This window comes from Eptesicus fuscus, chromosome 2 (genome assembly GCF_027574615.1).
Source record: "Eptesicus fuscus isolate TK198812 chromosome 2, DD_ASM_mEF_20220401, whole genome shotgun sequence".
NCBI classification, from domain to species: domain Eukaryota; kingdom Metazoa; phylum Chordata; class Mammalia; order Chiroptera; family Vespertilionidae; genus Eptesicus; species Eptesicus fuscus.
In genome coordinates this window covers 109,684,257-109,789,261 of record NC_072474.1, presented here as the reverse complement: position 1 = coordinate 109,789,261, position 105,005 = coordinate 109,684,257, and the positions used below count along the sequence as shown (strand labels likewise).

At 44.9% G+C, this 105,005-nt stretch overlaps 1 protein-coding gene across 3 annotated transcripts; it reads right to left on the bottom strand.

Moving 5' to 3' along the window:
* Positions 1-30,427: 30,427 nt before the first annotated feature.
* TAPT1 (transmembrane anterior posterior transformation 1) lies at positions 30,428-86,408 on the bottom strand. 3 transcript variants are annotated; one of them, XM_054708021.1, is made up of 14 exons: positions 86,169-86,408; positions 74,594-74,724; positions 59,610-59,728; positions 49,604-49,766; positions 46,837-46,972; positions 45,439-45,536; positions 45,195-45,264; positions 43,315-43,395; positions 41,611-41,720; positions 40,566-40,625; positions 40,109-40,177; positions 36,467-36,543; positions 33,503-33,663; positions 30,428-32,544 (listed from the first exon to the last, which is right to left on the bottom strand). In XM_054708021.1, exons 1-14 carry the CDS (start codon positions 86,356-86,358, stop codon positions 32,327-32,329), a joined length of 1,683 nt encoding a protein of 560 aa, XP_054563996.1. In that variant the 5' UTR covers positions 86,359-86,408; the 3' UTR covers positions 30,428-32,326. The 3 variants fall into 3 exon arrangements, with proteins under 3 accessions (XP_054563996.1, XP_054563998.1, XP_054564006.1); XM_054708023.1 differs by lacking the exon at positions 43,315-43,395; XM_054708031.1 differs by lacking the exon at positions 74,594-74,724 and having other exon boundaries at positions 86,169-86,318.
* Positions 86,409-105,005: the final 18,597 nt, after the last annotated feature.

Genomic DNA, 105,005 nt, shown 5'->3' with positions numbered 1-105,005 from the left:
GATGAGGAAACTGAGGTTCTGTGATGTAAGGGAATGAAAGCATGAGACTCAGTCTGCCTCCCTTGATTAATATTTTTAAAAAATATATTTTCATTGATTTTAGAGAAGAAGGGAGAGAGAGAAAAACATCAATGATGAGATAGAATCATCGATCAGCTGCCTCCTGCATGACCCACACTGGGGATTGAGCCAGCAACCTGGGCATGTGCCCTGACTGGGAATTAAACCTTGACCTTCTGGTTCATAGGTTGATGTTCAACCACTGAGCCAAGCTGGCCAGGCTCAGTGATTATTTTTTTAAATCATCCAACATGTTTTTTATTTCACTAGTGGGGTAAGTATTCTATAGATTTACTCCAACAAGGCAGAGTAAGAAATCATCTGAAAAGTGCCATGTTCCCAGATCAGGGTGATAACAGAGTGGGGCTGGTTCATCAGTTAACCCCTATCAATTGACTGCCTACTGTGTGCCATGCATGCACTGTTCACTGAGGTGATGTTTCTGGGGCACCTGTTGCTCTGCAGTGTGAGCACCATAGTTTCTGTGCAGAACCCACATTGCCTTGGCACACTCTCAGGGTTGAGAAGGAAAAATGCCAGCCAGGGGCACAGAGAGCTGGATCCGGCTCCATCTCTACCACCCAGCTCTGCGCCTCCAGGTAAGTTGGTTAACCTCCCTGGGCTTCTGTCTCTCCTGTGGGGGCTGTTGAGAGCTTCCCTGCCTTTGCCTGTCCCCCTGTGGGTGCTCCTTCATTTGGATCTGGTCACTGCTCTTCAGGGCAGTACTATTTAGCGTTGTCCTGGACACTGCACTCTCGGTGGAAAGTCAGGAACCCCAAAATAATTCATGTAAATAAACATCAGGCTTCAGTTGCAGAGTTGCTTTTTATAAAAGAAAGGAGACATTTGAGAAGCAACTGGTAGAGTTGAAATAGTCATTGCAATCACATCTTGAGCTCCTGCCTGCCCTTCTCTTTGGGGAGCCTCCTCTGAGAAGAAGTCCTACTGAAATGTGTTTCTAACACTTAGTTGGTGATAAGAATTGGGGTTCTTGATTAGACTAACAAACAGAAAGAGGATCCCAAGTCGATCTTCTGGAGTCGTCATTCTGCAGGTTGGAGCGAGGCCAGGAATAAGTAATCCTAAGAAGCCCCACAGCCTGGAAGGTTCTTGCAGTCAGATGAATTTGGGGAGCCCCTACGGGGCATGTAACTCAGGTAAGGCCTTCAGTGTTTACCTGCCTCTTTTTATAGCTGGAAAAACTGAGGCCCAAGGAAACGAAATAGCTCTTTCATGCACCATCATCATCTGGGGCTGAACCAACACTGGAGTTCAAGTCCTGGGGCAATCAGAAGTTTGACTCCTGTTCTTCCCACGTATTAGCTGCGGGATCTTGGTGCAAGTGTTCTATTCAACTCACAAGGTAGTTTTATCGAGTGTCCACAGTATATGCCAGATCACCTCCAAGTCTTCATCTGTAAACGAGGGGCCATGCGTGCCCCCTGCTCTTTCTCCTGCCTGCCTTGGGCTAATTCTCCACCCAGAGGCCAAAGGGACCCTCTCACAATGGAAGCCAGGTCCTCATCTCAACCCCCACTCAGAACAGCATCCAAGTGCCCAGTGTGGCCAGTAACAATTTGCCACCCCATGCTGAGCTGAACATACTTCCCCTCGGCTGTGCCTGGCTGTGCCCTTGGCCTGGGGCCTCAGCCCCCGACATGGCACAGCTCTGAGGCCTTACCTGACTACACCCCTGGCTGCCCCTGAGGTAGCTGTGCTATTCATCCCACTCTTTCTTGCCTGCTCCCCACTAGGAGGTGAGCTGCATGGGAGGGGGGCTTGGTGTTTCTTTGCTGCTGTCTCCCCAGGGTCTGGCACAGAGTCACCGCCCACACCATGTGTTGGGTTGGGACAATACCTATTTCACACGTGTGTTGAGAAGATTGAATAATAGCATTACTGTATGTACGGTATTAGGTGCAATGAGTTGGAAGTTTTCTTTCTACCCCAACCCCTCTTCTTCCAGACTCTCAATCAGAAGTCCTTCCCAGGACACTATTCACCCCCGGGCCCCCGAATGCCCCACAAGGCCCTCAGCCTTGCCTGCTAGCACCCACTCTGTCCCCAACTGGCCTTTCTGTTCTGAGCTGCCACTGAGCTGGATTGGCTATATCCCCCGAGAAGGAGATGGGGTGTGCCACAGTCTCCAAACATTGTGGCTGAGGAGGTCAGCAAGCCTTGGATCTAGTCACTGTCCTACTGTTCCTGGACCCTGTGTGGTCAGGGCCTGGGTGTGGCCTTCACGCCCAGGTGGCACCGAATGGATGCCAGGGCATGTAATGAATCGGGACCATTTTTTAGGGGCAGAAAAACAAGCCCCTTCCCTTAAGTCTTGACTGACGGCTTCTTTTCTCCTGACCCCGACACCAAAACAGTTACATGCTGCTTAACGACAGGCATACACTCTGACAAATGCGTCATTAGGCGATTTTGTCATTGTGTGAACATCACAGAGTGAACTTACACAAACCTACTGCACACCTAGGCCACGTGGTAGAGCCTGTTGCTCCCGGGCCACAAGTCTTTATGGCAGGCTACTGCACGGAATACTGTAGGTGACAGTAACCCAACGGTAAGTATTCATTCATCTACGCATAGAAAAGCTACAGTAACGATGCGCTATAAAACATAAGAATGGTGCACCTGTGTAGGGCACTTGCCATGAATGGAGCTCGCAGGACTGGAAGGTGCTCTGGGTGAGTCAGGGAGTGAGCAGTGAGTGAGTGTGAAGGCCTAGGAGACACTGGACACTGTTGTGGACTTTACAAACGCTGTCCCACAAGCCTCCCTCTGCTTCCTCGGACAGGGTCAGAACTAGAATATGGAAGCCATTAATACTACTTTATGAACAGCGACGAGGGCTGGATGGATTGGAAAAACCCAGGAGAAACCAGCTGGGTGAGGCATGAATCACCATCACAATGACCGTCAGGAGGGGGGTGAAAGGTGGCTTGGGGGTCAGTAGGAATCAGAAATCAAGGTGGAAAGTTAAAGGGATACAGGGTTTGTCATGGCAATGTGGTCTTGGCTACTGCATGTCGGAGCAGTGTCAGGTTAAGGATTTGTGGAATTCATTAAGAAAGAGAAAGAGGGTGCTTAACATGGAATGCGTGTAAAACTGAGGACTGTATTTTGACTTGGAGATTGGCTTTTGTTTCTGTTGGCCTTGTCTGGCACAAAGGGCTCTGGCATTGAATTGAGGAAGAAGTAAACTTATCTATGCTTTACATCATTACAACCTGAGAACATTCCCAAGTACAGGACAGACTGGCTCCACGTGACCGCAGAAAGCTTTCACTAACATGGTCCTTAATACTCATTAAGGTGGCCCCTGTGGACCTGTGTCCTTGCACAGGACCTTGGGTCCTCAGATAGAACTTACAGCCATGTGCTCTGAGGACCCTGAGCGGGATCAGGGGGCGGGGGGGCGCTGGCGCCCTCTGAATGTGGAGCGCTAGAGCCATGCTCCTCTGTGCAGAAACAGGCCAGCAGCTGACTGGCTGGGACGTAACCTGTGCACTCAAAACTGAGGTGCTGTGAGAGGGGATCTAGCTCCAAGCCCCACAGATATTGTTCCCATCAGAGAAAAAAAATCTTCCTGAACCACACATCCTTCTCTCTCTTTTTTAAAAATCCTCACTCCAGGATATGGTTTTCATTAATTTTAGAAAGAAGATGGGAGAGGGAGAGAGGAAGGGAGAGGGAGGGGGAGGGAATAGAGAGAGAGAGAGAGAGGGAGAGAGAGAGAGAGAGAGAGAGAGAGAGAGAGAGAGAGAGAGAGAACATCTATGTGAGAGAAACATCGATTGATTGCCTTCCATACATGCCTGAAGGGGGATCAATCTCGAACCCATGACCCTTCAGTGCATGGAACAATGCTCTAACCAACTGAGCTACACTAGCCAGGGTTCCTTCCATTTCTTACAGGAAATTCAGCTCCTTCATGATCTTATGGGACCATTGTTGTATATGTGGTCTGTCACTGACCAAAACATCATTCTGCAGCATGTGGCTGTAGGCCAAGCATGCATGTGGCTCGCCAGCCCCGAGTTTGACATGCTTGCTGTAGGCTGTTTTATCTGAGTGTCCCCAGCAGAGTGGACACAGGATCGTGCAGAAAGCCTGCTGACCTCCCTTTGCCTACACCCTGCCTGTGAGATTCGCGAAGGAAGCAGGTTGCAGGGGGAGGTGCAGGCAGTGTGCTGAGAAGGCTCTGTCCTTCTTCCCTCTTCCTCAGAACTCCCAGGGCCTGGCGAAAGTCTCCCTGAGAAGGCAGAGGTGTAAGCTGCCGAGGGTCTGTAAAAACCACCTGGCTCCGGGGCCTTGAACCTGAGGCTCCGGGCTGGTTAAGGGCTGGGACATGGATGCTGAACTTGTATGCAAAGAGGTGGGAGTCTCTGTGCAATTTTGGACAGAGAATTTATTGCCTTTTTTTCCCCAGATTATCAGAACTGACCTGAGTCAACAACCTACCTATGTAAACACCAGGCGTGGAGATGAGAAATAACTCACCTAGAATCACAGTGATCTCAGATCTCAGCTTGGACGGAGCTCAGCCGCCTGCCCCTCCCTTGAACTCCATTTGCCAGGTCACTGGGAACTGTTTAGAGCAAAACCAGGGGCAGAAAACTAAGAGCAAACTCAGAAACAATAGGAAGCAAGCTTAGAAGGAGCATAACAAGGCCAAAGGAAACACACCATCATGTTAGCCACGATTGTCTCTGGGAGCAATGAGGCGAAAGTCTTTTACTTTTCTGTTCTTTTTAAAATTTCCTGCAATTCCAGATAATCAAAAAAAAAAAAAAAAAAAAGCAGTTGGTACTTTATCATTACAAGAAGAAAACTTTCTTTGAAGGAAAAAAAATCACTGTAGTGGGGAGAAACCAAGATGGCGGCATAGGTACGCACCTAAGCTGCTGCCTTGCACAACAATTTCAAATCTACAGCTAAAAGACAGAACGGACATCATCCCGAACCACAGGAAAGCTGGCTGAGTGAAAATTCTACAACTAGAAGGAAAGAGAAAAGCTCACGGAGAATCAGAGGACCTGCAAAGGGCTGAAGTATGGAGACACGTGCACAGAGAAGAGCAGCTGAATGCCTGGCTGGCTTTCTCTGGCAGGAAGGGGAAGGAAGCTCCCGACTTCACTGAACCCCAGTTCCAGGTGAAACCCCGTGGACCCATGCTCATATGGGTGGAGTCTGGACTGTCAGGTAGAGAGAAAGGCACATGGAGACTCGGAGACACAGGGGAGCCGTGGCGAGCAGGGGTCTGGAGGCACGCATGCGCGAGTGCATGCAGAGAAGACTGACTGCGGAGGTTGCCGCTGGCTTTCCCTAGTGGGAGGGAGGTGGAAGCTCCCGACTGCACTGAATCCCAGTTCCGACTGCACTGAACCCCAGTTCCGGGCGAGCCCTTGGGGACCCATGCTCTTACGGGGGAATCTGGACTGTCAGGCAGAAACTCAGGGGAGCTGCGAAAGGCAGAGGTCTGGAGGCACACGCGCAAGGGCAGGGAAGCCAAGATTGTCTGCTCAACCCTGAGACTCCGCCCCATCCAATCTGAGCACAGAGGCTTTTGCAATTTTGCAAGTCTAGTCCCATAAGGGTGTCTCCAGCACAGAAGTTCTGCCGGTGTAGACACAGCTGATACAGCCAATTGGCCTGGAGGTCAATTCCTCCCAGTGATACCAACAACAATCTAGACTTAACTACAATAAGGTTGTACACACAGTCCACAAAGGGGTGCACCAAGAATGTTCACCTCAGGTAACTGGGGAGGCTGACCCACAGGGCCATATAGAACACCTAGCACACAAAGCTACCCTACCAACTCAGGGAAGCAGCCAAAATGCAGAGACAAAGAAACAGATCACAAATGAAAGAAATGGAGGAAAGCAAATGACTGGATATAGAGTTCAAAACCATGGTTATAAGGTTTTTCAAGAATTTCCTAGAAAAGGTCAATAAATTTAGCGAGACCCTCGAGGATATGAAAAAGGACCAACTAGAAATTAAACATACACTGACTGAAATAAAAAATATTATACAGAGACCCAATAGCAGACTAGAGGAATGCAAGAATAAAGTCAAAGATTTGAAATACAAAGAAGCAAAAAACACCCAACTAGAAAAGCAAAAAGAAAAAAGAATCCAAAAACTTGAAGATAGTGTAAGAAGCCTCTGGGACAACTTCAAGTGTACCAACATCAGAATTATGGGGGTGCCAGAAGAAGAGAGAGAGCAAGATACTGAAAACCTATTTGAAGAAATAATGACTGAAAACTTGCCCCACCTGGTGAAAGAAATAGACTTACAAGTCCAGGAAGTGCTCAGAACCCCAAACAAAAGGAATCCAAAGAGGACCACACCAAGACACATCATAATTAAAATGCCAAGAGCAAAAGACAAAGAGAGAATATTAAAAGCAGCAAGAGAAAAACAGTTAATTACCTACAAGGGAGCACCCATACAATTGTCAGCTGATTTCTCAACAGAAACTATGCAGGCCAGAAGGGAGTGGCAAGAAATATTTAAAGTGATGAATAGCAAGGACCTACAACCAAGATTACTCTACCCAGAAAAGCTATCATTTAGAATTGAAGGTCAGATAAAGAGCTTCAGAGAAAAGAAAAAGCTAAAGGAGTTCATCACCACCAAACCAGTATTATATGAAATGCTGAAACGTATTCTTTAAGAAGAGGAAGAAGAAAAAAATAAAGATAAAAAATTATGAACAAAGTGACAATAAATACATATCTATCAACAAGTGAACCTAAAAATCAAGTGAATTAAAAATCTGAAGAACAGAATAAACTGGTGAATATAATAGAATCAGGGGCATAGAAAGGGAGTAGACTGATAATTCTCAGGGAGAAATGGGTATGGGGGGTGCAGGAAGAGACTGGACAAAAATCGTATACCTATGGATGAGGACAGTGGTGGGGAGGTAAGGGCAGAGGGTGGGGTGGGAACCGGGTGGAGGGGAGCTATGGGGAAAAAAAGAGGAACAATTGTAATAATCTGAACAATAAAGATTTATTAAATTTAAAAAAATTAAATGTACTGAAGGAGAAAAAAAATCACTGTAATTATATATAAAGGTATCTCTATCCAACCCATATACTGTATATACTGTATATATATGTGTGTGTGTGTTAGGTTTCTCCATTGTTTAGGTTTGTAGGTAATGCATTTTGCTAACCAACTTTTCTGGAATAAAGCATGAAAGTTTAAGAATGCATTAGTTTGTCATTTAAGGAGTCCATGTAGATGCTTTAAAGAACAATTTTCATGTTCTGGTAAGTGCCTTAAATGGCAGTGTGTTATTTGGGAGGATGCTTTTTATGGATAGTTGTGTTGTGTTTTGTTTTTTATTTCATTTAAACTGTTGTAAAGTTATTTTTCTTCAGGAATTGAGCTAAATTTCCCCCAAGATACAAACCCAGGGCAATGCTCTTATTTTTCTATTCTTAGCTCCAATGGAGGTTTCAAAAATATATATTTTAAACAGCAGCTTCAGCTGACAAGCTACTGAACTCGGTAATTTTAAGATTTCCTAGAATAAATTCAATTGGCATACAAAGACTTGCAATCAGCTGTTATTGTTGCTATAAATCCTTCTCTTGCCCTTTTAAGTCCTGTGTAAGCCACACTAGTCTTTCTGGCCTCCCAAAAGCATGTTAATCCGGCATCACCGATTTATAGCATCTCATTGTGGCCAATGGTTGCAATTCATTGCAGGCAGCTGTCTATGGCATTCAGAGACTCCCCAGACAAAAAGATGACAAAGTTTTTCTCATCCTTGTGGAGAAAAGACACACTATTTTAATGTACCCTTTGGCATATTTGAATCAGGTTTGCAAACCTAGGCCTGTTTATATCCAGCTGTGTCATCTTCTAGAATTCTCCATCCTGGGAGCAGGGCTGTAGGTTTTCAGGGAAAGGAATATTCATTTTCCTGGATGGAGGCGGGTCTCCCTGTGCCCTCACACCTCTAGCTCACCAGGCCTTCCCTGTTCTTTTTGTTATTGTTGTTATTTTTTTAATATATTTTTATTGATTTCGGTGGGGAGGAGGGAAGGGGAGAGATAGAAACATCAATGATGAGAGAGAATCATTCATCAGCTGCCTCCTGCATGCCCCCTACTGGGAATCGAGCCCGCAACCCAGGCATGTGCCCTTGACCGGAATTGAACCCGGGACCCTTCAGTCTGCAGGCTGACGCTTTATCCACTGAGCCAAACCGGCTTGGGCCCTACCTGTTCTTTATGTTCCCTGGCCTACACCTGAACACAGGCCCCCTCCTTCAATCCAGGCTGGACTGTTTAGCAAGATTTTCCAGGCAGCCTTGGAAGCACCAAAGGGTCTTAAACAGAATAACTGACAACTGTCACCTACGTGGCTGCTTTCAGAACCTTCAAGGCCACCCAACACTGCCCTCTGCCTGGCTCAGTTTCCTTCTGGGCAGTGGCCACTGCCCCATAAGACCTGGCACCCCTCCTTCTTACACCCAAGGTCCAGGTCCCCACAGAGAGGCCCACAGAGAAGAAGGTGGAAACTCCTTACCAGTTTAGGGCCCGCCTTCCAAACTACTTCCTGTCCCAGCATCCTCCTCTTCCTGCCTGATTGACATTGGGAATGTCCACTCTTGTGGGAGACTCTGCCCAGCATCCTGGTCATTGGAGTCCCCACTTAGTCATGTCAGAGCACTGTCCTCTCAATGTCCTTCAGAGGTTACAGATCCTGCTGTGGAGGGTTCCTCACGGTCTCACCTGCTGTACCTGGACTAGGTCTGTCCCTGGCCCTGAAGCTCATCCCTGCTCACCAGGCAACACCAGGGCTAGGGGCCTGGCACGGCTGCTTCCTGTCCCGGATGCTGCCTGCCTACTGACCCCTGCCAGGGCAGAAGCTGGTCTTTAGTTCAAGGGGCACGGTGGGCTCACTGGAGATGTCCTGGAGACCTAGTCTCAAGATGGGACAGGGCTCCTTTACACATCATGCCTTTGGCTAAGGAACTCTTACCCTGTTTACAAAATAGATATTAAAGCAAATGGCTCAGAGCAGTCAGCTAAATTCAAAAGAGACACAAAAGAAGCAGAGCCAGGAAGACAGAGACCGGGAGAGGACATGCTATATGGCAGAGGACAGATAGAGAATGTATCTAAATCTGACAGAGATGATTCAAGATGATACTACATCCCAGACACAAAGTATGTGATTCATTTTCTTGATTCCCAAGGTTATCGGGCTTTGGCAAAGTGCTATAGAGGAGGGATGGGGTGGGACATTAGAAGGTGGATTGGCCTAACTCTGGGCCTGGGCGTTTGGGTACCACACAAGGCAGCTTGTCAAGTGAAGAGGCCTGAAGCTTGGGGAAGAAAAAAACAGGTCTAGAAGAACTCACTGGACCAGGTTTCTGAGCCACTGTGACATTTTATGCTAGCTTTTGGCCCATGTCCATCACAAGTGTACAGTGCAATCGTCTAGAACCGTGGTCGGCAAACTGAGGCTTGAGAGCCACATGCGGCTCTTTGGCCCCGTGAGTGTGGCTCTTCCACAAAATACCACGGCCTGGGCAAGTCTATTTTGAAGAAGTGGCATTAGAAGAAGTCTAAGTTTAAAAAATTTGGCTCTCAAAAGAAATTTCAATCGTTGTACTGTGGATATTTGGCTCTGTTGACTAATGAGTTTGCTGGGGGCCCACTCAACAGGAGTCCTACAAGTGTGGCTTTTAGCCCAGCTGGTGTGGCTCAGTTGGTTGAGCATCATCTCCTCCACCAGGAGGTCGCTAGTTCGATTCCCAGTCAGGACACATGCCTGGGTTATGGGCTCGATCCCAGTAGGGGGCATGCAGGAGGCAGTCAATGAATGTTTCTCTCTCATCAATGTTTCTATCCCCATCCCTTCCTCTCTGAAACCAATACAAACATATTTTTAAAAGAAAAGAGTTGCTTTTACTGCTCAATGAAGATGAGGACAATAGAAATGTCCCCAAGAGGAAGGCTCCCCTGCCTCCAGGAGAATAAAGGGAACATGTTTGTGAACATTTCCTCACCCCGATCTCCTGTCGCATCACAGCCACCTTGTTATGGGTTGAATTGTGTCTCCTCCCCGCAAATTCACATTGCAGTCCTAAACCCCCAGTAATGTACCTTATGTGGAGATAGGTCTTTACAGAGGTAATTAGATAAGGTGAGGTCATTAAGGTGGGCCCTAATCCAGAATGACCGGTGTCTTGTAGAAAGGGGACAATTGGACACAGGACAGACACACAGAGGAAGACAATGTAAAAGGCACAGGGAGAAGGCGGCCATCCACAAGCCAAGGAGAGAGGCCCTGGGTGGGTCCTTCCCTCACAGTCCTGGGAAGGAACCAACCCTAACGATACCTCAGTTTTGGACTTTGAGCCTCCAGAACTGAGACAATAAATTTCTGTCATCGAAGCCGCCTGGTGTGTGGTACTTCGTTAGAGCAGCTCTCACAAACTAATCCACGCCCCACGTGAGGAAACTGAGGCTTGGGGCCCTTGTTCCCACTAAGAGGCAGAGATTTTAGCTGCCAGGCCTTTTCCCACTGCACCAAACTGCCTCTGCCAGGGCAGTGGGGGGTCAGAGGCTCTGGGATTTCCCCGCACCTGGAACAGGCTGCATCCTGGAGCTGTAAGCAGAGAAGGTCCATGTGTAATTATGACCACCCGCTGCCCTTCTGCGGTTAGGTAGTAACCATGCCAATTAACCCCCCGGGTCCACACGTGGGCAGAATTCCTCCTTGTCCTTCTCTCACCTGTTCCTGCCGCCAGGAGGAAGAAAGGCTCAGGAGCACATTATCTTATTTACATCGCAAAGGCAGCAAGAGACCCTGGCTGTGTGCTCAGTGGTTATCGCATTAGCCCAAGGACTGAAGGGTCGCTGGTTCGATTCCAGTCAAGGGTACATACCTTGGTTGCAGGTTCCATCCCTCACCCCGGGTCTGGGGTGCCTGCGGGAGGCAACCACTCAATGTGTCTCTCTCACATCGATGTTTCTCTTTCTCTGTCTCTCCCCCTCCCTTCCACTCACTCTAAAAATCAATGGAAAGAGCATCCTCGGGTGAGGGTGAACAACAACAAAAAACACCAAGTCAGCAAAAGACTTGTTGGGAGGTTCTGGCTCTTTAAGCCCAGGGAGCTTAACCCTGGGGAAATTAATGAGTTGGCTACAGCAAATTTGTCTAAGTTAAGTGAAAATGCTTGGGTCTCCATGGCTGCCCCCTTTCCCATTCTGGTGTCATTACAAACAACTTGACTCTGGGTTGACTGACCCCTCCAAGGGGCCTGGTGGCTTCATCTGCTCACCCATCCAGCCTCTCTCTGTCTCGGGGGCTGAGGTCGGCGGTGGGGCGGGGGGGGGGGACACTCTCTTATTTCTTCCTTTTACAGCCAAGAAAACCCAAGCTCCAGGAAGCAAAGGACCAGGGTCATCCCGCTGGTTAGTGGCAGAGCTGAGATTCACACACGACCCTCTGTGTCTCTCTGTAGAGTTAGAAGAATGGTAAGGAACGCTGTTTGTAGGAAGGAAGAGGGGAAGAAGGAAAACCTGGCCAGCCCTTCCCTTCTAGACTGGAGCTGGCCTCTGATGCCTCTTTCTCAGCAACTTTGTTTCCCAAAAGTTGTTGAAATCAGGAATGAGGACGGGTCCCTGAACTGAGATCCCTATGGCACGACGGAGGGCCAGCGTGGCCAGCACACCTGCCACGTTTTGGGGAACAGGCTTCTCCCCAGGGACAGCGGAGCAGAGAGACAACGCCAGGCCATGAGGTTGCTGGGAGCTTCCAGGTCCTGCCACCTCATTTCCCTCTTGTTAACCCCATGAGATCAGCTCTCCAGTTTATGCTCAGGGAGACCCAGGGGTTAGAATCAAAGGATGGAGGGTGCTTAAAGGGTAGAGTAATTCACCTCGAGGGACCACATCACATCACAGTGATTCAGTCCAGAAAAGGCACAGCATTCACGAATGGGCAGCACCCCTCACTCTGCTGGGCCCTGGTTGGGGGCTGCCCGAGTATGAATCTGGATGGCACTGTGGAGCAGAGTGCAGTGTGGGGGACAGGCTTGTCATCCAGGAAAGGCCCTCCAGGCTCCATGGGTCTGATAAATACCTCCTGCTCCCCAGGAGTCCTGGGGCCCACAGTCCTGGGGTCTGGCCTCTCTGAGAGGTCAGGTGAACCCCAAGAGGAGGAGCTCACAAGTGAAGCTCCCGCTTGAGGAGGAGAGGAGAGGGCTCATTCCAGCAGATGGAGCCACTGAATAGGAATAAGCTAAGGGTTCGACCCTCGTCTCTCTTTTTTTTTTAAATTAAAGTAACTTTACATAAATTTAACCTAAAACTAACCATCCTAAAATGAGCAATTCACTAGCATTTAGTACATCTATAGCGTTGCACAACTACCACCTCTGTCTACCTCCAGAACATCCTCAGTACCCCAAAACAAAGCCCCGTCCCCCCTGCAACCACCAGTCTGCATCTGTCTCCATGGATCTTGAGTGCCTGTATGTACCAGGTCATTGTCACTGCTGTATTTTAGAGAAGGAAACCGAGGCACTGAGAGGTGAGGTGTGTCCAAGGTCACACAGGCAGGGGCAGGGCTGGTTGTCTTGGCAGGCCTGGTGTGTTTCCCCATCCCGCCCTAATCTGGGATTTAGAATTGCGTGGCCAGGGCCCCTCACCTCCAAGCTGCTGATTCTGCCTCCCCGGTTGCCCAGGGCTGCTGGTTGCTTCCTCCTGGCTCGCTGCTCGGTCATCTCCTCGCTGGAACTAAAGCAGCTCAAGGAACTGCAGCAGTTCATGAAGGGGGAATTCACGGTGGAAGCAGGCTTGTGGGTCCCTGGGTTTCTGCTGCCGGAGCCGCTCAGGTCCTGCTCAGAGACTGTACGGGGCCCTCGGGCAATGCCTTGCCAGGATGCCCTGTCTGCTGCCAGCCTGGTGCCAGACATCTGATCTACCCTTCCATATGCCATCTCAACTCCAAAACAAGGGGAAATGCCTCAGGCCTAAGATAGCAAGGGAGGCCTCTTCGGCCGGCTTCTCGCTGTCCAGCGGCACCGCCTGCTCAACATGGTCAGTCTTTGATCCTGTTACCAAAACAATTCAATGGGCCTATAGAGCCTTCCCTGAGATGCCACAGGAGGGCTACAAGGGACCAGGGTTCACACTGCTGCTTAGATCCCTCTGGGGTGCATTGTTCTTGGTATTCTCAGTCTTTCTGGAGATCTCCCAGAGATGAGCTGCTTCCCGGCAGGAGCTGCTCTCTCATTGCTGGGAAACCTGGGACCAGAGACCCACACGGTGCCTTGGCCCTGGAAGCCCCTGGCACATGGGGATGCCCACGGACCAGGCCGCATGTGGGGGCTGCTGCCAGGTTGGCCTATAGAGGAGGCTGCATAACTTGTCAAATTGAAGCTAAGTCTGGAAGCAGAATGCCCTTCCCTCAATAAAGTCCCCAAATGTCCTCCAGCTGGGGGCTTGGCCTGGACGCAGGTGGCCTTCTGGTTTCTGAATGATCCTTACTCCTAAATCTGGAAATTACAGGTGCCTTGGAACTTGTCCCTTGAGAATGTCAGGCGCCCATTAGGTGATGAGATAACTAAGCACCTGTCGCACTATCATGAAGTGCTGCACTGATAAGGGAACAGTGTTGGTGTTGGGGTATGGTCTTGACAATGGGAAAGGCTTGGAATGTCCACACTAAATAGACCTGTGGGACACCCAACCTCTTTCCTTGGCCCTTCCGAGCTAACCAAAACTCATCTGATACACCTCGAGAAATCTCTATCATTCATGACTCATGGATGAAGTTCCTAAGACATGAAGAAGGTTCCCAGTACTTGGAGTTCACTTTGATTGAGGGATCAGAGTGACGAAGCAACACGACTGCTCCACACTCAGACTGCACTCCTATTATACATGTGGCAGACCCTCCTGGTTGTATTCTGTAGCTGTCCCTCCCTGCCTCCCTTGCTGGCAAAGCTCTGACCAGGTCTGGGTAGATACTCTCCCACATGCTCAGAGAGCTGGCACCTTTGCAGCCACAGGTGATGAAGGTGGCTTAGTCTAAGCTACTTATGGTCACTTTATTCCCATGACCATGATTGTGTAGACATGGGCATGGGATGCAACCCTAGCTTCTGAGGCGAAAGGAGAGGTCCTTTGGGGACTTAGGGGAAAGGATTTCCTCCCTGATGACAAGAATATGCGAGGAGAAATTGCCCCTTTTGTTCCTGGTCGTGATTCCACGCAGATATGCTATAGGTTCAGCTATAGGCTGAGGCCACCATCTGGCAACCATGAGATAAACCTGAGGACAAAGCCAGTAAACCAAGAAGCAGTGTAGAAAGCACCCAGGCCCTTGATAAAATTAAACAACCTGCTTCCAGCTACCTTTGTAATGTTTGTTATAAGAGATAAGAAATCCTTTATTATTTAAGTCATTGATTTCCAGACTTCAGTGTGCATAAGTATCACTCAGGGAGCTTGTTATAACACAGAGATTTAAACTCAGAAGGGCTGGAGTGAAGCCCATGAATCTGCATTCCTAACAAACTTCCAGATAATGCTGACATTGGTCCATGGACCACATGTTTGAGCAGCCATGGCTGAAATTAACTTAGGTTCCATGCTTTATTGTCTTTAAAAAAAGTAAGTGTATGTTTGTTTTTTATTTTAGAGAGAGATGGAGGGAGAGGGAGAAGGAGAGAGGGAGAGAGAGAGAGAGAGAGAGGGAGAGAGAGAGAGAGAGAGAGAGAGAGAGAGAGAGAGAGAGAGAGAGAGAGACATCAATGAGAGAGAGAGACACATCTTCGGCTACCTCCTGCACACCCTCTACTGGCGATTGAGCCCACAACCCGTACATGTGCCCTGACTGGGAATCTAACTGGCAACCTCTTGGTGTATGGGATGATGCTCAACTAACTTAGCCACAGTGGGCAGGCCATGTGCTCTATTTCCTGGTTCATTAAGTGCTTTTGGAGGGTACATGACATTGAATGACTTTACTTTATACTTACAAAGCTCTGGTGCAATATTAGTTCATTTGATCCTCACAACAGACCAAGGAAGTAGCTTATTTTGCAAAAGAGGAAACTGAGAAAATTATACCTGTCAGAACCCTTTTGTTTGCAAGTGACAGAAACCTGGCTCCAAAGGAGTTTAAGCACAAAGGGAGGTTACTGACTTAAGTGTCCAGAAAGAATAGGGGCCAACCCAGGCACAAGCTGAATCCAGCAACTCAAATTACGTCCCAGGGCTGTGTTCATTTTATTCTCCTTGACTATCTTCAAGTAGCAGAGAATTGACTACCAGCTCTCAAGGCTCCCATCCCATCACACTGGTTTGGGAACCTCCAGGAGAGTGTTTCTCTCACCCAGTGTCCACATATGAAATTCCTGGGCCATGTACAAGGGAGCTCAGAATGGAAATGGTGAGAACAGTCAGGAAGTGACCACAATAGCCAGGCATGAGACCATGTGACTCTAGTTAGTATGGAAGGCATGGAAGCTGTAAAAGGCAACTGGATGTGTTTAAACACTTTTGTAAGATTTTCATTTAAATATATTTAAACATTAGGAAAAGAAAACTTTATCATAATTTTTGCAGGGCTTGATCCTGAACATGTGGTCCCTGTGGTTGTAGCTTGTATTTGATCCTACAGTTTGTAAATATTAATCATTACCTCCTCCACTAGCCATAGGGGCCCTCACAGCAGGAAAAACATTTCATCCATTCATTTCCTCAACAAATATTTGTTGGCCCTGATGTGTGTCTGGCTGGAGAATGTCACCAATAGCTCAGTCTTTTCTAGTTTAGTGAAGAGATAGCATCTAACCCTGGCTAGTTTTGCTCAGTGGATAGAGCATTGGCCTGTGGACTGAAGGGTCCCAGGTTTGATTCAGGTAAAGGGCATATGCCTGGGTTGCAGGCTCAATTCCCAGTAGGGGGCATGCAGGAAGCAGCCAATTAATGATTCTCTCATCATTGATGTTTTAATCTCTCTCTTCCTTCCGCTCTGAAATCAATATATATATATATATATATATATATATATATATATATATATATTTTTTTTTATATTTTAAAGAGAGAGAGATAGCATCTAGTTAGGAGACAGGTGGCCTCCCTGGGGACCAGGCAGCCTCCTGGCAGAAAGAACCACTTTATCACACTCTCCTAAAACTTCATTCTATGATTGTAATATTTGGCATTGCCTTGGCTTTGATCAAGGACTGATTTTACCATCTGCCAATTTAGAATCTGCACATTGAATACACTTCCAGAATGCACACACACTTGAACAGACACACACACACACTGGTACTTTAAGCACAAGTGTACACACACACACACACACACACACACACCCCTACCTTGTTATCCCAATGTCTCCAAGCCTCACCAGGCTATAGTTGTGATTATATTGACAATAATCCTGATGGCTTACAAGTAGTTCCAGGCCTTCCCCGTCCCAAAATGTGTATTAGCTGGGTCAGAATGAGTCTCAAATACCAGCTTTCAAACTATTTTAGATCCCCGGTACTTCACTCTGGACCCTATGTCTTGATTCTGACTTGTATTGCCAATATCCCACCTTCTCTTTTGAACTCTCTTGCAGGGTCCCTGAGCAGTTTTGGTGGCTGTGTAAATTCATCCATCTCTTGGTTCATGGAAAGACAGGAAAGTCACAATTAGAGCTTGCCTGCAATGTCTGGGACTGACTTCACATCTGTATCATTTAGGCCTTAGGATTGATTAGCTTTCTGACATAGGACTAGATATACACTGACAGTAACTTAACCAAGACAGATGTTATGTCTTTCCCATGGAATGGAGTCTGGAGGTGGACTTCTCAGGTACAATGATGGCTCCATGGCCATCAAGGCCTAAGCTCTATCTCTGCTTTTCCCACCCTGATATGCCCAATCCAAGAAGGCTGTTGGAGCTCCAATGCATGACATCTGAATTGGAGGCCAGAGGGAGGGACAATGGAAGAAGCAAAAGGGTACATTCCCTGTTTTGCATTGAGCCTTCCTGAAAGTTCGCACAAGACTTTTGATTGTATGACTGTGATAGCGATGCTATTTGTTCACTAACACTAACTCCTGAGGAATAGGACATCCCATTGTCAGCTGGGGTCATCACTGTGGAAAAAAGACTGTGTCTTACAGTTCAGATAGTTAGTCAATGGAAGGGAGAAATAATGTCATGTTCAACCTCTAAGGGAGAATGCCCTTCCTCCTCTCTCTCCCTCCTGCTATCTGGAAGGTAGAAGTAATTGCTGGAACTCAGAAGACATTTCAGACTATGGGATGGAAGCCATGCACTGCGGAAGTGAAACAACAAGATGGAAGGAGCCGAGGTCCTTGACTCTCATGGGATGACTATACCAGACCTGGTTTGCATTCATATGGATTGTATTATTACAGACATAACTGTCTATCTTGATTGTTATTTTGAACATTATTATAGCAGTTGAATAAATATCATAATGATACACAGATGGCCACCTACTCCTGGGCAGAGATTCTAAACTGGAGGTTTGGGGATTAGATATGGAGAGAGTCAATGTCCTCTTTGGAATTCCTAACAGAAGCTCTAGAGAGCTTTTGCTGATTTGATACCTTTCCATCTCAGCACCCTGCCCAGAGATTCTGATATATCCCTCACCATCGTGGAATGATTGGAATAATTGTAGGAATGATGGCACTGACTGACACATATTGGATATGATAGCAATACAAAGGCAGGAACATCAAGACCAGTTAAGCTAGAAGGCTGATGGTCACCTGGGCAGAATCAGGAGGGCAAGAGGGGAAGGAGGCCTGAGCTGATGACATTGGGCTTGGACCTGTGGGGGCAGTCATGTGGTGATGCCAGTCAGAGCAACCACCTTGGAAGCCTCTGCAGACAAGTTCTGCTTGATGTCTGAATAGAAAGCTGATGCACATGGAGAGGAGACACAAGAGGGAACTCACCCTGTGGGTACATCCAGGTTTGAAGAGCAGAAAGGAAGTCAAGCAGATGGAGACAAAAGCAGCAGCTGGAGAAAGGAGCAAACCAGGGCCGTGCAGGATGGCGAGGTTCGGGGTGGGAGGAGAAATGGAGTGCAGGCACCAAGAGCTCCAAGTCAAGGTGACTGAGGAGCACAGAGCAGGCGCGTGGGTGTGGTGTTCAGAAAGCCTTTGGTGCCCACAGAGGGTGTTGCTCAGGGGTATCTCACAAGTGGAGCAGGTGGTACTTTCATCTAGTCTAAGTCAAAATAAATACTGAAAACACGAGGCAGCTGTGAAAATAACTTTGATGGATCGGAGGGTTTGCTAGTAAAATAAAGGTTATATGCAGCCCCTGCATTTGCATGATGCTTGATGCCTTAGGACAGGCTACATAACCTGCAAAGCCTGGTACAAAACCAGTCATGGGTCCCTTGCTCATAAATTATTAAGAGTTTCAAGATGGTGACAGACATGCAAACAAGTATGGGGTCCAGTGCACATACGTGAAGCCCCTTACTTTTAAGCAGTTTCCTTCTATTCTTTAATTTCAGAGAGAAATGTTTGAGGTGGTCTGACCTCTAACTCATTTGGAGAGGGTAGCTTTTTTTGGCTGCTCAGCAACAGAACACCCCTCCTATTTGGGGGATGGAGGGATGTCCCACTGTATTGATCCAATGGGAAGCATGGTCTCTCTACCACAAAAACCCTCTTCCAGTCCTAGGAAACCAGGGAGCAAGCATGTGATCCAGACTCGGCCAATCAGTTGCTCCCTACCAGGATTTCAAGCCTGGAGGGAGTGATGCAAAGATGCAGGGGCCTTAGGGACACTTCTCTGTGTTGGTGGCAGAAACAAGGGCCTGGGGCAGAAGGAGCAGCAGTGAGTGTCCAGTGGGAACCAGGAGTAGGGGCCCATCCGACTTTCCTGGGACCTGCTCTTTCATTCTCTGCCACTGAGCCCTCCTTCATGTTGCCCATTTGCCAAATGTCAGTTCAGCGGGGCCCCAAGACCACCTCAGGTTCCATAATTCGTTAGAAGGACTTGCAGAACCCAGCAAAGCTGTCATACTCCCAGTTGTGGTTTATTCCTGCAAAAGCTCACAGATTGTAATCAGCAATAAGAAGAGGGCAGAGGCCGAAACCGGTTTGGCTCAATGGATAGAGCATCAGCCTGCGGACTCAAGGGTCCCAGGTTCAATTCCGGTCAAGGACATGTACCTTGGTTGCGGGCACATCCCCAGTGGGGGTGTGCAAGAGGCAGCTGATTGATGTTTCTCTCTCATCGATGTTTCTAACTCTCTATCCCTCTCTCTTCCTCTCTGTAAAAAATCAATAAAATATATTAAGAAGAGGGCAGAGGGAAGGGCCCAGGGGAGTTCCAGGTACCAGCTTTCTGCTGTCCCTTCCCAGTGGATTCATGGGCAGTGCTCACTTCTCCCAGACCATGTGAGACAATACATACGGTATTGCCAACCGAAGTCATCCTCCAAGCCTTGGTGTCCAGAGTTTGATGGGGTCTGCCATGTAGACACAGCTGACTACCCACATGTCTGACTTCAGTATCCAGCCCCTCTGGAGGGTAAGTTGAGGCTGCTTGGCTCAAGGCCCCCACCATAGATCACATTGTTAGGGTAGACCACCTGGCATAGCCCCACACCACCCCAGGTGAAAACACCCCTCCATCAGGCAGAACATTCCAAGGACTTAAGGTTACCTCCCAGGACTGGAGGCAAAGCCCACATCTTTCTTTAGGCAAGGTTAATCCTTTACCTCACTCCAAGCCTCCTCCTCCTCCAGCTTTTCCATCCATTTCTCTGGTGCCCCAGGCCCTTTCGTAGGAAGACTTTACCAAAAGCCCTGCTGCCCAGATGCCTCCTGAGGCAGGCAGAGGGGATGCTGTGAGCTCAGATCCCCAAATGACTCAGCTGAGGCACAGAGATCTAGGAATGTCCCAGATTCACCCAGGTCATCCCAGCGCTCACATGTCCTAGGACCTACCCCGCTGACCTCTTGGCTCCCCTCCAGCTGCCAAGGGCAATACTCACGCCAAGAAGAATCAGTCACTGGAAAGGCCAGAGGACTGAGGTCAGCTGAACTACAATTCAAATATCTGTGGCTCGGAATTCTGTTAAAACACATGCACGCCTGCTGAAATTAGCCGAGACTTGGCCATCCAACAGTATTCTCAGGAGAATACGAAATTTGTGGATAAATTTCTGTAGATTTTTACAAGTTTACAAAAATAGCCTCCCTTCTCTGCATTTGGGAAATAGCCAGACTTCCTAGGAGATATGGCACCACCTCGGGTCTTCCCTGCAGCCACTCAATGGGAAGCAGGCCTTCGGCACTGAGGTGACTCCCCTACGCCACTTGTCTCCAACCCTAACCTAGAAATGATGTCCTTGGAGACACACAAGGTTGGTTTCCCAGCCAGGGGACAATTCACCCAGCCCTGAGCCAGCTGGTCCCATCTGCTGCAGGGAGCCCTGGGAGAGAGGGATTGCTAAGGTAACCACAAGGCCCCGAAGGTGGGCAGATGCAGACACACAGCAGCTGCCACTGCTGGGCACACAGCCTGTGCCCTCCTCCGAAGGAAGTCCCAGGGCCTCTGCCAGCTGAGGCCTCAGATCAGGGGGTGCAGGGCTGCCTGGAGAGCTGCTGGGAGAGTCTTCTTGGTCACTTCAGTGCTCTTGTTGGGTCACAGAGGTCTCAGGGACCTTGGAGACCTTCTCTTCCAACTGGGGAGACTGAGGCCAGGAGCGGGAACTGACATATAGCAGCAAAGCTGGGACCTAAACTCAGTGGTCCTGACACTTCCGCCTCCATTGGGTGTGACCTCAAGATGCAACAGGCTCTCCAGGATCCCACAGAAAAGAGCATAGATTGCTGCAGTGGATGAGGCATTCATTCATTCACTCATTTGGCAAATGCTTACTGAATGTCTGCTGTATGAGTTTCCCAGGGCTACCTAACAAATTGCCACAAACTTGGTGGCTTAAAATAACAGAAATTTATTCTTGTACATTTCTGGAGGCAAAAAGTCCAAGGTGTTGACAGGGCTGTGGTCCCTCCTGAATAAGGAGGCCACAGAGCAGTGGCACCCCCTTTTCTGGGGCTGTCTGGGTGACAATGAGGAGGGAAGGCCTCAAGGGGAGCAGCCTGCATCCCCAGCGGTAGCCCAGGCCAAGAGTGTGTGAATTTTCTTGTGCGCCAAGGAAAGCCAAGGAAGGAACGAGACTAGAGCCATCCTGGAAAACCCCTGCCCAACAGGGCTGCTCGCCAGGCAAGGGACCTCCAGGGTCAACTCTTGGGCAGGAGATGAAGAGATGAGAAGGAGCTGTGAGAGGTCACATAGAGCATGTGTCTCCCATACCAGGGGGTCCCAGGGGATGGCAACAGTAGGGGTGAGGGGAGGAGGATATCTCTGAAGAATCACAAAAGCACCCCATGAAAGAGAGAAGAGAAAGAGGGCTCTTTTGAAGGTGAATTGTGCCTTCAAACCCCCAGCCCCTATAAATGTGACCATATTTGGAAATGGGGATGTGCTCAATGAAATTAGTTAAGTTGAGATCATACTGCAGTCCCGTGTACTGTGAGTGGTGTTTTTATAAGAATAGGGAAATTTGCCCTGGTTGGTGTGGCTGTTTGTTGAGAGCCCTCCCATGACAGAAACAGAGGAAAAGGCCATGTGAAGACAGATGCAGGGACTGGAGGGATGCTGCCACAAGCCAAGGGATGCTTGGAGCCACCAGAAGCTGGAAGAAGCAAGGAGGGATTCACCCCTAGAGACTTCAGAGGGAACACAGCTCTGCCAAAACCTTTATTCTGGACTTCTTGCTTCTAGAATTGTGAGAGGATAAATTTCTATTGGTATAAGTCACCTAGCTTATGGTACTTTGTTAGGACCACCCTAGGAAATTAACATAAGGGCCAACCTCTGGGCATCCACCACATAGCAGGTCTCAGGGGCCAGTACTCATTCCAACAGGAGCTCAACTGGACTTCCCTGTTGTTACATCTCTCCCCCTGCCCATGCTTCTCCCTAGACTCTGGTGGAGCCAGGCACAGCAAGGCCCATGGGGGAGAGAGGAGGAAAGAGATGAGCTTAAGGACACACCATGCTCTCCCACCTGAGCTGGGGGAAGGGCCATTGCTTTGAAAGAGATATGAGATGAAAAAGAAGACAAAAGAAAGTTTGAGTTGAGATTGGACTGGAATGTTTTTTGCAATCTGAAAATGCCCAGAACAAGATCCCATCATCCACTTGGGCTTTCCCAGAACACTCAGCTCAGCTTCTCGGAAGTCTTGCATTCCTATTCTCCAGGGACTGAAACCTAATCTGGAGCCCAAGTCCCTGCAGGGAAGTGATCCAGGCTTCAAGGAATTTCAAAGCACGCTTTTAGGCAACAGCTTTGCTTGGAGCCTGGCCAAAATAGGTCACACACTGACCAGGGCAACGTTCTGTGTTTGGGGAAATGCTTTCAGAGAGAGGAAGACTTCTGTGCCTGTGGGCTGTGGTCCAGCTGCCAGTGTCGGTAGAGCCAGCTTCCTGTTGCAGGGCTTGGGTGCCTGAGGCCGATGCTGTGGGCCTTCGTCCTGGCCGGTATGGGGAAAGTGGCTTACCCTCAAGGGTAACTGCAGGCAACAAAAACACTCCAGTGGTTTCTAGACCAGAAGCAAGATAGTGCAGGAAATTAGGTGCTTAACCAATTATCTGGAGGATGTTGAGGACAGGGGCTCTAGACTGGGTTTCCAGAAGTGTTTGAAGAATTGCTGGGATTTGTTTAACCAGGTATGTAAGACACACCCTCATGGAAGTGACTGTCATGAAGAAGTATATTATCCTCACAGATCCCTGGAAACAGTTGGCTGCGGGTCCACACAGGGCCAAGGTCATCAGGAGGTAGAACGAACAAGGGAGAAATGTGGACAAGAGGCTCTACCATGATTTTCATAAGTCTGTAGGTGGTGAGTGAGAGTAATTGCAGTGGGCTCTGGGACACAGGGGCTGACCCTAGCTGTCTGGTGCCTGGCCTTGCATATGAGAGCCTATAGAAGAAGTGGTTGGGGGTACGAGCTCTGGATTCACAGGTCAGACATTTGCTAGAATTTGCCAGCTCTGGGAAGGGCAATCCCTCCAGAGTCAGCAAGGCCCAAGGTGTCAAAGCATCAAAAGTACAAAATAAGCCCAGCCTGCGTGGCTCAGTGGTTGAGCATCAATCTGTGATCCAGGAGATCAAGGTTCGATTCCCGGTCAGGGCACATGCCTGGGCTGCAGGTTGGATCCCCAGTGTGGGGCGTGTAGGAAGCAGCCAATCAATGATTCTCTCTCATCATTGATGTTTCTATCTCTCCCTCTTCCTTCCTCTCTGAAATCAATAAAAATATATTTAAAAAAACAAAACGAAATAAGATCCCTAATCGATATGGCTCAGTGAATAGAGCATCAGCCTGCGGATTGAAGGGTACTGGATTCGATTCCGGTCAAGGGCACATGCCCGGGTTACAGGCTCCATCCCAGTAGGGGGAATGAAGGAGGCAGCCAATCAATGATTCTCCCTCATCACTGATGTTTCTATCTCTCTCTCCCTCTCCCTTCCTCTCTGAAATAAAAAATATATATTTTTAAAAATGTAAAATAAGAGACATGGTTAATACTCTTACTACTGCAGAATTGACCAGCTGGGTGAGAAACGGCTTCTGCAATGTCCTGAGGTGAGGAAATGGAAAGCCACACGAGTGGGTCCAAGACAGAAAAGGGAAACAGACCGGTGCGGCCACTGTGGAGAACAGTATGGAGTTTCCTCAGAAAACTAAAAATGGAACTCCCATTTGACCCAGTGATCCCACTTCTAGGAATATATCCCAAGAAACTAGAAACACCAATTAGAAAGGTGTCTGGACCGCTAAAGGCTATATGGACCGCTATGTTCAAATTCACCATAGCTAAGATTTGGAAACAGCTTAGGTGCCCATCAGCAGATGAGTGGATTAAAAAACAGTGGTACATCTACACAATGGAATACTACGCTGCTGTAAAAAAGAAGTAATTCTTACCATTTGCAACAGCATGGATGGACCTGGACATCATTATGTTAAGCAAAATCAGTCAGTTAGAGAAAGATAAATATCACATGATCTCACTCATTTGTGGAATATAATGAACAACGAAAACTGATGGACAAAAACAGATCCAGAGACAGAGAAGCATAGATCAGACCGTCAAACCTCAGAGGGTAGGTAGGGGAGGGTGGGGTAAGAGGGAGAGATCAACCAAAGGACTTGTATGCATGCATATAAGCCTAACCAATGGACACAGACACTAGAGGGGTGAGGGGGGTGAGGGCATGAGCGGGGGGTGGGGGGTGGAGGGTAATGGGGGGATGAGGACACATATGTAATACCTTAATCAATAAAGAAAAAAAAAAGGGGGGGGGAACAAGGTACATATCACATTCTGAGCCAGGTTTGTGGTTAGATGCCCTGGAGCTCCAGAGAGGAGAACAGGTGCTCAGTAATTAGTTTGCACTGCCCTATTGACAGGTCAGAAGGTTATCTCTGATCATCTCTTACTAGGGGCCACTCATTTAAGATCTTCTAGGTAGTTAAGGGTCAGGTGTGCCAAATTTCTCTAGAGACCACAGGGTCCCGTTGGTTGCCTTTAGCTCAAATAATGGCTGTTTTGCGGGAAATTACATTTTGAAAGAATTCCAGCTCCCTGCTGCTCGTCCAATCCTGGGAACATGTTCCTTTGAACTTGCTGCTTCTCCCGAAGCCTCGAAGTCTTACCTATAAAAGTAGACATGACAGAAATGTGAGTGCAGGACGAAGGAACTGAAGCACCTACAGTCCTTTAGCAGAGTCCAGACGTGGGGAGAAACCCCCCAAAACACAAACGAGTCCTACTCCTTACAACCCCGCAGACCCCTCGAACAGCCCGTGAGCTGTGGTTGCAGGCTCTTGGTGAGCTGTCAATGGCCAGTCTACTCAAAAATAAAAGCTTATTGTCCTTTGATCAAAACAGCAGAGGGGAAATGGCCCGGTCTAGGGTGACCCCAAGGGGCTAGGAGGCTGCCTTTGAGTGGAGGCTGAGTTCATGGATGCAGAGAAGGTTCTCATCCACAGTTAGGGTCTGTCTTCTGCGCTGAGCAGCCACAGCCTCAGCTTTTCAAACTGGGTCAGCCCTTAACCAGGGGGCTGTTGTGTGACCCAATTAATTAGTTGGAAGTAAAAGGACTCTTGCAAAGAGGAGAGAAGACGACATCAAGAGCAGTCATCTGTGCTAAAACGACAGCTCATTAATGCAGGTTTAATTAGGTGATCGTAGGGTTTTAATTTGCAGTGGGAGGAGGGTGTTCTCCTCAGGGGACCCTGTGGGACTAACTCAGGGTGGCAGGTAAGCGGCCTGGGTTTGTCTCCATCACTAGCCGGGTGTATAGGGCCAGCTGTCCAACCTCCCAGGCCTTGTTTTCCTACTTTGAAAAATGAGAGTCATTAAGCCGATTTCCTCCATTAAGCAATGGATGGGAACACAGTCCAGAAAGTATCAGGTCCCCCAAAATACCAGGGTTAGCATCGTCACATCGTGATCATTTGTTTCTCTCAGCTGGCAGTCCAGGGGAGCCCAACTTTGCCAGAGAATGGAGTTTTGTTTCTGTTTATTAATTCTTTATTGGCCACCATCTCCCAAGGACTCAAGGTAGCACATAAAGACACACGCCTAGTACAGCATCATTCCAGAAAATACCGCGGCGAGTCTCAGGGGCCATGCTCACAGGCACCACAGTGCAGTAGTGTGATTTTGTTTTGTTTTGTTCATCTTCCTGCTTCGTTTGTTGAGTTTATGAATGGAAGATAATAAGATTCCTTCGTTCAGGGAGTACACATCTCTGCAGTGTCCACAACAACCTGTTAGATAATCTCCCCCTTACGGGCACAGTCGCAAAGGCAATCATGGGAATGGGCCCCCTTCTGTGTCCATCCTCACTGACCTTCACCTTCATGACAAGGAAGCTGACACCTCAAAGGGACAGGAGCCGATTTCACTGTGATGTCAGGATGGGGCACCATCGAAGACGCGGTTGAGCGCTCCTTCAGTGGACGGCGAAAGCCACCGGTGAGAACAGCCTTGCTTCACCTCTGAACATAAAGGAGACTGAGCCCAGCCCTCCTTTTAGGGGGTCTTGTGTCCAGTCTAGACAGAATGGGGATCATTTTGTGCCCGAATGCTGTGTCCTCAGCCTGTTGGGGCCCCGACAATGGAGGGGAGAGAGAGGGTGCTGAGTGCTGTGTCCCCCGGGCAGCACCCAGTATGTCCGATGCTCTCCATGCCTTGGCCCCTGGACAATGACTCAAGTTCAAAGCCTTTGGGGGAAATATCCAGAGGACGAGTGTCAGCAGGACCTGGTGGAGCATTTGCAATGACTGTGTGTGAAAAGACACCAGGAAAATGTGTCCTCCAGGAGAGAAAGATCGCAGGGACACAGTCTCAACATGAGCACAGCTGGAGAAACAGCGCCAAGCCAGGTGAACAGCCCTGCGGGGGGTCAGCCTGTGGGTGGAGAAATGCACTCTGGGAGGAAAGGCTGCTGGAAGCTGGGCCTGGGAACGCCTGCCCGAGGGAGGATAACTCTCTGCTATGGGCAGAATGTGTGTGTCCTTCCCCGAGCAACCCTCCCCTCCCCCCGTGTATATGTTGAAATCTGTTAGTACACACAGACCCAAGAACAGACCCCTGGCCCGAAACTCTACCTCCAAAAGCAGAGGGCAGGGAAAGACGGGAGAAAGAGGCGGGGCACTCCATTCTGGTAACTGACCCAGTTTATTAGGGAAACTTACGTACAAGGCACACCTTGGGCAGCTGCAGGATGAAATGGGTGTCTGCACCTCTTGACCAGAGCCGAGGAATAAGGTAAAGGGTCGGGGCGGGGCGGGGGCAGTTCTGGGTACTAGTACATGGATGCTACCAGGTGCACAAAATTACTTGACTGGTTTGACCAGGTCAGGACACTGGCCTGTTCCAGGATCCAGCACAGTGGGAGGCCGAGAAGGGGACTGGTTTATATCAGGAGGAGCATTGATTACGATCAGATACTCACCCAGCAGCTGCTGGAAAACACCCTGCTCACTCTCTCCCAGCAGCTTGAACTGCTGGTTTCTGCCTGAATGAAGCTCCTTCGCAGCTCACGTTATCTATCACCTCTTTTTTTGTTTCTTTCTTTTTAAAATATATTTTGATTGATTTCAGAGAGGGAGATAGAAACATCAATGATGAGAGAGAATCATTGATCAGCTGCCTCCTGCGCGCACTACACTGCGGATGGAGCCTGCAACCCAGGCATGTGCCCTCGCCGGGAATCGAACCGTGACCTCCTGGTTCATAGGTCAACACTCAACCACTGAGCCACACTGGCCAGGAATGTATCACCTCTCAGAGGCCTCCCTGACCGGCCAGTTTCAGGAAAGCATCACGTCCCTATTATCATATTACCTTGTTCTCTCCACAGCATCCATCAACCTCCTCAAACCTCAACTGCTCCCACGTGTCATCTCTGGTTTCTCCACTGTAATATGTTTCTAAAGAGAAGAACCCTGCCTGCCTTGTCTGCTCCGTCTCAGGATCCTAGAGCAGAGGTCACGCTCTGAGAGCCACAGGAATTCCCACAAAGGGTGCTGGTGCTCACCTGCGCCACCTAGTGGACTGTGTCCTTTCCTCGGTCCTCAACTTGGCTTGGTGATCAGAGCTTTGGAGCATCATGTGGTACCTGGACCCAGTGCTCTGGGGGCTCTGCATGGCTAGTCTGGAAGGTTCCACAGCTGTGGGAGGGGTGGAGCCTCGAGGGTACGGTGGGCGGAGCGCTGGGGTTTGAGGACATCTGGAAGCCCCCGGTTCTGTCCAGTTGCCTGGCCTTGAGCAAACGACATCAGTCAGAAGCAGAATTTGGTCCCAAATTCTATTTTCGTCTCTCCAATCTTTCCTGGGAGAAGCAGATGGAGCTGTTTTTGGCCCTCCAAATTCTCAGGTCCAGATCGGGGCCAGCGGTTCTCAAACTTGAACATGCGTGCGAGTCCCCTGGAGGGCCGTAAACACAGGTGGTCGGGCCCCTCCCAGTTTCTGACTCAGCAGGTCTGCATGTGTAACGTGTTCCAGATGTTGGGCTGCTGCTGGTTCAGGGACCACACTTTGAGGACCACTGAACTAGGCTCTGAGGCTTCAGGCGTAAAGTGTGTAAACACTTTATAATTTACACAGTCCTTTTTTCCATTTATCCTCTCATTTGGTAGTTACTGCAATCCAACTTCAGATTCCACTTACGCTCCCCATTGCCTATGGGATCGAGCCCAGGATTCCTGGGAAGGCATTAAAAGCTCTCCAAGATCTGGCCCCTGCCTCCTCCTCCAGTTTCCCAGGGACAAAGCTATCCCTTCAAGTGTTCTCAGCATGAGGGTTGGCACTTGCCAGGCACTCAGACACGTACCATGAGAGGAGGAAGTCCGGTGCTGCTCTTTGTACAGCTGAAGTCCTTTTGCCTCCATGTCTCTGTGCTGGCGGGCTATACTCATCTGCTCTGTGACTGTGCACCCCACTTTCCCGAGGAAGAAGGGGCATGGCTGTTCAGTAGAGCATCTGATCAAAGAGGACTGTGCCACTGATGAGCATGCTCAATGTTCAGCTTAAGACGGACCAGGGTGCAGGGAGGCTGACCACATAGTAATCTTTATCTTTTTCCCTAAAAACAGTAGTAAACATGAACCCAAGAGTATTTCAGAAGCACCTGTTTTAGAGAGTCAGGTCTAAACCTCACTCCTTCTGTGAAGTTCTCTCACTGGGCCCTTTCAGAGTCCCTGGCGTATGGGTGGGGGCTGTCATAGCCCCTCTACAATCTGTGGCTTGGAAACGAAGGCATGCATTGCTCTCTCGCTGCAGGCAGAGCTGTGTGAAAGGCTCTGCAGAGGCCTCCCTGGACCCAGGTTCCTTCCCTGGGTGCTGAGAGCGCCAAGCATTTGTCTGCATGGCTGGCCGAGGGCACACCTCTGGGTTCCAGCTGATGGGAAGCAGAGAGAAGGTGGAAGGGACCTGGAATGGTATATACCCCTTCAACTTCCATCCCTCGCTGAGGATTAGTCCCTTGGCCACGTGGAATAGCAGGATGGACTCGGGAAAGCAGTCCCCAATTGGACAGCTCAGTGCCCAGCTAGCACCCTGTCTGTATGGATAACTAGGGTCTTCAGTAAAGGAGCATTTTATTTCTTTGTACTTTATAGAGGCAGTTGAAACTGCTATTCAATTATCTTATTTTAAGCAAATTCAATAGGAAAAAAATAAGACTTAACTTACATAGAAATGTTAAACAGCTGGATTTACTTCAGAATGAAACCAAGCGGAGATCACCTGGGCTTAGCTGTCTCCAGCACACTAGTTCACTGACACGTCTGCTACGGGCCTCCCCCAGGAGGGCAGGGGCTTTGTCCACTGCTGATCACAGCATCCAATAGTCCTGACACAGAGGCGATTAAGAAATCTCCACTGAAAGAAAAAATAAAGCTAAGACATTTCACAATGCAGTGATTTTAAATTATTTTGTGATGTGTGTGCTCTGCTGAGTCACTGAGAGCAGAAGGAACATTTTTGAGGATCTAATGATAACAAGGTTCTTCCATGTGTAAAGAGTATAACATCCACATGCTAGACAAGATACAAAAGTACCAAGTACCAAGAAGATCTGGACAAGCTCCTGAATGACCCTATGTTACATTTCAACTCCAAAGGAAAATCGGTAAGAGTCTGACCTATGTTGTGGCTGAGATTATTTTAAAAACCAAAGTAGTCTTTTTTTAAAAAAATATTTTTATTGATTTCAGAGAGGAAGGGTGAGGGAGAGATAGAAACATCAATGATGAGAAATAATCATTGATCGGCTGCCTCCTGCACGCCCCCTACTGGGTAGGAATCGAGGCGGTAACCTGGGGATGTGCCTTGGGAATTGAACCATGACTTCCTGGTTCATAGGTTGATGCTCAACCACTGAGACATGTCGGCCGACCCAAAGTCCTGTGTTGAACTTAACTCCCAGATGTGAAAAGCATATTGTGTGACATTCAAAACACTTGTAAAATGCAGGTCCCTTCATGTAATGACAGGTAATAAATGGTCTATGATCAAGACTCAGCCTTTTGTTTCCTAAAGACAAGATTCAAACATTTTGCCACCATTGTGACCAAAAGAATAATTCAAATTAGAGAGTCCTGCCACTTGTAAATTAGAAATAAATTCTTACAGAATGGGAAATTCACTCTACCAAATATAACAGTAAACATCATGAAAATAAATGCAGTGACCTTTTTAAAAAAGATTACAAAATTGAATTTATTGAGTTTCACACAAGATGCACTTATAAAATTAGTACTGAATGCCATTTTGACAGAAGAAATGAACATCATTCCAAACTCCCGATATATCCTGCAGAGGAAATTAAAATCTTGCGGAATTGACAGCACAGTAACAGAAAAATTCGAGCTAAAGTGAAAGATACACCCCTGTCATATTCTTGCTCTGATTAGGGCTCTGTTTGGCAAAGTTTTCCCCAAAACTATTCCTATTCATTGTGGACACTGTTCTTTTTGGTGGAGAAGAGGAGAATAAAACGTAATTTTAAAATGGTGCTTCATTGAAACACACAGAAAGCAACTTAAAAGTCTTTTCATTTTTAACATGAAGTACTTTGCAGTCTCACAAAAGCATTTCTGTACAGTTTCCTTTTATCCCATGTGAACATTAACCTTCAGATTTCTTCACTTAATGCAAAACATTAAAATTCACTTGTATGTCAAGTGAAAAGCCAAAGCATTCAAGCTAGCTTTACGTTTCACCCAGGAAGCAGACAAACCCCCTAAAATTTACCTCTGCACATCCTGTGCCTGAGATAGCAGCACAGGAGCCGAACTTCAGAATGAAAAGGTCAAAGGAAAGAACAGTGACATTTGGACACTGAAATGAGAGGTTGCAGAATTCTTCTAAAGATGCAGGAAGGTTTCTCAAGGTAAAATGTGGTGGGAAACAGCTTGTCCTATGAGGCAGGCCACAAACTAATAAGCAAGCAGAAATGGACTCTTGACCTCAACCCAAAAGCACCTTTTGGTTGCTGTTCCTAACATCTACACACAAACTCGTCCCCACACCCAGTCGGCCACCCACACCCCACTGGCTTCCCCCCCCAGCGCAGGCACCCCGGGCAGTGCCGCCCCCCAGGCGCCCCCACAGGACACAGCCCGGCCCCAGGCACAGGCACAGGCACTACAGACAGAAAGGCTAATGCACTTATAAGCCTGAGCAGGACGGCTGCTCAATCCACTTATTTCCTTTAAAACTGTTACTTAAAAATCTCAGTTACGGGTTGACACCTTTGAATTTTGTACAGTTCTTTAGCCGATTCAACACCAAATCCTTTTATCTGTAACAATTGATGAGCAATTAGTTTTAAAGTGAAACCAGTTATCTATACATTAAAGTTACCCCTGCTCTGCTTTTTTTCAGTATAAAAAGTACATCTTTGTAATGTAATTTCTATTTCACCCACTGCAATTAAACAATACACGGCTCACATTTTGCTTTAAAGAGTAAACTGAAAAATTATAAAACATAGTCTCAGTGATGCATAACCTTCATTAGTTAATATTTTTTAAATAGACAAACTGGCTACTCTTCATCATGTCTTATTTAAGGTAGCCTTTTATTCTGATTAATTCAGATACATCTTCCAGGATTATTCTGTGGTGAGAACGTTTATCTCGACTTAAGTGTAATTACTTTTTTAAATGCTTTGGCAGATGAAGCAGTTTGAAACTGTCTGTGGAACTAGTATGGGGCAGGGCAGGTAACGTCGCGGGGAAAGCTTCCGCTTCCCAGGTAGATCCCTTACACTGCAGGGATCTAGAGGCCAGAGCTGACGTTCCGGAAGCACAGACGGACCGAGCTGAAGTGATTCGAGGTTGTTCCCATCAGGCCGGAGTGACTGCTGCTTCTCTGGGGGAGAGGGGCTCCCCACGCCATCCAGGCTGGAGGTCACTGCTGTTCCGTGACCTGACCTTCAACCAGGCCACATTACTGGAAGAAAGCTACTCAGATTTGCTTTCTGTTAATAATTTAAGTTTTAAATAAATATATAAGTGCCACGTTTTGCATCTGTCCGCCCCGGCGGCACCGTGGCTGCCCCAGGCCTCGGCGCTGGGCACAGGGAGCCGCAGAATTCAGTCAATTCGGTTTCCGCAAATTGTGAACCTGTCTATGTCCAACAGATCTTTCTTTGCGGACCTGTGCTTTAGTTCAGAGTTTTCCTGCGTTATGTCCTTCTCTTCACCGTCTGGAGTTGTCAGGAACTGGTCGGAATTGCTTGTCACAAGTAATGGTATGACATTTTCCTTCTGATGGCTAGGCTGGCTGGTGACAGAGGCAGACAGGGTTTCTTCTGTGGAAAAACAGGGCCTTTAGTTAGAAAAGGATTTCCTTCAAACGTACACTATAGATGAGCTTACCAATATCGTAGTACTGTACAAAAGTGTAAGGATAACCAAACAGCACATTGCAGAAGCAGCCATCTATATATATAAAAGGCTAATATGCTAAGTGTCCCTCCCACTGTCCAACCGGTCGCTATGACATGCACTGACCACCAGAGGGCAGATGCTCAATGCAGGAGCTGCCAAGCTGCAGTGACTTGGCAGCAGCGGTTCTCAGGTGACTCACCCTGAAACCAGAGAGGAGGGAGCCTGATTCCTCACGGAGCCAAGTGATTCTACCTTTGGCCGTGGGTTATGTTGTTGCTGGGGCACTGTCGGCCCGAATCTGGTTTACTGCACACTTGCATTTGCGTTCCACACCCTGTATGACAACAACTTTGCAGAGTGCCCTCTCGCACGCTGGGACCCCTCGGGGGATGTCAGAGAGTTGGTTTTGGCCGGATCCCGCAGGCCAGGCCAAGGGACCACACCTGCTGGAGGGACCCCACTCACTGTGCAGACACTGGGAAAGGACCATGGTAGGTTGGCCGCAGGGCGTGTCTGGCCCATCTCGCACAGTCCTGCCCCACTGGCCACCTTCTTATTAATTTCCTTTCAATGTGCATGAATCCATGCACCGGGTCACTAGTAACGTATAACGGAACGCAGAGGCCACACCATTTCTGTTTGCTAACCCTTATAACAGGTGCTCACTGATGATCTACTGAACATAATAACTCAGAGCACTGCATGGGGTGCATCTGTGATGAGATCTAAACAGAAACATTAGCAATAACAACTAATAAAATGAAGTCAAACCCTGAAAGCACTGCTGAACATTGGAGGGCAGTGATTTGTTACAGGGAGAGAGAAGACAATAACTCTCCTGAAGATGATGCAGAGAAGCGATGAGAAGGCCCCACCTACCTTGAGAGGGTTTGCACTTGCTCTGTGGTTTACTGGACGGTTTGCCGGGAGTGCTGGCGGGGGGAGGGTCAAACAGCTTCTCTTCCATTTTGGCTTCCTTCACATATTGGCATGATTTTCCCAGCAGCACAATGCTATTCAGTACTTTCAGGGATATCAACCTAAATGCAGAAAAGACAAACGACCACTGTTGGAACTCATCTCAATCACGGGACATGCCACCCACCACCAGGTGAACAGAGGACCCGGGAGTTGGAGGGCCGAGTCTGAGACATCCCACACCGAGGGCCTAGCGCCACGCCCAGGTTTCCCTATCACGGGGGAACCTAGGATAAATACTTACTTCTCATGTAAGAAGAAGTCATATCATTTAAAAGTTATACCTTCTGACTAACATTTATTTTCTTCCTATATCACTTAGAAACTTCACCTTCCAAATGATTTAATTTTTTTCTCTTACTACAAAACAAATACATTTAGTAGCTACAGATGAACAACAACAACAACAAAATATATATATAAAATAACATAGCTCCACACTCTAGCATTGATCCCTGGGACACCTGCCACATCCCTTTCACCATGTTGCTGTGCGTACACATCGATTTGTACTTTTTCGCTGTTTGGAATGGGGCTACGAAGCAGGAAGGGCTGGAGTTTGGAGTCAGAGCACAGACCTGGGGCCCAAGAGTTTGCATTCACACCTGATTCCACTGCCTAGAGCTGCGTGGACCTGAGTCTCTCAACCTGTCAGTCCACAGAGGAGATGACTTTGATGAGGTGCTCAGAGCAGCGCCAGGCACACAGAAACTTCAACCAATCCTGTTATTTCATTATCATCATTGTTGTTTTACATAAACAGCATATGATGACTATTTTCCCCTATCAGTTAATGTTCCGCAGGGACGCTACTTTAACGGACCTGATTATTGTGCTGTATGGGTTATCATAGAACAAAGCCCCCTCAAAGCCCCTAGTTTCTGGATATTTAGATTATTTTAAGTATTTTTCTTCTATTAAAAAGTTCCTGATTAAGAAAACTTATGTTAAATCTGTATTTCCTCAAAATAAATTCCTAGACAGCTATAACTACAGAAGTCAGATTTCTACACCAAAGGTATATAACATTTTCAGGTACTTGATACAAATCTGGCAAAAAATCTGAAAAAAACAAAACAAACAAAAAAAACCCTCTTCCTATTGGAATCTCCTCACATACGGGGCCTTAAATGGCCCAGCACCCAGGACATCATTGCCCTGTGAAGGGAGTGAGGAAGTGGCTGCTATTTCTGATGTCTTAGATGAAACCTGGCCACGACAGGAGGTCACAGGCCGGGGGGGCAAGTGTGAGGTGGGGCCTGGCAGGCCCCTGTGGACTCTACACCAGGACAGAATGCTCCCACCTCGGGCCTCACAGCTCCTTGGCCAGCTGCCTAGGGGACGTCTAACTTATGAGATCCGAACCAGAACTCTTGATTCCAGCCCTAACCCTCCAAACACAAAACAAAACAAACCCACATATGTATGTCACAGGCTTCCCCGTCACAGTAAGTGGCAATTCCATAGCCCTAATTGCTTGGGCTCCAAACTCTGTACTCACATTTGATTCTTTTCATCCCCCTCCCGCCGCACATCCCATCAATCCCTCCACCAGTCCTGTCCAGCTCCACTTGCAAAATATGCCCCTAGCTGACAAATCCCCCACTCAATTCCAGCTACAGCCACCGGCCCAGAAAGGACAGTGACAGTTACCTCCTGACCCAGCCGGCTTTTGCTTCTCCTCTCGTCACCCTCCAGTCCCCCCTCTGCCCAGCAGCCAGGGTGGTCCTGGCAAGAAGCCAAGGGAAGTGGCGCTTTCTTCTGCACAGGACCTTCCAGGGGCTCTCCCTCCCGTACAGCTGAGGCTCGGGCCCTGCCAGGGCTGCCGTGTGCTCCTGGCATCAGGCCTGCACTGTGTCCCCTCTCTGAGCCTGCCTGGCCTTCCCCTTACTCCATCCGCCTGCACAGAGAGGCCCCCGCTCTCTCTCCAGGGCAGCCACCTCTGCGGCTCTCCGTCCAGACACTGCCATGCTTTTCTTCCTGGCGCTTGCCACCAACGGTCACTGCACAGCCATCTGTCTTTCTGGTGGTTGCCTACTTTCCCTCTGGAACTCAGGACACAAAGGCAGGTCCTTGTGTTCTTTTCGGCTGGTCCCTAGATCAGCACTGGGAGCAGCTGCGAGTGCTGCTCACTGAGGAGCGCTGAGCAGAGGACCCACGAGGGCAGGGCTGCGAGCTGCCCAAAGCTCAGTGAGAACAGTCTGGAAGCATGTTCCTGACTCATGATGCTCCTGAGACAATGACAAGTGACAGATGCTGTGCTCCTGTATGGAGCCTCGAGTATGCTAAACCAGTGGTCGGCAAACTCATTAGTCAACAGAGTCAAATATCAACAGTACAACGATTGAAATTTCTTCTGAGAGCCGAAAACCAACTTCTGCGCATGGGCCACGAAGTTTCAATCGCACTGTACGTGCGTATCCGCATGTGGTACTTTGTGGAAGAGCCACACTCAAGGGGCCAAAGAGCCGTATGTGGCTCGTGAGCCGCAGTTTGCTGACCACTGTGCTAAACCATTAACGTGGCAAATACAATAGAAATTAAAAGAGGTTTTTGTACATAGAGAAATGTCTGAATGCAATGTCAGATTTCATTTTAAAATATGGGTAAAACTTAACTTGTAAGTAAAAAGAGCTTTAAGTAAATGATTTCACTAAAGATTAAAATAAAATCTAAAGTGCTATTAATACTACTAGCAAATAGCGATTTAATTGAACCAGAGCTTAACTGAGTCACAAACATATTGGAGGTACAAGCTGTTATGGGGGCCCAGGACAGTTAGAATAGTGTAGTATGACTTGATTATATCTTGCATTTATGCTTTACTGTATAACCAAAAACATATTCAAGAATAGTTCATCTTACCCAAAATAGAAGAGTATGACACAGGCATAAGACAGGATTCCTTGAACTTTAATTGAGCTTGTTACAACTCTGATGAGCTAGCCAGAAACAGACCAAAACAACAAAAACACACAAAGAAAACACACAACCATAGAGTTATTAGTTCATATTTAAATAAAGTAATCTATACTGATGTTAACACTTTAGGCACACACCTGTGGCCTGTCTAAATCCAAACAGGCAGTTCTAGATCTGTCGATTTCTAACAAACTGTGGCAGCTTGTGAAACCTTTTCTGGTAGATTTGGGTGGTTCAGGCAAATCTCAGATGCCCGTAGCTAATGCCAACCGTTGACACTGTGCCTAATTCATAAATGACACATTTGCCTGGCCCTAATAGAGAAGCAAATCGGGTGATTTTTAACACGAAAAATTATTCTGAAAAATACAAATGGATTCATCATGCTGTTTGTGTCCCTGCTACAGCTAGATCCATTGAGAGGGCATTTCCATTTTTCTTGCTTTTTTTGTCCTTTGTCCTCTGACTCTTTTTAAGAATCCTCAAAGACTCTCAGGGATCACAGAGAAAAGGGAACCTTAAAAGAACTAAATACTATTGCAAAATCAACTATGTAAAGATTGAAAATTTTCTGTCTCTTTTGGATAGCTGTGGTTAAACACCCATTTTCTTTTTTATCTCACAGAAATACAGCAGTAAAATCTTGATCCTGGGAAGTCTGCTGAGCAAATGAGGTGGGGTCTGTCACGGCAAAACACTCAGCTATTACAGCTCTGGCAGAAAATGTGCCCGTATACAGGCATTCCCCGCTTTTCAAAAGGCCACTTTACACCACTTTGCTTTTACAAAAGACCACGTTGGTACTTGTTTTCACTAACCGAAAGAAATCCAAAGGTAATTTTTGCTTTTACTATAAAAAGCATTTGATTTGCAGGGAGCTGACATAGACGCAGCTCACACCCTGAGCAGCAAGAGTGGCCGCCAAGCTCCCTTCCAGGGAACCACATCAGCATCTCAGCATCGGGCCACCACAGCTGAGCCCTGTGTCTGGGAGCATCTGGGCTTTATCTTCATTTTGTGTATCTGTTAGCAAGATGTGTCCTTAGTAGCAGAAGAGCTCAGAAGGGAGTTTACATTAAGTGTAGAAGTGGACATAATTAAGCATTTTGATCATCATGGTGAACAAAATAAACACACATAAATTAATGTCAACTGCTTCTTTGGTTTACGCTATTTAGGCATGAGAGGTTTCACAGAAACGCTCTATGTTCAGATAGCGAGGAGACTGTATTAGGGTCTGGGGGACTGCTACATGGAAATGGGAAGTCAGGGAGAACAACAGGCCTTATCTAGTAATGTTAAGTTATTACCATCTAAAAGAGTTTATTAGGGTGCCTTAAATAAACATCATAAAATACATTTTAAACATATCTTTAAAAACCTGCCAGTAAAAGAACAATTGGGAGGACACAGAGGGATGGACTGTCGCATGTTCTATAAAGTTTCGTTATGAGAAAGTGACAAAGAAGTCCTCATCATTTCCTCTAATGAGGAATGACCTGCTGTCCAAACAGCTGTGATAAAAGCTAACGTGGCTCTAGGATTTTATTATTTTATAAAAAAGGTTTGCCAATGATCACATTCAAGGCTTAAAGGACTTCATTTTTATTTAGTATAGTAGAGGCCCGATGCACGAAGATTCGTGCAAGAATGGGCCTTTCTTCCCCTGGCTGCCAGCACCGCCTTCACTCGGACCGGAGCCACCTTTCTGCCTTTGCTCCAGTCCGGAGCTGCCTTTCTGCCTTCCCACGCTGCCCAGAGGCCTGGAGCAGCCCGCCCTGCCTCTGGCCTCTCAGCTCCAGCGTATGCAAATTAACCTGCCAGCTTTGTTGGGTTAATTTGCATACTCACTCCTGATTGGCTGGTGGACGTCGCAAAGGTACGATCAATTTGCATCTTTCTCTTTCATTAGTGTAGATTAGCAGGCAACTTTAAGATACATTCATTCAAAGCCTCATTTCAATGAGACCTTCATACATGATTTCTTTTACTTTTTTGGGGTATGAATTCACTTGAGGACCTTAGGCCTTAAAGAACTGATTCCCGAGGCCTCGGTAGGATCCCTCAGAGCTCTGAAACGTTTGCTGGAGGTCTGCGAGAGAAGCCTGCAAACCCCGCCCACTGGACCACTGCACAACCCGCTGCGAAAATGCAGGCTTTCCAGTAGGGTCTGTTAACTATTCAATAAGCTTAAATCTTTTGGTATAACAACCATAAAAACTCACTTAAAGAAAAAAATCTTTAAATACCAAATTAAAAAACCCACACCAATCATGAATAGAGTTTTTTGGCAAATAAGTTACTGGATAGTTATTATTTAGCAAAGCAGGGTCATATTCAAATATAATCATCTAACCAATCTTTAATAATAATAATAATCAGTCATATAATAATTAGTCTGGCTAACTAGGTTTATCCTCACACTGTATGTATCATGTTTCTAATTGTAGAAGACAAATGTAGAGAAATTCAGTATTCTATTTTATCAATCTCTTAAATGTTTAACAAATAATTATTTTACTCTTTAAAATCCTCCATTTTTCTAAAATTCTAGGAGTTCATTTTCCCAAGCAAAAAAAAGCTATATTACTATACAATAAACTACCTAGATAATTGAAAACATTTAGGATGTGGTTATCTGGAGAGTTGTACTGAAATTTAAATAACATGAACAATATTGATCATCAACCAGACAAGCTGGTCTAACATACAGCTGGTAAGACCTACAGCTTCTCCCTCCACCTGTTACGTGACTCCGTGACTCTGCATTAAGCGAGAACTCCAGGTGACCTCTGGCAAAAAGTTGGCTGCCTTTGTTTTGATGTGAGAACAGGTAGCCAATAAGGAATATAATGAAGTACGAGTGCACCCAGCCAACCTTCTTAACGAACATTATTAGAGCCTGATGTGACCAGTAACTATTTACAAGGCTGTCCTGAGCAATTCATTCAGATATAAACTTGATGACACTTTTAGTGGGTTCAGTAAATTTCAGTGCTATTATTTAAAATATATATAATTCCTGAAGATAAGACTAGAAAATTTCATTGTAAAAACTTCGGAAAATGAATACAAAATATACTCCATTTGAACATTTCATAATTTAATGTACTTCATTTGTTTCCAAGTTTTTGCTATAAATGCCACTATAATGTGTAACTTTACCTATAAATCATTATGTGCCTTTTACAGCTATTTCCTTAGAATAAATTCCTAGAACTAGAATTACTCCATTAAATTGTCAAATTGCCTCTTTAGAGGTGCTAGACTAACTTACACTTCAACCAACATATGTTATACTTGCCACACCCACGCCTACCACCAAGTATTTCCATAAAAAAACTTTGCCAAATGAATAAGCAAGAGTATTCTCATTGTTAGAAAGGCCATTATATAAAAACAGTTCGTGATATCACTTATCTATTGGATGACTCAAATGCCAAAAGGATAACAAATTTCCTCCAAGTCATTTACCTTTCATTTTTATATCATCCTTTTGAAACAAAGTGATTGAAAATCCGCTGATTAATATTCTGTAATGATAGTCATTGCATCATTTAAAAAAATACGAAAGTACAGACTTACTAAAACAGCTAGCGGGAGAGGAATGAACCCCATCCTCCGCGCCACGGAGTCGCTGTAATCAGTGTACGCCTAGACAGAGAGGGGAGAAGGGTTCATGGGACTTAAAGCACATGTATAAAGTACTAGTCACTCATCACCAGCACATTTTCTAAACAGGTGAGGTTACAAGGAAGAAGGCACCTGGCACCTATTATGTAAGTTAGCAAAATGATGTGGAAATTTAAACGTTCATAAGAAGTTTTAAATACAAAGTTGTATAACTGCTACAAAGCTGCAAAAATCATACCCTATTTATGTTAAGTATTAGTATTATTTTTATTAATTTGTAAAAATTTACTGTCAAGAACAGAAATAAGTAAGAAGTTTAAGTTGATGCAGCTTTCTCTTAACCAGTATTTCGAGCTAAATTAAACCACCGTCAGTTAATTTCAGATTCTGTCTTTGATATAATACTCACATTTTTCTGTCGACTACTAACAAGGTCAAAAGCAAGGCTGGCTCTATATTCACTGTAGACCTAAAAACAAATAAGATTGCAATATTAAGTAATATAGTGCAAATATCTAAAGTGGGGAGACTTATACTTTGCAGATTAATATGTTTAATAATTAACCAGTAAACAGGTCTTAATAGCCAAGCAGACATCTGGGTAGTGTTTCTCTATTTGTTTTCCTACAACAAGAGTAAACAGCTTCAAGTCCCCCAACTGTTACGCTCACAAACCTTTTAAAGGTTTCTCTTGAAAGAGAGATACATACTAGCCCTGGGCTGGGTGGCTCAGTTGGTTGGAGCATCATCCTATACAACAAAAGGTTGCAGGTTCAATGCCCGGTCGGGGCATATGCAGGAGGCAACTGCTCAATGTTTCTCTCTCATATTGATATTTGTCTCTCTCTCTCTCTCAGTCCCTTCCTCTCACTCTAAAATCAATGAAGAAAAAATATCCCTGGGTGAGAATTAAATTTTTTAAAAAAGGAGAGATAAATACTCAATGATAATAGTCATGAGAGTTTAGAGTTTTGGGAATAGTGGCTATTTTAAGTAGTGTAACATATATAATAATTTGGAAATTTTAAATAAACAGTTTGAAAGTTATTATTATCTATATCTAATAATAATGATGTCTTCTTAGAAAATAGATGCTGAGTAAGATTAAAATTGAGTTTTGAAAGCCTAATGTTTTAATAAAAACAATGTGATTTTTAAAAGTTTAAGTAAACAGGTGATGACAGAATAAGAGTTTATGATGATTTTGATCTCAACTACTAGTCAATCCACACCTCCAGCCAAAAGTGTGGAACCAGAATTATTTAATACTGAAATACTATACTTTCAGCTGTGTAATAATTTTTAGAAACTTAAAAATGTAATTCTAACTTTATAGTAGCAGTACTCTTCTATTATCTTCAGAAATGCAATAAACCTAAACTTGTTCTTTTACAACTGGATAATATTAAGTAGAAGTGAACATTCATCACTAAATTGCTTACGAAAATACATACATCTGCAGTAATGTCGTTGAACTTAGTGATAAAGGCATGTTTTACAATATCCACAGCAATTTCTGATGCAATCACCATACAGACATCTGGAAATAACACCCAGAGATGATCTATAAAGTACAGGAAAAAACAGACAATTAAACTACTTAATATAAATAGAATTCAATATCACAGGTTATCACAGAAATCCAAAATTCACAGGGCAAAACTGTAATGTTTTCAATAAATGATAATAGAGACAGAACTAGCATTCAATAAATTATCAAAGGAGCCATATTTTACCAAGTGAAGGGATAACTCATTTACAGATGTTTATTCTGCACTTTCTCTGTGCCAAGCACTTCAGGGAGGACCCGGTGTGAGCAGAGCCTCGGCCTCCCACTGGCGGGTGACTAAGTAAGCAGGCTCATTATAAACCCTCTGATTCCACAGCTGCCTCAGGGGGACAGTAAAGAGCTAGTAGGGACATGTGCTGAAGTCAACTGAACAATTTCCCCCTCTCTGATCATTGTGACTTAAAGATACTGCTCAATCATTTATTTAACTGTCATACAGATATAATTTGTCCAAGTTGCTCACCTTTACATGTATAAAAATGTCAATTTAGTACCAAGTACTTGATTAAAAAAACCTGCAAACAGATAAACCCAAAGACCTTGAAGAAGGGTATAAGAATGGGACTGGGCAAGAAGAAAGTTAGAGACACTGACAAGCAACTGAGGACCCGGGCAGCTGCAGTGAGGGGTGGAGACACTGGCGCTGGGGCTACATGTGCTGACGGGCAGTGCAGGGCAGTCTTAGGGAGTCTGACATCAGGCTCAGGTTGGGGGGATCAGGGGACCTGATTTTATGGTTTCCACAAGAAAATAACTTCTGGACATAGATCTCATTTTATGTTTATTTCTGATTTTTCACAGGTACCTGAAAACTAGCAATGAATCAAAATAAATTAACAAGAAGTTATTAAATGCCTATAACATGCATGGCACTCAGGTAATAAATAAAATGTAAAGCATGATCTCACTTCTTAAGAACAAAGTTGTACAAAAATGTCTGACATCAGAAAACTCTAAGTTACTTGAGACACCTGAGCATGTGGATCATTGCCCACCAAGCTCACTGCAGCATTGCCAGACGGTGCTGTAACTACCTGTCTACTTCTTCTGTAAACCTGTGAGCCCTAACATACGCTACCACTTTTCACATGTGCCACGTAGCAGACAGGCAGTGAGCGTCTGCTAACTGCATGGATGGTGAAAATTCATGGAATCCTGATAACTTGTCAGCCTCAATTCAGAGCTGTATAAAAGTAACACTTTATTGCTTTCCATTGTATTTCTTTAATTTATCATTATTCAAGATGCTAATAGGCAGTAAATAAAAGACAAAGGTTGGGAAAGAGCAGAAGCTCTTCTGGTGAACCCTTAAAATGTAAAAATCTGACTGCATTTAGATAACCACGGCTCACCTGGAGGCGGCAGGGTCCACCACCCACCAGAACGCAGCCCTGGGGACACTGTGCCGTTTATGGGCAAGGACTATTGCACACGCTACGTCTCCCACCCACCAATCCTCTACTGAGACAGGGACTGCTCATACCCAGAGTGATCAGCTAACTTGCTGCAAAGTTTTCTGCATACACATTTTATTCCATGTAAAAGAGTAATATTAGAAGCCACTAATAATTTGTGAAAAGTTACTTACCTGGATTCCAAGAAAACTGTTCCATGTTCCTTAGACACACTATTAGCAAGAGCACATAATTTGTGAATCGCTCTTTAATATCTGAAAAAAATTTTCACATATAAATATAGCTATATTGCATATAAATCATATAATAATAAGTGTATGTATAAAATTATTTCTTTTAATGAGAACATGAAATTATGTTATGTGTAAGTGCCTGTACAATAAACATACTATTTTATATACAGAACTAGAGGCCCGATGCACGAAGATTCGTGCAAGAATGGGCCTTCCTTCCCCTGGCTGCCGGCACCGCCTTTGCTCCGGCCCAGAGCCGCCTTTCTGCCTTTGCTCCAGCCCGGAGCCGCCTTTCCGCCTTCCCACGCTGCCCAGAGGCCCGGAGCAGCTGGGGAGGTGCAGAACGTCTGCATCCCACCCCACCCCCAGCTGCTCAGCGCCTGCGTATGCAAATTAACCCACCATCTTTGTTGGGTTAATATGCATACTCACTCCTGATTGGCTGGTGGGTGCCACGAAGGTATGGTCAATTTGCATATTTCTCTTTTATTAGTGTAGATGTTGCTACATTGGTAAGCCATTTACTTCTTTCACCAACACAATTCTAGCAAGCAAATTCCAGTTTTCTACAAATTTCAAAAAATATTCAAACCATCAGTCTGCTCAGATTGATTCAGATTCCCCCAATGACTATGGGGACTCATTTTATAGAAGAATTAAAAAATAGAAGCAGAGAGTGAAGTACAGGACTGGGTAATGTGAAACCCTTATATAGCAGAATACTTCCAATTTGGTAAATAGTGAGTATACAAGCGCTGACCTGACAAATCCTTTAGCTAATAGAGTGTTAGTATTATGAAAGCATTTTAAGACATACGTAGAACTTATGGAGGAGGGGGAACAACAAGGTTTCATATTTATCATGTTACTAAGCACTCTCATCTTGGTCTGAATGAAATTAATAAAAGCAAATAACTAAAATCCTGCTAAGATCTAGTTTACACATTTCACTTTGTAAGCTATTTTCTTATTACAGTCTAAGATACTATGTAATCAAGAAATGAAAGAAATCATGTCTGCCGTAAGTTGGCACACCCGTGTGGGTGTGGGTGTCCACATAATGGTGGGGCTGTGGCCAGCGCAATCACTTACTTAGTAACCCATCTCAAGGCCTGTATATATCCAACTGGTGTTTCCCTAATATTCTAGTATCTTAATAATTCTGGGCCTCACCCTGCCACTCAAATGTGGGACCCCCTATAGCCCTCTGCATTTTAATTTCACCTTGGTGTCCTTCCTCCAATTGTCTTGGCTTCTCTTTTCTTATTTCCACCCTTCCCTGTTACTCTACAGCAAGTGATCTAGACTTTCATTCTACAACTAAACCTTGGTCTCTAAGTGAGCTGGCATTTTCCACGTGTGTATTCCCTAAATGCCTAAACTCTGTCCAGTCAGGGACAATACCTTCTCCAGGGTAGCAGAGCTCTTAGCCCTTATTTATGAGGGGCCTGGGGTGTCATAATTCTGCTCTTGGTAGCTTCGTGGCCTTGGCCAAGTCAAATTACTTTCCCTGTGTTCTAGTTTTCACCTGTATAACATGGAATAATATCATCTGCTGCAAAGAAATTTCTGGATTCATGAGAAGTTTTTGAAAGTATTGATAAGGTGCTATATAAATGTTTGTAATTTCTTATTATCTTAAAGATCCTGAGATTGCAATAAGCAAAATAATAAGCAAACTTGGTAAAGATGTTGAGAGAGTAAGAGAAAGCACAGCTTAAGTCAAAGAAACAATAACCCACAGAAATATGACATTAGAGTTTTAGAATAAACTGCAAAATAATATGCATAAGCTGCAAGTAGAGTCTAACTGTACATACCGCTATTTGACATTTGAAAAAGATTGTTCTTCTCAAACTTCTTGAAAACACTTCCTTTAATTTCAACAAACTGAAATAGTAAAATAAAACAGTATCCTTATCATTATAACTGTTTTAAAAATGGACATAGTATATATAAACTTCCTGAAGAATAATGTTTAGAAAAAATAATTTATCCCATCTAGAAACTGCTATTAAAGTACCCATTTAACTTCAGAAATGTAAAGTAAAACCTCATACTCACATTATTAGACATCATGATAGTGAGCAAGGACTTGTTGTGTGAATTAAACGCTACGTTGAGAGTCGTTGCTTGAACCATTATAAGAATTGCATGCAAAACTAGCAATAAGTGATGTCAAGGAAAAAAACTTAAGTCTGTTTTCTTATTATAGTAATAGATAATACTATACAATTTTCAAAGTGAATAATGTCAAGTCTTACATAAGTATTTTATTCTTTGTAATTTTTTATTAGGTGATCCAAGTTTAACTGAATTACGATGTACGCCACCATACGAAACAAGCAAAAGCAGAAATGAACGCGGTGCACCATTCAAGTGGACTGTGAGTCCTGTTCTTTCTGGTTCTCTGGCATTTGGCTCAATGCTTGGGAAATAGGCCCTTTAAAAAGTTTCTTAAATAAACAGAAATTATGGTAAATACTGAAAGAAGACAATTAGCAATATACATTCTGAATTAAGATAATTTACATTCTAAAACAGAAAAAACACAAAGCAAAAATCTGGAAGTGATCTTCCTCTCTGGCTCTTCTGGGGATGAGGAACATAAGACAATAAGAACTGTCTAATAATTAAGATTCTTCTTCATTGTCTTTTTTTGAAGATATCACAAGTTGCAGCATTATATTCATATTACACATGGAATGGTTTTATTTAAATTAGAACAGTAACTTTTATTCCATTATACTTGGAACAAGTTTTTACTCTATAGAAATCTTCCCACTTAAGTCCCTTAACTTTCCAAGGATTAATCCGATTTTTTCAAGTATCGATTTCAAAGAGAGTATGGAAAACCACGTGGCACATTCCTGTGAATGAATCTGACCCCACACGGAACATGCAGGTATTCATGTGTGCATAAATATATATGAATGGGCACACACACTGTTTATATGTAATGAAGCCTTTACTCATTAAAAAAAAAAAAAAAAAAAAAAGCTTTAAAAGGGGGGTGAGAAGGGAGAATAAAACCTCCAGAATTCCTCGCAATCAATTTCAAATTTTACTCCTAGATGAATTGTATACATTTTAAGCCCAGGTTATAACAAAGAATCCACAGGCTTAAAGAAAGATAACTTTAAAAAACTCCATATAAGTATAGAAAGCTACACAGATGTATATAAATGTAAAGTATATAAAATACCTTTCAGTCAAAAATCCGTCCACAGAACCAGCTGCACGGAGAACAGAACTGTTAGCAGTTCACAGCAGCGTGCACACCTGAGGCTCTTTAAGTTAACGTACAATGACTCTTATAAATAATTTCTTCAAAGAAAGCAGGTATTTCACACAATGCTCAGGACACACACACATACCTTTAAATCAGAGAAACAGCTAACCAAATAAAACAATGCAGAATATGCATCGACTGCTGGAATATCTGATACGTCAAAAGGATACAGACGTAGAGAACAGCCATGAAAAAGTGAGGAATCACCCCAATGTGAGCTCTTTTTCTTTCTTTGGGCTCTGTTGCTGTCCAATAGAGAGCATCTAATATATCTTGACCAAACGATGAAAACAGACGATCTGCTACCTAAAGAGAAAAATGGTTGAAAAGATGTTTCTTATTATTCCATTCAAACATGTTACTAAAATTCAGAAGCAACTCAAATACTGGAACTCTGCGTTTATACAAAAATAAGCACTTAAAGCCCTCCTGGAAGGCCAGCTCCAGAAGAGCAGAATCTGTGCACTTATTAGTATCCACGGCCACAGCTTTATTCCCTGACACAGCAGTGCTCCGATCCTTATGTTATATGAATGAGATTCTGTCTAATCAGCTATGTTTGTAACAGAACGAAGTCTTACTACATGCTGGCAAAAATCAAAGGGAGAGGACATAGCAAAACCATAGTTCCTCTGGCTTTAACTCTCTAAATTCAAATTCAGGATTCAAACTTAAATCCTTTAGGACAAACATATCATTTGATCCATTCTATTCATACCTAATATTTGCCAATAACAGGAGCTATAATTTGTTTGAGGTTTATTATATCGAATACTAGAGGCCCAGCACACGAAATCATGTGTAGGTAGGGGCCCTAGGCCTAGCCTGTGATCAGGGCCATCTTCCGCCTGCTCACCAGTCCTCAGTCCCACCCAGCCGCCTCCCACCTCAGTTTCCCGTGGTTCCCCATTCACCATCCTGAGATAGGAGCCTACGGGCCTAGGGGGAGGGCGGGGAGGGACCTAGAGGTGGTCAATGCACCTCATAGTGACTGGTCGAGCGGTCGTTCTGGTCATTTTGCCGTTATGGTCGCTGGGCTTTTATTATATAAAATAATATGCAGATGTACTTCTTAAAGACATTTTCAGGTACTAGTCTCCATAAATATAGTATGATAAATAAAATGAAATACATAAAAAAAAGAAGATATATCATTCAGGATTCAACTGAAATGTCACATTCTGAGAGAGGCCTTTCCCAGACATCTGTCTTCTGTGGCTCCCACAGTCAGTAGTACATTGCCCTGGTCTTTTTCATTGTGGCATGTAGCATTTCCTAATACCTCCTGGTTTACTGTATATCTCCCACCTGTAGAATATAAGCTCCATAAGACTGGGCTTTGTTTACCGCTGGATCTTCAGGATCTAAGGTAGTGCTTGGCATACAGGAAATGTCAACTAAATATCTGCCAAATGAAGGAATGATAGCTACCATTTAGGGAGCTCTCACCACATGACTGGCACTGTGCTAAGCCCTTCCCGTGTACTGTCTTAGCCCTCACAATTCCCCTGGTATCTCCAATTTACAGATGAGAAACTGAGGACTGGAGACATTCAGCCACCAGCAGTGTGGGCAGGGTAAGCGGGATCGCAGCCGTTTCTCTCTGCACGGGAGCCTGACTCTTCTTATCCACTAGGTGTAAACCACACCATCAACTGCGGTCCACGGAGTGAACAGTAGTAAAACCATTCTGATCAGCAATTCATGGGTCCTTTTTCTTGACCCATTTTATAGTAACAGCAATACCACCTTGTAGAGGGCTTTGTGAATCAGGAGGCACACATCAAGTTGGGGGTAGGTAGAAGTCCTGGTCCCCTGCAGTCCCTGGAGGGAAGGCAGTAACGGAGACCAGTGGGGCTATGGCATGAAGAGCCACTCCAATAGGGTTTCTTTCTGAGAGGAGGAGGGGGAGCAGGATGGTGCTCTGCCTCACAAACTTGACCCACACCCACCATCTGCATCCTATCCACCAGGCAAAGCAAGTGTAGGGCATGGAGCCTGGAGTCAGGAAGCTGGGGGTGGCTTGAAACCCTCTCAGTCAATGAATTTATTTAGCCAGGATGGCCCAAGTGCCGCAGCATCTGTGACAAACTGGGAAGCTCTCAGGCACCACAGCAATGCAGCCTGAGAGAGAAAGACCAGCAGCCCCACAGCCCCATCTGCCCACCCGTTAGGAAAAACCCTTTCCTGCCTCATTTAAGATAGCAGACCTCACTTAGGTTCCTAAAAATCAGCACAGAAATATGCAATTTGAATCTCAAAAATGTATTATATAACATAGGGTAGCTTACTATTTAAAAAACTTATTAAGATTCTGCCTATAAATAAAGCTTTTTTTTTTGCTTTGTATAACTTTATTTTTTTATAAATGAAGATTTCACATGCTGACTGCTCTAAGTTTAACATGAGATAGATTGTATAAAAATGTTAAGTACTTAAGAGATTTTGGAAACATATGTTCACTTGCTTGATGTGAAAAATTCAAAGCAATCACACATGTAAATCTATTATAGCAAACATATATATAATCCTAACATTTTCTTCATAATTTTTAAAGTTCTAGCATAAAGAAGACATGGGTTTCCAATGAATTTGCAAAACAAATTTCCCTGTGGTATGACAATTCACCTTCTCAAGGGGCACTGACCCAAACATGCCCAGGCAGCAGGTAGCTCTTCCTTCCTGCACACAGGTGGTGCTTGACCTGCCACCGAGTCCCAGGACCAGCAGCACAGTACCATCTCGTCAGAAAGACAGATTCCCCAGCCTCGACCCCGATCTACAAGTCAGACTCTGCATTTTAACAAGGCCCCCAGGTGACTGGCCAAGCCCTGAGGGCCAGAAGCCCCCTCCCTGGAGCCCGCAGGAAAGTGGTCTGTCCGGGACGCCTGGGCGGGGGGGCTGGCTGGCTGGCGGGGAAACGAGGCCCTTCCTCACCTCGAGCATGTTGTAGATGATGTAGAGCTTGATGACCGACTGCCCCCTGATCAGGTGGTACATCATGGAGTAGTCGACATAGTGCATCATAAAGAAGCAGATGACCAGAATGACACCCTTCAAAATGTCACACACCTGGGCTGGCTGCAGCAAACGCCTGTCCCTGCAACAGAAGAAGTAATAAAAGCCCGAGTTTTACTTCCTAGGTTCTCAAAATGCAGAATCTTCACTGGCAGACACAGGTAATGAGAAATTAGATTCCTCTCCTAAATACTTCAAACTACCAAGGAGTGCTATGTACATAACTGACTACTCGAGAGTGCGGAATTTTCTGCCAAGTACCGAATACAAAGATATCCAACCAGAATTACTCTGAGAAGTGGGCAACCTTAACAGGCGAGCAGAGCGGGCAGGCGTCTGTGGATAGACTGTTTTAAAGTGATGGACTTCCAAGATTATGACACAAGCCTTTCACCTCACGACGAAGCCCTGTCACTGCTGACCAGCCCCTTTCACACACGTTCGCATTCCATGCACACTGGTACCTGGCACTTTTCATTTCACAGCCGAACAGATTTTCCAAATCGGTTCATAAGGAACTCCTGTTTCTACAACAGTGAAATGTTCCACTGTGTGGATGTACCATACATTATTTAGTAAATCACTGATGGATTTCTAGTCTTTAGCAACTGCAAACCGTGACAGAATGCACATGTCATGCTTCATAGATGAAGGACTATCTCTAGGTTAAATTCCTAAAATTGGAATTTCGAGGTTATGTTCACTTGACAGTCGGACAGACTGCCCTGTGCAGGGGCTGCACCAGTTCAACCTCGACTAGAAGCAGACAAGAAAGCCAGTGGCCCACGTGCACCAACTCGGTGTCTCCTCAGCTGCGGGATCGCTGCCATTCCCACTGGTGAAAACCGGTCTTCAGTGCAGTGTCAATGCTAATTTCTCTCGCTGGGACACTGACATCTTAAGGTATTGAAGCTACTTGTATTTTTGGTGAATTCTTTCCTCATATCTTTCTCTTGCTGGTTTGCAGAATAGCTCTTATATTACAGAAGTTAGCCCTCTGTGACATGAGTTGAAAACAGTTTTTCCCTAATTAATATGAAGAGAAATCATTCTCACTTCTGAGGTCAGAGGATGAAGGGCTAAACCTAAATTGTGTGTGAGAACATCTTACTTCCACACAGGGGGAAAAAAAAATGCTAGAAAATAGGTTTAAAATGTCTTTCATTGAACATGAGCTCCTGGGATCAGCTGGGTCAGCAGCTTTCTCCACGCTCACTGCAGGCTGATTCCTCAGACAGGCAGGCTCCGTCTCCTGCGAGGGCAGCTTTCATGTCCAGCGCCATCACTGTAAAGCCCTGATATCTTCCTTAGGGCTGCAGAACTGCCTCATTCCCGCCCAACGTGATGACACTCTAACCCCTAGGCTGGCCCTCAGTGTTGTGAGCTGAAGACTCGGCATTCCTTGCCTTCCTATTCTCTGCAGCGCTTTTCTAACCCTCGTCCACATTCAGGTTGGGGGCTCCTTCCCTCCAAAGATCCTTGCAGAGTTGAACAAGGCATCTGCGAGTCTTCCTGGGTTACCTGGGACACTGTTACACGAGATAAGGAGGGCGCACGCCACGCCGGCTCAGGAGCAGGGCACAGAGCCGTTCTTGTTTTCAAGGAATGAACTGCCTCTGTTCACAGAGAGAATCTGACACTGCAAACATCCTGGAAAGAGGCAAGTGCTGTGAACACTATGTCCAGAAAGGGCTGCAGGGAGGTGGGAAACTCTGGGCTGAACCAATGGGCCTAACGGGACACGGGGTCAGAACTGGTCCAAGGCAGACAAGTCCTGAGAGGGGCAGGACAAACAGCGAAATGATTCCTAGCAGCTGAAGTGCTGGGTAAACTGCATCAGGATGAAGCTGAGCCGTCTGTCGTCAATTCCCTGTCCCTTTCCTCCGCGCTGCTCCTCTCTCTTCCAGGCAGGCTCTGGCCCTTTCCTCCCCACGGAACCCAGACTGAGCTGCATCTCCTACCTCCAACATCTAGCTCAGAACACAGACCTCCGCCTGGGCTATTCGGCTATAAAGGCAATTAGTTCTTTGCCTTCACCCCATAAAATTAATAATGGAAGAGGGGTTACATTTGTCCAGAGTTGGAGCTAAACATACTCTTTTCTTTTTCTTTTTTTGTATTTTTTGTTTTGTTTTGTTTTTTTTAAGAGAAAGGAAGGGAGAGCGAGAGAGATAGAAACATCAATGGGAGAGAATCAATATGGATCAGCTGCTTCCTACTGGGGATTGAGCCCACAACCTGGGCATGTGCCCTGACTGGGGATTGAACTGCTGACCTCTTGGTGCATGGGTGCATGCTCAACAACTGAGCCACACCAGCCAGGCACTAAACATACTTTTAATTCAGACAATGAGAGGAGACACTGAACACGCTTGGGCTCCTGGCCTGTGTGAGGGTCTCCTTGGGTACAACCAGGGGACAAATGAGGCCTCAGCGAGGAGCGCACCACCACCTCCTCCTCAGAAGTGTGGCACAGCTGGGCATACGGTGACAATCACAAATCCCTCATAGTTGTGGGCCTCTGTATTGATGTTTTATGAATTAAAGAAAACGATAGGAGCAAAAAGTCGGGCAGTATTAATGAATCTGCATTAATTACGAAAATGATTTTAATAACTAAAGTACAAAAGTATACTTGGAACTTTTGGCACTAGAGTGGCAACTACTAAGTTAAGTGACCCCAGTCAAAGCGATTTTATTTAAGAGATAAAGGGCTATTTACTGTATCTACCTAATTGTATTTCTTTATAAACATTTGCAGCCAAGACTGATGTGTTAGTGTATCTATGAAGAACTATCATATTTAACATAAGTCATTGTTAGAAATTAGAGTGACCAAATAAAAATGGTAATAAGTTAAAACTTAAAAATTTAGCATAAACAGTTTTCAGGAGCTTTACCTTGCCTAGGAGGAAACCTGGTTGTTAAAACAACAGCAAAGCTGTGGAAACACCCGGGCTGCAATCCAGTCACTACATGGCAGGCACCATGCCAGGCGCTCTGCACTTAGTGTTCACAGTAACCTACGAGGAGGGCACATCATCACCCCAGTTTTAAGACGTTAAGCCGAGGCAGAGCAGTCAGGAGTGTGCCTGCAGCCGGACGGCTGGAGGGGGAGGGGCAGAGGAGAGGGATCTGAACCTCCGCAGCCCGGCTCCTCACCACCATCTACCTTTTTAAGAGTTTGCTTTAAAAGAAAATTTAAACTTACAGGAATAAACAACTCAGTAGCTTTATCTTTCGGCATAATTTAATGCTGTGTAATTTATCACTGTGCTGTCACCACATTTAGAAAACTATTGTACTAACAAACAAATACATCTATCATTTTTGCTCTTGACTTCCAAAAAGAGAACAAACAGGATACAGACTATTGGACCCACTCTTTTCTGAGCTCCCGCTGCTCTGGTGAAAGTCTTCTATCCTAACTGGTTGCTACAGAGATGAATCGGATTTTCAAAATAAGGAGTAGTATTCAAATAAAAAGTAAAAGCAGAACTCTTAAGAAAAAGGGTCTTGTTTTCATATAAATGTACCTGTTAATGAAAAAGAAAAGCTGCAAAAAAAACCTGTTTGCATGGTGGCATCTTAAAAGACGTGTAGGAAAACACCGAATTCCCAACAGTTCACCTGGTTCGTAAGGACTGGAACCGCCCCAGTATTTGTTTTCTTCTCTGCCAGGATATTTTTAGATAACACTCTGATAAGCATTTCCAACTCTGTAAGAAGCTTATCCACAGCCTTGCAATCAACTCTAAATTGGCTTTAAAAACAGTTTCAGGGCAAAGTTCTTCCTTATAATGCCTGTTAAACTGTAGTCACTGGCAGTTCACTTTGCAAATGCTGACAACCCCACATGAAGGCAGAAACAAGTGAATAAGCTGTTGAGCAGAGTGAAAGACCCACTCATCTAATTTACAGGCTGGCTGTGAACACCGGGAATATTAAACAAGACATTCGAGAGAACTTAAATTTGTTTTAAATTTTCAAATCAAACTGCTCTTCCAGAAACCGAATTTCCTACACGTCTACACGTTATCTTTTACTCATCCACGTACTCCCATCAGACTTGCAGCATTACCTAGGGGAGCGCTCCTGCTGTCTCCCGGGGCGCTCAGGGTTCTGGGGGCACAGTGACCCCGCAGACAGGATGACCACGGGCAGGCTTGTTCCTCCCCGCTTAGCAGAGGGCAATCTGCTCGCCAGTAAAAACGTCTCAGACAGCAAGATCAGGACAGGAGGCAACACAAATGAGCAAGAGAAATGGGTAACCCTGCCTCGTTCATTTTCAAATCGGTGTTGAAACGTGCCAAGGTATCACCATGGGATATTTCATTATAAAATACGTAGGCTGGATCTTTCTTTCTTTCTCTCTTTCTCTATCTGTTTAAACATTTTAAGCTATATGTGGTATAACAGAAAGAAAAAAGAATTATAAGGACTATTGAAGTGCAAAATGCAAAATACTAAATATGGTTCTCATTTATGAAAGTTAAGTCCCTTTATAATTTTAAAGTTAAATTGGAATAGAGCACTGAAATTAAGATATTTTCCTTGATTAGAAAACTGAAAATTTTAAGTCTTAAGTTTTCATGACACACGATAGAATAACTACTAAATGGTTACACTGATTAAAGTTCCCCTTGGGCTTTAAAATAGTTTCAAACTGGACTAGAAAAAGGCCCCCGGCTTTGTAAAGCCATGCTGGGTGTTTGGAGAGACACAAAAGGAACCGCTTACATGGAAGGAAGCAGGCTCAGCTGACTGCTGTGGGCTTGGGCTTGGGCAGGTTGTGTTTGCTGCTGTGAAGTCTGGCCCGAATGTGTCATCAAAGATCATTTTACCCGGTGACTTGCCTGTGTTAGGTGAGATCATGGTGAAATCCTGTGAAATGTGGACAAAGCTTTACCAGAAAGTACGGCCGGGGAACCACATTTTCACATTTTCTTCAGTATATGTCCATTCCCAAATGGGTATGTCTGCCTATGCTGGGGTTTTTTTGTGTGTGTTTTTTTTTTCATTATAATTAATATTTGTTTGCACTGATGTCAATTTGGCCAAGAGAATAGAAGGAAAAATCAGGGTTTACTCACCACAAGGAGTCCCTGTGACACCACATTCCACTCTATAAAGGAAGTGAAAGTGCTCCTCCCTTGGGTCTGATTCACGAGAGAGAAAGAGAGAGAGAAGGTTGGAATGTTGCTACGCTACTGAGAGCGCCATGTGAGGGACAAGGGACAACAACACCTGGCACCACGAAGACTCTAATAAAACGAATACACGGCTCTCCACAGGTCAGCCACGCAGGTCAGCCCTGGCAGCGGAAATAACAAACTTGTTTCCCCACAGAAGGGTACCATGAGCTCTCCCTACAGGTGCTCCAGGGGCGGTATGACGCCCTGGGGCAAAATTAAGGCCTATGTCTAAATAGAGAAAAACCGTGTGTGTGTGTGTGTGTGTGTGTGTGTGTGTGTGTGTGTGTGTGTGTGTGTGTACACAAAGTCAATTTCAGGTAGAACTATCCTGAAGGAAGTAGGCATATAAAGGAAACTCAATGTTAAGAAACCCTCAAGCATTTTAAATTCATACTTCTTCTGGGAGATAAGAGCTTTTCTAAGAGGCAAAAGCTCAAGAGAAAAAAAAAAAAGACTCTATAGCCTCTTAAAACAAAACAAAAGCCCAAGAAGCCTCAAATAAGAGTTATGCCTAAAAACCAGGGTGAAACAACCAGAAAACTTACTTACATATTTCATTTGCTCTAGAGTAAAAGAAAAAATAGTCTAGCATTTATTACTTAAAACTACTCTACAGTTATGAAGTCACAAGATTTAGGAGGAAAGAGGGGTCACAAAAATGCCAGGCAAATTTAAAACACTGATACAACTGGTTATTCTGTATCTTGTGAGTAAATTAGTAAAAATTAGGTTTGATACCTGTCTTAGCATAACAATACTTTAACACAAATATTTTAATACTTTATCCAAGAAACACGGATTCCTTATATAATGAATCAAAACTTAATTCTGTTTTCCCTGTCCTCATCATTTAACACATTATCCTAATTCAAGTAGTATCTGGAATGTTTTTCTAAAATGACACTACCCTATCTGGGAGAGAAGGAAGAAATACATAATTAATTCTGCTTTGAAAGAATATGGGTGTTTATTTATTTTAGTCTACAATAATAAAATATTGGGGGGCAAAGATTTTTCGAGATTGTTCATTCATTAGGATCAGTTTTCAATGGAGTATTCTTGAGATTACTGAGGAGAGACACAAACTTTTATGAAAGCAGTGCATCCTTTGCAGACAACACACACCATTACCAAGCCAAGCTAATTACTCTGCCAATGTCATAAAGTGAGCAATATCTGAACAGTCAGAAGCTGGCGAAGTGCCCACCAATGGAGCACCGTGATGAAGGCTGGGTTTCCATGAGGGGCTGCTGAACCGCCCTAACCCTTGGCGCCCTCGCCCTCAGAGACCCTGGCCCTTGGTCACAGAGAAAGATAGAGTCCTTGTCTACTCACTTAGCTGACACACGAGCAAAAACCCCAAACCATAGCAAGGTCGCAGAAGATTAGAAATAAGTTCAAAGAATGAATTCTACAGCAGAAAACTTGGGAGGGTGCCAGCTTTCAAAAGCCTCTCATAAATACTGTCTCAGATAGAACTCTGCAAGGGCAGGAGGTGAGGACGCTAATCTTAGATACGAAAAGGCGGCAATAACGTTTATCCTACTACATGTGTGAGATGGAAACAAACAGTACTAGACTACAAAGAGTTACTGTTTTCGTGTCAGCATCTGGATTCCTTGACAAATACCCTTTTTTCCCCCTTTTGGGGAATAATTTCAAAGAACTAAGAGACTAGGAAGAGAGTAACTTTTTCTTTTCTTTCTCTCTTTTTTTTTTTTTTACAGAAAGAAGACTGAAATAGAAGAGTGAGAAAAACAAAAGAATATAGTCAACTTCTTTGCTGGTCTCTTTAATTTCTTCTTATCCCTTTGAAAAAACAAAGTCAGACTGAAGGAAAGAGCATGTTTTGCTGGCTGAAAAGGGGAACCTGATACAGCTATAGGCAAGGCAAATGAAATAAGCTGTAATGAGAATAGAGAATGTTAGGAGAAAAGCTATAAGAATGCAGAATTTGGCTATTTCTTAGTAACAACACTTTTTAAAAGTAAAATGTATTTTTATATTCCTAAAATATTTGAAAATTATTAAACTTAACATTAATAATAGCACAGATTATTTAAAATAGCTGAAGTTCCATTGTATAATTTTAACTTCATTTCACATATAGCATATATTTATTAGTGACGGCATAAAATGTAATTTTTCAGTTGATCCAAATTGTAGAAATAGCAAGAACTATTTGGCACAGGGAAACTTATTGGAGTCTTAAATATAGGATGTAACAGTTTGCCCTCTAGTGTCATTTTAGCTATAAAACCTTGAAATTAGAACACTTGAATTTTATTTTTAAATGTTACTGAAATTCATTTAGGTTGAGAAGTATAAAGTAATATACAAACCAATCATCTTTATTTTAAAAACTAAAACTATCTTAAAATATCCAAGGACTATTGGCCACTCACAACAAAGCAAATGGAAGTAGAGGACTGGAGATTTCCCAGCTCCCTCCTAAACCTCTTTTAGTTTTCAGGACAAACAATGAAAGACTTCTCACATGCGACCTTGGTGTCCTGCTTCCCCAAGTGACAGGGACACACAGCACTGACACAGTTTAGATGCCAGTACAACAAAATGAGTCTTCAAACAAGAGCCCTAAAAAGGAAATCCTCAGGAAAATCCCCACTTGGTGAACTCCACTGTGTGCTAACAACCCCAAGGAAGAACCCACTCCAGAAGAAGAGAGTTTTTAGGTGACAGATCCTTTCATTGTTTTACCTCATCACGTCAACGCCACACACAACGTATGTCTTGAAAAGCCAGTCACTTAAAAATGGCTAGAATACAAATGTGACTCACATTGTTGATCAAAGAATAACCAAAAAGTAATCTAGCTCAACATGTAGACGTGAAAATCCCTACATGGCATTAGCTGTTTTATGTCAGGTAGCTTCACCTGGCTTTATCTGCATGTCCATGGGCCCATCCCTTTTATGTCATCACAAGTGAAGATTTATATTTAGTAATGTCTTATTAGATTGTTTTGTGGTCTTCTGAAAAGGTAACTGAAATAACCACGATTTACTGAGCTCCCAACAGTGATAAAAGAAAACGGTATAGGAAGTTAGGCTTTGTTAATATTCAAGTACCACGCTACAAATGTCTTAAAAAGAGGTTTGCCAATAGGGCCTCTTAAAAATTCTTCCAAACGTATAAAGGATGCACCTGAATGCCTTAAAGTTGATGGTAAATTCCTAAAAACATTATCCCATCGGATTAACATGTAATTAACAAACTATGGAACAATTATCTCATTCTGAAAGGGGGGAGTAAGATTACAGAATGAAAAGTATCACATATAACAATGATGTGATCTTAATTCTTACAACTGTTTTATTCTGTGCAATTTTGCAAAAAAATTGTATTCTTTTTACAATATGATCATCATAATCAATAAATTCTTCCACATATACTGGAAGGATTTCTTATATGTGTTATTCAGTGCTTCCTAAATATTAAGTATATATTCTTTTACTACTTTAAAAGACCATCTTCTGTGACTTTAGTCTTCCAAAAACATCAACACATAATTCTGTATATTGACCAATATTTTGCAACTGTTTCTATGGTTAAGTTACTGCTAATAATTTTATTAATTATGTATTTTATATATCATGGAATAGACACCTACTTTACAGTTAAATGAAATTTTACATATTACTGTCGATTTCAGCATTTTAAAACTTTCTCGGAATGAAATGTATTTAGAAAAGAGATGCTTGTGAGAAATGTACCATGGACAGCTATGCTAAGAACTATATCATACTGTTACAGAGAGTGAATACACAGAGTAGAGACATGTTGCCATAACTATACAAAGAAAGAAAACTGAGAAACCCAGGCATCTTCTAACCACAGGCCCAATAAAGCGTCAGGATTCACGTAAGCTTCACATTTCATCTTACTGTTCCTAGTTTTGATAGAGAAGAAAGGGAAGGAAACTAATATCTGTTCCAGTCTACTGTGAACCAGGCACTATTCTGGGTATTCTCTGTACGCCTCCCAATCTCTGTGGTGAAAGATGCTGGGCTCTCAATATCCCCTTTTTTCTGATGGGGAAACGGGCTTAGAGAAGTCAAGTGGTTGCCCACAACTCAGCAGCTAATCAATGCTGGGGAGCGCTGTCTGATGCTTCCCACTCAGACAGGGGTCTTCAAGAGCTATCCCCTCTCACAAATCAGAGGGAGTCTCACCTGTAATCGGTCGCTAAGGATCCCTAGGCCACAAGACAGTTACTCTCAAAAGGGATGGAGGAGGAACCCCTACGGTAACAGCTCCTTAGGAGATTCTGATACCACCTGGCCCCCAGCTCCCCACCTAGAACCCAGTCCTCACTTTACAGATCTTGCCCAGATAGCCAAGGGCCTTTGAGAAAATTGAGGTACAGGGTAAGGTTGCACAGTGGCAGTGAGGTCACTGACTCTCAGGTCCAAGGCCCTTTCTATTTTTCCAACCCACGTTCTTAACATTCGTTTACTGCCAAAGCAAGGTTCTGGTTCAGAATCATTCAGAAAATAAATGTGTGTATACAAAGTACAAATATTACACAAACGTATTATATAATATTCATTAAAAAGATAAACAGCATTACTTTATGCATTAAAGACCAAAGTGTGAATGAAAGCGTATGAATTATCCCTATTCTGCAAAACTTACCCATGTGATTATGTAGTTTAACAACTTCAAATAGTAAAATAATTTAACACTGGAAATAGTGATGTTTCACTTACCTTAAGCCATAGCAAGGCAGAGTGAAGAGCCTGAACAGTGCCAGGAACACTCTTAACGGAAGCAGGGTGAACACATACAGAAACGCATCCAGGCACAGGAAGATCCCAAAAAACATGAGCTGGATTTTAAAAGGAGAGAAGAAAACAAAAACATAAACAAACATTCTTTAAATAATTGTAGATCAAAATGTAAACAAGGAACTTCTGAACTTTGTGGGAAGTTCATTTCTCGTAACTTGGCTATGAGAATAATAATTGATAGTTCTACTGGTGTATATGAGCCATATTTTAATGAAAAACATTTCTCAACGTGTAAATTTGTACTTCTTCTTCCAGAGCCTTTGGTTTACCACCCACAGAAGTCAATTACTCAAAAGACAAGTTGCCCTTGACTGTGACTATGGAAGATCTGATTCGGCTTTCTGAGTACTTCCTCAAACTTTAAAGATATTGTAGACAACTTTCAGATAAAACTTCTTAATTGTAACTTTACTCTTTATAAATTTGCTATTTCCTGTTTATCAGAGTGCTTCATGGATGGGAAGGATTGGAATATCCATTGAGTTAAAATATGTAAATTGTTACTAATTTTAACACAATTTTGTGTATATTTGAACTTGCTATATTCAGAAGGCATTATTCTTTACTAGAGGCCTGGTGCATGAAAATTCATGCACTGGAGGGGGGTCCCTCAGCCTGGCCTGCCCCCTCTTACAGTCCAGGAGCCCTCAGGGGCAAGAGGTGACCTGGCGATCAGGGGAAGGCGACGCCCCCATCACACCTCTGCTGCTGCCACTGCCGGCAGCACAAGCCTCGGCCAGCCCTGTTACCTGAGCCTCAGACAGCCCTGGGCGGCTGGGGGGCTGAGGGGACTGGGGGACTCCAGAGGCAGGTGCATGGAGTGGCCGTGCACCTGCCATCCCAGCGGGGCTGAGGCGACTGGGCACTGCCATCTTGTGGTTGTGGGCACTGCCATCTTTGAGGGTGTGACAGTCAATTAGCATATTCCCTCCTTATTGGCTGTAGGTGCCGCCATCTTTGAGGGCATGGCAGTCAATTAGAATATTCCCTCCTTATTGGCTGTGGGTGCCGCCATCTTGAGGGCATGGCAGTCAATTAGCATATTCTCTCCTTATTGGCTGTGGGCGCCGCCATCTTTGCAATGGCATAAGGGTCAATTAGCATATTCCCTCTTTATTAGATAGGATTGGAGGAGTAACTGCTAATGTTTTTATATCTCCCCCTTTCTTTCATACTTCAATCTTTCCTATTTTTTGTAACATGATACACTTTCACCCATTAAATGTACGACTATGGTATATTTCATAGAAGGAGGGTGTAGTCTTTTGATGGTGTGGAGAAGTTGCCACACCGAGGCTCCCAAACTCTGCAACTGTAAGAGTAGGGACTTCCGTATGTCTGACACACAAGCATGATATGCTGTACATGCCTTCACACATGATGCTCCATGTATCCTTAAGTCAATGACCTGCCTACACAAATGTAGGAAATAGTTAACAATCACACTGTTACCAGTAGAACTGCATCCCCTCTCCGCAAATTCATATGTCGAAGTCCTTGCTCCCAGAACCTCACAATGACTGCATTTAAAGATGGGGGTCTTTAAAGACGTAGTTAAGTTAAAATGAATTCATGAGTAGACCCTAACCCAGTATGACAGGTGTCCTTATTAGAAGAGGAAACGTGGACACAGAGATCGACACAGGGTGGGTGACAAAGACACAAGGAGAAGACAGCTGTCCACAGGCCAAGGAGAGAAGCTTCAGAAGAAATGAACCTGTGACACCTTGACCTTCAGGACTGCACTCTGGAGCCAGCCAGTTGGTGGTACTTTGGTACAGCAGCCCTTGCAAACTATATACACTGCTGGAAAGGACAATTTTATCAATATTTTGCAAGATGTCTCAAAAATATATTTCCCATCTATATACATATATACACATACCTGTGTGTATATGGTATATGTACTGTATACGTACATATACATATATGTGTGTGGGGAGATGTGTGTGTGTATGTATGTATGTGTATGTGTGTGTGTGTGTGTGTGTATATATATATATTTTTAAAAAAGAATTTAGACTCATGAACAACCAGGAAAGTGCATGTCGGTGCTCAGACCACCCTTTTCAGTCTCCCGACCACGACAGTTGTCGGAGTTGGTCACCCAGTGTGGGCAGCACAGCCAGGGTTCTGCATGCTGCCTTGTTTTTCACTCTTACAAAGGAGAGCTGCAGAAGACGGAGCACCGTCCGTGTAGCAGTGCTCACTATCGTGACCCCCTGTCCCCGGTCACTGAGAAGCCTCTCCATTTCAGTGTGCATGTGTAAGAAAGCAGCACATTGGGAAGGAGTCAGCAGGTGTCTTTCTGATGACCTGACACTGGGGATGGACGCATTACTCGTTCACCCAACATCCACTGAGCTGTTCGCAGGACCACGCCCACGCTCAGCCCAGCTGCACAAAGCCAGGCAGGACCACGGAGGGGGCTCCTGCCCTCAGTAAGCTTACTCAAGTTTCAGCAGAGGCGCCAGCATATGGGTAACGGACAGGGATGTGGTGACAGCGCCGTGGCAGCACTACAGATGCAGGGAACAGCGGAGCCCTGGGGAGAAGACGGCCAGATCAGCTTGGGGAGACTCAGAAAAAGCCCCATATGAGAGGAGACCCTTTTAACATCTGAGAAGATGAGGAACTACTGCCACATGGAGAGGAGGTGTGGGAGGTGAGGAGATGGAGATATGAGGAAGGAAGCTTGCCAGGCTCGGGAGGAAGCATGAGCAAGAGCACAGAGAAAGTAATGATGAAGACAACCTTTTCTTGCAGAATCCTAATATATAAAAAGCTAAGGGCCATCATGACTGAAAACAACCGGATGGACAACCGAACAGCAGGCTGTGTGGGGCAACAAGGCTGGCAAGGGGGTTAGTGCGGGACGACCAAACGACTGAACAGCAGGCTGTGGGGGCAACAAGGCTGGCAGGGGGGTTAGTGAGGGATGACCAAATGACTAAACAGCAGGCTGTGTGGGGTGACCAGGCCGGCAGGGGGGTTAGTGAGGGACAGCCAAACGACTGAACCTCAGGCTGCATGGGGCGACCAGGCCGGCAGGTGACCAGGCTGGTGGGGGGGCAATTGGGGGCAACCAGGCCGGCGGGGGGGGGGGGCATCTGGGGGAGACCAGGCTGGTGAGGGGGGCAGTTGGGGATGACCAGGCCGGCAGGGGGGGCAGTTAGGGGCGATCAGGCCACCAGGCAGAGGTGGTTAGGGGTGATCAGGCTGGCGGGGGGGGGGGGCAGTTAGGGACAATCAGGCAGGCAGGCAGGTAAGCAGTTAGGAGCCAGCGGTCCCAGATTGTGAGAGGGATATCCCCCGAGGGGTCCTGGATTGGAGAGGGTGCAGGCTGGGCTGAGGGGATCCCCAACCCCCCCAACCCCCGCACGGATTTCATGCACTGGGTCTCTAGTAAAAGTATAATCACCTTTCTATGGCTTAGAGGAATTTGCATTAGTATTGTTTATGGTAAACAACAGTAACTAAAGTCTAAGGGGCCTTCCCTTCACATATTAAACCAGCCCAATAAACTCCGTGGGCCAGCAATCATCTTCTCACACTGTGTGCCGACCTCGTAACTGGGAGCTGTCAATACCACAGATCCCACATTAAAATGGAAGGGAACAGTGGCTGAGACCTAAAGAAACTGCAGCTGGGTGGAAAGAAACCATCCTTGGATGTTGGAATACACTGTATACAACCAATAGGAACTCTTTTCATGGTTTAGAAAAGCGGAAAAGTGACCCAAGTACTGTACCTGTTGTTCGAATGTTACCCTTTCTCATAGGTACAGCACCTTAACTCTTTACAAATGAAAATAAGACCAATTCCTAAAAAAGTAAACAAGACGGAACCCTGGAAACATTCATCCTTCCCTGAAGGTCAGAAAGCCTGAGCTGGTGTGGCCCGAGCCCGGCACCCAGCGAGATGTTGAACCAGCATCTCTGAATCACATGGACCCAGGGCTTGGAAGGGCTGTGCAAAGAATGTCTCCTGTGCTGTGGCCCTCCAGGCAAGGAGCAAGTGCTCACTCCTCACTCCTCCCAACGGCGCTGAGTGGTTACTGTCGCCCCTACCTAACACCGAGGAAGCCAGCGCTGGAGGCAGAACGCCTGCCCACGCTCGCTCTCATCCACTATTTTACCAGGCATAGGCGATACTGTCATTGTCTTTGTGCTAACTCATCTTTTTCCAGTTGCCTCCTGTCATAAAAACAGGCATTTAATGAATCAAACTTACAAAAGGCATGACACTGCCACACATTTCTATTTACTGCTAGCTTTGAAAGGTGTTAAGAATTAAAAGCTCTGAGTATATATTACTATTGGGAATAGTAATGTACTTTCATACCTTTGGTTCATTTGTGAGGCATCTTGATAAAATAGGCAATCACTATTCCATTTTATTTCAAATAACCATAAAGTATTCAAGCAGTCTTAAGTAATATCTAGAGAAAATTTCCCCTGAAATACACGAGGTGTGACAAGAAAGTAATAAAACGGTGTCATATGCCACTGTTTCCCTTTTGATAAACACAAAAATCTCCTGTCCTCCAAGTGCCACTTGAAGTTTCGAAGTAAATGCAAGCTGTGGCTAAAGTCAAAGCGGCACAATGCCTGTGGAATATGCTTCCTTATATCACAACGAAAACCTGCTCTATTGGTTGACAGCCAGGCCTTGTCCCTCTCTGGTCCCACCTCCCCACTTCCTCCTCCTCTGGTGCTGCCTCCACCCCCACCTCACCTAGTAAATGTGATCTCTCACTTGACAGTTATCTCACTTCTATGGGGAGGCCATAAAATGAATATGTCCTCTGTTTACACTGACGGTTATATAAGTAACAGAAAGCAGAAAACCAAAATATGGCAAGGAACTAAAGCATATGGAAAATGCCTCAACAAGAAATCACACGCTGGAGTTTTTGGCTTTTCCACTTTCCTGGGGACGGAAGACTCATGCTTTGGTTTGTTCCTCCTTTTTTCTCTGTAGCGAACACTTAGTGTGCAGCTCTAATGTGGCAGAGACCGACATATGTTCACTGTTTTAAGAAGAGCAAACAGTCTTATTGAGAAGCTCAACACCCAAAGAGGAGGATTTAATTGCTGACCACAACTCAGTCATTAATACATTTTACACTGCAAGTCACTACACACACACCTATATACACTCAAACACCCAAAAGAAAACTTTTGCTGAAATAATACTTTTACTCCATGAAATACAGATGAGTATTTTCTACTTCCTTTTTAAAAAACAATGGTCTCATTAAACTCAGGACCCACCAAAGGGTGAGAACTCCTGTCTGAAAAGAGGTTCCAGGACACGCAGGCGTGCTGAATTCAGTTCCCTCCCTGGCAGCCGCACAGCAGGGAAGACAGTTCAAAGCGGCCCCACGGAGCTTTGCAGAAGCACCTGCACTGGCAACACGGCAAAGGCCTTTGTACACAACTGCATGAAAAACAGGGGTTTACAAACTGCAGCTATTCAATTTAAAATTGGTTCTCAGAGTAAAGTTTTATAAGAATTTACATGAAAAAATAATTATTTCAAAACAACCGTCTGCTTAATTAATAAGGCACTTCTTTTTTGTTTGCTTGCTTGTGTTTTTTTGGTTAATCCTCACCCGAGGATACTTTTTCATTGATATTTTTGAGAGAGGGAAAGACAGAGAGAAACATTGATCTGAGAGAAATACATGGATTGGTTGCCTCCTGCATGAGCCCCAACCAGGGCCTGGGCCAGGGAGGAGCCTGCAACCAAGGTACAGGCCTTTGACCAGAATCAAACCCGAGACCCTTTGGTCCGCAGGCTGACGCTCTATTAACTGAGCCAAATGGCTAGGGCCATAAGGCAGTTCTTAAGAGTCTTTTTTGGGATAAAAATAGTGAAAATGAAGGGCAGAAATGTTGACTGGCCTTTCTGTGCCATGGGAGACACTGTCTGGAAGGACTTCAGACGCCTTCTACGGGTATGGGCAACATAGCAGTAGGCACCGTGTGGGGGCTGTGTGCATGGCCTCACCTCCACTCTGCAGACTCGAGAACCTCCCCAAGTTCATGAACAGAAGAGGCAGGGCCCGACTTCAGTGGGTCTGCAGAAGGCTTGGCTTTGAAAACTGAAGCACTTTCCTAGTAATGACACCTGTCACTCTTCCTTCCAGCCTCAACCTTGCCACTGGATTTGACACCTTATATATTTAAAAAAACATCAATGTTAAGAAAAGCACAAAATGCCAATAATTCCATAACCCTGGAAGTCAACAGAAAACCCAGTTCTAGTGAAAATTTCCATAACCAGCTCTTACCACATTCATTTTGAACGTCCTACTATTGCTTTTCATCATTTGAACAGTACTAGGCTCCAAAGAACTAAGTAAAAAGGCTAGCCTCTCTCTGTGGAGAATGGAGCAAGGCTTACCTTTTACAACATCTATGTTTACCTTTTGGACAAAAATGTCTTCAATACCCTTCGAAATTTCAAAATAAATAAAGTGTTATATTTAAAATTAAGACGGCACAATGATTCTGAAATAGGCCTCTTGGAATCTGACAAACCACCTCCTGGCGATTCTGAATACCATCTTGCCACTATGACCCCAACTGCCAGCCAGGACGGCTGGTCTGGAGTGTCTGGTGGCAAGAGGTAGTGAAGCGGGAAGGGGCATTTCCCATCCCCCCCCTGGTCTCGCTTTCTGTAAAGCTCTGGGTCTGCTCTGCTCTGTGAGAGCAGAGATGTATCTCGCTCAGTTCTACAATGGGAGGATGAAAGGCCATGAGGAAGGACACCTTCCCCAGGGAATGCACAAGCTAGTGAGCTGGACACAGACCAGTGGTTAGTGCCTGATGAATGATGTGCCCTAGCCGCACTGGCCAAGAGAGTAGGTCTGTGCGGGGTGTGGTGTGAGTGGGCATTGTGCACGCAGGGAAGGGGGAATGGAGTCAGTAAAGATCTCCCAAGAGGAGACAAGATGGGCACTGGATTTTGCCAGGTCAGTAAGGAGGAACAGAATTCCCAACAAAGAGAAGAGTGTGCACGGGTGCAATGTGAGTGGGTGGCTGTGTGGCCAGAAGGTAATCATTATACAAGCGGGACAGAAATCACCTTCAGTTAGTTACTAAGGAGCACAACTCCTTGTTCTACGTTCCAGAAGTTCTCAACAAGCCCACATGCGGGGATCCACAATTAGAAGAATGTGAAGGAGAATGAGTTATCAATAAGAAAGTTTACAAGTGACTGATTTTGAAAGCAATGATGATGGCAGATTCAAGACTGTCCCTATAATAAAACAGTTTTATTCACCTGGATTAAAAAATCCATGTCCCCAGGAAATTTACACTCTACGCGATGATGAACAAAGGGATTACCTCGAGCCAGGTACTTTTATGATAGGCAAGGTCACAAAAACATATGTAACCATGGAAAACAATGTAATGCTGATAAAAGGCTTGACAATAATTACAACTTATATCTGACATATATTTAACACAAAGAATCAATTTAAGATGTTAATATGTGGAAAGACTATTATGGGACCAAAAACATATTTTCCCTCCCACCTTCTAAGTTCTTCTGGCTGATTCAAATCAACAGAGGCAGACTGAGAGGAGAAAAATGTACGTTTATCACGAATGCACACGCTGGGGTGGGGGTGGGGGGTTCGCAGGATATGAGACCTGAAACGGACTGGGCAGTTCAGGTTTAGAGGCCACTATGGACAAAGGAGAAAGGGGGGCAGGAGCCTGAGGTTTCAAAGGAAACAGGCATTTCATAGGTAGCTGAGGAAGAGCAGAACACACGTGCCAGGCAAATTCCTGCTAGGCAACGCAGAAACAATGCGGGGTGGAGGGGATGTGCCTGGAGCCTTCCTACCTGCTGCTAAGGTGAGGCTGTTAAGATTTCCTTCCTGGAACAGGCCTTTTCATCTGAATCTCTTAGGCAGGAAAGGGGAAAGGCCACAGGTTCTTTCTGAGTCTTCTGTTTCTGAATAACCAGCTTAAAACCAATATCCCAAAAGGGGCAGCTTTGGGGTGGCAAAATTCTGGTCCCCTTCACTATGCACATGGAGAGGTCCTGAGATTTTCTTGCTTCTCTTAATTCCAATCCATGCTTGAATACGATTATTTTGTAAGCACTTGACCCACATTAATTTATTTAATTCTTCCAACAACCTTGGAGGCAAGGACCATTACTTGGTATGTGGCCGGGACAGGCAGGGCTGTGAGGTCTGCTGAGAGGTTGGAGCGGGCAGGAGGCTGGCTGTGCTCTCAGGACCCCATGGCCCATCTGAGTGTCACTAAGGATGAGAGGTCTTTACTGTAGCTGCCATCACAGGCACCAGTCTCCTTTTCAGGGAACAGTCAGCAAGGAGCATTACGGCAGACTGAGTGTGAGCAGGGACAACAGTTAAGGGCAATAAAACAGTCTGAGTGACAGCTCACAATGGTCTGTTACAGCAAATGGAGAGAGAGGAAAAGAGATCTAAGACTGTTTTCAAAGCTGAACTGACAGAAGTTAGTTACTGATTCAAAAATATAAACCTAGCCCCACAGTGCCAAGTTCACAAACTGTCCTTTAAACATCGTGAATGGGGTAGAAGTCACGGCTGCCTTCCCTAGAACAGTGGTCGGCAAACTCATTAGTTAACAGAACCAAATATCAACAGTACAACGAATGAAATTTCTTTTGAGAGCCAAATTTTTTAAACTTAAACTTCTTCTAACGCCACTTCTTCAAAATAGACTCACCCAGGCCGTGGTATTTTGTGGAAGAGCCACACTCAAGGGGCCAAAGAGCCACATGTGGCTCACGAGCCGCCATTTGCCGACCACGGCCCTAGAACCATCTGATAAGTCCTATGTGCCTAGTAGATAGCAGGGCCTACACTATGCCAAGGAGGCCCTGGATGCCCCGAGCCACTCCCCCATCACCTCTAAACCCGCTTTTGGAGGGGGCTTCTGTGCTGCTGCCACTGGCCCTGGGCCCTGTGGTTGAGAAAGGTAAGAGGGCTGCAGAAGGAATATGGAAGCTGCTGTCACCACCTCTACCAGCAGGGGGCGCCATGCCTCCAGGGAAAGGGAGGACTCCCAGACCAGGCGGTTGGGAGGGTGAGCAGTGTGGGTCCCCACCCTTTCCTGCTTCTCAGCAGCTGTGTGGCAGGACATCCAAGTCAGGGTGTGTAACAAAAGAGGGCTGCACCATGAGAAGAACTTAGAGGGAGGTGCCCTCACACGTGTTTTCATGAAATTAGAAACCGAGCAGGATGCCCAGGAGTCTCTGCCACCATTGGGGTCTGAGTAAGCCCTTTATTAGTTTCACAATGAAATCCAAGGGCTGTTCACTGAACCAGGGTGAGACTCGCTGTGACTGCACTTTAACACATACCTCACAGTGAGAAACACAACAAGGCTTCATATGACATTGTCATTAAATTCATTACTTTGAAAGGAACTTTTAAAATTATTTTTCCTAAATGCTATCTTCTCTGACCCTCAAACAAGCAGAATGAAGTTCCTCCACTTTTATGTAACACCCCACTTCTGTTTCTCATATGCAATCATCAGCCCTTCTGAGATGATTTAGTCCAACCTTCTAATTTTAGATCAAGTCAAAGCCAAGGAGGTTCCAGGCTCGACTGGGTCACTTGGCTGTGCCCTGCAGACCTGAGATGAGAAGCTAAGGGTATTGAATCTCGACCGCAAATACTCCCCTGTGTGACAGTAACCTTTCTCTCTTTCAATAATAATATTAGCCAATGCCTAAACACAACAATATTCTATACCTACAGCAATACCTGTATCTTCAACCTGACAAACTTAAAGTTAATAATAAAAATTCACTAGATACTTAAGACAGCTAAGACTAATAAGCTGAATTCAATTTTTAAAAATGTATTAAATAACTATAATATACAAAGCATAGTAGCAAGAAGGGATTGCCAAAAAGCACAGAATTACAATGTAAAAAAAATTCAATATTTTAGTTTTAACTTTTATGATAGGAAAGGTTACATAAACACATGTAACCACAGAAAATAAATAATTTTGAGAAAAGGCTTCATACTAATGACAAGCTACACCTGACATATAATTAACATGAGGAATAAATTTCTTAAAGGTAAATCAATCAATGGATTTTCATTTGAAGAAGGATATGCACATGGTGAGATTTTGAGATCTTCTTTTACTTCTAATTCATGCTGAACACTGCTATACTAATTTTTCAGAAGCATAGCTCTGAGGGGTGGCTAATCCGATTACCACCCTCAATCTGTTCTCCTTTTGTTGGCAAAGCATAGCACTTACTGTCCTTGTCTCCCATGCAGCTGGGGACGAGGGTATAACTCAGCCTGGCCAGTAAGATACAAGCAGAAGGAAGTGTGCTGAGCACTTCTGGGAACGCTTTTAATTCTTTATAAAAGGAACAGTCAAAGAGGGGCTCGTCCATCTCTTCTTTCTGATTATCATGCAGATGTAATGCCTGCGGCTGCAATGAGCAAGAGGACCAAAAGCCAATTTGCCAACGATGGCAAAATAGAGGGATCAAAAAGATTTGGTCCATGCTGGCTTCATTCATCTACTGGAACAATTGGGACCTCCTTCCTTGAGACTTGCTAAAAAGAATCTTATTGGTTTAAGCCACTGTTAGGTATCCTGTTACATACACAGCTAACTGTTAGTATTCTGTTATATTCCCAGCTCAAAGTACGCCTAAGCAATCTATTTCAACCGTCCTCCCAAAGCCAGACTAAACTCTTTAGCTTAACCAGCCTGTCCTTCCAGTGTACCTGTCCTTTCCTGTGTGTACCTCAGTTTCCCACGTCTGGAACTTCCTAGCACACCCGCCCCCCCAACACCTCCCCCCCTCCTCCCCACACACACACACTCATAGGCCCTACAATGCACGGACAAAATCTACCCCTTCTTTTTTTTTTTTTTTAATCACCTTGCCATTACCTTCACAAGTCTTTCCTCACTGTAAAAGTACCTGGGACACAGTAAGTATTCAAAACAAAGACAGGGAAAATAAACAAATAAATGAGTAAGTGATCAATTATTTCTCTACATTAGCATTTATATATATGAGGCAATTTTAGAAAATACTGTGATTATTTTATTTTATTTTTTTACCATTTGCTGCAATTTCAGATTCACACAGATGACAAAATTAGCCCTTGGACAAAAATCTGGGATTCTTTTACATTAGTAAACAGGTTCAGTAAGAGATATTGAATTGATCTTTCTCTTCTCTTGAAAGTACAAACGTTTGTTACATGTTTTATAGTCACTGCGTGCAACTCTTGTGGAAGCAAAGCGCTCTGTAACCAAGTGTCTCTCCCTCCAAAGGCTAGCAGAAAATGTCATAAGATTTACCGAAAACAAGAACAAAAATGAGTAAGGTGTTATGTATTAGAAGAGACAACGCAACCACAAAGGAAACCAATAAACAGAAGTTAGATTTACATGAATGTCTAGATATTCTCCCTACTCTTCTAAAGAAAGCCCGAGGTGAAACACTACTCATAGGAAATGAGGGCCACAGGGGTATCATTCATGCTGTCAGGAGAGATATGTAAGCCCGGAATTAAACTGAAATCTACCTTCCCGCTAGGTTTCCCTTAGTCTTAGAAGTGAAGAAGAATGCCCTGAACTGAAATGTATGACTTCCTTTCATGCATTTTAAGCAATAAAGCTTCTAGAGTGTTGTTCTAAGAGACTAAATCAAAATTTCCCAAATAGGCCTAACACCAACACCCTCCTTCATGGGAAGCAGGGTTAGTAAATTATGACAACTGTGCATGAACAGTATTAATTCACCTTTCCTGACATTCTACATTTTAATACATACCAATGAAACCAAAGTTTCACAAAAACACCCTTAGCATAGGTGCTCTAATACTGCTATTCTTTTCTTAAAAAAAAAAAAATCCTGATTGCAATTTACCATACATATGGGTTACCCATTAGTGGGCCTGTCATGGATTACAGTTTGAAAAACACCGATTTATACTTTAGTCTTATCAACACCTGTAGGCATTTTCCCCAGAAGACAACTTAATACTCACAATAACAAACATGAAATGCTTATAATTTTCTATGAGAAATCTACTCAAAAACTTGCTTGTTATTTCAACGTTACCAATAAAGAAGAGAGAATGATGTGTATTGAACTGCCTCGGATGACAGAATTATAAAGGGATGCTGTCACTGCTCATTATTTGTGTCACAGGAGGGGTAAGTCAGGGTCAGACAGACAGACACCTCCCCGCTTTGAAGCAGTCTCCTGGGTGTGTCCCTGGCCTGGCTGTGGCTGCAGGCAAATCCCTCTGTGTTCTCCCCAGAGAAGAACGGGAGTCCAGATCTGCCCCACCAGGTGGAAGAAAGCACTTCCCCACAGAAAGCAGGTGGGTAAACTGTCTGTGGCTGGACAACGGGCCAACGTTGTCCTGACAAGAACATGGCCCCAGCAGACCCTCCCTCCAGCGGCCTCTGCAGTATGTCCTCACATTTCCACCTCACGGCTTATTACTGGAGGAAAAAAGTGAGCTTTGAAAAGCAAGTTTTTTTTTATTGATTAAGGTATTACATATATGTCCATATCCCCCAGTGCCCCCCCACCCCACTTTCGTACATGCCCTCACCCCCCTGCTGTCTCTGTACATTGGAAAAGCAAGTTTTTTAAAATGTTCTAAGAAAGATACAAGAATTAGTTTAATTTTTTTTTTTTTTTTGCAAGCAGAAGAAACATTATCCTCCACCTCTAAGAAAATCTTACATAAACTCCAATATACAGAACAAAGGCGCTGCTGCAAGAGGAGGCTGCTGCAGAGAGCGCCCGCATACCCCTCCACCTCCCTTCTCATCCTCCAGGCCCTCGGCTCCCCTGGGGACCCTAGAACTCCCTAGAACATCCACTGATCCTGACCTAGGGCTACACAGAGATGCCCTGCCACGTGTGTTCTCTCCCAGAATCTTTGCTGGCTCCCCAGCTCTCCACATCTCCCCCAACAGGGAGCTTCCTCAAACTTCATCATGTCACATGCCACCAAGAACCTATGTGAAGCAACATTTCTCAAGTTGTCACTCTACGCCTGACTCATCAGTCTACCCAACTGATGGACGGTCATAAAAAAAAAAAGAGCATCAGCCAAACCAGCTGATCCTCGCTTCTGTCTACCACGCCTCTTGCCATTATAATATGTGATAAAGCAAACCAACAACTCTTCTGACAGCCACTGGAACAGAAAATATGGTTCTAAGGAAGTGACTGAAATATTCTAAGTTGTATCTATCCTATCTAATAAAACAGTAATATGCAAATTGACCGTACCTTTGCTATGCCCACAGCCAATCAGAGCGAACAAGATGGCGGTTAATTTGCATATGCTGAGGGAGGGAGGAGTGAAGAAAGCAGAAAGCAAGGTGGCTGCGCGGGCGGGCAGTGGTGCGGGTGTGGAGCACGCGGCCATGGTGGCCTCTGAGGCGGTGGTGGCAGTGTGCGGTGCATGGCGGGTGGTGTGCGCGGCCACGGCAGCCTCGGAGGCTGTGGCGGGCAGTGGCTGTGGGTGGGGCACACAGCAGAGGCGGGGAGCGGGGAGTGGCGGGCGGTGTGCGAGGCCACGGTGGCCTCGGAGGCGGTGGTGGCTGCGGAAGGGGCGTGGTGGGGCGGGTGGGTGGGGTGGGGCGTGCAGCAGCAGCGCGCACGGCCGAGGAGGCGGCGGCAGCGTGCGTGGCGGGTCAGGGTGCTCGGAGGCGGCGGAAGCGGGCGCGGAGGGTCAGGAGTGCAGGGCGAGGCTTGCAGCAGCAGCTGCTGTGTCCCCCGAGGGGCCGCAGAGGGGGAGGTGGCGGCGGGCTGGGTTGGGTGGGCGGGGCAGGTGGGAAGCGCCCCACCCATTCCGCCCTCCCCGCCCCGCCTGCCGCAGTGGAAGAGGTGGGGGGGAGGGGCAGGAGAGGTGGCCGTGGTGGGAGTGAAACCCGCCAGAAGTCTTGCAGGAAATATTCCTGCAACGGGTCCCTAGTATATATAATAGCCTAATATGCAAAGTGTCCCCTTCAGAGTTCGACCAACCTGGAGTTCGATCGCTCGCCATGATGTGCGCTGACCACCAGGGGGCAGTGCGGAACGAAGGAAGTCCCTGGCTTGCAGCCGGGGAAGGGAGGCTCCAGTCGGCAGCTGGCAGCCACTAGGGACCCTACCTGTGCACGAATTTTGTGCACTGGGCCTCTAGCGTTACTATGAAACTATGAAAACATGTTTTAATATAGCTAAAGCTGAATTATTTCTTCTTTCTTTCTAGCAAGAAATATGGAAGTGCTCAGAGTCAAAAACCCTAACAATGCAGAGGAGAGTGGCTTCCTGCCACATCTGACTGGGCTAGACAGACTGAGACACAATCGAGGGAACATGGTGTGTGTAGACGCGGAGCTGCCATAACTACGCCAACCTATGATGTGACATCCTCTGTGATGAAGGCAAAATGAACCATCTTTTTGTTGAAGAGACTATAATTTATGTTTTTAAATATGAAGGCTGTCTGAGAAACTAAACCTTAAAAAAGGCTGACATTAATTTATTATGCTGAATGGAAAAAAGAACTGCTTCTAATAAAACAAAACTGAAGAGAACTAAAGGAATAAGTGGAGATTAATTCCTTGGAAAAGGTTATTTGGATGGGACACACATGGAAATAGGATAAGTTTACTAAGAAACAAAGTTAAGAATCATTGGATCTCACACTAAAAATATACTCTTTAAAGCCTCTTCCTTTATCCTACTCCCCCAATATATTTAATTATTTCCAAATGTTTAAAAACTCAACTCAAACTGTTCACTATTTCTTTTTTCTTTTGTATGATTAGCACAGTGACATAACTTGCAAAATGATGTCTGGTAATAGAAAAAAAACAAGGTACCTTTTCCAATTCTCTTGGTATTCGCATACAAGTGTACACTCTTTCTCTTCTTTCTGTGTACTTGGCCTCATTATGTTCAAGGAAGTACCCTCTTGTTAGTTCAGCACTGAGGAACCTCAACAATGAAAGCTCTATAGGAAAAGAAAATGACACAAAACAAAAGAACAGTATTTATCAAGGAACTTACATGCTAGCTGGGGCCATAGGTAATACATATATAAAACAACGATGAGAGAATAAAACGAAGTCATCTATAATTCTGTGCCCAAAACTGAACTATACATAAATCATTAGCAAAGTCTATTGAGAAAACTGCTGCTCTGTGTGGTATAAACTGAAAATCCCACAGAAATACAGAAGAGACAATTACTATGAGCCAGAATAGTCTGAAAAGTGTTTTGCAAGAGCCTAGTCTTGTGTCTTATAGGTTACATAGAACTATGAAGGCAGGTAAGAGTACACAGTCAGTGTGTGTGTGTGTGTGTATATATATATGTATATATATATGTGTATATATACATATATATATACACACACAATAAATATGACATGGAGATATACATATATGTACATATGCGTATAAACACACACACACACATATACCCATCCATATATATGTACATGTATATATGTGGATGGATATATATGTGTGTGTATATATGTATGTGTATATATACACATATGTACATATATGTATATGTATATATATGGATGGATATGTATATATGTATATATGTGGATGGATATATATATGGATGGATATATATGTGTGTGTGTATATATGTGTGTGTATATACACATATGTACATATATGTATATGTATATATATGGATGGATATGTGTATATGTATATATATGTAAATATATATGGATGGATATATATGTGTGTATATATGTGTGTATACACATATGTACATATATGTATATGTATATATATGGATGGATATATATGTGTGTGTATATGTATGTGTGTGTATATATATGTTTGTTTGTTTTTTTAAAGCGAGTCAAGTCATCTAACAGGCACTGCTTCAGTCCAAGAACTATCCTGGGTGAACTATATGGATACTGGTGTAACTTCAGCTTCAGAGATCCTGCACAAGTGTCCATCAATTGCTAGGTGAAGGCTTACACAGGATGCTACCCATGGTGCCGCGGAGGAAGAAGCTTCCCCTACCCCCAGGTTCTATCAGCTGGTCTAACGATCTAATAAACAGGAGGCAGATTAGTAAGAGAAAGTGACCAAATTCAATTACATACGCATGTGTGGGAACCTGCATACATGAGAGGTTCAGAGACGAAAAGGGAAAATGGGGCACACATGACATTCTGAGCTAGGGTTCAGGCTAGGCACCTTGGGGCTTCAGAAGGTAGCTGCCCGAGTTCAGTAATTGAGTTTGCCCTGCCATGTAGATAGGTAAAAAGTTACTTCTGATGGGAACTCTTAGCATGGGCCAGGCCCCTAATTTAAATTCTTCTAGATAGTTGAGTGGGGGTGGGGGTGGCAGAAGTTTCTATTGAGCCCACGGGATCTTGGCTGCCTTTAGCTCAGAATAATCCGCATACCACTGAGGCACATCTTGGGCTGGCTCGTTCCGAACCCCTACAACAGTAAGTCATACCAAGCAGAACTTCAACCAGATCTGAAAGACCTCCCTTTCCTTGGCTCTTTAATTTGCCACCTGTTTCCTCTGTCCCTCCACAGCTAACGCTGCCCGAGTCTTCTCGCCTCGATGAGGAGAGTCAGGCCAGGCCAGGCTGGGATTTCCCACTTGGCTACAACTGACCGACCAGAGACGAGAAGCCAAGCTGGTAATGCCTGATCTCAGCTATTTCCATCCCGTCACACTCCTCCCGGCCCGTCGCCTCCAGGACCTCTCAGCACCCCTGACTCCTCGGACACTTCCCCACGCCTACTCCTGGGGAGTCCCAACTCCCTGCCAGAACTCAGGATACCAAAGGTTTCAAACTGCCCTCTCTGCTCTGAGCTGGCCTTCTGGTCCTCTCCCCAAATGCAGTAGTGGTGACCCCTCCCGAAAATTACAACTAGAGAAGGTGATTTCGTGTCTGTTTTTCTACTTAAGGAGTTGCACCTATGTGAGTGCTAAGGTCTGCATGCATGCATAGTCAAAAAGCCCCTTGCAAAGCCCCTAGGAGGACTCAGTGGCAGACCTACTACGTCGACGGGCCTAAGACAGCTTACTTCCTCCAGCACGGGAACTCATCGCTGGTTCTTTAGGCATCAAGTCAGGTGGCTTGCATGTTTAGATTTTACTAGCCCCACCCCCACCCCCAGCAAGTATTATACACACACATCTCTTTAAATACTGGGTTCATAATCTGTTTGAAGAGTTGGTGATACCATGAAAGGTAGCTCCAGCCCAGCGCAGGACCCTCAGAGGCCCTGAGCATCAGGCCCTCAGTATGCACACAGCTGAAGCCATGTACAACCAGACGTCCCATTAAAAGGCCTTGTATGCCCAGGTCCATGTGGAGTAAAACTTTTGGTGAGGAACTTTCTAATCTGTTGTAGGCTGGCTAAAACCAGAACAAGATCTGCTGTCTGAAGGGGAGAATAAGAAAGGCTTCTGAGCTATGAACAAGAACAGCCAAAACTGGTGAAAGAGCAAAAATTATACGCACATCCATTCAGTCAGATTTCCAAATAGAAAGAAAGACTGTCCTGATTGGTTCGTATCAATAAGTACTGGGTGTTTCATGTAAAAACCGAGAAGCAAAGGGACACAGAGAAGAGAAGAGACGGCACCTGCACACGCTATCCCGGGTGCCAGGGAGCTCTGAGTCACAGCACGGGAATCCAAGCAGCCTCTGCCCCGGGGTCCCCACTCCTCCCTGTGGCAGATTTTCCTGTCCTAAGGCTCTCTGGAGGTTCCTCCTCCTCATCACCACCCTTAAGTGTTTGCTGGTTGGGTGCTCCATTCGCTACACCCAACATGAGTCCCAGTAAAACGCTGGCCATCCTTTAAGGCTGGTTTTCTCTGATGTGTCCTCAGTTACCTTCTCTCTTTTTCTTTTCTTTTCCCCTATACATCCTCTCCTGGGACAGTCTGAGGTTTTAACCATCATCTAAATCCTAAAGTCACCATTTCTTTAGCTCTGACTCCTGTGTTTCCAATCGGTCCTGGGCAACTCCACCTGGAAGCCCCACAGACTCCTTTACCCTGCAAAACGGAGCCCAGGACCTTCCCCACTGCTCCCCTGCCTGCAGCCCGACGTTAGCTCATGGCACCAGCAGGCTCTACGCTAGAAGCTGACCATGCCTCGGCCTCTCTCCTCTCACCAATGCCTGCTGATTCTTGCTCTGAAACACTGAACTTTCCCTCCTTTCCACACCCCAGCTCCGCTGGTCCTCATCCTCTCTCTCCAGGTTACCGCGACAGCTTCCTAACGCCTGCCCATCTCCCCATCCGCCCCCTTCAGCCCTGACTTGGCCTAGCAGCGAGTCAGCAGGCTCACACCCCAGGGACAGCCCTCGGCGGCTGGCTCTCTGGCTCCTCATTTCCTCTAGGTAAGGTCCCACCTCAGCGAGGACACGGGATCCCTTACAACTTGGCCCCTGGCTATCTTTTCAGCCGTGCCTCGCACCTGCGCGCCCTGCATCTCTAGGTCACAAATCTCCAGTTACACCACTTTTCAGTTCTTGGAAACCTGTCAGTTGGCTCCCACTGTTTGTTGGCCTGAGATTCCCTCCCCGTTTTCTACAGGTGAACAGGCACAGCCACGCCTGCTCTGGGAGGACGCTCCCAAGTCCTCCCCGCGCGGTGCCCACGGCATCACCCTTGCCTGTGCTTCCCTGCGCCCTATCACACTCATTTTCCTGTCTGGTTTTCTCCCTTGCTTCTGCATCCTCGGGGCACAGCACATAATAGGTGCTCAACAAAGGCTCTGCTAAAATAACATACAGATCAGAGAAGAGGAAGGCAAACCACAGAGATGTGTGGCCGAGAACAGAAACAAAACTGGAAATCAGAAATGGCAAAGGCAGAGATACCAGATCCTCAAGAAGAGAGCTAGTGACCAAGACAGAGCTGCTCTGAGAGGGAGTGGGGGGTGAGGGGTGGGGGGAATGAGCAGGGAACGCGTGGAAAGCTCCTGGCGCCTCTCTGGACACAGCAGCCACTGAAGATGAGGGGCTTCTCCTCTGTGTCCAAGTGACTGACAAGGTGACCGGACAGGTACCTGAACCCCCACCCCTAAAAGGGCGGATGCCATGACGCAGTCACAGCCAGTGAGAGCCCGGGGTGCGAGAGACGAGACTGCATTATCCACAGTAGGTGCAGGGAGGGACACTGGGAAGTCCCCAGTATGTCAGCCACATTAGGGAGCTATAGAAATGGGTTATCGCACAATTTTCAATCTAAAAAAGCAAATTACACTCAAAGACTGAGATAACTATACCCTTGTTTATTCAGAAATTCTCCTCCACATGATGTTTCCGCTGATGACGGCAGCTGCCGGAGCCTTTACATAAGAAGCGTTTTGTTATGATCCACAAGAAAACCACGGACCAAAGCCACAGGAAGGGGTCCTGGCACCAGCCCTGGCGCACATCCGTCTGGGACCCTCCTCAAGCCTCAGAGCTCCACTTCACAGACCAGAAACCGAGGCTGAGAGCGGTTTACACCTGCCACCTGCCTGCCTTCCACACAGGAGGGCTGAGGGCTGAGAGAGGGTTTCCGTGAAAGCATGTGAGAATCACAAAGCATGACACAATGTCTTGAACGACTTACTATTAATTTCACAAGATCTGTACATTAACCAATTCTGGCTGGTGGTTACCTAATGTTTACTGATGCTACTTCTGCAATCCTGTTTCCATGCATAAAAGGTAATCTGACAAGTAAGTATATTTCACAACTGGATGTCCTACGTAACAACTTTTCTGTAAAGCAGTTTTACAACATAAACCTATGGAAGTGTTTTAACTATATTATAAATAAATAAGAAAACTGTTGTGTCAGGATTCCACCTCTAGAAATGCAAGAATTTTAGTTATAAACACCAATTTACATTCCACAATGGGGAATTTTAAGGTAAGCCCTTAAAAATCAAATGATAAAAATACGTTTTGAGTGCACAGCTCTTAAAATTATGAGACAGGCTCTACTGTGATGTCCATTTTGTAGACGCAGAAACCAAGGCACAGACAGGTTCAGGAAGCCTCCAACATCACACAGGAGTAAGTGGTGGAGCCAGAATTCAAAATCAGTCTATCCTTAAAGCGTGGGCTTTTTGGCCTGGGTTATTTTGACTAACATTGTCTTAAGTGCTTTTGTAAACAGGCCACGGTGCTTTCTGGAAAACTGGGACGTCCTCCCTTTTCTGTGCTCCTGTAGCCGTGGGTTTGCTTCTAAGCTACACTGTTAACTTGCTGGCGCCTTTACAGCCCAGAGCTTTCTGAAAGCAGGGACCGTGTATCTGAATCTTCCCAATGTCCAGAACCCAGGCGGTTCTGAATCCAAGGGTAGTGTTTGTGTACAATTCACACCATACTAATGGGCTGGGAATTGTTTTACAGGATACATTTAAAGCAATACTAACAGAAGAACCACGTTTCACAGGGCAAATTATTCCAAAAGCTTTATCTTACTTCCTTTTCCCACCCTCCTGGAGAACTGGCCCTGTTTAAGGATTAGGATCCTCCCTCTATGGCAAGAGACAGTTTATGAAGATCTTGCACATACTACTTCATAAAACCCTCAGTGCTGAGAGCTGAAGAGGGCAGATAATGGTGCTCACATTTTGTAAACCAAGAAACTGAGACTCACAGAAACTGGTCCAAAGTCACTGAAAAGTTAAGGGGAGAGCTGGGAACAGAGCCTAGGTCTTTGACTTGCAAGCCCAGCGAGCTCTCTCCTCAGTACCATAATTACCACCCATCATCTGACAATCTTAGGAGAGAAGATAACCTAGCACTACGCTGGCTTCCACGTTGGAAAGAGCCCCTTGTCTCATACGGAGGAAGGGGAGTGTGTTAGCCCCGCTTGCCGCTTTGTCAGGCCCACTCCCACCTATCCCTGGCCCTGGCCCTATTTTATAGGATGCTACTTAATCTTCCGTTTCAAAGTGTAGCTGTCACAGTATTTCTGTTTATTTTGGTGTTTCGTTTTTAAAGGTTGTTTGTTAGCATTCTACAGACTTGCCTGAACTCACTTGTCCTGTGCTCCTGCGTATAGCTGCCTGACTAATTACGTAGGAAGGCTATTGTTCCGTTACCTGTGGGTACCCCTCTTCAAGAATCCTCCTAGAGTGTACCTTTTTCCATACTGTGATGGCATTTCACTTCTTCTGAGCAAAAGGGTCACTCTCATCTGTTGTACTCAACATCTGCCTTTATATTTTAAGAGCAAATTCTTTTCCAAAGTAAAATAATAAATGTTTATATTCTGAACACTAACGTAACTTTTTAGATGTCAACCAACTTTAGTTCATTTATCTAATTCTCACCATGAAGAAATATCATTCAGTAAGTCTCTTCAAAATAGAAGTATTTCACTATTTAATTGTAGAATATAAGTAAGTGCTTCTACGTTAGAAGAAATAAGTTTTGTCAATTGTGAATATTTAATGTAAGGAAGATAATACCAATCATAAACCCATTTCAATTTGTCCAGAGTGTTCTTAATCAATATTCATCTCCTACCACAGAAATGCTCTATGATCCGGTATCTTAAATTGAGAAAAAGTATAGAAAAAATTGCTTCTTCCTCCTCTCTAAAAGAAGTATTATTTTTAATTATCTACTGAGATAGCTTGTTTTAGAAATAAGCCAGGATAGAAAAGTATTAATTAAAAGTAATGAGTAATCACAAATATATTTATATGTTCAGTAGTATGTCTAAATATATCTTTCTTAAAATAGCACTGACCATTAAAAATGTTGGAAAGTAATACTGGTTAACTATTAGGAAACATACAACTTTCCATAGTCTTAAATAATGTAAAACTTAAAAATAAACTTTACTAAGATTACACTAAGATACTAAATGTAAGTTTATTACACAATATAGAGGCACACTCCTGTGTAAGGCAAACCAGGAATCAACATAACAGCAATTCTGCCTTCTGAAATCAAATGCTGTAAAGGTACCATTTGAGTTTTAAGACCCTCTAACTTTATATTACGGGAAGAAAGAGGTAGAATATTCATAAATTTGTAATATCATTATTCTGACATTCAATGCTATATAGTCTTTCCAAAGACCTCTTTTATGCAAGCACTCCCCAAACTGGGCCACAAATGAGCTGCGAGGGCCTAAGTTAAACATTTAAAAAAGCCAAGATATTGACCTGGTCAAAGACCAAAATGAAAAACTTCTCACTGCTTGTTTAGTTCACATGTACTAGTTAGGGAAAGCAGAGAGCGTTTTAAAGCAGAGCCACAGTTTGTCAGAAGAGAAGTTAATTTTACCTTCTCTGTATCAGGGCTGTGGTTACTCCAAGTAATTTCCCAGCCAGTTTTACAGTTACTCATTTTCCTTTGTAAATGAGAAACCAAGCATTGATTCTAGAGCATCATTTCAGAATCATAGCCTTTAATCATCCATTAGGATGAGTTTGGGGCCACAGAGATACTATGTAAGATATTCTATGGAGGATGAGGACTGGTTAAATGAAATTATATTTTAATAAAAATGTTATTTATAAGAAGAGCTTAAGTTTTTAATTACACAAAATATAAGACATAGGAAATATGATTGGTAAAAATCTCTGTCCCACTGGAAATCTTTTGTGGGAGTTGCTAAAAAAGATCAATTTGTTTTCTGGGTTTTAGTCTTTTTTCCTGCCTAGAGGTCTATATTGGGTAAAGGCAGAGAAGAGAAGCAAAACAGATGGTAACCAGCTTACGCAGAAGTGAGTCGCCATCTAAAAAGAAGGGGAAGAATGGCCCCACGGTACTGTTACAATCAGAAACAATACTGCCTACCACCCGACCTCAGGCTCTTGTTTTATAAGCCAGACCCATCCCTACACAAACCCCAACACCTGCATCAGACACGTATTGTTTCGTCCACACCAGCAGGTGTTATACTTATTTTACACCACGTCTTCTACTGTTAAGTCTGCATGGTCCCTGCAGCCAACTGAGACGCTTCAGATACTGTTTAGCCGTGGAGTTATGAAACACGGCCAAATGCGTTAGGCAAGCCTAGAGCCTACAAGGCAATTCAACAACAGAACTGAGCCAAGAACAGATTGCCTAATTCTGAGTCCAAGGTTGACTTGCTAGACCTAGATTCCTAAGTGCGAACATGGCTGTGCAGAAACGCTCCCATTTAGAACTTTTACAGATGAGTCAAGTGCGGAACAAGCACAAAAACGTGGTAAGATGTACTTACTATCTGGTCTTCTGTCAAAAAGGACAACAGTAGAGTTCTAGGGCCATACAAAAATTTCCCCTCACACTCTTTATTTCTAACAGTTATCTGTATAACTAACTACCTTAACAGTCTACTTGTTACAACTACGCTGGTGATAGAACCTGCCCCTTGTTTGTAACATTCGTACTCGGGAGGTCTTGTCCCTATCAAGTAGGAAAAGGATTATTAGTCATATTTTCACTTGTCTATTACTTCCTCTTTTTGTCATTCAATTAGGCAGTTCAGTAAATGTTTTTCAAAAAAGGACAACAGTAGTTTGCATTCTTTTTAAGAGAGGAAAAAAAGAAGGCAGATGAGATGAATCCGCAGTTCCTGATGACCACTCTACCCAGAGTCCAAGACCGGCGATCACATAAGGCCGTGTGGAATACCCAATGATCATTCTGAGAGCATGGAAACAGGAATGAGGAGTGGGATATCAACTTCTAACTGTGTTGGGGTATAAGTATTAGTTAAGGTCTAAGTTTCAGTCCAATGCTAGGCAACACATAAGCTAAAAAGGAAGTTCAGTGAACCAAGTGATTAAGAGAGCTTGAGAAGACAAACAAAAACAAAGCATAGGCTTAATGTAGATATACGTGTAGGTATATACAGCCGTGTACAGGCACTAATATTCATATTTATCTTCTATACATATACATTAATAAGGACAAGTATTTTTAAAAAATGAATACCAAACACCATGTTTTGCATTATTTCCCTCTGAGAGGGGGTGGTTCATTTTATGGAGTCCTAGGGTCTTAGGACAGGCCAACAAACATCTTCATTTATAAGAGCCCTAATTCCTTGGGAGAAAGGCTAAAGGGGACTTGGCAACTCACTGATGGTCAGGACCCCAAGACACCAAAGGAGAGACAAAGGCTGCGCTAATTTGGGGAGAGGGCACTGGGGGATCAGAGACAGCACCAGAACATAAAAAATAAATAAGCAACACCTCCCGTGCAAGCCCCTCGGCTGGGAAGACTGTGAGTGGCCCAAGCCAGCCCCTCGGGCAGTTTTCTAATTCTGGACAGAAGACAAGGACAGGTTACCCAGCAGTGGAAGGGAGCAACGCTGGAGGGTCAGCGTGAATGCAGAGGCCACTTGCAGCCTGGGCGTTTAAGGATGCTGGAGGAATTCTAATCTCCAGGGGGGATGTCATGTCTCCGACCAATGTGGCACCAGAGTCAGAAGGTGGGCACCTGCAGTGGCAAGAGCTGTGTGACAAGCAAAGCAGAGAGAAACGTGGGAGGAAGAATAAGGGGCCCACGGGGAGGCCCAGATGGCCCAGCACTGGCTGGGACTCCGTCTGAAAAATTCCCGGGGTTCTCACCTAGGTCCCGATCCCCAAGCCCTGTCACTGTCATCGCTCCTCACACGTAAGTCAGGGAATTGGGGAAACAAGGAAGACCACCCCGCCGACTAAAGCTGGGCCTGTTCTCTGATAACGACTTTTTGCAACTACGGGTTAAAAGCCCAGCTTCAAACATGTTAAGGGAACCCTGCTCAGTAACCCACGTTAATGAAGAATGGGTGTGTGGTGTGATGAAGTCTATGAAAGTCCATGGGCATCCAGACCCATCCAGGAAGGGCCAGAGAAGGGGTGTTAGGGGTTCCCACAAGGGCCTAACATCTGGCTCATCAAAAGGCTCCTGACAGCTTCATTTTCTGTGCATGCAAAGAAATAATAATAATAATAAAAAAGGCTTTTATAATATTGGCTTTCCTGAAACTCAGATATATTTTAAAGAAATTATAGTGACACCCGGCTAATTTATTTCTATTTGCATTAGAGTGCTTTTTTAAAAAAAATTATTTATTGAGAGAAAGAGAGAGAGAGAAACATCAATTTGTTGTTTCACTTATTTTATGCTTCATTGGTTGATTCTTCTATGTGCCCTGACCCGGGATCGAACCTGCAACCTTGGCATATAGGGGTGAGGCTCTAACCAACTGAGTACCCAGGGTACTCTAACCAGGGCCCAGAGTACTTTTTAACAGTCAGGTCTAAGTAAGTAAACAGACAGCTGAGAGATTTAATACTTTGTCTTACTCAGACCCTGCCAATTCAGAAAGTACTCTTGCAAGCAAATGTTTGACTGACGAGTAAACCAAATAGAGCTGAGAACTTTTAAGTGGTTAATTGAAAAAGACTGAACAGGGTACAGTCTGTACTTAATTTTTCAACGATATGGACCTCCTCAAAATCTAACCTATGTCTCCTGTAAATTAGCAAGTCAATCAGGATCTCACCTGATCAGCCTACATTTTCAATACCCCCCTACAATCAATGCATAAACCTTATGACTTAAACATTTATTTGTATGAACTGCAGAAAATAACGGCTAATAAAGCCCTTATTGTGCACCAGAAGCTTTTTTTTTGGGGGGGGGGGGAGAATTTAACGGAGTTCTGGTTTGGTTGCTGTTCAAAATTCAGACTTAGGTAAGAATTACTAGGTTGTGATCCCTCTACAGTCAATGAAACATACATCTCAAAACCTTGTGTGTGTGGTTTTTTTCTTTTTTAAGCCTACTATGCAACAGCAACAACCATGCAAACTCAATTTTTAAAAACACGCTTTGAAAACCAAAATAAAATCCTATAGCTGAAAGAAATAACAACAATATGCTTAAAACCCGTCACTGACAGTAGGATTCGCAAGTGCATCTTTGCTTCTGCAGCCATTTTTTTTTTTAAGTGGCATAAGTTTCTGTTTGGGAAAAGTTCACAGGTTACATTCTGAAGAGCGCTAACTATTTCTGTTCTGGGCAAAAGTACTGAACTTCACGGTCACGGCCACGGGGCTGGAGGCGGCTGCGGAAGACGCGGTGCAGGGCGCGCTAACAGGTTTCTGTGGCTCAAGTTCGCTGAAATCCACAGCAGAAGTCACCTTGGCGGGGAGGTCTGACAGCTGCCCGGAGCCTGGCAGTGGGAGCCCCCGGGGCCCGGGAGATGCTCGCCGACCTGCCGGGCTCGGACACCGGGTCTAACTGGAGGAGGTCAGGGAGGTGGCCCCGACCCGCCGGCCGGGCGGCAGCTCCCGCTCGGACACACCTGCCGGGCTCGATGCGGACCCGCCCGGGAGCTGTCAGCCGCCCCGGGAGCCTCGGCCCCGCGCCCACAGCCCCGGGGGCCCCGCCCGGCGCCCCCGCCGCGGCCTAGCGCCGCCCGCCCGCCCGCCGCCCGCTCACCTGCGCGGCCGCGGCGCCGCTCCCGCCGCCGGTCGCTTTCGTAGAAGCCCAGCGTCTCCGTGCGCTGCGGCGCCGGCGGGGGCCCATGCCCGCCGCCCGGCTGCTCCGCCGTCCCGCCGCCGTCCCTCTCGGGGCCGTCCGCGCCTCCACGGCCGCCCGCTGCCGGCACCGCGTCGCCGACGCCCGCCATGTTCCGCGCGCACACCAGCCCCGCCGCCTCCCGCCAGGAGCCCGCCCGGCCTCCGCCTCCGCCCCCGGCCGGCCCCCTCGCCGCCTCGCCCCGCCCCTCGCCGGAGCCCGGGCCGCCGCCGCCGCTGCCCTCCGCCGCCCGCCGGCCGGCGCGCTCCAGTGGCGTCAGCGGCGCTTGCGAGGCCGCCGCCGCCGCCGCCGCCAGGGCGGCCGCCATCTTCTTCCGGACGTCGGCGTGGCGCGCGGGCCCTTCCCGCGCCGCCGCGGGCTCCATGGCGCCGGGCCGCGCGGCCGGGGACGGCGGGCGCCTGCGGGGCTCGGGGCCGGGGCCCGGCGGGGGCGGCCCGGGAGCTGCGGCGGCGGCGGCGGCGGGCGGGAGGTCGGCGGGGCAGCCCCGGGGGGGCGGCCGCGGCGCGCGCTGCCCGCCGTCTGCGAGCTGCCCGTCCGGCCGCCCGGAGCCCCTTTTGCAGGCGCGGTGCCCGGAGTGCGACGGCGCCGCCCGCCCCGTCTTGGCACCGGCCGCGCGACCCTGGTGGCGGGGGCCGGACTCGGCCTCCCCGACCCCCGCCGGGCCCGGCCCCGGGTGTCCGCTGTTCGGACTCCCTCTCTGCTGCATACTTATGGTCGCCCGTCACATTCCCTGGCCTCCGGGTTTCCGTGGACCGTTTCCAAAGCACTTGGGCAAGGAGGCTCTTGGGGAGGCTGTCCAACAGGTGCGGGGGGGAGGGGGTGCGGAGGGGAGCGACGGGCTTCAGGGACTCAGCCCCAAAAAGCGGGGTGCTTTATTGCTTTTCACGCGCCCGGGCTCGGGTACGGCTCTCGGCTGCATCCCGGGCTGGGCTGTCCTCCGGGTGAGGATGGGGCCCTTGGCCGCCGCCGTGCCCTCGCTCCATCACCTGCTTTCCCGGGGCGCACCGCCCTTGGCAGCTGTGGCACGTGATTTGGCACCCGGCGCGGGGTCAGCCCACCCGCCGCAGGTGTCCCGGGCGTGCGGGTGATCGGAAAGGGGCCGGGGACCTTTGCCACCTGCTTCCCGCGTGGTTGGCTGCGCGCTCCACGGAGGGGGACCGTGGTGGGTCAATTCCCCGCACGCCACCTCCAGAAGTCACCTGTGTCCCTGTCCCCCTTTTGGTTAGGAAAAGGAAAACCAATTCCTGCCCCGCACATGAAGCTGTCAGAACTCCCCTGGACCCACACCTGAGAACCACACGGAGAGGGCCCGCACTGAGCAAAACCCGAGTTCCTGTGGATCCTCAGAGGACCGGGAGGGTTTTGACACTAGCGAGGACCTGATGGCAAGCTCATGGCAAGCTGAGAACAGAGTGGCTGCTCTCCGGGCAGCGTGCTGGGGGCCGCGCCCTGCCCGCCGACCGCTGCGCCGGGGGACCAAGGTGCACTAAGCCCCGCAGCTGGGAACTGACCCTCGGTCCTCCCAAGTGAGGGAGGAACGGTTCACAGGATGACATTTTTAACCCCTCCTGTGACCGTCCTCCGTTAAGTTCTCTGCGTTATCCTTGGTCACAACTGAACCTTAATCTACATCGAAAACAAACGTTTTGGGCAAGTCCTCAATTATTCTGAAAAGCAAAAGGTTCTGAACATTGGATGGCCCCTAAGGTTGCTTACAGCTCGAATTCTAGTCTCTGATCTTTTATAGTGTGACACCTAGCCCAGCCCTAGGTATCGATTGTCAGGGAGAAAGTCGGGGTTTATCAAGCTTGTGTATGTCAGTTCCCATTTACTGTCTCACCATGCTTAGTGGCTTTTGGCCTCTGCCTTTAACTCAAAAGGAGCCAGAAAAAGGGGGGGCGGAGGGAATCTGAATTTTTTTATTTTTATTTTTTTAGGCATCCAGTTGTAGGAGTGATTTTCTCTCATTTGCTATGTATGTCAGGTCTGAGGAAAGACATTGTGTACAAAGGCTGTGTCTATCCTTTTTTTTAAAAAAAAATTTTATCTGTATTGATTTCAGAGGGGGAGAGAGAGAAACATCAATGATGAGAGAATCATTGATCAGCTGCCTCCTGCACGCCTCCTACTGGGGATCCAGCCCGCAACCAGAAGGCATGTGCCCTTGACCAGAACGACCAGGGTAACCCCTTCTGTCTGCGGGCCGATGCTCTATCCACTGAGCCAAACCAGCTAGGGCTGCTCCTGTCCTTTTTAAAACAGCAGAGACAGGAAGGAGCCCTGTGCAGGTACTGAAAGTGTTACGGAGCAAAGGGAGCAAACTGGAAATGGGAAAGCTGAGGTATTTGTCGTTTCTCACCAACTGGGTCTTTTCACTGGAGCTGCACTACTTTATGGGACACTTGGTGACACTGCACAGTGAGACAAACCCTCAAAGGAGCCACCATGCTGAAAGGCATTTTATTTTATTTTATTTATTTATTTTTAAATATATTTTATTGATTTTTTACAGAGAGGAAGGGAGAGGGATAGAGAGTTAGAAACATCGATGAGAGAGAAACATCGATCAGCTGCCTCCTACACACTCCCTACTGGGGATGTACCCGCAACCAAGGTACGTGCCCTTGACAGGAATCGAACCTGGGACCTTTCGGTCTGCAGGCCGATGCTCTATCCACTGAGCCACACCGGTCAGGGCTGAAAGGCATTTAAAAACAAACATTAATGTAAACAATTTTTCCAGTTAACACTATTCTCCAGTTAATTGGATCTGAAAAGTTGTTTTCTTTGAGTTAATTCAACCTATTGCAAGTTACTAATAATCTAAATAAGGGTATTTTCCAATACAGTTGGCTGTAAGGAATTCTGAATTCCGGGATTCAACCAACGTCGGACTGCAAATATTTGAAAAAGAATTCCTGAAAGTTGATCCCTGAATGCCTCAGTAGAACAACTATTTACCTAGCATTTACATTGCATTAGGTATTATAAGTATTCTACAGATGATGTAAAGTAGGCAGAAGGATGTGTGTGGGTTATATGCAAGTTCTCTGTCATTTATATAAGGGACTTGAGCATTCTTGGATTTTGGTATCCGTGGAGGTCTGGAACTAATCCCTCGTGGATACCCAAGAACATGTCCCTATGTATTATAAATCTTCCAAATATTAAGTTACAATTAATCTTAAGGTAAAAAAAAAAAAAGTACACAGCATAGGAAAGCCAGCAGTTCTCTGAGGAAAATGAAAAACAGTTAAAATACCATAATGTTCTTTATCTTATATCAGTCTTAAAAAGAATGAGGCCTACATTTATAATATCACCATTAGGAAACAGTAGGAATATTTAAAAAAAAAAACATGACAATCCCCACCATTAAAGAGAATCAAATAACATTCTGAGTTAAGTTATAAGGTAAAAACAAGATTTGGATGACAATGAGCTATAGTAATTCAATTTAAACATTAATTCAGCAAATAGTGAGTGGTGTTCTGTCAGCATGTCACTGTACTAGCTTCTAGGGAAAGGAATTCTCCATTGGTGGGAAGTAGTTTCAATGGAAAAAAGTGATGAATGAGAATGAGAGTCTTAAACAATAGAGAACAAAAAAAAATTCAATACATTAAGAAAGTTTTGTTTATAAGTTTATAAATGGACTTATATATCCAAAATTATATTTTAACATGCATGCATAATATGATTATATAAACTGAATGAAAAGTTCCTAATAGTACAATATGTATTCTTAATTGTGTATTTTTATACCTTCTTGTAGTATCTACCATGTGGCTATTATATTTTGAAAATAGCAAACCACAAAGTATTTTTTTAAAAGAATGAAAATTTGGTGAGTAGTATACACAACTTTGAAAAATAAATTGAATAACTTTATATTTTATTAAAGATTTAGTAATTGTGATTCTGAGACTAAACCGAATACATTGAACTCATTGAGTATTAACCATGTACTCAAGTTCCAGAAAATGATCTTATGAAGCTTATAAACTAGCCCTCAGTGTGTTTCCTTGCTAAATGGGCCAATATCTATTCTATAGTAGGAGCTGAAATAAGTACAGTTTCTCTTCTTCTGTCTCTACAAAGCGATTTATCTTTTGAATAGCACTTCCCCAAAATATGTTTGAAATTAATTCCATATGCTTTTCCTGAGTAAACACACACACACACACACAAACACAACACAAAACATTAAGTACTTCGATGACTTGAGAGAACCCTGAAGGCTTGGACTCTGACTCTTCGATTGGTCTTCTGCCCTAAGGTAACATGCGTGTCCTCTCAGTGCTTCATTTCCTCACTATAGGATGTTGGACAGATCACCCTGGTGACCTCTTCCAAACGTTTGTAGTAATAGCCTTGCAACCCGTTTTCAGATTCTTGAACCCCTGGGTTAAAAGTTGCTAGAAATGCCTATACTATGAATATTGGTAGAAAAGTGTGGTATCCTTCATTAGAGAATGCCTTTGCAATTAGGTCTGAAATAATGCCAGGAATCCAAATGCAGTAACACATCAAAGGTCTGTCAGTGTTTAATGTGCCTTCTTTATTATCTGTGCATTACTTCTCCATTCCTTTTGCATGAGAGCTGATGAGTTCTGATCCCCTCTGCAGTCCCCACCCCAGGCCTCAGGATTTCTGCATTTTGAACCAATTTCCCATATTGTACCTAGATGCCTAAGTCCAAGCACACTGCCCCTAAGGTGGCATTCACAGCATTGGAAATGGGATTTGAGACAATTGCTGTGGTACACACACTTTTCTGAGTATAGATTCGACCACTGAAGAGAATACAGTTTAGTCTATATTTCTCATTTGAAAATTATTTCAGCAGAACATGACTTCTGTTTTCTAACCCATAAATACGATGTGTCTGATTCGCCAAAGGTTCTGAATTTAATTTATTCACCATTTTCTTTTCCAAGAGGAAAATAAGGGTTGATAGTTTTTTAAAAACCTGAACAGCTTTGCAACTGGTGTTCTAAATAAATCAAGTATATTGCTGGGTCCAGAGCAAGCCTTTGCAGTAAATTTATGTGAGTTTATTGAATCTCTGAGTTTCAGTAATAATATTTTCTGTCCTTGGCAATCATTTTTGGACTGATATTCATTAGGTTTTATCTTGTTCGGGCTTTACTCCATGGATTTCTAAAGGCCATCAACTCTGTTTCTGGAAGATGTAGCAGAAATTGAATAATGTGTCTTTGATTTTCATGTACCTGTTACAACTTAACTAAAACAGTCATGAGTAAAATCTTGTTTCTAAAAGCATTTCTCTGGCACAAGAATATATGACTAAAACCATTCTAAATCGGACCTATCGAAAACTGCATTTTGTTAAAAGGGATGTTTTATCAAAGCTATTCTGTTCTAAAGACCTTAACGTTGGTTTGTTTATATGATAAAAGTGTGTGAACATAAATCTGTACTTTATTGGCTAATACAATCTTTTACACATGATCAGATATAAGGCTTATTTTGTATTAGATTTAAAATTTCTGGAAAATTCTAAAATACTGCTGAAAGGGACCATGGTGATGACTTAGCAAACTTTCCATTCCAGATTTCACTCTTTAAGGAGAAAGAACACTGTTCCTTTTTCATTATCCCCACAAAAAATAGATGCGTCATGTTTAGAATGGCTTTAATCATTTAGTCAGATAATTATCAGGACTCTAGCATTTTCAGAATGAACTCAGATTTATTATCAATAAATGAACTCAGATTTATTATCAATAAATTTCAACAAATTTATTGATAATTGTCAAAATCTTAAAAAAACAATTCCAGCTACCAAAGGCTTTAATTTGAGAATTCACAAATCAGGGGAGGTTTTATTTATCACCTAGTTCATGTTGCTGACTCTTTTAGGTTTTGCCTTTCAGAATTTTTTTATGGCCCTGTTTTCATTATTCCCTGGTGGTGAGTAATTTACTGCTTCTTTTGGCCACTTATCAAATAGGAGTTGGTAATCAAAAGATATTATATTTAAGATACAGTTTTCCTTTCTTCCTAGTGTTTCTATTGAACTTGCATGGATGGAGACAGCTGAGTAATTTTCCTTTCATGCCCTTTACGTTCTTTTGGGCTGTGATCATGCACTTGTACCCTTGTAATTAGCTTTCATTCTGCTCATTAATCAGTTTCTACATTCTAATCTATTCTCTATTTCTTTCTCCTTTTTGTTTCTGAGGTAGTAATGAGTGTATTCTTTGGGTCTTATAAAGATCCATTATTTCAGTTTTATCTCTTTCTGTGTAAACCTGCCTAAGTATTTGTATCTCTTGCAAATGTATAATAAATTTTCAGATTCTCAAAATAATCCTCTTTCAGGGTTTCTGCTTTCTAAGTTTTAGAAATGTGTTTATCTGAGTCCAAGGCCTTACATTTTCAAATTGCTCTTTTGTCTGGATCAGTTACATCCCCCCCTTCTTTTCAATATCCTAAGTTTATATTTATACATAAAATTCTTCTGTAGTTTTTGACATTTTCTACTTTAGTATCAATTTCAAATAATGACCGCTTTTACCTCTTTTCTTTCGTATGGATGCTTAATAAATGCAGTAACCTAGGTGTACAATTTCATGGAGGAGAACAGTACTGTGGCTCATTTCTCAAAATAGCAATGAAGAGAAAGCACGTGTTGTGTCTGTAGCAAACATCATCCTGGGGCAGTTTTCTCCTCCTAATTATGCTTTCCTGAGCTGATACGAACATTAATTCTTGTTCACTGAGCATACGCCCGCTGGTGACAGATACAGGTTGGGGCTAAAAATCCGGCATGAATAATTCATACATAAGTATTTGATTATTAACAAAACTGAGGCTAAATTAGATGCTGATCATTATTATCTCGCAACTTTCCCTCTGACCATTCATCCATATACTTATCTGTGTAATAACACCAATTGTATAAAAATTCATTTTTAGTGCTGCAAACCTTTTTTTTTTTTTAATTCAACTTTAATATTATGGTGCAGTGCTGGAATTTATGATCTGACATGGTTAGCTAGATATCCTTTTTCAAAACAATACTAAGTTTCATGAAATTTTATTTTATTTCTACAAGTTTGATATACTCTCCCAGTTTCTAGTATATCTGGATGTAGACAATAAAATCTCATGATGAGTAATTATAAAGATACAAAATTGAGGTGATTCCATTGACTTTGAGTAACTAAAAGTCCACTCTAAAACTTCTGCCATTCATTTCCCTTTTAACATTTTACTAATGTTCCACAGAGAAAGCCCAATTGGTATGAGATTTTGTGAACAGGGCCTTGTTTTATGGTGGTATAACTGGCTTCTCCCTTGAAAGCAAATAACTTTTTATTGTATTAAGGGTAGTTTCTTAAAAATAACACAGCAGCAAGGATTTTTCTTCTAAATCTGTATTTTTTTTAAACTAAATTTTCAGATAGACAGTGCCCACTAATTCTCCAGGGACCTATATAAACACAGGTGGGGTCACCCATGCTAACGGGTTTTCTCAAAACAATCTGTTTTTGGTTTGGTTTGTTTTTTGCTTCTGTGCCAAAGTGGGTAAAATATTTATTTGAGACTAGACCATAGAATTTAATCTCAAATGATAACAGTAAACTAGACAAGATCTTCAACTAGAGAGACAGCAGAGTGAAATGGAGAAAGGTGTACCCTTGGGGTCAGGAGGCCTGGGTAGGATTCTGCGCTGCCCCTCACTAGTCCTCAAACCTGGGATGAGCTCTGGGCCTCAGTTTCCCGATCTGTATAGCAGAGGGTGGGCGAGATTGTCTGCCAGTTTCCCTTCAGTTCCAGAGTTATGAGGTCTTCGGTACTTCCTGGGTTATTTTAGGCTGAAATTAAATGTCGACTTGGCATAAGCTTGTAGTAGTATTTTTCTTCTGATGAACTCAAGTACCTCATTCTAAATTGTAATGTTAAATTGCTTACCCTTCCATCAACAAACTTTAGTGTTTCTTCTTCGGCAAACATTTCTCGAATATTTTTTTATGTGCCCGATACTGTGCAAAGCCCTGTAGTAACAGAGATAAATGAAATATGTTTCTTGTCCACAGTAATTGCATTGCAATGTGATAGACGAATGAATGCTGTGCCCTGGGAGCTCAAAGGAGAGACTGATTGGTTGGGCTCTGGGGGGAGCCAGGACAGCTCAGGAAGAAGTGGCATTTGAATAGATCTTGAAAGATGGGTTTGCCATGGAGAAAATGGGACTGAAGAAGGTAACTGAAGGGACTCGCAGGCAGGCGAAGGAGCATGGACAGAGTGAGAGGGGTAGAAAAATGCAGAGTGCTTGCGCGGAACTTCAGGACTGAGTTTCGTTTTCAGAGCTCAATGATAGGGAGCAGATGGTAGGTGAGCCAGGATGCTGCCTGGACAGAAGAATGGGCAGGAAGGGGTCTGGAAGGGGAATGAGGAATCAGGGGATTAAAGGTTGCTAACACTACCTCTGGGCCTTCTTCACGAGTTTGAGAATAAGTCATAGCTTTTTAGATTGATCAGTAGAGAGATTTCCTTACCCATAATCATTGGGTAGACCAGTTAGAACAGTTGTCTGTGTTTCTTAGCATTTACTATGTATTAAGCCTTATTCTCATATCCAAGTCCAATATCTAGTCAAGAACTTTCACCAACATCTTTTTTGTTGTTGAAAATTTATCTCGGTATAACATTTGTAGAACAAACTTTTTTTTTTTTTTAAGAAATATGTTTTGGTTAGCTGTAAGAAAAAGCTGGAAGACAAAGGATAAGGTTTTTGACAGAATCAAAGATACATTTGGATCATAGGCAGTGTATTCTCCCCATAAAATATACCGCATTTCACCTTAAAAGCCCAAGTCCAACCATTTCAAGGATAAATGGGATGATGGCTTCAAAGTGTTTTTTTGTAAACTTTAAAGTTCTAGATTATGTTGAATAATTACAACTATCAGAAAAAAAATACCCTATTAAATTTTATGTCTGAGTCTCAGCACTCTACCCCCAGAATTATGGGGTGGGGTAAGGACTGTGTGTCATCTTGGAATCGCTCTGTTTTGAGCCATTTAATCTAGACGCATTATTTTAATGTAAGTGCATTTACTTTGGCCGTCAGCGTGCAATTTTAATTAGCACTTGGAACACAGCAGAAGAGGTTGATGAGGTCCAAGACACAAAGAAATACCTACACAATGGCCTGCCCGAGGACTCGGGCAGCATCCAAGAAAGATGCTTTCAGTATAATGCCGGGTACTTCTGAGAAATCCCTTCATTGGCACGTCTACTCTTGTACATTTAGTCACTTCAGTGTTTTGAAAGCCAAAATATGGGCATTAGCAGTTTTGTCATCTATACTATGCTCAGAGAGAATATTAATTTCTTAGCTTATTCTGATCAGCAGCTGATGTAAAAGAAGGCTAAAGTCATTTTCTACATCTGCCCAGAATTTGCCTCTCAACTTGGCCAGCCAAGCTCTTACTCATCCTTTGAACCCCAGTTCTACTATCCCCCCCCTCACAGTCTTCCCTAATCTCTTTCCCTGATGGCCATTCTCTTTTCTGAATATACCCATCGTCCATATATCTACAACTGCATGACCATCCTGTGTTGTCATTATTTTTCATGCATCATTCTCCCCTCTTGACTCTCAATGCCATATTTGTAGAAACTGTGTGCCCATAACTGTGTTTTGGTTGAATCCAGTTAAAAGGCACTGCATGGTGAGATAGAAAAACCATGCACTTTATAGTTAAACTGCTATGAGTGAAATCCTAACTCACTTGCTAAGGGAACTTGGACACGTTATTTAATTTCCTTGAGCTTCTTTAAGTAAAGGTAGTATTGCCCCCTGTGCAGGATTGTTGTAAAGATTAAATGAGATCTATCCATCAATTTAACAAAAACAGAGAGGTCCTAAAACACGTGAAGCACCATACTGGGTGCTGAGACTATTAATGGTGAATAAGGCATGATCCTGCCCTGAGAATGTTATAATTTGGTGGGAGAGGCAAACAGGAAAACTAGATCATTGCAGTATAAGTCTCGAAGGATGCGTAAGAATTCATTAGCACGGGTTCTAGGGGTCTGGGTGAAGGCAGCAGGATTTGGGGTAGAATATGTGCAATGCCTTTGAGCCAGAGAGAGGATAGTGAGTCAAGACACAGAGAGAGGCATAAAATAGCAGTGGCCGTGGGGCTGCAGCTGGAGATGTGGACACCACAGAGAACCTGTGAAGAATGTATGGTCAGTTGGCTTTTCAGAAAGATCTTCCTTGGCAGTGTGTGGAGTGGTTTGAGATAGCCAAGGGAAACAGGTAAGAGGATGTTTGCCTAGATCAGTGGTCGGCAAACTGCGGCTCGCAAGCCACATGCGGCTCACGAGCCGCAGTTTGCCGCTCTGTTGACTAATGAGTTTGCCGACCACTGGCCTAGATGATGGCCTCCATGGCAGGAGTTACAATGGGATTGAAATAGAATGTATTTAGGAGCTAGAAAAGTCAGGATATGATCACATATGGTGGTGGGCGGAAGGTGGTAAGGAAGGGAGAGGAAACACAAGAGAAGTCAATGGTTTGGGTTGTAGGTGGGGAATGGAAAGGGAATCCAGTGTGGAAATGATGGGGTATGAAGTGCCCATGGAAACTGCAGGACATTTTGACTTCATCATTTTGAGCTCTTGTATGCAGGGTGGAGCAAAAGTAGGTTTACAGTTGTTCATATGGAAAATAGTACAATCTATAATAATAAAAGGGTAATATGCTAATTAGTCTAGACGTCCTTCCTGATGAAGCTGGGTCAGAGGGAAGCCAGCCCGGTCCCGGGTGCCTGCTGGTAGCTGGAGGAGGGAAGCCCGGGTCTCAGGTCCCAGAGGGAAGCCTGTGCTGGCAGCCGGGGGAAGGAAGGCCTACTCTTGCATGAATTTTCCTACATTGGGCCTCTAGTAACTAATAAATAATTATAAAAGGATAAACTCTGTGTTTTGCATACTCACAACTGTAAACCTACTTTTGTTCCACTCTGGGTTTTGGCCCTGCTGGGGTTTTTTTCTTGAATATAAACATTACCGTAAGGATGATATCAACAATGGTGAATTTTGTGACAAATATTTATTCTGGGGTGAACTCCATTAAGCCAATTTAATTTCTTGATCCATTTTCTATATGGCATATTTAAACTGTTTCCAACTGTTTTTGCTTTATTTTTATTTTATCAACATTATTCATCAGGATAAAATCTTTCTTGTGTGGATTTTATAATGAAGGCTGGATTTTTCCACATATTTTTCTCCATCTTGGTCAATTTGTACAGCTTTTTCCATGCTAAATTTTCTTTTAGGTCCACTCTTGTTGCCATGGCAAATTTACCATGTCAAGTTTTACACATAGAAACTTTTATCAAATGTTTGATTTTTCATCAATTTTAAGAAATGATACTTTTTACCATTTGCTATCCTTGCTATAGTCAGCTGTGGTTTATATTTTTTTAATCAAGCCTCATATTTTCCTTAAACAATTTTTGCAGTTTTAAAATCTATTAATGATATGTGATTCTCAAGTCAACCTTTCATTTACAACACATTTTACTATGGATCCTTTTGGCCCTCAGATTGACAGAGTCAAAATGACACACTCAGCCTGTCGATGGCCAAGAGGAGGTGTCCAGAAAACAGGATATGTATATGGGTCTGCTGATTTGGAGAGACATCTGGAGCCAGATATAGGTCTGGGAGTCATTTGCATCTGGATGTTGAGCAAGGGGATGGGTGACAGTCCTTGAGAGGGGGTATAACATGAGAGAAGAGCACCCGGAAAACCAGAAGGAGCACCAAGATTCTGGTTGGAGGAGGAGGAGGCCATGAAGGAGAGGCAGGAAGTAGGAAGAAACAGGTCAAGGCGGAGGAGAGGTCAATGCTGCTGCTGCTGCTGCAGAGGACCCCTAGGGTACACACTGAAACGTGTCCTCTAGAGTCAGCAGCATGACACCATGACTGTCCTCAGTGACAGCCAGCCTGAATGCAGAAAGAAATACCCAGCTGGGAGTACCCACAGAGAGAAGGAAGTGACTGGGGGCATTTGTACAGATGCCAGCTGCAAGAAGGGGAGCGTGTTTGCTTTGTTGACTGGTTTATTTCCTTACTTGAGACTCAGTGCACAAAATTCATGCATGGGTGGGGTCCCTACAGCTGCCAGCTGCCAGCCAGGGCCTCCCTTCCCATGGTTGGCTGGCCGGCCCCACCCCCGATTGGGGTGGGGGGCAATCAGGGCAGGCCGGCCAGGGAAAGGGGCCTCAGGCAGTTGTCGGGCCGGCCCCGCCCCCTGGCCAAACTCCCAGTCGAACTCCCGGTCAAGGGGACAATTTGCATTTTAGGCTTTTATTATATCCTCCTATATAATAAAGAGCTAATATGCTAATTAGACTGGACTGCGGAACAACCTTCTGGAATGACCAGTGGGCAGGGGGTGGAGCCGCGAGGTAGCTGGGGCTGTGAGGGCCGAGGCAGCAGCTGGGGCTGCTGTGAGGGCTGAGCCCCTTACACGAATTTCGTGCATCGGGCCTCTAGTAGGATAATAAGAAAGAGACTTGAGCATGGTTAAGTGCCAATGGGTTGGAGGGAGAGGATGAACATAAAGGAGAGTTGGTATAGAACCCCAAAAAGCACATTAGGACCCCAGTCCTTTCCAGGGGGTAGGAGCTGACATCAGTCTTGCTGCTTGCAGCTGAGTCATCAGTTGCCATGTGCCCCAAGATACAGCCACCATAAATTGGCCCATCCTATTGGGCTTCAACTTTGGTGTCCCAAATAACACGCTGATTCCTTACTGGACTCTATCCCTGAACTATCACTAGTTACTTAACACTTTTTATTTATTTAGAATGATTTCTTTTTTTTTTTCTTTTTTAAAAATTAACACTTTAAATCCTCAGTAAAAGGGATTTTATCTCTGGTCCCTAAGCCCACAATACTATCTATCATCTGCCCTGACCCTTGAATAGTACTACTTTTGAGAACATCCTGCCGCCACATGTTACGCACAGCATCAGATATGCTTGATAACCTCCCTCTCCAGGTGTGAGGGGCGCAGGGGTTGGGGTGGGGATGTTACCACAGCTACTTAGATCAGGGGTGGGGATCGTCAGGCCTAAGGGCCATATAAGGCTGGTGATATCATTTGGTCTAGCCTTACCAAGGCCTGAGGGGTGAGTTAATTAAATGTTTGACCAAATAGAGCAGGCTAATTTTTAAGTTGATAATTTTGTATGGCCGGCGAATGATGTTATAAATACCCAAATGGCCCTTGGCAGGAAAAAGGTTCCCTACCCCTGACTTAGCTCCATCACTCACAGGTCAGATCAAAGGACAAAACAGAACTCTGCCATGACCCCGCCCATTCCCTGTTCCTTCTGTTTGTCCTGAGATTGCACAAGTTTCAGCAGAACTTGGGGGTTGTTCACAAATAATGGGGCACTAGCCAATACACACACCATCTATCCATCCATGGAGCTCCAACCTAGCAGCCATCTGTCTTTTCCCTTCCTGTTTGTTGGGCATATGGGGGTTGAAACATGAAGAGAGACACTGCCCCAGCCCCCATGGAGCTCATGGCCAACGGGTGAGTGTGATGTTGCAATGCTGGGTGAACGGTGGGCAAGGCAGAGAACCAGTTTGTCTAGGTAAGCAGGGACTGCTCGACTGCCTTAAGGTTTTGTGTGTTTTTTGGGAAGAATCTATAACAATCTTATGGCCAATTGGACATATGAGATACACTCTGCTTATCCCAATGTAATCATCTCGCCTGCCAGTTCACACAGCTCCAAAGGTTAACTTTGTTTTATGAAGCTGGTCAGGTTCCAGGACGGTGATTACCTTAAACAAAACGTGTCTCCTTCTGTAGCAACCAGGTTGAGCTACTGACCCTCCGGGACACTGACGAGAGGACATTCTCGTTGGATCCCTTTATATTTTTAGCTGGCCTCCCCTAGAACCCGACCTTGTCCTTTTTTAAAATGTTCCTTCAGGACAAAGTGTCAGACAACTTTGTTGGCTGTTCTTGAGGCAAGTGTACTTGTTTGACCTCTGTGGCATTTAGTCCTGGCATTTAGACGCAATGGTGACCTGCATCTCTCCCTGACAAGCTTTCCGAGCCTCTGCCTTTGTTTGCTCACCTGTGTCCGGGTCCCACCAACGTGCCACTGCCGCTGGGTCCCAGCACAGGCATCTCGTGTGGGTAGGACAGCCATTTTGCTTTTTGAATATTCATAACACTTATGTAATTCCCTGCACCAAGCCACAAAATCCCTTTGGCGTCTAAATGTGTCTAATTAGGTTGAGAGAGAATCAGAGGTACATCTCATCCCCCAAATTGAAGTGTGCAATAAACCCTACATGAAAATGACCTGTAAACCAATTTAATACTAACCTTAGACTCCCGTCATGGGAGGCTGTTGGGAAAAGGAAAGAAAAGGAGACCCTCACTCTTCCCAATGTGTGTCACAGTTTCTGGATCCTGTCCCCTGCCAAAGAATGAGTGGGAGTGCTTCTGGGTTTGTCCACAGTTCACACCGGGTGGGGCTGTCTGTCTACAGTGGGTCTCAGCCACATGGCCATCCCTGGCATGAGTCTTCTCCTCTCTGAGGGGAATGAAAGATGGGTTCTCTCATTCTTAGGACCCAGATGCCATTTGCTCCCCAGGTGGAGCATGGGGTGGGGCAGTGAATGGTAACAGACAGCTTTACCCTCACATCTGCTACCTGAGGCCCTGAACTCACAAGTACCTCTGTGCCCCAGTGGGGACAGAAAGGAGGGACACAGGGGAGAAAAAAGACACAATTTAGTATCTTACATAGTATCCTGCCATACATGCAAAAGTGCTAATAGAAAAGAGGGTCTCTTTTAAATATTTAGAAAAGATACTTCTTTTTTAAAAAAAAATTCTTTTTATTGAATTTATTGGGGTGACACTGATTAACAAAATTATCCAGATTTCAGGGGCACAATTCCACAGCACATCATCTGTACACTGTATTGTGTGTTCACCACCCCAAGTCGAGTCTCCGTCCATCACCATTTATCCCCTCTATAACTTCCTTCACTTCCCTTCACCACCCTCCCTCCAGCAATCACCACACTGTTGTCCCTGTCCATGAGTTTTTTTCTCTTTTTTTCTTTTTTGCCCAATCCCTCAACCCTCTGCCCCCACCCCCAGCTGTCAGCCTGCTCTCTTACCTATGAGCCTGTCCCTATTTTGCTTGTTCATTTTGTTCATTAGATTTCACATATGAATGAAATCATATGGCACTTGTCTTTCTCTGACTGGCTTCTTTCACTTAGCACAGTGCTCTCCACCCAGGTCTATCCATGCTGTAAGGTACTTCTAACTGTGGGGAAAAAGTACTGAGAGAGTTCTGGCAAGACCAAGAGGGAGGATGTCACAGACTGCTGGAGGATGCGGTTGGGGAAGCAGTCCCCATCTGTGCGGCTCCCTTGTCCTGCGCTCTTGTTACTTCCTCTTGGCCACTCTCTTCCTCAGCTACACTGTCTCCCTTTCTTTATCCGTTCCCTTTCCTTTCCGTCATTGTCCCCCACTCTCACCTACACCCATGCTGGGAAAGCCATGCAGAGGCCTGAGCAGGCACTGGGAGACTCCTCTACTTGGAGGTTTTATTTTATTTTATTTTTTTTTATTGATTTCAGAGAGGAAGGGAGAGTGAAAGAGAGATAGAAACATCAATGATGAGAGAGAATCATTGATCAGTTGCCTCCTGCATGACCTCTACTGGGAATAGAGCCCGCAACCTGGGCATGTGTCTTTGACCGGAATCGAACCCGGGACTCTTTAGTCTGCTCTATCCATTGAGCCAAACCAGCTAGGACCAGAGGTTTTATTTAGAGCCCCATACACCACCATGCTTGGACTTTTATCTGTGGATTGCTTCTGTAAAATATCTCCTTTTAATTTCTGCACACACAATAGTATTATTAATTTTTATATGTAATTTTACTTTTTGAATTTTTTTTTATCATTTATGTGATTTTAAAGTCAAAATTATATAGTCATACCCAGAGCACTCTTGCTTCCATCCTTGTGTCCTCCATTCTGTTTGCTAGGTAATTAATGTTGCCAGCTGCTGACAGGTAATTTTGTTTCTGTTTATTCTTCTATATTCCTTTTTGCAAATGTAAGAATATATGGATGAACAGTGACATACGACTTAGCAGTTTGCACCTTGCTTTTTGCACATAAATGTTTGTCTTGGCATCCATAGATAGGCACATGGGGATCTCTTTGTTTTTCAAGGCTGAATGTATGGAATTGTGGGAACATATGATAGTTTATGACTCCCCTATTGATAAACGTTGGATGGTTCCAACCTTCTGCTATTATAAATAATGATGCAATGAATAGATAAATAGTACTTTGAATCTTTTAGTGGCTTTCTTTTAATAAAAACAAGTAGGAAAGAAGATAAGAGGGCAGGAAGGTAGGAGAGAGAGGAGATAGGAGAGAGAGAGCGAGAGAGAGAGAGAGCGAGAGAGAGAGAGAGAGAGAGAGAGAGAGAGAGAGAGAGAGAGAGCATTTTTTAAAAAAGATGTTCCCTTGAACAAGAACATTTTTGGAAGAAGACCTGGATGCTGTAGGGAAGTAGACATTCCAAAGTGCTCTCTAGTCCTCATGGCACTTGTGCCCTGTGGGAGGACCCCAAGCACTACCCCGTCCATCCACAGCCTTTGTATGAATGGGAGACCGTGATCTGATTGGATGTTTGGTGGCTGACTGTCCTCAACTCAGACAGGATCAGTTCTCTGTGATGCCAGGAAGCCTCCCTTCCAGCATATTCTCTTGATTGTCACTGATTCTTGTGACAGGGATAAACCTCCTATTTTCAACCAGAGCCACCCAATGAGAGAACATTTGCTGACATTAATGTGCAAATAGCATCTTATGATTCTGGGATACCAATTCCACTATATGGGTGTTTTCCCCACACCAAGCAATTCTTAGACACCGGCCTGGTGTCCTACCATGCAACTCAATCCTGACACTATCTGCCCAATGGTGGAATCAGATTCCACAGGTTAAGGCCTCAGAACCACAAGACTGCCCTCCACTTCAGATACCAATTGTTAGTCCAAGTTGTCACCTGTGCTTTTGACGCCCTGGCTACAAGTCAGAGGCTGCCATGACTCCATCCTTGAGATCCGCTAATTTCAAGGGCAGCTCACAGAATTCGGGAAACCAGTTTACTCACTAGATCACCAGTTTATTAAAAGGATATTACAAGATTCGAATCCACAGCCAGATGAAAGGATACATAGGCCAAGGTCCGGAACAAAGGAGCCCCCGTCCCTGTGGAGTTTGGGGTCTGGGGTGGTGGATGTGGATGAGTATCGTTTCCCACCCTGGAAGCTCTTCAAACCTGTCTTTTGGTCTTTTTATGGATGGAGACTTCATTACAGAGGCATGATTGATTAAATCACTGGCCATTGGAGATTGGTTCAACCTCCAGCCCTTCCCTTCTCCCCAGAGGTCAGGGAGTTGGACTCAACTTCCAACCTTCTAATCTCCCGATTGGTTCCCCTGGCAACCAGCTCCCATCCTTAGGTGCTTTCCAAAAGACACCTCGATAATTTACAAAGGGCACCCTAACATTCTCATCACTTAGGAGCTCTGTGCCAGGAACCCAGAAGAAGGTCAAATAAATATGTCTTATAAAGTCACCATCTCACACATCAATAGTAGGTACTTTCTTGAGAAGATACTTTAATAGAGCAGAGGAAAGCTGGACTTGATGACATACATATGGCCAACTTTTGTATTGTTACATATTTAAGGATCTGTACAAAGACCATAGCTTGGTAGTTGACTGTATCTGTGGGTTCTGCAGATATTTTTACTGCTGTCAAAGGGCTCAACATTTTTTCTAAAGTTTTGGCCCCTCTGATCTTCAATGAAAATTCCTACTTCTGCAGTCACTATTTTCTAGATGTCTGAGGAAGGTCTCCCAAGAGTAGGGTTACTATGGTGAAAGGGCTTAAAGGGGCCAAGTTTGAGTCACTAGATCTCAAGCCCTATAGATCTTAGATGGTCCTGTGTGTTCGTGTGATTGAGGCCTGCAGGTCCTGAAGCTCTATCAATAGCTCCTATAAAAGCTCTCTGACAAGTCTCTAATTATTAGCTTCTTTGTTCTTTCTTTTAGAAGTCTAGAAGAAATTAATAAAGAGTTAATTGAGAAGGTGCTTTCATTTGGATTCTGGCTAAAGTCAGAAAGGATCTAATTTTAGGACTATTGATCCCAGGAAATGACCTGTTAGACCACCTATAAAACAGCAATAATGTTACCAGAAAAATAATCTCCTAAACAGAAATATGAAGATTAAAGATATATGTGTGTTTATATTTACAGTGAGTTGAGTTTTATACAAGCCCAATTATATGAATGTAATAGGGGCCTGGGATGGTGGAAGTTTTTATTTAGAGGTGAACAAAGGACATCATATTGGAGCACCTACACTAATAAAAGAGAAAGATGCAAAATTGACCATACCTCCGCAACACCCATCAGCCAATCAGGAGTGAGCATGCAAATTAACCCAACAAAGATGGCAGGTTAATTTGCATATGCAGGCGCCAAGTGGCCGGAGGTGGGGTGGCGCCAAGCGGCCTGGGTCCCGTGGATGGTCGCCAAGCCCGCAGCCTCCTGGGACCATCACCAGCCCCGGGAGGCGAGGGCAGCCATGCAGCTTGACAGC

Excerpts from the sequence above, each read along its gene's own strand:
- TAPT1 (XM_054708021.1), bottom strand. The coding sequence starts at position 86,358 with ATGGCGGGCGTCGGCGACGCGGTGCCGGCAGCGGGCGGCCGTGGAGGC. Across the intron at positions 74,725-86,168 it reads GCGGCGCCGCGGCCGCGCAG|AGCTTTCATTGTTGAGGTTC; the intron begins GTGAGCGGGCGG and ends CTTTTCCTATAG. Across the intron at positions 45,265-45,438 it reads CTATCATGATGTCTAATAAT|TTTGTTGAAATTAAAGGAAG; the intron begins GTGAGTATGAGG and ends TTACTATTTCAG.